Raw genomic sequence first — 144,179 nt, 5'->3', positions numbered from 1 at the left:
ATCAACAATCTGTTATTAAAAAAATTGGTTTTTAAATCCTTTTCCTAATTTGAAAGATGCTTAAATACCATCCGTGATCAGATACAGTTTGGTTATGTGATTGGAACGACCTGATGAGTATTCCATTATTACAGTTGCTCTGAATTTTTTTGTTAGTCCTCTACATACAACATTAAGCAGCCATTGCATAATAGAGGTGTGTGAACGTTTCCTTTGTGGTTTTGCCTCTCAGTTATCCTTTCCATAGAACAAGCTGTAAATCAAGTTAAATGTGGCTCCCACAAAATTTTTCCATCATTGCCTTAGTTATTTGATAGAAGAGTTTCTTCTGAAGAGATGCAGTACAGTACTGTCTGGACAGCCAAGCAATCTACATTTGCTTGGCTCCTCTGCACTATAAGACCCAAAAGTCTGAGAATTTTGCAAGTGGGACTTTGCTGTTCGTTTAAACAGATGGCCTTGACTGTAGCTATCCATGCATCTACATCAAATCTGAGTGTAAAAGGTAGGATTTTGAGCCAGGATTCTCCAAACAACGGTCTGGTCTGGTCTGACATGCCATTACGGGAGGATATATCACCTCTAAACTGCCTTGGAGCTAGAACAACTTTCAACAATAAAAAGTAAAACAAATACTGGTCATGAATGAAGACAAGTTTTGCCATATGTGTGCCAGGCAGACTGAAACACAACTGGATGGGATAGGTGTTACCTTTCAGTCACTGTCACTGTTCCCCTCTGGTTTCTTCTCACCATTATGTGAGGCAAGTTTCTGCACCAGAAGAATTCCAATGGAACAGGATTATAGGACACTTTACGAATTTCCTCAGGCTCACGTATGTTTGATTTGCCAACCAGATTTACTTAAAGGCAGGTTTATTATCCAGTGTATTGTTTAGATACTGTGAAAATTCATGTCTAAGTAAAAAACATTCACTAGTTCTTACATTAAGCCAGTCCTAACATAAGATGAGAAATTAATTTAAAAAGTGATTTTAAATAGTGAGATGTCCATCATCAACTTAAGGTTTTGATAAAGGATGTTTTTTTTTAAAACTCTACTGAAAAAACACTAATACACTTTAAACCCAAGTATTTTTACTGTCTAATATTATATTAGATTGCATACATATCCTAACATTCTGCAGGCTGCATTGAAATCTCATATAATCTGTCCACACATAATAACTCAGACAACTAAAAAAAATAGATATAATAAGAGGCTCAATGATTATGTTTTACCCCATTGCAAAGATAATACTGTATTGCAAGTGTTTAGTTTGACCACAAGGACTTTTCAGGCTCATGTAATGGTACCATGTCATCAGGATGATTGCAATGGAACTTAGTTTATCAAAGAGTTTACTCTGAAACGCACACACCTTAGGGAGGTTTACTTCTTTTTTTTCACAAAAGTGCTCAGGGTTTAGCAGCTGAGTTAGCTCTTTTGCGTCCTTAACACAGCCCAGGAAAAAGCCTCTTACTCTGGGGCCGTTTTGCTAGATGTTATGTCATCATCCAAGAGGGAAATAAACCATCACATGTATCCATGGGTTCCTTCATGTTGATATAATTACACAGGAACAGAAATTCAATCCAGTGAAAATTTAAGTCATGATACACAAGGAAAGAAAGGCAGTAACATAAGGGGAAGACAGATGACAGGGCGACAGGATTTTACTGGAAGCAATAGCGTAGTCTGAACTGTAGCACTAATATTTCCTGCAATACCAAAAATTGTACTACAAATGGCCTCTTACATGTCTTGGGACAGAGGTCTGCTCTACCACTGTGAGCAGGACCTGAGAGGTCTTGCTATCCCCAAATAGCCAACACCTTGAGCACAAAAAAGGTGACGTGTTTTTAGTTCAAATCCCCTTGCCTCTGGGTTTTGTCTTATTCGGGAACTCTCTTTTCCTTGACATTGCCGTTGTCTACTCTAATGTAAGGCAATCTTGCCATCTGTGAGCATAGCTAAGTTTCTTCTGCTTCTGCTACCAAGTTAGACCCACTACTACCTCTTGGATAATTTTTAAATGGGCAAAATACTAGAAACACGGTGTGCCAGGATTATTTCAAGGAGACCTACTTGTATTCAGTACTACTAGGCCAAGATTCCCAATTTCCAAATTAATCAAGCTCTTAGCTAAATTTTAGCAACCATAGTCAATTAAAGAAGCATAACTAACATGCTATCAAATTGAAGAATCTCCAGAGGCTCATGTTTTGTATTCAGACATGCTGACACTGTCTAATGCGACAAGTTTTTCCCTTGGTGCCAACACCAACAAGTCAGGTTTAACAGTTACAAACGCACAAGCTGAATCAAAGGCAGAGACGTGCTTACTAATGTTGCAAACATACTTTTGAGTTTAAAATGTTTTAAAAATTGCTCTTTTTCTTGAATGACACACAGTATCATGCAATTAGTAGCTTTGCATCGGGTTCTCTGACAATAATCTGGTCCGGTTTCAAAAAAAGATAGGTATGGAGGATGGAAGCGACAGAGAAATAGATTACTGGGCTGGTAGAAGGCCTTAAATATGAAGCAGATAGGCATTTAATCAACATGAGACCATGTTCATTACATATGTAGAAGTCATTTAGCACATAGAATCTTACAAATCAATGCAAAAAAAGCTGTGCATACGTGTTTATGTGCAGAAATGTGGCCTTGTGCACTACTAAAATAAATTAGAACTTTGGATCAAATCCAAGGCACTGCAAATACTGGGACAAGATAAACTCCTAGAAATTTAATTAATTTGTAGCACAATTGTGGGTATTCCTATTAGTATGCCAGCACATACAACCAACCACATTGGGTGGAGTTATTAAAAAAAAAGGAAAGAAAAAAGAGCATAGTCTGAATAGACTGGCAAACTGACATATTTTTATTTATTTGTGGTTAGTAGAAGAAAAATTAGCCAACTCCTTTTTTCATAATCACAGGGAGTTTGGCTGAAACAATGTAATCTGTATTCATTCACCTTGGCAAAAAGAGAAGCTAGAAAATTCCAGGCAATCTTGCTAATCTATACATTTAACCATTCATACCCATGACTTGGCACCTCTAACTCCAAGCAAAAATATAACACATGCATGCACTGGGCAAGATCCATGTTACAAAGCCTTTGTCAATTCTGAAAACATAGGAGAAGACACTTAAAGTTGTCCTAAATGTTTTTGTACCAACTAAGATGCTCAACCTCTAGCTATTGCTTACTTCTCCGGCTCACACAGGCTTTGCGAATGTTGACAGGGAACGTTGTCAAGCTTTCAGTATCTCATTTCTCGGCACTCATGGACTCCCTCTGCTCAACTGCCTGTGCTATTAAGCACAGCTATACATTATAGAAATGTTAAAAAAAAAAAATTTGCAAGCACTGACATTTTATTTTAGTTGACAGGCCTGGGTTGTTTTTTTTTCCTTTGCTTTCCTGAGAGTCAGAATCACTGAGGCTGGCCAGCCCTTCTGGAAGTCTCTAGTCCCAACGCAGCTTGAGCAGGGTCAGACACAGCTGGTTGCCCAGGACCATGTCCAATCGGGTTTGAATATCTCCAAGGATGAAGATTCCACAACCTCTCTAGGCAACCTCGTCCAGTGTTCAACCACCCTCACAGTAAATAAGTTTTTCTTAGGTTTGAAAGGAATTTCCTTTATTTCAATTTGTGCCCATTGCCTTCTGTCCTGTCACTGTATACAACAGAAAAGCGACTGGCTCCATCTTCTTTACCCTCCCATCAGGTATTTCTGCACATTGGTAAGATCCCCCCTAAGCCTGCTCTTCTTGAGCCTAAAAAGTCCCAGCTGTCTCACCCTCTCCAAGCCCTAAGCCCTTCATCATCTTAGTGGCCCTTCAGTGGACTCTCTCCAGTATGTCCGTGTCTCTCTTGTACTGGGGAGCAAAGCACTGGACACAGCACCCAGATGTGTCTCACCAGTGCTGAGTACAGAGAAAGGATCGCCTCCCTTGACCTGCTGGCAATGCTCTGCCTGATGCAGCCAAGGAGGCTGTGGGCCTTCTTTGCCCCGAGGGCACATTGCCAGCTCATGGTCAACTTGGTGTCCACCAGAACTCCCAGGGCCTTCTCTGACAAGCTACTTTCCCGTTGGTCAGCCCCCCAGCATGTACTGGTCCATGGGGTTGTTCCTCCCCAGGTGCAGGGTTTGGCATTTCCACCTGTTGAGCTTCATGAAGTTCTTGTCAGCCTATTTCTCCAGCCTGACGAGGTCCCTTTGAACGGCAGCGCAACCATCTGGTGTACTCACCAATTTCTTCCACTTTTTTAACTAATTAACAAAATTGTGAAGATACTTGCTATTATTAATCTTTTCTTGTTATCACTGTCAGACAGAGAATTAAAAAGTGAGACTAAATGGTGGATATGAGATCTTTAATAAAGGCAATTATTAGAATAACTCTACTATGAACACCTGTGTTTTGAAACATTAACTCTCAAGCCTCAACAGAAATCCTTTTTTGTTGACTCAGTGCTGTCAAGAATTGATATGTTACTAGAAATCTTATTTTTCTGCCATGTCTGTTCAAAACCTGCCACAATGTGCCAGCTTGCTGTAACAGTCCAGTTGCTGGTACTATGTGCTGTGGTACAGCAACCTTGGTTCAAATTTGACTTACAGCAGGAGGGGAACATGTGTTTTTATGCCTCCTTTTCAACAGCTTTTAAAATAATTCTGTAACTTTGAATGTCTTTTCACCAGATTTTCCTCCATCCCTAGGCACAGCATGGAAGACAGACAGAAGATTTGCAGACCAAAATTATTGTATGTTTGAAGATAGATGTTGGCCAAAGAGAAGGCAACGAAAGATTTCCATACCAGACTGCAATTGCCAAACGGAGCAGGAATATTTTTCTGCCACCATAACATGTGTGCCTGTCTTCTGCATGCACTTCTCTGTCAGCAGTGCCGATTTCGGTTGGGGGATGCCCAGCTGTGCCACGATAGCAGTGATGACCCTGGGGAGGAGGCCAGCACATGGAACGTGATAGCTGCTCCACACTAGGTGGCAATGCTTGCACGGCTCTGCTAGAGGGGACAGAAAACATGAGACACTGGACACTTCCTTTGTAGCTTGCCGTGATCGTATAGTGGTTAGTACTCTGCGTTGTGGCCGCAGCAACCTCGGTTCAAATCCGAGTCACGGCACAGGGGAGAGGGAACCCTTTTAGTCCTCGCTTTTGGAAGCTTGCTGCTGGAGACACACCACCGGGGACGTGACACCCACCTGAGCCCTCACCCTGCAGTAACTGCTGAACAGGCCTCAGTGTTTGAAGCACAGAAAATACATGAGAGGAAGCAGTAACTGCACAAAAAATTTCACGTAGCTCACTGCTACATGATAAGGTGGTTGACACTCTTTGCACCATAGGTTTTTTGTCTCCTTTTGTGTGATTTCAAGCAGTTCACATGAATGTTGTTGTACCAAGGTTGTCTGGGACAACATTTTCACTCACTTCCCTCTGTCAGTTTTTAAACCTGTCCCCTTTCTCTCTCCCAGTGAAGATTGATTTCTTTCTATGATCTGCCCCCAGGGATGACTCACCATGAAAGAAAACTCCAGTTTGAAGAGTTTTTCAGGAAAAGCAGTAAAGGAGGCATGAAATTACGTGCAATTAATTTCTTTATTGTGAGGCTTTTTAGTATCTTTGTTCCAAGAATGATGCACTTATGAGGCAGGTAATCAATAGCAGCAAATGAGAGTCATCATGTCTAAATCTAAAATTTGATTAAAGAGAAGCAAGACACTGCTGGAAATGCAGTGCTGTTTTGTGGGTAGAGGATGATTTGACTGGGAGGATTCTGCCAAGAGGTGGGAAAATGGTCTGACATGATTCTCTATTTATCTAAGCACCATTCCTGCATCCCACCTATGCTGCCTGGTGGGTATTGCTCTTTACTGGGGTGGGGGTGTTAGGGACTAGTGGTTTTCCAGTATGGGGATGGTGAGGTAAAGAAGTTAGCTGAAAGGCACAAGGAAATAAATTTTCAAGAAAGACTCCCAAGTGCCTACAGATAGGCACATTATATACCAATTGAACCATTTAGCAACACAGCTTCTACTTCTAATTTGTTATTAAGAGAAGATACTCAAAAATGTATTCCTGAACGTCAGATCATATGACCAATTCTAATTTCATCATTAGATAGCTATACATCTTGCTGACTGAAGTAAAAACTACTCATTTTGTCCAAAAGATTTCTTCATACTGAAGCATACAGCCCGACTACAAGTCAAAAGAAAAAGCAGGGGATGAAAAAGGAGAAGGCAACAAATATTCATGTCTGGGAAATGGCTGCATGTTTCTAACAGTTGAGGCCAGACTCTCAAATGTTTTCCTTACTGAAGACAGTGTATGTCCTTCTGAGGTCAAACCCTGTTCAGGCATCCAGACACGGGCTTCCCAGCTCTTGGCAAACTTTCTCCAGGTGTCTGTCCAGGGCTCAGTAAGGAAGCAAGACTATCTTGAAGCCATTAAGATGAAAAGGAATTGCTTTTAAAGTGGGACTCGCATAACTACGAAGACCAGCAGGGAATATTTAATTCCATTAAACTCATCTCTCAGCAACCAAGAAATAGGAAGAACAATATGGTGAAACAAAGCACTTCAATAGCTGGTGGATCAACCTTAAATCTCTTCCCGGAATTTACACTTTTGTCTCTCTGGAAGACTTCATGTTTCTTATATTAGGCCTTCTAGAGGCCTTTGCAATTATTTTTTAGTCAAGTTCAGTTCTTACACAAAAAACCTTCAAACTGTGTTTCTGAAGAGAATTTTCCATGATATGCTATTTTTCTTACTGTTGCTTTAGCTAAATGATTCAGACTTTTCCTTCTCAAGTGTAACGGTAAAACACTAATTTACCCCATGTGGTTTTAATACAAATGCCTTCATGGTTATATCATAAAGAAGTTTTCTTCTCTGTGCCAGTACAAAGGTCAGTACACCCTCTTGCCTTCAGCTGCATGGTGAATAATAGCAACAGTGCAGGTCCCAGGATATACACATCCTACTATGCCATATTTTCCTAAAGAGTTTAGACAGACCTGCCACCTCCAGACAAATTAGTGATACAATTCTGGAGACTAAAAGAAGAGCTTTGCTGCTCATATTAGAGAATGGGAAAAAAAAAAAAAATTATTCCAGGAGTCTGGAAGCACAAGACCTGAACTGGGAATGCAGGAATCCACAAGAAAGAAATTACCAGAAAGAGTGCAGTGGCTATGTTGTTGACTCCATGCACAACTCTAAGGTGCAAGAGGCATGTAGGTAGCAGCACAGAGACACTGATTATGTTAACATTACAGATTGTGTTATAAGAGAAAATTTTTGCCATATTAGCATGGAATATCAAAACTGTGCTTTCTTCTCAAGGATTTTTAAGACATTGTGTATTGGGATCCCTTTGGATGGAGGCTTCTTTGTGACAAAGAAGATATTCCTTTAAAAGGAATATCACAAAGTGTCATCTTCTGAGTTGTATTTGGTGGACAGAAAACATATACCACTTTTTTTTATAAAAGAGTGCAGGAAAACGTTGTAAACATTAAGCACATGAATGACTTTCACAAAGCTTTGTGAAAGAGGTATTTATCAGATGTGTTTGAATCTAACCCAAAGAGCTGATTTTGCTTCTGTGAAATTCCAAATCAAGAGGACACATCTATAAAGTTTTTAGAATAAAAAATTGGGAATTTAGAATTCAAGAGATATAAAACCAGAGAAAAATAAATTTCAAAATAGCAACATCATTTAAATAGTTTTGGGTGTTTGGTAGTTTTGGGATTTGTGCTGAAGTGTTGATGAAGAAGTGAAACCAGATCCTACTCAGTAGTTAGAAATGTGGTGCAGAAAGTTGTAGGATTCAAACCTGAGCCAAAGCTTAACCCAAAATGGTACAAGTCGAAAACTTCAAAAATTGACCACAGTCTCCATATGTGTTCCAGTGCAGCTCTGTCCGGTGCTGTGAATGGTTGCTGGAGCTTTACAAATAAGAAGCCACACAGTCTTATTTAGAGAGCAGGACATGCTTTCTTTTAAGAAACACCAAAGACAGATTATGAGAAAAGCTACAGAACTGCAGCATCAGACATTGTTTATGCAGCTATGTTTACACATCAGGCTTAGGAATCTCCCCGTCTGCCAAATTTTCCCCAATTACTACCCATCCTGCAATAATACCCTGTAAACTCAGAGCTGAATTTCCAGAGGTAAAATCATCCCACCTGTGAAATGAATTCCTGGCATTCTTTGCTAAAGCACAACCAGCTATTTAAGCTTTCAGGAGTTCTCTTTACCGCAGAAGATCTCCTTTCAAAGAGTCTTCTTGACCAGAGCCCTTTGAAAGGATTTCAGAGGGGACCTATAAAAGTTTTAATATGAGCTGCACTCCTGTAAAGAGAATGAAAAACAGAATTAATTTGATTTGATGACTGCAGATTCAAAACAGCCACTGCTTTCTATCCTACTCAACACCTGATATGAACATCAAGCAGGATACAACCAACTCCGCTGCACTCCTGAAAAATGAAGGAAGTAGAACAGAAATCTACAACAGGTTCAATTAATATTTCAAAAGTTTTTTGAGTCTTTCTGTTCAGTATTGCCTTTTTAACAGCTAGGTGTCTTTCTCCATAGCTTAAAGACTCTAGCAGTTTTAACTCTAATCAAAAGCTGATGTTAAAATACAGTAACAAGAAAAAAATCTCTTCCCAAGCACTGTTGATGGGTACATCCTATTAGTTTCAGAGCCAAAACGTGAATTAGGCATGTTGGGGATATAGAAGTAGACACCTCTATGTCTTAAAGCTTTTACGTTCTACGCAGAATGGGCCATGCACGAGAACAATGGCAGGTACAAAAGGACACAGAAGAGCTGCAGAGAAAGGCATGCACTCTCTTTTCCTGTCTCATTTTTAAATTACTGTTCTTCATTTCCCACCAGATCAGATGATCTGATTTTTTACATGGCAAGAATGCTGTGTAAAGGCAGAGAAGGCTGCTGAAGTGAACTCTTCTCTCTGGCCTTCAAAGCATTCTGTGACAAAAAAAATTCAGAGCTTCAGAAATACGTAAACCTGGATCCTTGTTAATATTTTGAACATATTATTATTAGATCATGGTTTCCAACTGGAAAAGTGTTATCTGGACATGGCTACTAGAAATGAAGACCCACATATTTCAGAAACGTACATGCAATTCTTTGTACAATTCAAGCTTCAAAATCAGTTCCAGGATTATATCTCTGTGTTTCCTAGTCTGCAATCCTGTTATCCTTGGAAACTGTTTTGTACTACACTTTTTGTTTTCCTTTTCCCTAATGAGATGGGAAAATTGACAAATATTTTCTCATGAAATGGAATGTTGGGAGCCACCTGCCCTTGCATGTTTATATTACAAAATGAAGTTGGGTTTTATTTTTTATTCTTTCCTGGGGAGAACAAATAACTGCAGGGGGAATTGGCAAGAAAGGTCTGATTATCTGCCTCCACCATTCTTGCTCTCAGTTTATAGTGCTAGCATTGAGCTAGCAATACAGATATCTGTATCCTAAATAAAATAAAGAGAACAGAATGACCACTGTTTCTGGCTAACTCATCATAAAATTAAAAAAAAAGGACATTTTGAGTTTGTCTATTGTCCTATCAAAACTCTTCAAAATCATCAATATTACCATAACTAGCAATAAGGTAATACAGTGTTTCTACACTTCAGCTACAGATGAACACTGGATATAGGCAAGTCAGTTCCAGGGAGGTTGAGGTCAAGCAGGGGTGAAGCTTGAGTGTTTCGGCAGCCTCAGGATGTTGCATGAGTAAAGCAGAATTTCTGGCTTTGCAATTTTTGTATTTCTCTTCTAGGACTTCATTCAGTAGGATTCTTTAAAGAATATATACACCTGTGATGAGTTAATTTGGTATTTCTGGAGTTTATAAAATCTAACACAACAGATGACATTTCTGAGAGACTACAGCAGAGACAGAGTATGAAAGATCATCTTGGTCTGTTTCATGCTAGTGCATGTTTCTAAATTGCTTTCTTTTGGGAAATCAGTCACATCTGTCTCATCAATTAGACCAAGAAGTCAAGAGCTAATTGCTCTGATATGCTCCTAAAAGGCTGAGTGATATTTAGACAGGAAGTGTGAGGCCAGTCAGAGGAATACCCAAAGATATTTTAAAAAACACAACAGAAAGAGCTCTCATGAACCAAAGGAAGGTGACAAGATGCCAGGGGTCACTAGCCTACTACACCGAAACTGGGACACCTAAGCCTACAACCTCTAGAGGTGAGGTGCCCTCCCACATTTGCAAGTGTATGGGGCTTTGATTTTTCCTGATAGCGGTGTGAAGAAAGTTTTGTTTCACTTCCTCGCTGGGTAGGAGGGCAAGGAAAGTTCCTGCTGCTTTGCAGATAGAAAGGCACCTGTCATTCACATGCTGCAAGGGCTGGACCTGTTGCATTAAACTTGAATCCGTCTAAGCCTGATGGAGATGTAATCTGTTGTGCAGATGTCCCGTCAGATGCATCAGTGAGAGAAAAATAGCACCTGCTCTTGAATTAACTCCTTATCAAATTAAAGAACCAACTACCAGAAACTCTATTCAGTGGCATCCAAATAATCTGATAAACTCCATAGAAATGATCTTTTATTAATATAGTTGTTACCAGCTATGTAATTTTGTTGTTAATTTATCATTTGTTACACAAACAGCCATTAGTTACCATAACTAATTTATAAAATCCACGTGGTCATTTTAGAAGTCTTCATTCTGAGAATCTGAGCTTACTCAGTGAGGCAGGCCAGTGAAGTTACACACCATTCCTACCACAAAACCCAGGAGAATCACTGGAATTACCGACAAGTGATTGTTCCTCTCGTCTGTCACCAGCAAAGACCTTCTGCTAGCAGCAGCTCATACTTAGGTAAGCAGGATTTCCACACCTGCCACTGTCATATTTCCAAGTAATTCAGGGTGATTGCTTTATTAGCATGAAAAACTAGCAAAGATCAAAACCAAACAGACTTCATGGCTCAGTCCAGATCTTAAGTAGCTGTAATGAGTAAAAATGACATGCTTACTATGCCACTGTGTTTATCACAATATCCATAAACATTTAAATAAAAAAAACCACACTTGGCAACAGGCTTACTGAAATAATACTTGTGGCACATACTGTTTTAGCAAAACATTCTTGTAAAAGTTATAAAGCTTCTAATTGCTTTCTCATCTTAGTCTTAGACATCACTAATAGATTATTTTTGGTATGCAATCTGCAGTTACATCTCTTCAAAAGATGCACCTTTCCCTGCCGTGACTCGGATTTGAACCGAGGTTGCTGCGGCCACAACGCAGAGTACTAACCACTATACGATCACGGCAAGCTGTCAGAAAACTCTAGACTAAAGTGACAGCTTCTTTCCCCAGTGTTCTCTAAAATTTTATACAAATGGTGCCACCTACAGTTTACACTGAGTTTTAGCAGCAGCTGGTTCTAAACATTCTTACAAGTAATCGCATGTTACTGTCTTCTTTTCATTTCCAGACTTACTCTTCCTTTCTCTTAATAATCCATGCTTATCAGGATTGCCTAAAAACAGGGTCAGGAGAGTTATAATAACCCTTCTTCTGTTCCCCAAATCTTTTCAGAGAGAACATTTTTTTCCTATTTTATCAGTGGTGGGGAAGGCAAAGTCATGATAGTAGAAAAGTCTAGTAGTGTGCTGTAGAGACAGATTTAGGCAGAAGAACAAAATCTACTTAATTGAATACTGCATTTGCTGAATTGAACCAGGTATAATTCATTGCAATGTAAGTGCTTGTATTTCTGGACATCCTCCTCTGCTATAAGCACAGAACACAAAAAAAAAATTTCTCCAGAATTTGCATTATCTACTATGGAAGGAGATGGTCAAATGCTACAGATGAAGTCTGAGGGGAGCGGGCACCTAGCTTCTATCAGCTAAGACCACCAATTAGTGTTATACTGAGGTATACTCTCAGTATACTGAGAAGCAGCTGCCCTTTGTCAGGTGTTCAGACACAAAAAGACTGTAAACGACATTCAAATAGGCACAACAGCAAAAAAAAATGTTAGTTCTCTCAAATAAGAGCTCCAACAGAAATCAAGCTGTGCAACGTAAAGAAACATTATTATGGGGAAAGAGAATAATGCGGCAAGCTCTGGGACACTCAAGCCTGCTCAGAAAATGCAGCCTGTTTTCCTCATGCTGCAGCTGTCTGGAAAGCAGGTGTCAGCAGAATAAGCTGCTGAATCTTCTGGCAAGGAAAAAGGACTGGAAAAAGCAATCCCCTCTAGCACAGCTTGTGCATTACAGTGTGAATGTTACCTGTAACACATATATGTTGTCAGCCCTAAGAAGTCACAGTATGGGAAGGCCTTTTTCCCTTTCCCTCACAAGCCTCCAAGCCCTTTGAACTCTAAAGAAATCTTTGAAGAGTTGGACAGTGATTGCCACTTCTGGGCGAATGCTTTGATGTGGTAAGTCCTACCATACTCCCCAGTACTCCAAAGACCTTGAGTAAACAGGACAAAGAAACTGGGCACCAGTATTTAACAGCCACTATCAGGACAGTGTTATCAAGTGTTCTTCATTACCGCAAATTTCCTTTTTTTTTTTTTAATAATGTATCCATAGAAAAACATGGAAAACTGTGGTTCAGAAAGAAGGGTGGTAGATAAGGGCTGAAGTGAGCTCAAAAGGTCTTAACAGGGAACAAGACAGTACCATCACCTAATCACCTGCATGTAAGCATGAGTGCATTTAGAAGATGGCATTGCTCAGCAACATGCACACGTGGGCAGGTGGAACAGACCTGGAACAAAAATGATTCAGTAGTAACTTCTCTGACGTTTCTTGTTAAGAGCTCTTAGAATATTTACTTCATTTCCATACTTAGGCTCTTAAATAACCTTTTTTTTTTTTAATTTTGGGTCTTGTTATTACTGGTTATCTGTCCTGAAGTAACAACAGCAACTTCAGTTTTGTTTGAGTTCCTCAGAAATTTCCCCTAAAGACAGAAGTTTAGTAAATATCATAGATACAGGTTTCTGTCCACAGCATCCCCCTTCAAAGTGAGGGGATGAAGTTAAAATTACTGCAGGACTCCTTCAAACGCTTTATAGCATGATACTCAGGAGACGAAGGAGATGTTAAATGTGGTTTGTCTTACAAATCATCAATATAATATTTGTAGCTGTGATGAGACAGGTCCAAGCTCTGTAACCTGTATTATTCTACTATACAGTGTCACCTCCCATAGAAGACATAGGGGTGCCTTATTTTTTGCAGCAGTGAAATAGGTTTGCTAGATTCCCATCAAAAATTTTCATGTGATTGGTTTAAAGCTGGGTCTCAGAGAAACACAAAAGCACTTTTCGTTCCATCTTGTTGTACAGAGCTTAGAATGTAATCTAATGCATTTTTTGCTAAGTTGGAGTCACTTGATATACTGGTTTTATTCCAGACCTATATACACATGAGAATAAAATATAGGTTATAATAAATAAATGTCATCAATCACATCCATAAACCTTTGGATCTTAAGATCAGTCCACAAATCTTTGAGATGAGCAGTAATCACTGGGTAACAAATGATCATTTCATTAATTGTACTACACTGGTACTACTTTGCATGTATCTATGCATCTTGCCATTGTTTGCATTTTTATTTTTATAATTTCTAATATAATTTCTAATATAATTTCTAATATAATTTCTAATATAACAATTTCTAATATAATTTCTAATATAATTTCTAATAAAATCTTATTACTGTTTCTTTTTTTCTCCAGAAGAAGGTTAGTGCACATGAGCATGACTTGTGCAGTACTTGCACCGTCATGTGATTCTCTGCCCCTGAGCCCATCCTTGCTACCTTTACTCGGGCTTAGAAAACAGCTATGAAATTTTCACCCACATAACTGAGAAGACATTCTAAATATTTGCAGTTTCCCTTTTTTTTATTAATTTTTTTTCTTGTTTGTGTTTTTTGTCTAAAAATAATAGTCTTTCAAAACAATGACTTTTCTGTTCAGATGTCAATCTTGGACAGAACATTCCTCTTGTTCAGGATTGAATCTCTGGTCAGAAGAAAATAAGTAATCGGAAGACACTCCCCCAGCCCCCAAAGAACCAAGAAGTTCATGGGCAGGTCTGGAAGAAGAAGGACTTGAAGCAGTCACAAATAGCATATCTCTCTCTCTCTCTCTCTCTCCTCCCCCCCCTCCCCATTTCCCAAGAGGATTCTTTGCTTATGAGATTATTAATTAATGTAAGGTGAATCTCTCCTAGTGTCTCTGGCCTGAACTCTTCCATTTACTATAAGCATAAGCAAGCGTTTAATGGGACTAGCCTCCAGGCTACTCACCTGTGTTTTAGCTGAGTGCCCCCAGCATTAGGCCGTGGAGTTTATGCTTTTTGCCTCTGTAGTGAATTAGTTGTGCAAAGGTAACGCTCTATAGAAAAGCCTGAGACAGGCATGCCCTCTCCACACCCATAGGCAAGACATCCACATAGGAAACACAAGACCTTGGTCAGGTCTCTCCTCTGCGTACTTCTATTACATATCTGGGTTTCTCAGTCTGTTTCTCGCCTGCCTCTACCAGAAAGGATGTTTCTTCTAATCTTAAAAATCAGACACACAATACCTCTATTTAATTTTGAGTGACCATCTTAATCTCCATGACTGTCAGAATAACTTCATGCAGTTCAGTCTATTCTGACCACATGATAGGTCAAACCCCAAAACTGGCTTAATACTTTCTTTAAATTACTTAGTTTAAATTGTCACCAGTTTGCAGCATGATCTTGAATAAGCATTTTTAAATGGTTATTGCCATTTGTACAGTAGGTACTTGTCATAGCAAAACATTTTGGGATGTACAAGTGAAAAAGCCTCGTTTAGTACTGTTTCTTACTATTAGAAACAGAATTCTCCTAGCATTTTCTGTGTTTGGTGTTTTGCTCATGGATGCCTTCACACAAGAAAGCCCATCCCCACACACATGCACATGGATGACTTGTCTCAGTAAAAAATAAAACAGAACTTATTACAGGCTGACAAACTTTAGCTTCAGGCTATTAAAAATTAAAGGATTAAAGAATTTTTGATGCAGCAATAAGGACATTCAATGAACGTTAGCATTTGTAGGAGGCACAATCACCATGAGATCAGAAGCTGCTTTGAAGAAATAATGCACAACTGGAGTTCTGACATTGTCTAGACAGCACCCAACGCCGTTGAAGGGGAAGGTGTATGCCATAGTATATCCGCTTGTTAGTTTTCATTGCAGAGTTAACTTACCCAATATTTACAATTCCCATCCTTTCTGATTGTGTTTTTAATGAACACGAAAGAAGGGGAGAGCTGGAGTTATGTTTAAGTATTGCAAACAATTCAGGCCAGCATCTGGAGGCCTTCTCTGCTCCTTTGGACTGGTGCCATCATTTGCAGAGTCTAAAATCCTGGTGTGATGTACGTAGACAATTCTGATCAAGCAAGATTTTGCAAATGCAAGGCATAGGTTTTTTGTTGCTACATATATGCAGAGCATTCAAACAGTCTCTGCTGAAATGATTGCTGACTGCTTTTAGTTCAGCATCGTCACCACTCCTTGTGAGCATACCAGCTGTATGGACTTGGAGCCACCTGATTTCCCAAAGGCAGGGTGTGCTGCTCTTCTCTGACTTGCAAGGAACGCTCCCCTCCTGCTCGTCTGCATGAGCCTTGCAGAGCCCTTTGTATTGCATGAGTGAGTCACTCAGCAAATCTCCCACCTCCTGCCTTGCAGGGGCAGCTTTCACCAGAGTCCAGCTTTCACCTCCCGGTAAAGAGTGAACGTTAAAGCCATCAAAGGGTGTACAGGGAGGGTGAGGAGTGTCATGCATAGCTCCAGGAAAGGGTGAACCTACTCCTCTTTCTGCTTAAAGGGCTGTCATTTTCCTGACTCTTTGGCCCAGAGACAGAGTACACTGAGGCAGCTTAAACTTGCACTATAACAGGATTATAGAGAAATCAGGGTTTTCTCTGTTGGGTATATGTTTGCCATTTGACTACGGTACCTTTCTCAGGCAGATTCTGCACTGAACTTCACTTTAATCTGTGTGTAGGTGGAAAAATACAATTAATGCCCATTAGAAGTAAAGACTGGGATGGAAATGCTCTTTAGCAATTCATTAGACAGCTCTGCCAACAGCAAGTAGTTTTTTCTCTTCTATTAATATTATTTCTATTAGTATTGCAACCACTCTTATTTCCTGTGTGATCTCGTACACAAAGATTCCTAATCCAGAAAAGTCACCTTGGGATTCCTATTTTTCTTTGAATTCAAATGCATCCATGCTACGATGCTTTTCTTTTGCTCTGACACCCCCATAATCAGTCACAAATGACTATGCAAATGACTAGTATTTTCCCTTAGCCAACATCACTTAACTTTTCTTCATGAATAAATTGCTCCCTATCCTATGGATTTTGTTCTTATTTTGTGTTGTTCTTTTCCCTTCCTGCAGCTTTCAAGTTTCTTTCTGGTAGCCAGACCTAGAGTGAATGAAACCTAGAGTGAATGAAATGCTTCAGACATTCTTCTGCCAGAACTCTCTATCTGCTTAGAGGAACAGCAAAATCTCAACTAGCATGGCCACATCTGCAACCATGTATATTTAAATATAGACATTTATAGCACAAAGGGAGCAAATGACACAGCTACAATCTTCAAAGTAACAAATCCCATACCATCAGCATTACTTATACCCAGTCACAGTTGTGTAATAGGTCTTACAACACAACTCCTGTGTCAATGAAGAGAAAATTGTAGTCGGCTAGCATTCACCCCACTTTGCACAAGCTTCAGCCAGCGGAGCTCTCAGGTCAGCATTCAAACAAAGTTGATGCATCTCTACTCCCAAACAGCAAACTTCCAAAGTCTAAATAGTAAATGTAATTTCCTACCCTGTTATCCGATGCTTCTGGTATGCAGCCCAAACCCGCACTGGCGTTTCATTCTGCCAGTTCGTGGTACATGTGAGCGTGTCATCTGTTCTTCCTTTATTTTTCTTCCTAATTTTTATCCTCTTGCAAAATTCTCCATGTCACTGAGTATTCATGCAGATTATATTCCTACAGTTGAAGATGCTTATTGGTGGGATTTTTTTCTGAAATGATTCTTGTTCTTTAAAATTTTTGCGTAGTATTCAAGTGAAACATGGAAATCAAATTGGATAATCAAAATGAGCATTGTGGCTTACCTGAAGCGGAGCATGAACTAGTACTGATCTCTCCCTAATTTAGTTCCTGAATCTGTAAGCTCTTCTCAAGGGTGCAGAGCTAATGTGCTGGGAGGATAGAAAAATTCCCCTGTTCCTCCAAAAATAGACTGAGAATAGGAAAGGTCTCAGGATGTTCTGTTACTGTCAAACACATGTTCTTCTTAACTATAAACAGCATGTAAGCATGACTTCCCATTTAACATTCTGCTATTAGTGAATTAGTTGAGATGTATCCAAAGGAAGGATTTTATATACATAATGTTCCTCGTAATTTTTTTTTTTACTGTAACAGAACAATATACCTTCACCTAAAGCCAGGAAACTACCATGTGTGTCCAAACAGTTGCAAACCGCATGACAGGGAGGAAGGCTGTTAGGCAGTTTTGTAGTTTGTTCAGCGCTATGCTCTCTCTTCCGATGAAGAAAAAGAGGAAATGCCTTTTTAAAAGCCAGGATTTGCCAGTCCTTGCCATTATGCTGCATTTTAACTTGGTGCTTGTTTCAGATTTCTATATGGCAGCATTTTTTGCGTGCTTACCGTTGCATGGAAGGCAAATTTGCAGAAACACCCTTTTGCAAAGAGGTGGCTACATCTCACATTCAACTCAGTGACTTGTAAACATCGAAGGATAACTGAAACTCCTTACAAGGCAGTCAAACTAACAAAACTGAGCTAGAGTCTGATAACTTTTTAACATGTATTGATAGCAGTTTTCAGCTACACGTTCATTAAGAAGCAGGTATTTGATCATTCTATGTTTATTGTGAGTGCTTTCTAGAAGCACCAAAAAAAGCATTAAGGGGATAAAACATTAGCCTTGATGTACTCCTGTGAGAGCAGAACTGACACAGTTCATACCCTCCTGTCAGTCTGGGAGGTCATGCCTTCGGCTCTTAAATCCCAGGAGCTATTCCAAGGACAAGCTTCACAAGCTTTGAGATGTGCTGATCATTATAGCTCTTATCTCCCCCCTCCCCATCAAAGGAGGGCGAGCATTATCTTCCGTACACCTTTCTGGTGGAGCAATTTGCGCCATGTTTCCACAAGTGGAAGAGTCGGAGCCACAGGGTTATGCAGCTTCAACTGTAAGCAGTTGTAAATCTTAGCTTGCCAGACTTTCAGGGCATCATCAGTGCTGAGGATCAGCACATGGCACTCCCAAGACTTGAGGGTATATCCATCTCATAAATCTTTTTGTTGTTATAAGCAGAACTGCTTTACATTTCTTTCACTGTGAACCATGAGGAAACCTGTTTGTGCCTTTTGTGAGGGGGTAGGATACAATGGGCCACAGGATTGCACTGAAGTAAATTATCCTGCAATTTGTATGGGGGGATTTCCAGCCCAATTTACAGGCTCAGTTGGATTTTAGCTTGTAGTGCCACACAATCTAGCTTCCTTGGACTGAAAGTAGCACTGACTGTGTGTGAGTGGGTGCTGCCTGCAAGGCGAGGCAGACCCCGGGGCAGCAGCAAGGTAGCCTGCAGCTCCAGTCACACCATCAGAAAACAGCGTAAAAAGAGCTTCTTTGTCTGTTGAAACCCTGATCAATAATGATGCGGGTTGCTAGGGTAGATAGGTGTAATCTTTCTTGGTCTGACTATGATCAACTTCTCTGAATCTCAGGTCATGTGTCCATGATATGCAGCTGCATAATCCTTATGGCTGGATGAACATCACGGCCATAGGCTGCAAAGCATCTGTGTGCTGTTCAAATTAGCCCCAAAACATAGATGCCTGACTTTGATACGGTGGATCAGGTATTTGTCTCCTCCTACAGCCAACACAAACAAGCTGAGGCCTCAAGTCTGCATTGCATGCTGTGGCTAACTTGAGAAAACTGTGTTTGGCTTCCAGGCTGAATCCTAAGCAGGATTTCATTGCTGGGTGATCCAGCAGCACACAGGTCCAGGACTGTATCTCCAGATCCACAGATCGACAGCAGTGCTGTGGTCTGTGTACCGTGGCATTGCCAAGGACAGGGACAGACAGCTGTTTCTGGTTACCCTCACCTGCAGCAACTCAGCATCCTAACAGCAATGGGGTTAAAAGACTAGAGAACAGGTTCACAAGCCTGGTAGCAGCAGAGACCTCTTTGACTTTTTGCCTTACTTAAATATGACAGTTGTGTTGTTTTCAACTACAGCAGAGGTCCCTTACTGACTTCCGCCCTTAATGAATGAGAACTTCAGAGAAGGGAAGAAGAAAGCACACTGTTCATTCACCAGGGAGACTGTGCCTCTCTAACACAGTTGATTTCTTAAAGTGTTTTTTTAAGTTGATGCCTTTTTCACATGTAGGCATGTGCTAAATTCCTTTCTTTTTACTATAGTCTGCAAAGATATCTCCTATTTCTCCTTCCCCATTACAGCAGTGGGTAAATAGCACTGGGTTCAATAGCAGTGAGTTCACCATCTTCTCCAGGGTTCTGGATGCCATTTTTGTAGCAAGGAATGAGGACAAGTCAGCATCACGTAAACTGCCAAAGAACCATCAGCAAGTGAGCACCATCAAGACAAACCCAAAGCGCGTCATTGTACTTTTAATCAGATTTTTCACACTTTTTTTTTTTTTATATTTAACCCTAAGTTATACTCCCTAAAAGATTGCTATATGTATCCAAAGGCAATCCATCATGAAGGAGTTTAGTTTCATTTCAGATGGCAGTAACACATACTCATCAGTTTTTTAAACATATTCTGCATTACTGCAGGAAATGTGACCACTAGCAAAGTGTGAGCACTCACATAGTTATTCAGACCATTATGGAGTAGTTGCTTCTTGAAAACATGGCCAAAGCCAGGCATTCAAAAAAGTCATCAAATTATATCCCACAAATCACAGGACTTGTTCTGAAATTCAGTTATTATTTTTGTTATTTGTATTAAATATTTTATAAAATAGTATGTAAGTAAGATTTCAATGTCACTTATATATTCATTTTCTTCTCCTATTTCTGTTATAGGGCTGGAGGCAAAAGACATCATTCGGAAAATAAATTGACGGTGGCCTGTGTCACATAGAGAATTAAATTGTGCCATAAATTGACCCCCCAAAATAGCAACTTTTACTTTCATTATTCAGTAAGGAATCAGACAATAATTCTTTTCACTTAACACAAGGATTGGGATTTTTTTTGCTCACTACATAATTTGCACTGCTCTGCAGATGAAAAATAATAAAATACATAGCTTGCAGGATTATTAAAAATGCTAGTTACCATGCCAAGGAATGACTGAATAAAGTTCTTTGGAGTTGCTTATTATTCTTGCCATGCTTTACTAATTAAAGTGAAAAACACACTTTTGAGTTCTAAAAGATAAAGTGTCTGTGCACTCTTTAAAACATCTTATGTTTTTTCTGTTCCCAGTGTCAGGTTCTCATATCTGAGCTTCCCGACTCTCAAAAAGCCATCAAAATTTATTTTCACATAATGTATCCTGGAGGTTTACTTATGTGACATTCAACTTTGAACATTTAAGCTAGTTTTTAATGTTGTTTGAAGATCAAACAAGGTTTAACCAATCAGTACTAGATATAGAGGTTTTATCTGCAACCACACTATGCTGTTCCTTTAATACCTTTCAGCAACATAAGTGCTTACATCCTAATAGGTTTTTAGCTTAAGATCTAATCATCCACTCTTGAATTAAGATGCTTGAATGAAGCCAACTCATTTGGAACTAAGCACTTTAATGTCAACAGAGACATATGGTATTGAGCCTGAATTACAAAGGATCTCTTCTGAGCCATCTATTACGGAAGCAAGACTGAGACCCCAGCATTATTATTAGTTTACTCGTTTATTTGCTAGCAAATAATTGAGAGTAAGATCTTCTTAAGAAAGTGGAAATGGTTTAATAATTGCAATCTGGTGGTATAGTACATTCCCGTGTGCACTGATTAAATCTCCCCCGACCATACTTTATGGCTCTATGCTCATCTGGAAAATCCCCTTTTGAAACTGAAAGAAACAAACAAAATATGCAGTGCAACAACTTGAACCCAGTGATAAATACTAAATTATCAGCACTAATGTCAAGTCCTCTAACATTTATTAAGAACTCCAGACATTTTCTTGCCCTGAATTATTCAAGTCTTATTCTCTGACAAAATATTTATTTTAAGAAGATGTTTGTGACAAAATCTATGGCAATAAATAACACTGTCCATCAAATATAAAGTAAGAGCAGAGGCTTCTTTTTGTTCTGAAGCTGTTCCACTCTCCCTAGTCTCAACATGCTGCTGAGAAAAATATGCTAGTGTCCTCTCCTGCAGTATCAGTAGGAAAAATTGAAGTGGACGTCCTTCTAGATTTTTTGTTTTCTGGAGCAAAAAGAGCACAACCGAAAAGCAATACAAAGTGGACCTGGAGGTATATTTTCTGAGACAGTCATTTTATGTAGATAGTTGTGAAGGCAATAAATCAAATCCATCAGTTTTTAAATCTTTGTGACCATGTAAGGTTATTGCTGCAAAGAAATTGTGTTTAAATTTCATAGTGTGGGTGAGGTAAAGTTTTGTTATAATGCTACATCAACAGCTTCTGCTTACAGTTGTAAGGAAGATGTGGTTAGACAATAAGGTTGCATTACCTTTTTAAGCCATGCATTACTAAGGGCTTCAGCAGACAGTGATTGTCTCTCTGAAGTAATTGCCATCTATCACATAAATGCATTCCTACTGTTGGCTCAGTAAAATTGTAACATGGGCCGTGATTATAGTCCAAGGCTTTCCCACTTCAAAGGCACATATGGTCCAAAAGGCAGAACTGCCTCCTCAGTACCACCGCAATAAACACCTGGCAAATATGATTACAGAGGTAAAAAGATGCAGTGCAGTTCCAACAGGAACGTCAGCCATTCCGATCCTGTGAAAGGCTGGACATGATTTTCCTTCCTCCCAGGAGACTGTACAGAAGGACCATATGAATTGAATATGCTGATCATACATTAGATTTTTTGTAGAAGACTTTTCAACTTTGCAAGTTTAAGAGACCCCCTGTCTCTTAAGAGACCTCCTTCCTATGAAAGCTTGTTGACATAGACAGAATTGCTTAAAATCCACTTCATTTTTGCTAAATGCTACATAAAAGTATACTATTTTGCTAATAGCTGTAGACCTCTATTTGTGATGTTGGAATCCATGTTACTAACTACCGGGAAGCAGAAAAAGCAGTTTAAAAATCACGTTAACACTCCCAAAAGCTCTGCAAAGCAGAACTTCCCTATTAAAAACTGTTGCAAAGCAGAAAGGTTCACGTTATTGTGTAAATGCAGCCCCTATGAAAGCGACTTCAAGAATGCATTGTAGTACAGCACAGATTAGTACAGCCCACCTGAAAAACTCCCTTTGCATTTCTCCCCCGGCACACACAGTTCTGGTTTTGTTTTGGCTTAATTGTTTTGGTTTTGGTTTGGCTTACTTTTTACACTTCCAAAGTATGTATTTAAGGTGGATCATGAGCTGTCATTTAAGTCTCACTGAGGTCACAGCGGGGGCCTGGCTGCAATTAGATGCTGTACGAGCCAGACCACAAAGCCAGGTCCTGTTCTCAGTTTGTATTCAGCGCAAGCAGCACACAGACACACATCCCAGAGAGAAATGTGGTCTTTGGCATGTGTGCAAGGAAGAGCCGATTCTTTAGCCAGGAGAGGGGCAAGGGATGCAGCACGCAGCAAGAGGAGGGGGAGCTTGTTTTCCTGAATCTCTCTTCCACAAAGAACTTGGGGAATTTTGTGCAGTTTCAGCCAGAAGAGCTAATTTTTTGTTTTGATCTTCGTCCTGTATAGGTAGATTACAACACTGAGGTGTACTGTGCTTTAGCATGCCTAAAATTTTAAAATGAATGATGGAGATAGCTGACATTCTGAGTGATTCTTCCCAGGTGACAAACTGTATTAGTCATTTTTGGAAGTTTTTCTTCCAAGGACCAGAAACCAAATTTTTAGTGAATGAAAGCAATATGAACAACATGATTGTATCAATGCTGATCCAACTGTATTCTGTTACTGAATTCATGCACAGAGACTTCCTAACATGTGATGTACAAATGAAGGAAAAGCATTTGTAAGGATACAGGAGAAATCTCTGTTTCTGATTCTCGCTTTGAAGAGCAACTTGGATTTCTTCACAGTCTATTTTTTGTGTACTAATTATTTGAGGGGTTATGGGAGAGATTAATGCTAAAATAAGGAGGAGGGAAAAAACAGACTTGAGGGGATGAATAGCAGCTGTGGTGAAGAAATCTACCAGACGGTAATTGCACAAGTCCTTAAATATCCAGAACATAATCTGAAACCCTCTCTGGTGTAGAAAGGCATGTGACAGAAAGGCATGGTTTCAGCATCATCAGGCAGTCTTTTGTTCACTTGGACATAGCCGCAGTTGCTCAGACGCACACATGCCGGGCATCAGCTTTCAGCTATAAAGAAGCTAATGGCGAATGGTGGTAGTAAGCCAACACTGACAAACTGAAAGCATGGCAAACAAAAATGTACCACCCCTTGGGCCAGTTTCCCACCAGGACCTAGCTTTTATGTAGGAAAATAATACGGTGTACTATCCTTGAGAGGTATCAGGCAACAGTAAAAATACAAAAGGACAACTTTTGGGCACAGTTCAATTTTAAAAAATTCTGTTGTTAGTAGATGACTCACTGAGATAAACACCACAAAGTCTTATGAAATTAACTTGTCATAAATGTGAATCTTGTGTGAAAACGCACACAAATTAGTTGTAACTTTTAAAGGAAGAAGAGCATGCACCCCTTTTTCAGTTTATTCTGAAACACAATTGTAAAGATAAACTTAGGTACTTCCATTTAAAATTTTGGAGCATAATATGCTACCACTAGTAGATAAAACCAGACCCTTACTTCTGAGATCAGAACACAGCCTCTAAAGGAGGAACGAACAACTTTACACAGTAACAGTCTAACTACGACACTATTTAAAAGAAATAGAAAATACATTCAGCCAACAGCCATTATTTTAAACCATCTTGTTTTCTGGTCAGCCTTTACGTTCAAAATATCTTGTTCCTTGCAAAAGCTTGTACTCCTTTCTGAATTGCAAACAACGTTTTATATTTTGCTGCAATTCTCATGAGTCACCACTTGAGGGACTCTAAGACTCTTTTGTCTTATAATCGCAAATCGGACATACACACATTAGACCTATTGCTTACGTTAAAAAGAAAACTTTTAGGAAAATATCTATGTACTTGTTACCAGTAAGAAATGCTGATAAGATCTATGGAAGATCTTACTGCAGCAAATCAAACCCACCTGTTTATATGGTGAGAAGGCATAACTAGAAACTGGTAACTTACAAAGCAAAAAATTCGCAAATGCAAATTAATTTTTAAAATAAAAATATTCACAATGATAAAAATCACCATTTTTCTTCCATGTTTAGGCAGAGGAAACTTTAATTCTGCTGATTTATTATCTGCACTATATGCCTTTAAAGCACAGATTTCATATGTTCTGAGCACAGTACTGACATGGACAGCAAGAGAAATAAGAGCAAATATCTGTACCATCAATCAGAAGGGACAATTTTACCCAGAGTTTTTGCTGATTTAGGATCAAATATGGTTATACTTGGAGCTGGTTAAACCCTACGCCCAGTTGGAGCTTCAGACAGAGCTTTGGAAAAGTTAAGATTTTCCTACTTGGTATCTCTGCAAATCAGACTGAGGAATTTCGACACAGGTAAGCTGTAAGCAGATGAATCCTTTTTTCAGAGTACAATTATAGACAACAGATGTGTAATAACAACTCCAAGGTCATGTGGGAATACTACCTTTGGTTTCAGAAGCAGAACAGCCACGTTAGCCAAGCACGATGCCGTACTGATGAAGTTACTCTGTTTCCTGGTTCAGGAAAGCTGAGGAATTACTGCACTACATTGCATTACATGGCACAAGGAAATGCTCTTTGCTTCCAAGCCCCTGTTCAGACAACTGATTTTGTCTTTAAAAAGGTATGTTCTTAACCTGAATTTTCTAACTGGAAGTCAGATACTAGCAAGAAAAGGCAATATGTAGTGCTCACCGTTAATCAGCTGGCTGACAGATCTCCATGGCTTTTAATTTGACCTGTTAGTTTGGACTGAAAACAAAAAAACGTGTCTTATTTTTTCTAGGATTTAAAGTAGATTAGCTGACTTCAGGAAAAGAACATACTGTTTTTCCCAAGAAGACAAATGCAAAATTTTTCTTCCAAATTCGGACTAAAGTAAAAAGTCTTTTAAGTTGAAATTGTTTAGTTGAAGAGTAAGATATAGCCAAAGGACTTGAAAGTGGAGTCAAATTGAATGATAAGCCAAACCAACTGGAAAATGGAAAAGAATAATCAGTAGCACAAACCTACATCGTCTTGCTGAAACATGTTTATATATAAATATGCACGTTGGTTATCACATAAACAAACTGAAGGACTTGCAAGTCTCACAGTCCTTTTGCACAAGCATGAGTGCTCCAGAGGAAAGGCCCTCATGACACCTCATAAAACCTGATTTTTTAAAATTGTTTCTAGTACTAAGCTGTTCTCTCATTGCATAGGCATTAGCAGAGAGCTAATGCAGGCACACAGGGCTGAACCTTTTGCTCTCTCGTAGACAAATGAGAAAAAAGTAGATAAACATACAGCATACTGTTTCTGTAGAGTTTCTGTGGTCCACCACCCTTTGCCTACATTGTCTACTTACAATCTTTGCAATGCAGAATCTGTTACTCAAATACAGCGCCGCGCACCAGGAGACTATGCTCAGCTGGCACATGTATGCTACCTAGTACAAACACCTAGTGACACTTGACATTGTCTGTAGAAAATAAGTACCAAAGAGAAGAAGGTTTGCCTTATTTCCTAATCTCAAGAAATACAAACTTCCTGGTCATAAGGAAAAAAGATTTTTAAAAGACATGTGTCATATGTATTGTCTGTAACCCCAAATGCAGAGAGGTGTTTGGAAATCCATTGAAGTGTAGATAGTGCTTGCTAACAGGTTAGCATATTATGCTGTGGTCAGTGTTCTTTTATATTTTCAGGTACTAAAATGCAGGATATCATGCCATTAAGACCAGAAAATGATATTAGAAAGATTCCGCAAGTGCTGAAAATGATCTGTCAGCCCAGATTTGTTTAAACAAAGCTGGTATTCATCTACTGGGAAAGGGAGGTGCCAACTCACACACGCATGCATGCATGTTTGTATATGTGTGTGTATTTTAATGAGGAGAGGCCTTGAAAAATTGCTACAATTTGACACAAACAGAAATATTTATCATACATTCTCTTGGGGTATCTACCCCAAGTAAATATCTAATGAACGTTATAAATAAAGCACTGCAGATGCTGTGTGGACACACACTCCTTCAAGTGCTGGCAGACTGTAGTTGCAACAGAATGCTAAAGTACAGGAGAAGCAAAATCAGATGTGTTTGTGACATTAGTTTTTAATTATTTACTTGTTTTATTCCATCTGCCTTTCCTTGTTCAGCAAGTAAAGATTTGGCAACAAGTCTGCACCATCCATGTGATCTGCTCAGCCTATAGTTCTCATGAGCACTGTTTTAATCTTGTCATTTGGCCATTTAGGCATTTGACCTCACTATGGTTATTTTTTTGCTGATTATTTTGTGGCTTGATAAGGAATGCTGAATGCCTCAACGACAATCTTTCACAGCATTAGGCTGTTCCTTTGTTCTGTGGCAAGAAAAAAAATTTCAGTCCCACATTCACTCTTTGAGGAATCTCATTTCACTTCACCATCTCCTTTGCTGGACAGGAAACATCACATTTTCCATTTTTATATTCTTTCCAGGATAGAAAACTCCCTTTGTGCTAGGTCAAGTGTTTCTCTGAGAAGCCTATGGATTGTATCCACAGAGTAATATTGTGCTCTCAGATAAATTAAAGCAATTTAATTTACGTTGACATTTTGCTGGAGAAGTTGAGAGTCCTTCTAGTCCTTTCATATTTTATAGAAAACAGAAGTATCCTTCTATTCTCAATGTTTTCTCACAAAGTCTGAAATGCTCTTCAGAGCCTGCCTCATGAAGAGAGATTATCTTTATAGCTTCTCCAGCAATAACCAGCATTTAGGAAGATAACTTTAATAGCCACAGGACCAAATATTATCTCCTCCTTGCTTGAAAATGGTCTGATCTAAAGAATTCTATTAATGTTCACATACAGCTTAGTTTAAAATCTGACTTTCTTGTGCCAAACTTTATGCTGAGCAACTGCGAAATGCTAGCTTTGTTTGTCTTCACAAATCTTTACTTTGAGGTTTACCAAATCTTGGCAATGCCTCTTCTACATGTTCCATTTTACCTATCATAAAGTTCTGAAGAACATTACTGCTAGATGACACCTCCTTACCTTTCTTCCAGTTTTCCTCCACCAGTTTACCTGTCACTGAAGCATCCACAGTTCCCATTAATTTTCACTGATGCTACGTTTGCACAGCACTCTAAGTGAAGACCATGAAAACACGGGGCTTTAAAGCCCCTTCGCGGAGAGGGTGTTGGTTTGTTTTCCCTCCACCCTTCTCAGCTCTCACACGGATGACCGGAGAAGCATCCTGACAGTTCCCATTTACTGAGGTGCTGGACATGAGAAGGACAGCATAGGGGAGCTACATCAACCAGATGACTTTTTTCCAGGGTAGGAAAGGCTGTGTCAGCTTTATTTTGCTCTTTCTATTGAAAAGCCTGTTTTCTCTTCTTACCACAGTTAACATCCTTTCTAAAACACAATCATCTGCTCTGTTACTTTTACTCGCAGAATGCTAATGCATTACTTCTTGTTTCCCATTCCTCTGGTGGAAAACATCACTCAGTTGAACTATAATTATATGATCAAACAGTTCTTGGTTACACCAGAATCTAAACTGCCTACCATTTTCTCGATGTTTTGGCTTCTTTTTTTTCTTTTTTCCCCCTCCAAAAAATAAACCTGTGAAATTTGTGCATACATGTATACAGACATTATGAAAAAAACTTCTGTTTGCCTTCACTCCCTGGCTCATTCATGATCTTCCTTTCTTTTTTCAATTTGCCCTCTTTGCCCTCAAGACCACGCTTGATGACCCTCAAGACCTTGCTTGGAGCATGAGACTTACAGTAAAGGTAAATTGCTCCCAGGGCAAACAGAGAGACAGAATGAGTGTTTGGAAGGAAATGTTCAAAGGAACAATCTCCAGATGAATTAAACAAAAAGATGAAGGAGGGAAATATCTAGGAAATGGCAGACAGGATCAAAAGAGAAAAAAATGCATATTCATCTTCACAGGCCTCTGAATCTGCCTAAAGTTTCCAGATTTATGAAACTACAGAACTAAAGTTTGTGAAATTCCCATTAAGTCCTGCAAGACTTCTGCCTAACTGATTGCTCTACATGAATTCTTTGGTGCTTATAGACGGACAAGATTTGAGAAAACACTAACAAACATCTCTGGAGGTATTTAAAAGACATGTAGATGTGGTGCTTAGGGACATGGTTTAGTGGTGGACTTGGCAGTGCTAGGTTAACGTTGGACTCCATGATCTTAAAAGGTCTTTTCCAACCTAAACGATTCTATGATTCTATGATTTATATACACATGAAACAAAGATAATAGAGAAAAAGGAAAAACATAACACACTTTTGCATGTTAAACATTTTGTTTAAAGTGTACAGGAGGAGTTAAAGAGAATGGAAACGAGGTTATGGATTTAATAGTTGGTCTGTGTCTGGTTTTGGCTGCATAATACAGGAAGGACACCAACAAACTGGCTGGAGGTGAGGGGATGCCACCGAGACAGTGGGGCTGGAGCCCTTGTCCTGCGAGGAGAGGCTGCAGGACTGGGGCTGCTTCAGCCGGGAGAAGGGCCGGCTTCGGGGGCACCCAGCAGCATCCCCCGCACCGATGGGAGGGACGAAGAAAACGCAGCCGGGCTCTTTGCGGTGCGTGGCGGGAGGGCCAGAGGCAGCAGCACAAGCCGAAACGTGGGAGGCTCTGGTTGGAGCTAAGGAGAAGCCTTTTCCCCACGAGGACAGCTCAGCGGTGGGGCTGGGGCCCAGGGAGGTTGGGCTTTCTCCAACCTTTGGGGTTTTCACGCCCTGACTGGGTGAAGCCCTGAGCAGCTCAGTCTGAGCCCACGGCTGAGCCTGCCTTGAGGGACCCACGGTCTCTTCCAGCCTCCTTGAGTCTGCCATTCTGTGATTTATTACTGGAAAACACAGGTGGGGTACCTGGCTGTCTCCCAGCTCCAGATTCCTTCCCTCCCCCTTGTCCCTTTACACAAGTTCTGAGAACAAAAACTGAATGAAAAAACCAGGAGGTTCCAATTAGTTATTCTTTTCTTAATGAGGCTTAGATGGCAAGAAACAAATCACCTGGACTCATTTAAGCAAATGCACAGTAATTAAACTAGGCAGCAAACATACAAGAATACTTAATTATCATACTCCTGAAGATCTCACTTAGTAAACAAAACTTTCACAAGTTGTGTGGCAAGGACCAGAAGTCTCCATTTTATGGCATCTAAAAAATTCTGAGCAGCTGACTATAACGGGCGATAGACACAGGAGTGTTTCTCCAAGCAGAGCATAATGCACAAAGGCAAGCTCTGTTTCTTCATTCATGCTGGGTTGTACATCTTTATGAAAAGAACTTCAAGGATCAGCACATGCGTTGTACATTTATTCACAAATATAAGATTTTAGAAACCTAAACTCTTCCTCTCTCTCATGTGTAGACACACATGTATACACATACATATGTCTATACATCCATGTATACACATATACACATATGTATACGTATATGTGTGTACATATACATATATGTATATACATATTTGTGTGTATATATATACCTATATAAATACACACACACACACACACACACACATATTTGTCTTTACAGAGAGAGATACACAGTATCTCTGTAAAGACAGCTCTTAGATGATCCAGATGTTCAAATGCTCAGTCTGGACCTCAGCTCAGGTCCACATAGAGTAGCTGCTGAGCCTCAGGAGGGTGAAAATGAATTTTTACTGATTTGAGTTATTCCTGAATACTCAGGTGCCTATGGTTTCACAGGACAAATTGACTGTCCAGAGTTGCAGGGCAGAGAAATACTCACCTGCCGTAAGTGCCTTCAGAAAACCCCTCATTGCTGGGGATTGGGAAAGAATTGTAGTATAGGTATTGGCACACCTGCCCTGAATCACAGGGGCATTTTGCTGAATCCTCCAGTAGAGAGTTAAGCCAGTAATACAATTGCTGTGCGCTTTCTAATTGAATGTGTTCACAAGGCATGTATATAGGTAACTAATAACACGACTGTTTCAGAGATGGAGTAACTAAAAATCACAAATGTGAAGAGGCTTGCCTTGCAGGTGTAGTAACTTAATTACTTAGAGAACACTGGTTTTGTGCAGATTTTTTCATCCTAGAGGTATCACCATGTGATGCGGATGAGACATTAACTGCAAATACCTTTTTCTCCCCCTCATTTCACTGTACATGGTAATACGTGCACAGAGCGGGTATGGCTGGGGCTAGATTATGCCACTACCCAATCAGGCAGGACAAGGGGAACTAAGAATAACTGATATAAAGTAGAGCAGCCTTAAGCCTGCCATATATGAAATTAGAGACATAACCACCAGCTAGTTGGATTACCCTTTGGCTGAAGTGTCTTAAATCCATTCTGGCACCTTTCCATTCTGAGCTGACTGAAGCGTATTTTGTTACAGTTTAAGATCTTAAGGTGCTATAAAGGTGCTATATAGCCCCACAAGAGAAGCAAATTCCCTTTGAATTTACTTAACATTTCATTATAAATAAAACAGGCAGACTGAAACCTGTGCTAGGTCTCAAAATACGTTAAGTGGGTATCTTGTACAGAGAAGTACCTGGTGCTCAGCAGTCCTACCCCAAAAGGATGGAGAAACATCTCTGGTCCCCTACCTTTTTGGTATTATTTTACATACAGTCATCTTTTTTATCATTCTCTTTTTTTCATTTTTTCCAGAGTCCTGGTTGTTAGCCAGTTCATGTGGTTATTAGCCCGTCACAGCCTCATATGTGTTTGTGCTCACTTCTGTGTGTATGTATGCAGACATAAATATATAGCCTCAGCCAGCCTAGAACAGTCTTAGCTGCATTTAGAAGGATGTGTAAGCCCACAGTCTGCAGGGATACAAGCCCTGGTGAGCATTGTATTGTGAAATGAAGAAGGGCCTGTTGCATCCACAGGCACGTGTGCCTCTCCTCCTCCTGACAGCCTGCCCGTCTGCAGAGGGCAGAGGCCTCGGCTCTGCACCAGCTCTGGGAACAACAAGCTGTTATAACCAAAAACTCAGAAATGTCTGAGCCTTGGCGGTATTTTCATCTAGCAGTTTGCCACATGGGTTGAAAGAAAGATGGGGATTGTTAATTTAATCTACTGATATACCAAGATTATACCAATGAGCCAGTTAAACAGAACTGCCTGCAAAGTGATTTCAGAAAGGTCCAAAATACTTCTGGGAACCTGAAATAGCAAAGTGATTTCTAGGCAAAGATGACTGTCCACTGGGCAGAGGGAAAAAAAATAAAAAGCAGATTAAGTCCAAAGCTTTACTTGCTTCCAGCTTAATACACAGTCGTGTTCAAATGCCTGCAGCTTCAGATTTGCATATGTGTAAGCAAGTAACAAATGACTTCTGTGAAAGAGTCAAAGGCTTTATTGCTACTGCAAAAAAATGGTCTGATACAGCATAAGTGCTGCAGTATCATAAAAAGTCAAATCATTGTCATTTTTAGAGATGCCACCATCTCGTGTCAAGGATATGTCATTTACTTTAAAGAACTGTATCAAGATGACTCAGTGACTCATTCACCTAGTATTTGCAAGCATCCTTTTTATTTACTAGTGTTTACTACTTTACTTCACAGTTGGGGGGTTGGTTTTTTTTTGGTATGAAACCCAAACAGGCTTTTTTTTTAATAATAATATTTCTTTGCACTCCTAAATTCAGGAGTGCAGTTTCTAGGAGTAAATCTTTGAGAAGCAGATGACTAAGATAACCATGATGACACTAAAACAATATTTCTAGTTTACTACTTATACAAACCTGCTTGTCTGGATTTTTCAAGGGTAATTTTGTTTAAAGACACTATGAAAGATGCAGCCTACTAATAAGAAAGTCATGTTGAGTCTTTTACTCTGTCAAATCCCAGAGTATTCTACTGTTGCTAATCCTCTGGCCTTTCAGGTAAGACACAGAAGCATGACTATTCACATAAACACAGATTATTTGCAAATGAGGACTGAAATGCAATTTTCAGAAGCAGCCCAGATTTTGCAGCCATCTCAGCATTTTACAGAAGATGTTATACACGTAGGGCCATTAAAACGGACGAAGCGGGTGACTTGAGGAGAAGTTGTGAGAGATAAAAAAAATCCTTTCACTTTCTGGTAACAGCATGAAATTTTTAATATCTAAGCAGAACTGACTGAACCACAAGTAGAAGCTTTTGTATTTAGAATGGAAGCATTTTTGCTTTCCTCAGATACCTTCTTTCCTACAGTTCAACCACAAGAGAGTTTTTGCAGCTGTATTATAAATGCCTGACAATTGTGGTTGGAAATAGGGACTGTTCTGTAACTAGCACAGGAAGGCTGGATACAACCATTGCTGCAAAGCATTCCTCTGAGAAACAGGATAACAGGAAACCAAAGCAAATAGCAGAGGGGTATAGCGAGAGGACATCTCCAGACAGAATCTATGGTGTTATTTATTTTCTTTTGTTTTACAGCACGCAAATTATGTTCTTTCCATGTTTGATTAAGTTGGCAGGAGCTTAATTCAGTATCTTGCTTTCTGTGTCAGCCAAAAAGCAGGCATTTGTTCTTACAGAGGGAAAGATGAAACTTTTACTTCTGATTCCCTCCTAGCAGAAAAATAATTTAGCAATTCAGCTACCACATCTGGGGTACAAAGACAAAAACCCAAAAGTATGTTTGTAACCTTAACTTAGGAGCTTTGACAGCAAAATAGCCAAGGGACATATTTGTCCCGTTCTCCTTCCCTGTCAAGCTTATTTCATTTACTCTGCACAAATGTTTCCACCAGCTTCCTGGCCAAACCTTTTTTCCCAGCTTTTCTAAAGGCTTTTGGACCCTGAGCATTCCTTAATGTCTTGATCCTGTTTTCAGTCAGTCCCAAGTAGCCCACCAAGAAAACTTCACTAATTCCTCACTGTTTAGCAGATGCAATGTACCTGCCAGCTTGCAGTTTTGTTGTTACTGCAAAAAGGTGCTAAACGTTTCTTATGAATTTCAGCTTTATACTTTCAAACATGAAGTTTTGTGCTTGTTATGTATAGCCTCAGCTTCATATTACCAGCTATACATCTAAGCAGCAACTCAGCTGCATAGAGGAATTGTCTCTATTTTCTGTGGGTTTTGGTACGGCTGAAGCAAAACTGCACCGAGAAAAGAGGACAGCCATTTGGTGTACAGCTTTCTTTTCCTTGGTTCAGTGTGATGACTTACAGCGGGAAGAGGTATGAGGAAGCACCCTGGCCACAGCAGGCCGGGAAACACATTAGAGACCTGGAAGAGAGAGTATGAGGAGATCAGTGTGGGAGGTGGACATGACGCATGGAGACAAGAAATGGGAGAAATCTTGGCAGCAGGAGGCAGCCTGAGAAGTTGCAGGGAAATGTCCCCAGCAGCACTGAAATGATACGAATGGGGGATGGAAAGAAACAACCAGGTATAAATTCACACAGGACACTGAGGGAGGGTGACGTCAAGGTCTGCCTGATGACGTGGAAGAAGGCATTAAATGGGAAGCATGATACAGAATATGGTCCAAACAATGGAGCTGCGGTTTTGCAGGTGTATTAAACACAGCTAAACAAGCACACTTTAAGAAAACCTCTCATATTGTGGTTTTTCAGAGTCTTCCTCATAATTTTTCAGAAGTCAGTACTGCAAGATTATCATAGGCCCTGAGGCTAAGGAGTGTCTCAGGCAATTACCTAACCCAGCTGTACTGAGGGAAGATGCTGTCTCTGTGTACATTTTTATGATTGACTCTAACTCCTAATTACACTATACAGTTCCTGGCTTTCCTTTCACAGAAATGAATCAGGAACAAAGTCATGAAGGACAGTATGGCAACCAGTCAGCAGCCTGTAACTTTAGACGTCATTCCTATACTTTTGAGGCAACCGTGGAAATTGCTACCTTAGTTAATACCCTTTTCAACCAGTGGCATATTTTGCTGTGCTAGGGCAATGGTTGAGGACTGCACTTCATAGCTCTGCCAGATGCAAGCGCTTGCTTACTGTGTTGTCAACTTTGCAAATACTAGCTACAAATCTTGAAATCTGCAATGTTTCTTGAAGTTGCTACTGCCTTAAACTTGAAAGAATTCCTATCTAAAGTTCATAGGATTAGCAACTCTGTAACTACTTGAATTAACTTCAGTCAAAGTTTTTGTGTCAGTCACATCCTAGGAGATTTGGTGGTGAAGACTTTTAGAAGATTGGGAACAATTCCTCCCTCCCTTGCCCCTTTGGGGCAGAAAATACCAAACAAATGCATTTGTAGTTTAGTGGTATTTTATCAGCTCTAAGTTTAAGTCATCCCACCAAAGATCACAGATTATCAATGGGGTTGTTTCAATACAAAGGAGTTTTGCTAACTTGATGTCCAGTCTGAAGGCAGAGTGTTTGGAAGCCCTCAGTTCTGTACTCCTCTGCCTAGAAACACAAGGGCAATGTTTTGTATTTCACAGAGCTTAACAAAGAATTACATTTATTTTTTACGTTTGCCAACTAGAACTAGTAGCTGTATAGCATCGCTTAGTTCTTACTACTAGATGAGGACCTCACTGTATTTCACCCACAGCGAACAAACAAACTTACTGTTAAACAGAGTAAGAGAGAGATCCTCTCCTTGGACCAGGATAGATTACTGAGTGTAATCTCATCAGCAGAGAAACAAACAAGATGAGTGAGGAACAAATGGCTGTTTCCCTGAAACTGTGGTCAATACTGTTTAAACATCCATTCATTTGGGTTAAAAAGGGGGTTAGTTGCAGAAAGATTACTAGGAAAACACGACTGAGGGAAACTTCCTGGGTATAGAACTTGGCCTTCTCCTGCTGTGGAATCTCTTTCATCTTCAAGCCATACTTGTTCCTCTTATATCACCATAGGCATTGCAGCAAGTTTTTCTCTGACTTTACCCTGGAGGAATTATTTCTTCTGACTGTAGGAGTTCTGACAGTTTTCTAGATGCGCAGCAGAGGCAAGTGGCTTTTACATACCTTTTCTGACTGTTGATGCTCTAGGTCATGATGGCTTCAGAGGCATGGTGAAGTTGAGACCAACCACCTCAGTGCCCAGATGCACAAAGATGTTCAAAATGAGTGAATAGGAAGCAATTGTAAGCTGCCATCACTGATAGCTGTTGCTTGTTCAAAGTAGACTTTGCAGGCTCACTAGAAGTCTTAGCATAATGGTGCTACATCAGAAATTGGTTGGCAGCTCTACCGTAAAGGAATGCACTGTGAGATGATGCTTTCTGAATCAGCAGGAGCTCTGGGAAATCAGAGCTGAGAAATTTTGACAAACTGCCGTGTTCGAGCTCCTATTACTGTTACCTAACCTATATCTCTTCTATAGATAAAAAAGCTAGACGTGGACATCAGCCATGCAAACATACGCTTTTTCCTTAGTCAAAGGAGTTGCTGCCAATAGTCTATAAAAGCCTATTTTCTTCCACAGTCAGTTGTGTTCCAAAAACTCTGCTATGTGCTCTACATTATTTAATAAAATGAATATCTGAAACAAGGCATGGTGTTTGTTTATCTGCCAATGCTTTAGGTTGTCCCTTTGCTATTTGCTAAGCAAAAAGACACCTGTGGAGTCATTCCTAATATTTAAGAAAACAGTGTGCAGTTCATTCACATGTATGTACACAATAACAATATGTTTGAGCTGTTGTGCAGAGAAAAAGGACAAGATAATTACACCCTGTCTACCATGCTAATAAAAAACATTAGTCCAAAAAATAAGATAACATCTGTTGTAAAATCAGAAGAGGTCTGGAATAAGCCATCAGATACCTGAACTGAGGACACTTGATACAACTGAGTCAATACTGTCTTTGTTGCTTTCAGCTTTCTTTTTGCTACCTATATGAATAGAAGCCTTTTCTCTAGAGGGGTAGCGATGGCTATAGTAGTTGAATTCTCTGAAATGTCTTTGTTTGCATTTAATAAAGGAATTCCTTTATAATTTTCACTCTTGAGGAAAGGGCAGAAGTTATAAAACTGGAATTTCTCTATGAATAGCAAGCCTCTCCTTTAAGAGGGGAATAATAATACTTCCCTTTTTCAAAGGCAATTAGGTATTAGAATAATAGGGCCCTTATTAATTATCTGGATTAGACAAGAAGTTGCACAGCGCACATTTAAAGCAGGAGAAGAAAGAAACATGATTTAAGACAAAATGCTCTTCTCCTTCCATGCATAAGGGGCTGGGGCTGTGGAATTTCACAGTGTAACCCAAACCTCAATTTTATTAAATTTGTCCATGAACAACTATCAAAAAGGGAGCAATTGCTCAGACAGCAGAACTCTAGACAAACAAGGATAATACAAATAAAATGCAGAAACACTCTGACAGCAAATGTGACCAGTCCTGCTGCTGAAATGCCAGAGTACATCACTGCTGATGCCGCACACATGGAGCAGCCAGTGGGGCACCACACCCCAGCCTAATTCTGGTGCCAGCCCCAGGGCAGCATTCTGAAACAGTGCCTCGCATACACCTCATGTGGTACCCAGACTGAAGCATAATGTCTGTATCAAACTTTGCTGGGAAGAAAAATCTGCCATTCCGTCTGAAGTCGCACAGGCGACATGAACAGCAAAGAAACAGAGTCCAAGCCTCTGCTCTTCATGAAATGGTGAGACACTGTACGGTGCCACTGAAAATCTGCCTGGCCTGCTCTTCTCTCCTGGCTGAAGGGATGGTCTCAGCAGCATGTTTGAGAACAGCAGCAAGGTCCAAAAGTAACTTCATTTATATACCTAGTACTAGGCTCACAGATAAGAGCATAAATTAGAAGAAAATCGGGTTTTGTTCACATCAGGTGAATACAGCATAGTCAGCATCCTGTTTTTCACAGTTTCAGTGTTTTCAGCTCTTTCCAGTCTCTACTGTATCCAGCCACACAGTCCACCTGTCCCTCCATGAAAACGGTAAATCCAAATTTCATTCTTGAAGAAAATAAGGTGCAGACATGCTAAAACGTTTTTGTAACAGAGGAGGTTTGCAGCAAAACAGAACATGGCACTTCTTCTCCTATGAAGAAAGACTGAGAGAGTTGGGGTTGTTCAGCCTGGAGAAGAGAAGGCTTCGGGGAGACCTTATTGCGGACTTTCAGTACTTAAAGGGGGCTTGTAAGAAAGGTGGCAGCAAACTTTTTAGCAGGGCCTGTTGCGACAGGACAAAGGGGAATGGTTTGAAACTAAAAGAGGGTAGATTTAGACTAGATATAAGGGAGACATTTTTTACAATGAGGGTGTGAAACATTGGAACAGGTTGCCCAGTGGTAGATGCCCCATCCCTGGGAACATTCAAGGTCAGATTGGACGGGGCTCTGAGCAACCTGATCTAGTTGAAGATGTCCCTGCCCACGGCAGGGGGGTTGGACTAGATGACCTGTAAAGGTCCCTTCCAACCCAGACTATTCTGTTATTCTATGATTCTACTTTGGGCTTCTGGGTCCCATTCTGCTTCATCAGAGCTACAGGACCATTTTTCCTCAGGGCACAGGATCTTGAAACTCTGCATCTCTGACATTGGTGCATTATGTTTCATATACTAGTAGGAGCTGGATTTAGTTCTCTTTAAGACATTGGCACCAATATAACTATACTGGTTTAATGAGATTTACTTCTGAATTATGTCACTAAAAGATCAGCATTTTGACAGCTTTGACTTAGGATGTAGTTTAGGTTTGATTAGCTGCAATATAAAATCCTCAGTTTTTTCCAGCCTTTAATGTAGGACCTTCAAGACTATCCTACTTTTCAAATTTCTCATTATTTTCGTTTGGTTTGCTAAGTGAGATGCTTTTCTCCTTATGTATTTAGGCTTCAGAGAAAGGTCTCTCTCTCTTTCATTAATTGCTTGAAAGATGAGAGGACTGTTAGTGTAAATCTAGCTAGCAAAAGAGTTAGCAAAAAGGGTGGGACATAGGCCACTTCTTAACTACAAAGCAAAATTTAGAAAATAAGAATTGTAAGAGGGAATCAGACAAATAGAGGGATGAACACAATATCCATTTGCAAGATGAACCTCTCTCTGCCTATAAACAGTTTCACACAATTATAATGTACCTAAACTGTGTGATAATAATATAAAGAAACTTTTCTGAACTGAAGGCTTGCTGCTCATTCTTAATCCTACTGCTCATTTCACCACTAAACCCAGCAAGCTCAGTAAGCTGTGAATATTTGTCAAATAATATCCTTTAACAATGAGTTCCACTGGTTAATCGCATAGCATGTCAAACACTATTTTTTGTGTATCTCTCATAAATGCATCCCATCCAATTGAGTGCCACTTTAGTTCTGTATAATAGAATAGAGCAGAATGGTTCAGCTGGAAGGGACCTACAACGGTCATCTAGTCCAGCTGCCAGTGAGCATAAGTCAATTGCCTTCTTTACAACTTGTAACATTTATATTTCTGTTACATGCCCTCTCACTCATCTGCCTGCCAACCTAAGTAACCCTAGTCCTTTTAATCTCTTATTTTAACTGACATACTCTCCTGTGGCTGTGTAATTTGTGCTATGGAGACAGAGGGAGAGCAGCAGCCAGTGCTTCTCTGACCAGAGCAGCTCTTGCTTTCCTCCCTGCAGACTTAGCGACTTAGAGGGTTGGGGGGGGGGGGAAGGAAATCCTCCTTAGTGCCAGTCATGAGATGATTATGAACAGCTCCGGCTGTGAGTGAGTGCTAAGAATAACCAGAGATAATACCAACAGGACTGATAGGGACTTTTGGTGCACAGAACACCAGAGCCACAGTTTTCACTCAAAAATTATTCAAAAAGAGACATGAAAAGTTGCCAACTTGAAAGTGTTTCTCAGAAAACTACCACCTATCTGGAATACTGTGTGTGATCGTGTGTTCAACTGCCCATCCTCATGAGGATCCTTTATACGTAGTCAAAAGAAGGAGAGCTTCTAATCTTATTCTAAGCACAAATAAGTAAATTGACTTCATAACCAAGTTTTTAAAGCAGGGATGAAGCTTGGTTACTATGATTAGTAACTTGGTGGACTAGGAATTTTATTTTTGCTGGACCCAGTTTCAATAAGTGGTAATGAAGATCAGCCAAATAATTTTGTCATGTTTTTAAAAACCAGTTGTATAACCAATGTGTCTTGTGCTAGCTTTGATCACTGCAGAACTAGGAAGTCATCTCAAGCAATAAGAGAACACACTGGCCACACTTTCATTTCTTTTTTTCCAAATAATTACTTGAAGAGAGTTTCTGCTCCAGGAGAGGCACAAACAAGTGCCATTAAAAGTGAGGGAATGTGTTATATGAGTTTGCCAAAAGGCAGAAGAGTTCAGGCCAATAATGGCAGGAGACAGAGCAAATCAAATTAATATCACATTTTAATTATTTTTTCAGCACTTAAGCAATCATTATTGTTTTACCATTTACTATATACACAGGTAATAACACATTTAACCTTCAGGCAGAGGCTGTATGGCACAATAAGGCGGATTCTGACTTTTCCCTACGAGGTAGCCTAGATTGCTGTTGCAATGCCTTTGAAAAACACACAAATGTGTCTGTTTCCAGAGAGCACTTGAAAGTACTTATTTACCTTAAAGTCACTATGGTGACTTTACAGTAGGAAGCCAGCTCTTCTCAAAATTTTATGGTTATAGTCTTGCCTAAGCCAGCAACGTCAGCAGCAAATCTAGTTACTGAATCTAGGTATCTAGTAACCACCATACGGTACAGAGCTTCTTCAGCCTCTCATTTTCGGTTCAAATTCCTTTGTTTTTTATTCGATATCTCCTGTATTGAAAAGCCACAAGTTTGGATTGGAAATTGTTCATCATCACTTGCTGAAGGAAGTCAAAGCTCAAAAGACTCATGCTGGGCTGGTCAGCATCTCTAACGCTACAGAAATAATTTCTCACGTGCTATCCTCCTGTTGTCCAGAGAGACTGCTTACTTGAACATTGAGCAGTTGCTTTCAGAAAATTTCCTATTGAGATGCCCACAGGATTTTGTGTTTAATGTGAACTTAATTATTCTTTTGTTTAAGACATTTCAAAGAAGCTGAGACACGGAGCCGTTGTCTTAGCACTTTCCTCCAGCCTGGGTCAGCCATAATAAAACAGAAAAAAAACTTCAAAAGTGTTCAGGATGTCCTCTTGACAAAACTTACTGCTCATTAGGTCTTGTTCTGCTTCATTTGGGGCTCTGTGTGAATATTCTTCACCTGTTCTTCATCGTTTAGCTATCCATAAAAAACCTTTAGCATGTTTGTTCCCTTATCTGTTAACCTTTATTCCCTAAAGCTCTGATTTAAATTGGCCTTGTATGCCTTTCCCTGACCTCTAAGTAGTGTAGAATCTTTTGAGAGGACATTAAATCCTAATTTTCTCTTACTGTGTCTTGGCCAGTGAAGCTCTAATCCTAAAATTTCACTTAATATAAACCTTCTTTTATTTCATTGTGTCTTACCTCCAAGGGACCAATTGTGTCAGATGAGATTCACAGACAAAAGAATAAGAAAATCTCTAAAATTAAGTACCATGTAAAAAAACAAGGCTTGCAAAATATTATCTTTTTATTTATATTCTAAACACTTAATGGTAATTTCACAGTATCAAGGAAAACCTCTGATATTTCATTACTCCTGGTGATCTGTGTGTGAGTTGGAAATGGAGAGCAATCCACCTTGCCTTTGAAACATACGCTGCTACTCACCTGGTTGTTAGTTCAAGTTTCAGATTAATTAGACAAGTAAGCTCCTGAAGTACTCCTGAAAAACAGTCTTCCCTTCAGGAAGGCTTTCATTCCCAGTTTGGTGAGAGCAAACTGGCTTGTAGGCGGTTCAAAGTGTTGTATTGTATTAAGGTCTCAAGTTTCTTGCAAACCTGAATTCCTGAAGTCTGTTGTGTAATGCACTAATACAGTTTTAAAGTACTCTTTCTCACATATACCTCAACTCTGTACAACATGGGACATTATAAGAATGTACAGTGCAGTTAGGCAGCCAAACAGCTGCAGACACAGGAGGTGACTAAAAAGCATCATTCAGATTTATAAATATGTAGAAATATGGCTATTCATGAATCTTTAATAAAAGTAATGCAGACAAAGACTACCTTGTTCCCTTACCCAAACATTCCTAAAGACAAAATAATTTACTTTCTATAAAAATGTTCCTCAATGCAGTGCCCATATAAATTACTCAGCAGACAGCTCAGTAAGTCCATTTCTTAAGAATATATTAATAGCCAGAAGAAAAATGACAATAATCTAAAGAGACTCAGAGATTTCTGAGGAAATTTGAATAAATGCAATTTCTTTCCAGGTAGCCAACAAAAATTATATGAAACAACACTTAAAGTGATGGTAGCTTGACAGAGCAAAAGGACAACTCCTTAACGAGTTAAACTGCAGGCGAGACAATGCCTGTTCAGTTGGCCTGCTTCAGATGCCTGCTAAAGAGAGAAATCCCTCCCTAAACTCCACTGATCAAGTAGCTATTAACTATACAGGGAGCCTATGGCCACTTGCTCGGATGTGGACCATAAGAAGCTCTTTCCACCAGATAAATCCCTCCCTGTGAGTTGCTGTGAGTGAGTCAAAGCAATGCTTGGGCGCAGCTTTGTGTCTGGTTTTTCTCCAAGAAAAATCATCAGATGAAATTGTAGGAGCTGCGGTGATTGCTGTTATCAGTTTATTACCGTGGGATTCACCTGGCATGTTGATTTATAGGCATGGATTATTCTCAATTATATCTTGAGAATAAAATGAACAAACCTGAGAGCTCCTGGAAAGTAAAGTCATAAATACTGTTCCTTTCTCAAAATGTACTTTCACCTCAGTTGTCTCGAACAAGATTTATTATTTGTTCCAAGCAGTTGTTATATTAAACTTACATTTGGAGAGAGCCAAGCCCATTAGCATTCAAAAGAGGACTGAATATATCAGTGTGTTAAGCACAGTGAATTAAGTCCTAGTTCAAAACACTCTGTATTAGGATACATTAACTCCAGTTTCATTCCAACAGTGGCTTGGAGTAAAGCAACAAAATCTACTGCATTGCCAAAAAGAGCACACACATCAAAACCATTGCTGCACAGTGGTTTTGGAGGACACAACTTCCAGGTGAGGAGCTCTAACTTCCTAAAATGCTTTTAAAAAGTTGCTTGCAGTTGTCTGACCACATTTCTTAGTGCTTTGTATCCACTATTCTTAGACACTAGGATAGGAAGAATTCAACCTCTTAAAAAATGTGCTTTGCATTCACAAACATTTTCAGATCTGACTGTGACCAGCTGAGTCATTTTTAAAGGTGAGGACTCTGTTCAACTTAATACTGTAAATACTTTTAATCTAAATATTAACTTAATGATGAAAGTTTTCACACATTTCTCATCCAAGCATGGATTTGAGCTGGCTGGGAATTCTTGCTGAAGCAGTATTTTTTTCAAAAAGGCCAATTAATCAAAATCAAAATTTTCAATAGAAAATTAACAGCTTAAACAAAACTTTAACCAGAAATAGAGGCAGAATATAATTTTTCATGCAATGAGAAAAGGGAGGAAGAGGGTGGGGAAGAAAAGCAGCACCAGCAACAGCAGCTTCATGGCTAGAGCACATCATCAGTGTGGGAAACCCGACTTCCAGCCTTTGTTCTCCTTCACTTAGATGAAAGGTGTATCTCCTACACTTCATTTGCTCCAATTGGTAAACAACTTGGAGTGAGTCTCTGATTCCGCTTAAAACTCTTGCACATGTGCAGAAAAAAAACCAAAAACCTGAATTCACTGACTGTTTATCTATTTCAGGTAGGGGAAATGGCAGAGCAGGAAATTTAACCTTTGTCATATATTTTCCTGGCTATGATCCTAACATACAAGTTACTGTCCGCCCATCTATGAGCTATCTTCTCTCTGCCTCTTTGCTCTTTCCCCCTCCCCCTTTTCAGTCCTAAGGAGTAAATAAACAAATTCAGAAAAATGTTGATTTTTCACTGATGTGGAGTAGTAAATATCTGAATCTTGGGAAATTTGGATAAGAAAGCCAATTTACAATCCACAACCTGTGTAAAAATACTTGCAAAATCTGTATACTAATGCTTTTTGTAAAGTAAGCGTTTTGTGATTGTTAACCACTATATTTTCCAGCGTTAGTCTCCTGTCTACTCAGCACAGCCAAAACCAAAGATAGGGATATAATGTCTGATAAGATCACCACCTTGGAGTGCTTTTGGAGCTTTCCTTTTTTGAACAAATGACCTTTCTATTCAGTGTAAGGATTGGCATAAGGGGTCCAGCGCTTCTTACTGTGCAGTGTCATCCACAGAACATCGACATTAAAGTTTGCTTAAATCAGATTTCCTATCCTGTTCTTTTTGGGGTACTTGAGGAACTCAGAACTCCTGTGCCTCTCCTTCCTCAGCTGCTTTTTTTTTTTTTTTTTTTTTTTGTTAGGGGGGGAAGCTTTCATTCTTGCTGTTCTGCGTGCATTTATAAGCGCTTAAGGAAAGATGTTTTATGACATTTTTCCTGCCTGGCAGGAGGATTCAGCACAAAGTAGGACTGCTAATGAATTTAAATGCAGCAATCGTGCCCAGATTTCTTGGCTAGAGGGCACGTTCTCGTGCTTCAGCCATGGAGCGCATCTGTACCACACACTGCAATACTGGGCAGAGGGATACACTCCATATCAGTTAGTCTGAGAAACATTAGTACAAGAGAGAGAGCTCATCACATGCTAAATTAACCTGCTGCTTAGTCAGAGACAGCTAGATTATGTTTAACGCCTTTTACACGATGTTGCCATGCATATTATGGATATTCCTATACTAACTACTTAGGGCAACATTTTATAGGTGTACTTAAAATTGTGGATTCCTGTCCTGTTTTCTCTGACGACAGAACTGTATTTTCTCTTTTCGGTCAAAGAGCTTAGGATGTGCACTCAAGCATTTCTTCCCTTAAATGGCAGTCTCTTATCCTTCTTCCTGTTGAAAAGGATATTTGCCCTCATCACTAAAGTACTTTGAAAATCCATGTTTGGGCTGTCTGCATGAACAGGGAGATTGTCAAATACAAGCCCTACAGCTATATGACATTATTAAACATACCTATCCTTTCTTTATTCAGTTATGCACTTGGGAAATATTTATGTATTGAATTTCACCATACATCATCCAATTTCTCTAACATGGTAGATCATCATGCAAAGGAAGAGTCATTTAAAGTTAAATACTAGCAATATCAAGATAGGCTTTGTGTGAAAAGGAAAAAAAAACGTATCCGGCCGCTAAATGTCTGAGCACTCTGCAGTACTTACAAACACATCCGCAAATGATTGGGTAGACTGATGTGTTGGATTTCTCATGAGGCATCATTTGGAAGGCAAAATTAACCTACAGCAGTGCACGCTGTTTAAGCTTAAGAAGCAGCAGCCTTGAGAAAATGAAAATGTTTTCAGAATGTAGCCTGAACACTTTCTCAGCAACATGAGACCTTACTAAACTCATTTCACTGCTTTTCATAAAGTAGTCACATCACATTGAAGGTTGTTCTGCTCTGATGCTCTCTCATGGCCTGACACCTGAGAAGGCTAAAAGATCTCTCAAGCTGTCGGGCTGCTGCTGTTGACCTTGCATTTTTATCTCACAGAACACATCTATGCAGAAGTTCAAATCACTGACGGAAGCACAAAGTCTGTTCAGCCCCTACTACAAAAACACTGAAAAGCCTCACAGGCTGGTTGGAGAAAGACCAGAATGATTTCCGTCCTACCTCCACAACACAACGTCTTTTGCCTGTTTTTCATCCTTCCCTCTTCGCACACACAGTATGTATGCAAACACATTTTCCCCTAGGAGAGAGAAGTGTGGTAGTGTATCGATAAAAGTTTTTCAATGTTTGATGACATTAAAGGACTCAAATGAAACAGAAGTTCAAGCATCTAGCCAGAGACAAGATTCATTTAAATGTTGGATTATGTCTCCAAATGAATAGATGTCATAATTATCAGTCCTATAAGAACAGGCAATGTATGTGAGGGATACACAAAATACTGCCCTACTATATAATATCCCTACACTCTTCCAAATTAGACCTGCTACTACACACAGTAAAATCAGTTTCACTTTAATTTCAGTGACTAACAAGGCATTATTTTGAAATTGCATTGTCTAACCAAGAAGTCTGGTGCTATTGAAGAAATTGTATACCATAGTAATACTTTTACTACATTACAGTATTGCAGTAATAACTAGTAATAATTAGCATACAGGGAAGTCTTGAAAATATTTGTAGGCTAAGGCACACCTGATGAATGTTTTCCTAATCTGGTATTTAAAATAGCCATAAAATCTGCTCCCAAAGCCTTGAGTGACCAAAGTGATGTAGGGAAGAGAGGTATTGCATATCTGGATCATAGCTTTAAAATAGAGAGCCCCTTAGACTATGTTTGTTACGTAGTCTAAAGCATAGATATTCAACCTTCTTGTTTTTAGAGAAAGCACTCAGGTAACCTAGAAATACTGTAATTATTAAGAAACCAACTACACCAAATGCTAAAACACTGAGGGCCAGACCACAGCATATTTCTTCAAAAGTAATTTTTTTCTACTCAACTTGTTTAATTTTGTTAGCAATATCATGGACATATTCATACAACATCTAGTTTTCTTTTAGCATGAAATAAACCTAATTTGGAAAAAAATCCTTGTAGTGTCTCTACTGTGTATTGTATTAGTCACCCTATCCTTTACAGATTAAGCTCTTTGGCATTGTAGGAGAAATCATCTGCTATATACTGGCATCAAGCAAAAGCAGATTCATAAACTCTGCCCTTAATCTCTCTTTCAGTTTTCTTCCAATTAGAAACAATCTTTTGCTGATACTCTAATTAATACTTACACATTAAAATATTAGGCATTATAGCAGAAATAATCTGTTATATTCTTGCACAAAGCAAAACTAGGTTTGTAAGCCCCTGCCCTTAATCTTTCTTTCAATTTTCTTCCATTTAAAAACAATCTTTCCCCAATACTCTAATTAATGCAAATGATATTCATGATTAGTTAGTATTATGCTAATCTGAGCCCCAAATTTACCTAAATCTACATGGTGTTGTCTGAGTACCAGATTGCTTTGGGTTTCTAAGTAAAATTACATTAGCCGGCCAGCTGTACAAAACGCCACGATAGAGTAGAAATCCAAGCAAATCATCAAGATTACATTAGTTTTGTTTCTTAATGAACAACTGTTTGCATTAGGGATTACAGACAATTTATGGTTTTCCTCTCTGTACCCAGGCAGCCAGGCATCTGTTGAGAAGATTCATTTTTTTTCCTGACTATCCCTAAATAGATTGAGGAGAGCTAAGGCAGAGAGACGGGTCTAATATTTCATGTAATTGAATTTTTTCCATTACAAAGCAATCACCACTCTGGGGCCCACTGCTAACCTCGAATGTCTCTCTTCCACTGCTGCCTGGAATGCGGGAGAAACCCGAGTGGTTTTTGTCGAGAGGTATCAGTCACCCAGCTTCTCCTCTCCTCCTACAGAGGCAGATTACGTACCTTAGAGCCATACCTGCTTGCTGTTACACTTCAAGCCAATTTCCAAAACCGTGCTGTTGCAATTCCCGCTGCTCTGATATAAACACTGTGCCACCAAAAAGCATCGTGTGTGGAAAACAGAGCATCGGGCTTACGCTGCGTAAGCGTATATGTCTGTGTTAACAGCGCATGCAGGGAAACCAAACTATGTGAAGTTGGGTGATAATGAACATGGTACCACCAAGACTGCTAATCTTTAAAGTGTACAACAAAGCACAGTTTTGTGTGCATACGCAATTTAGCAGCCTGTTCAAGTTTGTCCCTGTTTTGTGTCAAACTGCTGTAACATGCTTGTTATTATGTTCTGCTTGATTTAATTATGCTCCTAGTGTACAGGTTTACTCATTCTTCCGTGCACTAATCTCGTCTCCAGAACTCACACTGTGACAGCTCATTATTGTTGGCAAAAATGTAGGACGCTGATAGGAAAAGAAAGGCTCTGATACATTCATCATTGTGTATCAAGACCTCCTGATTACAAGATACAAGTAACAAGTTAATTGTGGATCAATCTGTAGAGTGCAGGACAGTAAAGGGTGGGTAAATCACCATCCGTGTCTTGAATGACAACACCAAGGAGCAGCAATATAATTCTGGACAATTTCTTTCCTCGTGTCAAACCCCGTGCTAATATTACAACTCCCTCTTGGCCTACCCAGAGCATCAGATGTATACAAATGTGCACCAAAGGGCACTGCCACTGTTGTGGAATTTATTAAGAAACCCTACCTGAATATCCTCCAGAACACAACCTCCCTTTCACTTCTTTCAAATGGTCAGTTTAAATAGTTCTAATTAATTTTAGCAATAACATATGAAGTAAAAAAAAAAAAAGAAAAAATTTAAACTGACAGGTATCTTTTCTATTTATAGTCAGTAATGCATAATCCAGATTTTCTTCTGTACTCTTTCAAATTTCTTATTGCAAACTACTGCAGAAAAAAGACCACTCTATATAAGACTTCATATGCTGACAAAATGAAACAATTCTAAAAATATTTTGCATACAAAGTCTACAGCAAATGTTACTAAGGCTATCATCTTATAAAAAATCATTTGAGAGTTTAAGGAAAAGTCTGAGTGACTTCCGAAATGCTTTAGATTAGGATACCTTTGTCTGAAAGAGGTGAGCTGCAGTTCTGTCTTCACTGGGTCTTCTTAAATGCAGCAGTTTAAATTGGAGCAAGATGAAATCAGGCCTTCTACTTGGAAAGGTGCCTAAGAGCTAATACAAATGTTTTCCCCTCCATGCTTGTCACATTTGGTACTTCTTTATGAACATTTTTTTACTGTTGACAATATATGCAAAAAATGAAAGTAGTCACTAAAATTAGTCAAGGAGGGGACAATCTTCACATCACATGCCAGGAAACTGTGCCAGGAAACACATCAGTTTCATTTGAGATATAGAGATTTACAAATACTATATCACAAATACCAGGCATTATACCATGTAAATTATCACTCCAAGAATAAATAAGATGTTTCAGAGTTTAAAAACCCCTACAATTTCTGCTGTGGTAAGGGACATTGATAAGGCAATTAGATGGACTGAAAATCTGAATGGTTATAGGCTGCTCAGTGTAAACATTCTGTCAGTTAACGACACCTCAGTTTGCTTATTGATTTGTGAAAGAACACTAACAATTAATTATATTCTGCTCTAGCACTTGTCAGTGAGATACCTTAAGATAATTCTAGTAGCACAATGGAAAAACACATCTGAATGAAGTGGTCTGAAGATCACTGTACTACATTAACTTTGGGTAAGACTTTTTAGTAATTCAAAACTGACGTGTAATTGCTATTAACACATTCACTTTGTTCTAATGTAAGTTTTTGCACCAATTATTGGGCAGCCATAATGTAATTTACCTGAGCAAGAATAAAAGAACTTCTCCCATCTCTCGCTAACAAATATCCCTTGTCTAAGGCAGTCTCAGCCTTAGATGAAACTCATAATGTTTTCCCTTCTGGAATAATTTCCAGGTTCATAACTAGTTTGGCTGAAAAGAACGACAAGTCACAACATGAAGCTGGAGTCAGATGCATCAGGGATAGGACTGAAGTGAAGAGCACATTGGTGCCATGGTGCTGCTGGTGGGAATCAACTGAAAGGGCTACTGAAGACTTTCATAATAATTCAAATGAAGCAAATGGCTAACTGAGTTCAGATTCTGCCTCATAAGTCCTCACCTGCCACTCGAACTTGCTAATTATCACTACCGAGGACAGAAAATTCAAGGGCTTTAGGACTGTGCTATGCCCCTGTAGAGCTGGGAGTTCAAGCCCAGGTGTAAAGTGGAAGCCAGTGCTGCTGCTGTTGCATCTGCCCTAGGTGCTGGGTGGATAGATGTCAGCCTTCAGGTCAGATCCATTTAATACCTTCTTCTAATGCTGAACCCATGAAAAGGCACTCAAAAATAAATTTGACTGGTGGGCCAAATAACCTCACAATATGTTTATGCAGACTTATGTAGACTGTATTCTCCTTTCTCAGTGTGACAGGACCCTAGACTGATGTTAAAGACAGGGAGAAGACTGTTCTGTGAAAACAATGGCTGATGAAATTAGAAACCATAGCTGTATTGTGCGCGGCAGACAAACAAACAAACACACACACAACACACACCACCATCATCCCCCCAGTATCCTCAAAGATGCAACTTAGAAATCCTTGAATTGCAAACACACAGGAACAATATTGTGGCTGGGAAGCTGAGGCAGTAAGCTCTGCTTAAGAAACATCAGCATGTCTGCAGAGATGTTCTGACAGATAAAAACCTCATCAGCCTTCCAGGGTGGTCCAATAAATCTCAGTGGTTTCTGAAACCATGTTAACTTTTACTTTGAGGTACCACAGTGATGCCTTCATATATGGAATCAGCATAGTTAGTTATTTCCAGTGAAAGACTCTTGTAGAATATCCTTTTGTGGTTAACTAACAGGTAATTTTAAAGGTGTTACAAAAGCAGAGCTCCTCAAAACCTGAAAAAGGTAGTTAAAACAAACAAACACGAGTCTGCCAGAACAAATGGAATATGACTGGTTAAATAGGACAACTTGGCAGTACCACAATATGAAGATAGAGCATTTCAAATGTTAAACTGGTTTAGTTTAAAAGCCCAGTATTAAAGGATTCAGTTTGATCCTCTATTCATTTTTCAGGGGAACATATCTGCTATATTGTATCCACAATTCCCAAGACCAATAGGTTTTGGTAACAGCTTTCTTTTACAGATTGCTTGCCTTAAATGGAAGACCACATAACTTTATCGGATCACATTTGTTACATGGAAGAAATCAAAAGTCTTTATTATATGGAAGAAATCAAAGCCCTTATGTCACATTTTCTTGAGCATTGGGAAAATTTACATCTAGTCTAACCTCTCTGTGCACAGTCTTTCCTTGACTTACAAAGAATGCATTTCACTTCCATTGGAAGGTAATATTCTCTGAGAATCCCTGAGAAGTGAGTCATCATTTAAAAGGATGCACCATAGAAAATCTCCCCCATCAGTATTTAATATCTTTGAGAAATTGACATTTGACAGTGACAATCTGAGATTTGAGATTTGACATTGAACCTCTGCTTAACAAAATAGAGCTGTCATTGCACACGTATGTTAGTGCAAGGACAGAAGAACTTAAGTGTTTACATGACATTGCAAGGTACAAGATCTATTAAAATATTTGATTGTGTGGTTTTGTTTAGAATTATGAATAGCTCTAGTAAAATCTTTAAGACAGTTAATGGTATTACTGTATAACTGCACAGAATGGTAAAGTTGTTAGTAGCAGTTGAAAAAGAAGATAAAAGTTACTTCCTAATCATATTGGCTTTACAGGTTTGAAAGAGCTGATCTTATTTCTTCTCAATGCCGTTTTTACTTCTTTAAACTTTGTCATGGTGCTATAATCTGAGACACATTATGTCAATTGTAGCTAATACCTAGCCATCTCTTATTTCTAGCAAGTACTAATGGAGTGACTTCCCCACCTTTTTTTCACTAGTAACTTCTATTTCTAATTTAAATTGCAAAAAGACATTGCAGAAACCTTCACCTATCTGCCTTTATTTTAGGTCTTTCATTTCTTTACTGAAGTTGCTTTATTCAAGATTGTAAATCTAATGTCTTACACTAGAAGCCTGAAAATATATATTAAAGAGAAAATATGTTTCCAGTTTTGATAGAATTTTCAATTTATCGGTATCAGAGTGTACAAAACTCAGCTTTATTTCTTCAGAATTTTGACTCAACAATCATCAAATAACATCAGAGAACAATTATCACAAATTCCAGCTAGAAAACTGCTTTTTAGCAAACAAAAATTTGCAGCAAAGAAAACAGATATCTGGAAAAAACAGGAAAGTGAAAGAACAGACGGATAACTTCAGAACAGAAAAACAACTTTATTCTGAGTTGCATAAGATTTCTGTAGGTTCTACAGAAGATTCAGCTACACCAAGGTGCCATAGCTTGCTTGGTACATGCATTTCCTCCATCATAACACATGTTCAGATAAGTTACGAAGGAAAACTGTTATTGAGCAGGTACGTGAAATATCAATGTCAATTACATCTTGAATACTACAGTTGTATAAATTACAGACACGTTATATAAAGTACAACTGCATTTTAGATGCATGTAGAAGCATGCTTTAGAATTAAATAGTGGCTTTCTCCTGACTTCAGTGAACTTTGGATCATGCCTTAAGCCAACACAGTGCACACATATTTAGACATGTAGTCACATGCACACAAACATATGTTTATAATATTGTTGATGTACGGCTTTCTTCATAAGAAAACGGTTAATTGCCAGAATGAGCAGACAAAAGGAGGCACTGTCAGACTCCCAGTGTGGAGCTCGTGCTGGATACAAGTATGAAGCACAAGTAGAAAAAGTTGTTTCACGCAGGAGGTACTGCAGCTGCTAAACACCTCACAGTAGCAAATCTAACTGGAAATACATAGCTAACATGCAAGGGACTGAAAGGGAAAAGACACAGAGGAATTAGAAAAATATGTTATTGTGAATAAGCACAAGTATCTTTTTCTTGGTGAAAAAGACACATTTTTAAAAAATTGGCTATAAAGAAGTATTAAACATGAACAACAGCACCTTCAATCTACACTAGTGTATACTGTTAGCATTTAAATTCCCTGCTACTTCTAAATTTTTCCTTGATGAAGGAAGATTATTCCCCTGTTCCCTAATAAAAACCATTAAACATTAGAAACGAACGTGCATTCAAGTTTTACAGTTCTCCAGAAAGATCTTTCTGATTTTAAACAATCTAATTCTGAGACATACTGAGTATACACAGTACGTGAGCCAGGTACTTATTATGATTGAAATGCAACTGTTCTGAACAAAAACTAAAACGAAAATACTTAGTGTCTCATAACCATCTACGGCGTATCTTTAAGAAGACATCTTTTGGCTAATCATTCAGAATAACCATTACATAGTTAAAAAAGGGATCTTGTAGTAAGTTATGTATACTGTTTGCATTTTTGTGTAAGTAAGGAAAACTGAACAACACCTTACGAATATAATCTTGAGCTAATCCTCCCTCCTTTTCACCCACTCCTCTCAGAATGGTAAAGTTGTTAGCAGCAGTTGAAAAAGAAGACAAAAGTTACTTCCTAATCATATTGGGTTTACAGGTTTGAAAGAGCTGATCTTATTTCTTCTCAATGCAGTTTTTACTTCTTTAAACTGAAATTTATAGAATTAAGATGTTGTGTTCTAAGTCCATGAATAAGCACAGCATGTTCAATATGTCCACAGTTATACTGACATTTGTTTCTAAATCATTTAATTAAAAGTCATTATTGAGAACAAAGGATTCATTAACAAGCTGTACATCTGAACAACTGATTGGAGTTGTTGTGTTATGAATATCATTTTAATCCAAATTAGAAAACTGCACAGATGTGCTGCTGCAAAATATTGACATACTGCAACTCCCTTGGAATGTGATTAACATTTGTGTTAAACCAAAAAGTACGTTAAAACCTGGCTTTACTAATAAATTTAGGATCAGAATAATTCTTTTAATGCCGAAATATAGCATCTAAATTGTTATTATTTTTACCTCCATTTGGGATTATATGCCCTATTAATACAGCCTTAATCCTATGTGAAATGTCTCTTTTAAAAAATATTTCTTTCTGAAAGCGAAAATATAGAGTAGAACAGAAAACTGATAAACTTTGTATTGACAAACTTTTTGTTCCAAGATTTTGTTATGAATTTTTTGATCATAAGATCAAGCCATTAAGCAAAAGGAAATGTGCAGTATTTGCAACAAATCAGAACTTCCTAGTTGTCGCTGGATTGTTCTTAACACAAACCTGTGATTTCAATACTTTTTTTCCAACAGTTTTGAATAGACAAACTATTTTTCATTTTCTATCTCTACATGCATGTGTATATGTGTACAAAAACAGGATTCTGAGATTAGGAAGAAGAGCTTTTTTAGAATACATATTTACACTCTATAGATTTGCATGCAAATGATCTGACAGTCAGAAACATACATTCAGACTTTGGCACAGATTTAACAGTATAGATTTCAATAGGTGCCTGAGATGCAAATATTTGGAAACCTTTCCCACAAGAAAAACCCAACAGCCTAATAACAATGCCACAAAGTTTTGTAAATAGCTACTTAGGTTTGATTTTTTACATCTGTAAAGTGATGAATTTTTAAATCTGTAAAGTCAATCACAAAACATCATATGACTGTAATCCCAAACTAGCTCTTTGCCATTGATGAAGAGACAGTAAAAAATATCTAGTGTTTCTATGGGTATCATCCTCTCAATCACCCTCATCATCATTCCTCCTCACTTTATAAATGGAGATGTTTCAATAAAAAAATTTTAGAGTGTTTGCCAGCTGTACTGGGCAGTACTTGATATATAGGTTCTGTCTCTTCACTGAGTATGTTCTTTCCCTCACCACGTAGTTAAATGCACAAATAATAAGATGATGCACAACTAAGATGGTCAGATTACAACCGTCTAAAAAACTGAGATAATCAGTTAACAATTCTCCATGTATTTCCTGTTATTTAATATATTAAAAGTTTCCTTTTTTTGCACTTGGTTGTTTATTGCATTCTCAGTAAAACCTTTACCCTCCTGTGTTTTAGTAAATATGTCTGTATTCAAGAGAACACAGATGGAGAGAGTGTGTAATTTCTGTTTGTTTAGTTTTTCCCTATCAAATGAATTTGTTATTATTGTAGCTAAGTAAAATAAACTGAATGAAATAAACAGTAAGATAGGAAACAATAAAGCAGTACTACAATACCACAGGTGGATAACACAGACTTTACTCATTAAACACTCATTCCATTTAATTTAAAGAGAAAGACAGAATCTTGTTTTCCAGAGAATAGTTTCAATGTCATTACTTTAAAAAAAAAAAAAAAAAGAAGCCATTATTTTAGGAATATTCAAACTAAATTTGATGTTGAACATCAGTGCTGCAAAATAATTATAAAGTAGATAGCTTATGTATAATGAAAAAACACCAAGTTTTGTAATGATGCCTGTCATAATAGCATTTGTTAATGAACTTTTTTATAACTATGAGTAACCATCTTAATATCCCTTTTCCTGTTCCCCACAAGGCATTTGCAATTCAATGTTTACAATCATTCAGGAAAAGCAGAAGCAGAAAACTAAAGAAGTCTGCCTTTCTAGTTTTTTTGCTTAGAAGTCTTAAGGTTTTACTTATACTGCATATTCCTGATAGGGATTTACTCTAAATAATTATACAATAAACTCTGTGGTAATATTTTTGTACACTATGGCATTGAAGCATAAGGTACTTCTCCTTCTTTGAGGGAAAACAATTCGTATTGTACGTGGGTTTACCTCAGATTCTACAACTGCAACTTTATAAATTAGAAATACGATGCGAAACAGAATGCACAGGTAAAACATGCTTTGATTTTCACCCATACTTAACAGCCAAGCATTTTTAAACTCCCTCTCTAAAGTGTGCATGAAATACACACTTGTGAAAGTGAACATTTACATAACCTGTATTTTACAGATTGCCGTTCAGGATAAAATACTGCATGCAGTGAAAGTATTGATTTTCTTTTCGCTTTGGAAGCAATGCCAGCTTACTGAAAGCTATCCTTAGAGAAACTTTTATTAAACTTAAGACACGCTCCTTAAAAAAAACAAGCCTCTGTACATGCAATATTAAACAAATCTGCTACGCAAACATTTCATAGTGCCTATGTCTAAACATCTGTCAGCCACTTTAACAGCTCTTTTCAATAATGTATACACTTACAATAAAAAAGTCTGATTAAAGATCTAAACATGAATTTAAACATAACACTATACAGTATAACTCCCAGCGAAAATGTAGGTTCACAAAACAGCTTTTTATCATTTACTTTCCTCCTCTGTTCTTTTTAAAGTAACATCAATGTTCATATCGCAGTAGTGCAACAAGTAGCAAAGACAGAAAAAGTCTCCTTCCCTGTATTCAAAACGTACAGAAACAATCACAAGTAGCAAACATAATTTAAATTAAATACTCCCTTCAGGTTATGACACTCTCACTGAAGGCACGTATCAACATCCACCTTTGGAAAGATAATGAAGTCCTTGCAAAGCAGTGTAGCAAGGCAGTTATAATCAGAAAGCTGCCTTCTGTCCAGGCACTGGGACGTGCTATCCACTGGTGCTCCCCAGACCCACCGCCCAAGAATAAAGTGCCTATTGTCTCAGCACTGTACTAATTGTGAAAAAGCAGCCCATGCAGTAAGCATAATGATTATCCAGACAAACAAGCAAAGGCAATCAATGAAAGAATGAAAAGGGTAAAAATACACGACCAAACAAAGCAACCCAAGAATGAAATTAATATTCATAATGGAATGCTAGCCAGCAGAAGGTCCCTTTCATGGCATGGCTGTTGCATACAAGAGACCATTGTCCACACGCAACAAAATCAGTATATGGGGAAAACTTCACGTGGCTCTGCTGAGGAGAAAAGCTTTTCGTTCCCAAAACACTTGCTCCCGGCCCCACTGTTTTGATTAAATAAAGTTTGGGCTCCTTTGCCCAGCAACATTTAAAAAGTTGTCTCTCAAAGTCCACCCTTCCCTGTGCTCTGCAAGGTTTTTTTTTCCACCTCCCTGCTTTCATTTGCAGCTGTATAAATATGAACAAAAAAGCCATGCTCATCCAAACAAAGAAAAAATGGACTGAATATGCATATCCTCATTAACTAAATTTAATTATGACAAGTGGCATATTAATCAGTAGTTGCTCCAGTTACTGCATTCATTGGAAGGGAGGAGGACTCCAAATTAAGGGGAAGCGTGGGGGACAATCGCATACTGATTAGGAGGCTGCTCACAACATGATACAATACACTTTCTAAATAATTATTCAGAGGAAAGAGAATAAAGAGGCAGATTGCTCTATTTTTAAGACCAACTCAAGAACAATTAGCCAAGAGCATGATGACAAGGCTGCTTTCTTTTTCCCATGTCGGCTTCCACCTCCACATTCTCACACCAGCTAGCTTGGCAAGCATTGCAAAATTCGCATTTCACGGAAAAAAAAACAAAAAAAAAAAAAGGGGGGAGAGAGAGGGGAAGAAGAAGAAAAAGGAGGAAGAAAAATCCCACGCTGTCCTTGCTGCTGTTTTAAAAAGAAGGCCCATGCCACTACAACAGCAGAGAAACCGCATCTAGCTGACGGTGATGTTTAGGAGCTCTGCGGAGTCACTGAGCTGGAGCTGGAAACTTTGCACACTCTGAACTTTGCAGCACGTGCATGGCAACAGTGAAGGAGGAGTTCAGAAAGGGAAAAAAAGCTTCCAGGGAGGGAAAAAAAAAGTTATCACACCAACTTACCATCCACCAGGTCCTGGCTGACATGTCATAGCATAGCTGCCATTTTATGGAGCTGTCCGATGCTTTCCCTGCCATTACGCTGTCAGCAACCTTCATCAGATGCAGCTCAATGGAAGATAAGACACCTAATCAAGAAAACATCAGCCGTGGCTTGCTGGGCTACATGTAGGCCAATCCTTATCACGCTGCATCATGGGAAAAGCTCCTTTATTAGCAAGAACTCCAACCTCACTAATGTAAAGACAAGGATCAGGGTTTTTTCCTTTTTTTTTTTCTTTTTGTCTGAAGGGATTGGAGAAACTAGCCAGCGTTCTTTGTGTATCATGTGTACACCAGTTTAGTATCTCGCAAGTGGGCGGCTAGCTGCATTGCTGGGCTATGCAGCCTTAAGTTTATTTGCATTCTTCTCGGTTGTATATTGTTTGACATGGTTCGTGGTCAGCTCCGAGCGTACGAAAGGAGGGAAAAGAAACTGCTCTGAATTAGTATCTCCCCCACCAAGGACAGATGGGTTTCACCGACACGGTGGGGGCATGGTTCAGCTATCACGAACGCGCGTGCACGCGCACCGTCACGCTGGCACACGCAGACACACGCGTGCACAGGCGGGCGCCCCGGGGAACGCACAGGTAGCAGCTGCAGCTGGATGTGGCAGGGGTTGCCAAAGGCTACAAACTCTGTTCTCACACTGGACATATGGAAACGGTTTAACTCTTTGCAATCAGCCTTTAACAAGGAATAGGAAGGCTAGTAAACCGGCACGTGGAGCGAGGAGGGGGTGCGGTTAGGATTTCAGTGCCACAGACTTTCCCCCCCTCCCTTCCCATGGATGCTCCTGATCTCCTCTGCTCTGGATGATCTAGCTGGGAAGGGGGAGGCGAGGGGGCAGGGAACCATCTCAGTCACTGCTCCCTTCTGCTCCACAGCTTTGGGTTATCTGTCTGTTGTACCTACCATCAGCAGGGAGAGAAGGCATTCTTCCTGCAAGGTTTTCCATGCAAGGCTTTTTCCCTAATGGAAAATATGCAATTCCTGAAGGAAGGGCTGGCTTAGAAGAACAGATAATTCTCACTTCATTTTAAGCTGCGGAAAAGTATGTATATAAGCACATAGAGGAAATCAATAAACCCTGGCTCACATTAAAGGAGATATACAGAAAGAACAGGATTTGCTAGTCCTGGCTGAAGCGATCAACATCAGTTTTACTGCTGCATTGCAGATTATATATGTGCTTTAGCTACAAGTCCCTCTTTAGCAAAAAATACCCCACATTTCAGAAATTGTCTTTTTAAAATTATCACATTAAAATAATAACTGTAAACAAGCAAGTATTTCACCGCTTCGAATCTCTCTACTGATCATGTTTTCAGTTTATGATCTTCCACATTTTGCTCTATATTTTATACTGGAAAAGTCTTTGCAATTGACAGGCTCCTTACACCTATTTGCCATGAGCCATAAGTAAGAATCCAGGACTACTGGTGTATGGAGGTACCACACTATGGCATACAGAGCCCTCACCAGGACCCCTCATTGCTGCATCTCTTCTTTCCATGCTTGCGTTTGCCTCTTGTTCCACTCTCTCCAGTCTTTTTCCCTTCCATGAAGATCACCTCTAGCTAATCACCTGTGCAGCTGAGAGCCCACCGTAGCTACTGCCACAGTGGTGCAACGCTCCCACTGATGAATGGGGGTACCCATGCATGTACCCCATTGCTGTGGGATGGGCGGTAGGGTTGTCTGGCATGGACCTACCATCTTCAGCTAACTGTCAGACCTGGCATCCATGGCCCATTTAATTAGGTCCTGAAACAGTAACAGCACCTAAAGAAATAACTCTCTGAGCAAGTCCAGAGCTCTGGCAACAAAACAGCTCTGTAGCAACACCAGGTGCATCAAAAGATTAAAATTGGTTTCCCTTCTCCATGTGTAGTACTAAGGTCAGCTTGCTGCCTCAGTTTCTTGTTTTAAATACACTGATGAGGCCAGCATCAAAAAAGCTAGACACAGAATTAATGGAGACTCTGGACACCCCAGTCCCCTAAATTTATATAACCCTTTTTCTAGAAGAGCTCTGTACAACAGATGAGGATGTTTCCTCCTTTTTCATTTCAGCTAGAATCATAGACTCATAGAATCATTAAGGTTGGAAAAGACCTCCAAGATCATTGAGTCCAGCCGTCAACCCAACACCACCATGCCCACTACACCATGTCCCTAAGCGCCTCATCTACACGTCTTTTAAATTCTTCCAGGGATGGTGACTCAACCACTTCCCTGGGCAGCCTGTTCCAAGGCCTGACCACTCTTCCAGTAAAGAAATTTCTCCTAATGTCCAATCTAAACCTCCCTTGGTGCAACTTGAGGCCATTTCCTCTTGTCCTATCGCTAGTGACTTGGGAGAAGAGACCAACACCCACCTCGCTACAACCTCCTTTCAGGCAGTTGTAGAGAGCTAGGTCACAATGATAAACAGGAACCTGAGAAAATTCTGGATTATTGGAAGATCTGCCTATGGTCAGGGATGGCTCAGCACACTTACAGTGCATAGGAGTGTTAACTCACTCTGGCTCAGTCTCTACACCCTGGTCAAACAGCATGGCTTTGTAATAAACATTACAAGGTATGCAGAGCACCAGCAGCAGAGTTTTATCCAGTTGTCAGTAGGCAGTATACAGTCAGATGTCCTAAATTGTCCCAGCCTGAATCTCTCCCACATCTTTCACTAACAGGCTCATCGTCCTGGTGGGACTGCACACAGCAGTCAACTGCGGGTGTGAGATAAACCTCGGACAAGAGGAAGGATGCTACCGCTCGCTTTCACACATAACCCCTAACCCCATCTAACAAACATATTTCCCAGTGCAAGAAAACTGGGACTAATGTGAAGAGGTGGATTTTCTGCAGTTTCTTACCCACAGGTCAAGAGACCAACTGCTTCTGCCACTAATCTGCCTTACTAGGGCAATTCACAAATCCCCAGCAGGACTGTGACAGGCAGGAGTGGAAGCCCACACTTTAGGTAGTCATGAGCCAGTTGCTGTGCTGGATAAAAGAGGATAAAAGTTTTATCGCGCTGTAGTTAGCTGAGAGATCCCAGGCTGCTCTTAGATGCCCAGCCCACAGCAGATCCAATCTTGCAGCATCCTCTTCCACTCGTGGAGCTGCTCTATCCCAGAGGAACACAGCTCCTGAAGCTTCAGGAAGACTACATATATCCTGTAGGCACAAAGACCACATGGATATTCGCTTCTTACGCAGCCAGGAAAGACAGAGTTAATGATGAGCCTCCCTTCTATGGCTGCCTGTTGCCTTCTTGCGTTAGCTGAGGGCAGAATGGGGATTTCTGGCGCCCAGAAAAGCAATGCCTGCAGCGCTGGTCAGTGTATGCTTCCCACAGATGTGCGGCTCCCATGCCTTCTCCTGCCTGCTGGGAGGTCTGTCTTTCTCCCAGCCATGTCCGTTTTGCAGATGGGATTTTTAAAATTCTGTAATATGTAGGAAGAGATCTCATTTCCTATGCTGCTTGAAGATACAGTCATACACAACACAGGGAGAAAGATGTAATTGGACAAAATTTTTCAGATTATCTTTTTTTCCTTTCAGGAAAAGACCAATTTATGAGGAAAGCATATGGTATTGCTTGCTACAATAATAGCAATGTATTTCAAGGTTATTCAAACTTCCATTTTGGTAGAAGGGTGGGGTTTTTTTAACTGGAATAACTTAAATTTTTCAAGTGAGTTGGATTCTTCAAGGGAATTTTTCAAGTGAATTTGAATGAAACATTTGCTCTGACTGACCCAAATTTTTTGGGGGTAAGCATCTTTTTCCACTTTTTCAAAGGAACAAACGATGATCTTAAAATATAAAATTTGGTGGAACAAAAATCTGGTTCTTATTTAAGTGAAATAAGATGCAAGCAAGTTCATCCATTTCTAGATACCTGTCTTCCTAACACATTAAGAAAATAATTGCCAGCCTGACTTTTCCCCAGGGGTTTTGGTTTTTGTAAGGTTTGTGTTCTCGTGGCGGGCTCAGTTTTTGACTCTACTCAAGGAGACATTCCCATTTCATATCCAGGAGGGAGCTAATGACGACCACCACTCATAATGAGCTCTCAGGAATTAATTAATTTGTTTCCATAAGGTCCCAACACCTACTAATAGAGAGGCTCAAACAAAGAACTCACAGTACGCTGCTCTGGAGGATACGCAGTGCTGGCACAGAGACCAAAACTAATAATGTAGATTTAAGTAATTACAGAGAACAAGATCATGATGTTCAGATTTTGGGATGATCTTGAAATTTTTTTTTTTTTTTTTAATCTGCTACTAGAAAAGTCCTTGATTGTCTTTGGCAGGAAAAAAGACCCAGTCATTCTGCAAAACCCCTCTTGCTATTGTAAGTCTAGAGCAGCATTTTCTTCACTAGTGGATAGAGGCAGCCTAGCGTCCCGAAGCTACCCACGGTATGTAGAGACCCTTCCAGCATCGGCAATTCCCTTTCCACGATAGTCAATAGGCCTGTGGGCAGACACAGATCACAGCTCATATTTCCTAGGAAACTTTTTATTAAGCCAGCCATTGGCGGAGCGAAACTGTTGATATTAATAGCAGACAGCTAACCGCAGATCACGCTGACGTACTGGCTCCCGCAGTTCTCAGGCGCAGGCCCGCGCGCCCGTGCTGACACTCATCGCTGCCGGGCTGAAGCTGGGAGACCAGCCCCGGCTGTTTGCTCAGAGGGGGACGTTGCACGGACGCACCAGAGGCTTTTAGGTAGGTTTGGAAATCCCCTCCTGTGCCCCCTTGTTTCACCGGGTGCACATACAGCCCTGCCTCAGCCCTCGAAGGGAACCCAAAAGGACTGCTGGTCTCCAGAGTCTAACAGCTCTTGGGAGACTTTCACAGGCTGCCCCTCAGCCCGTACTTTTCCTCCTTCCCCTGCTGTTTCTGCTAAATATTTTCCGTCCATAGTCATTGACACCTACAGAACCCATTCACACAGACTTACACAGAGAGGTCCTTTATGGCACTGGGATTTTTCATTTCTATTAAGGAAGCAGTACGTGGCCACAGAAGCCTGACAATCCACTGCTTTCAACTGAGTTATGTCCCCTGGAAAACATAAATTTGGTGATTCCTTCATAATGCGGCAATGCTGGTGGTGGGGAAGAATTGCTATTAACTTTGCTTAGCCTTTCTATTTTTCCCATTTGACATTAGTAAAGAGACAAATAAGGCTTTTAAAAAAAAAAAAAATCAAACCATGGCAGCATTTGCCCAAGAAACATCTTGGCTGACTGCTAGAGTGATGAAAGCCAGCATTCTTACAAAGTCCTTTACCAGGCATTTTATAACCAGACCCTTCCACCTTCGCGCTTTCTTTCTTGTGGATAGACTTACTTCCTCTCTTCTGGATCTCTAGAGTGCTGAAGAAGTGGCAGGGTACCTCCAGGAACGTGGAGAGCTCCCTAGTTAAGTCACAAACAGCCCTGGCTAAGACGAGCCACCAGCAGCAGCGGTGGCTTCACTGAAAGTAATAAAAGCAGCCGACGTGGAGGCTGACTGGAAGTGTCTTTCCGATATCCCTCCTTTTGCTCCCATCACGAGCGCCTGGTAGTCTGCCAGACAGAGAAGAGCACTTTTTGGGACAGGCAGAAAACGGAGGGTGGCATGTGCCACCTAGGGGTGGACAAGCTGGTTTCCAAAAGGCTGGAGACCCATTTCCCAGGCTGATGACATTCAGGAAAGAAAGTAATGGCAAACTATTGTTTGCAAGTCGCTTTCTGAAGTCATAAATGCTAAGCACCGACTAGCAAAGCAGATATGGCAAAACAGTTAAGTGAAAACTACTGTTTTTAAAAGTACACTCAGTTTGACAAAAGTCAAACTCAGAGGCAAAGATGATGATGGCTTAACTTTAAAAACTAATAATGATATAATTTCAATATGTCCACAGAACTGCTGCAGCTTGTGTATATTTGCTACCATAACTTGCAATCTGGGCAGGAGACAGCCAGTGGTGGAGACATGCCCAGAACTGGAGGGTTCAATTGTACATTCTAAACCAACCCCAGAAAATGCTTCATTTGCATTATTTCCATTGAAATAATTCATGCACAATAATGGAACCAATGCACAATAAATAGAAATGCTAAAAATCTAGCATACTGTTAAATTTATTTTTAAAAACTTTTTAAAAGTTTTTTAAAAAAGTTTATGAAATGCATTATGTGACTTTTTTTCATTTCTAAAAAATTCCCCCAAAGTAAAACCATTATTTAAAGAAGGAGGTGGAGCTGCACTTGCCATTTTCAAGAAGAAAATTGTTTGTTATTTAGGAATTGCATGTCTCACACAAGTGTTCGTTATTCACTAAGTGTCCTGTTTCATGAGGGGGGTGGCCGTTAGTGTTCAGTACAGGATAATACTCCATCTATCTCATTTGTGGATTGGATTTCATCCCCATGAGCCATGCAAGAATCATAGAAATCTGAGATTCAGTGCTAAGAAGCCCAGTAATAAATGGAAGTCATTATGCTGCTTGTTCACAATCTCCTTAGAAGAAGGGATGGATTCTTCTCACCTTCTCTTTGAAGAGAAGGGCATACTAATAGGCTTCATCAAATACGCTGCACTTTTGTAACTGGATGCAGAGCAAGCACTTTGCTTACAGCACATCTCCAGCTCAGGGCCCGCTCAAACCACCTTATCCGCCAGGACCAAAACCCCTAGTTGGTGCTCACTGTGCGCTGGCATGAACAACAGTACAATCCAGAGGGCTCTAGGGAAATCAGTGCCCTCCCCCCAGACTTCACCGCAAATCTGGCCAAAAGCAAAAAAAAGAGCAAAGCTGATTGCTGCCCTTTTCTAGGGCACCGCAAGCAATAAAGGTTTGGCAGCCAAATGCAGCCCTCAGCAGCAACTCCTTGCCGTTTCTCTGCATAGCTGTCCCTTTTGCACAAGTGTCCCCAAAGACAGCGGTGTCACGCTGTGCCCTCACAGCCACGCCGAGTGCACCCGATGGGGTGATGGGGATGCTGTTGTCCCTCAAAGCCAGCACCCGCCTCTGGGGCAAGCATGCCACTTGTCCTATCCAGAAACCATATATGCCACACGTGTATCAGTTCCCAGTTGGCACAACTGCTGCTGTTCTCTCAACTAGCTCTATGCACATCTCACAATTTTTAATCAGTTCTTGACTTCCCCAGCATAACACAGTTTACTGGACATATTAAATGCTATAGCAAAGTCTAGATGGTTTTCCTTTGTTTCATACGCCTTGCAAATCAATTATCTTAGAAAAAAAGTAGGTTGAGAGATTTTCTTCTTGCTTTGACACATCCCTATTGCATTTTAGTTCCATTTTGCACTCACTTTCACAGCTTTAATTGTTCCCGATATATCTTTTTACATTTAGCAGGCGTGGTGGTTTGGCATGAGGGGAGGCTAGCTCCAAGACCTTTGCTGCCTTTTCTTTTCTTCCCTTTTAACTCAGGTGTTCCCTTGGGTTGTAACCAGAGGTGGCAACCTTTTGCTCTCAGCTTGATAGACTTAAGACATTTGCTACTGATTTTGCAATTCTGTGTGTGGGCTTCAGGGGCCACCCTCCCTAAAGCAAGTAGGTCTGACCCTGAATCCATAGTCACCACATATGTTGAGTAGGCTGCTTTTCTTCCACCAGCTGGTTAGGTGTGAGAACTACCTACTCTTGGGTAAGGAGCTGTTGGGGGTTGATTCAGGGCTAGCAATCATTGCTCCTTAGCTAGGGATTGCCCAGGTAACCTCTTGGTATGGCAGACCGTAATTGGAATGGGAAGAACATGATGGGCCACTGGCTGAAGGACAGGGATATTCCCATGTGGCTGAGCAGCAGCTCCAGGCCCTGACAGCAAATTCTCAACGCTCCCAGGGCAGAAGGACTGGACATGGCAGGTGCCTTGGTTTGAGTGCTGGGCAGGGACTAGAGAGGGCACAGCTGGAGGAGGGAATATGGTCTCCATCAGTTTTACTTGATGAAACAAAACTCCTCAGGAAACAAAAGACAGAGCAAAGGGAAGACACTGTTCCAGCTGGTTTCTTCCAAGAATATTTTTATTTAGTTTCTGTATTTCATTCCAGTGTTTTTGCTGAAATGACATAAAATGGGTTTGTTATTAGTTAAACGTGAGGCACAGATAACAGACTCTCCTTTGTATTGGGGCCATCATATGACTGTGCTGCTGAGAAAAACCTAGGGATATTGGTGTAGCTACTGTCTTATCTCTGAGTAAGACTTATGATTATTTTCATTCGACCTGGCTGCTTGGGTAGTAACGGTTAATGATTGCCCCATTTCGCCCCAAGGGCGTTTTCGTGCCCTTGCATCTCCTCCTGCAGTTCACAGTCCAAAAGCCTGTTTTGCTTGTAAAGAGAAAACTACAGAGGCAGGGGTTAAGCTGTAGGTAATGTTTGGCATTGTTGCACGGCTGCAATTGATCTCACCCAGTTATATTACATAAGAGAGGTGAGAAAAAGGGGAGAATAGGCCAGGTCTGGGAGAAAATCTCATATGTGAAAGATCTAGGAGCTCAATTTCCTGGAGTTAATCCCCCTGGACTGATTAATGTTCTTGACAGCACCTTCCAGCAGAAGGGATCCCCCTTACCATGTGTTGACAGTAATCATAATCCCCTCCAGACACTAGGCAAGACTTCTGGCTTCACTCAGCACTGTGCTGAGCCAGACCCAGCACCACCCTGTGATGGATGCTAACGCACTGCCTGGGTGACTTCCTAGCTGCGGGAAGGCGGGAAGCACAGGAGGCTTCTAAAAAGGGCTCAGCGTTATTCTCAGCACTGTGAGTCTTTACTGCTGCAGATGCCACAGAGGTTGTGCCATTCAGCAACTGAGCACACGCCTTCCTCAGCATAAGAACGATTCCTCTTTGGTCCTTCAGTAGGTCACTACTATTAGTCCCGTGTGCAGGAGGTATAGGAGCAATCTCTGTATCTGAATTTTGCTCGCAGTGTCTTAGCAGGTCTTTTTGTGCCAGAGTATCCGTCCAGTTGTTAGAAGGTTTGCACCTGCCATGATCCTCTTGTCAATGGGGTGGGCACCAACACATTCCCTCCTGCTCAGTTCTGGTCAGCAAGCTGGTAGGTGGGCTAACGTCCTAACAGATGTGCTGATTTTAGACCGCTATTCCTCAGGTTGGAGCCTGTGGTAGCCAAGCCACGCAGGTAAGGGTCAACGCAAACGAATTTTGCCTGGAGTTTTGGTGCAGGACTAACTGCAGGATCATTGGACCTCAAACAGCTATCTGTCTCGTGCCAGAGGGGAGGGCTGAGCTTTCCCAATGCAAGCACTAGCTGGACTGAGTAGTTTTCAGCATCCCTGTGACTATAGGCATGTGATTTAGGTACCCATCCATACGTGCTGAATGTTAGCAATGCCTGGTACTATACTATTGTGATTTGATACCAGTTTTGGCCTGCTTGTTTTTTTTCCTATTCATGTGTTTCTGTGTCTTCCTTTTGTCCAGTTTTACCAGATAAAGGTTAGCACACTGTGGGTAGAGTATGAAGTAATCCAACAAACTGACAACTCCTCTTCTGCCACATTAGATACTCCAAACCTGCAGGAAACAGCAAACATGGTGAATTAGAAGTTCACGGGGAGCTCAGCAACCCAGCATTAGGAGATGCTAGCCTCATTTCTTTCAGTTCATCATCTTTCCATGCCCCAATGGAGCACAGAACAGCAAGCTATGACAGAGAACAGCAAGCTTTGTGTAAATGGAAAGAAGTGTAAAATTTAAAAGATTAAACGTTAGCTACTTGGTTCCTGACCTGCAGTAGTGGACTGTGATCCTAATCCGGCCCTTGCACGAAGTAATGACATTCCTGCCAGTTTTGGACATCTCACCACCTTGATGGTTATTCTTCATTTTAAATATAAACTGATTTCCTCATACAAATAAATTTCTTACTTGAATAGTATTTTACATTTGACTGATTAGAGATAGAATGTTACTCCTTTCATAAATTAATGGAGCACTCCAAACGTTAGTGGATACTGATGCATTATTTTCAATAGCTTTCTTCCTTACAAACAACTGAGTGAAGATGAATTTTTTTCACCAAAAAATACTAGTACTTGAAAATGAACTTAGTGACAAAAGATTACTGTTTTAACCTATAAATAGTTTTTACAGATAAATAGTTCTAATATATTTCATTGTGGCCTGCTGTTAACATGACAAATCTATCCTGTGGCACTAATTATTGACTTTCATGTCCCATGCAATACCACTAGAGACAAACTAATAAACAGACAGGGAGCATTAGTGATAGTGAAGATAAAGGCTTACTGAAATAACACAAGCATGCTTGCAGTGCTGTTGAAAACAATTGATTTGGGCAACTTGAGGTCTGTGGGCTGCAAAGATGTCATTTCAGAACCGCTTTGCCAACAGCAGAGCTGTGTGCCTAACGAGATTTTGAAAAATACTGAGCAGAAAGTCACTTTGAGTAAGAAAACAGAGTGAAATGGCATTGATTCAAAAATGTGAAAAACATTGTGTTGAAAAATTCTTCACAAACAAACATTTTCTTGTAAAAAATCCAATTTAAGCCGTCATTTTCTAATTAAAAAGCCTATTGTTTATACTTTCCATCTAGAGATAATCAGCACAAAATTAGATGTTCAAGAGCATTTTGATTTCATTGAACAGTTATAAATCGGGTCCTGAAAAATTCTTTATTTAATTCAGTGTGTGCATCTCCTCATATTCACTTACTGAGGTTCAGACATATCTTCACCCTGGAGAGCTGCAAGTAAATCTGTGTTTATGCAGCAGATAGTCAGAGAGACACTATGCTGCGGAGATTCCAAATTAGTTCTAAGTTATCTTTGAAAAAGTATACGATGCTCACATGGTCACATTCCTTCTCTTTTATCTTTTTCTGAGAAGCTATACAAGTTGTTGAATTGACCCTGTAGGACTTCTCCATCTAGGGTCCTCAGCAGATAATAAGCAAAAAGGTGTTAGGATTTCATAGTTTAGATTTTATGTGAATCTTTCAGAGAAGCATGTCTTTTAGAAGAGATTTTACAATCCTTCAGTTATCAACTCTTGCTTGTTATCAGCTCTTTTGGTATCTGCCACGCTAATAATCTGCTGCCTAACTGGAAGATGACAGAAACGTGGAGTGCTTGAGTTTCATCTGACATCAAGCATTTGTTTCAAGTGGCAAAACTTAGGAGTCCTTTGGCCTGAGAGGAGTTTACAGGAGTTGAGAGAGTCTGCCAGAGAAAAGAGGAACTCCTGGCTCAGGTATCTCACCTGGAGAAGCAGGCCAGTGCCCTAGCTGCCTACGGGAAAAACAATTCCCAGCTGCGCTACTTCCACTGCATACAGAGCCGCTTTCTCCCTTCCCGTTATCAGCACGGAGCCAGCTCCGCCACGCTCCACGGCTCAACTGCTTCCTCTGTCGTTACTGTGGCGGTGATAAATTTTATCTCCCTGGCTTTACAAGGCCCTCTCCCAGCTACAAGGAGGTGCTGCTCTGAGGAACGGAGGAATGTGCTAGGTCTCTCTGTTCGTACGAAGGAGCGAGCCAGATGGAAGAAGGGTGGCAGAGCCCCACTGCCACTCACAGCCTCCTCCACAGCCCCGCTCCCCCCTGCTGTGCTGCGGCCGACAGTGCTGTAACTTCCTCTACCTGAAAACAACACGGGGTTAAAAAAACATGCTTTATCCCTCAAACGAGGTTCCTGACTCTTCAAGATGCAAAACCAAGAACACTTGGACTGGTGGAAAATGCATTGCATCTCCTTTCCCAGTCCATACGTGTTGCGGTGGCTTCTCCCTGCCCAAGGATATGAAGATAGCACCTGTTATATTTGCCCCTGTAAGACTATTTTTTCAGAGTTATCAGGGTGCGAGATCCTTTGATTAGTCTAAGAAAAAATAAACTCTTGGCTGTTGTGTTCTGGGAGTATTAAGGTAGGAGGACAGGGAAACCATAACCTGATTTTTCAGTGCCAGGATTTAAGACCTTGAAGTAAAGCTGAAGAGCTGATCCTTAAAGGCTTGCCCAGAAGAATTCTTACCCTCTCCGTTTGCTGAAGATGTTGTACTACCAGTCAGTGAAGACACATATGGTTAAAATTTCCAGTCCTCGCTGTTAGTGACGAATAACCAGAATTCTTCCTCACCCATACTCATGCTGCATGTCTGTTTTTTTGTAGAAATATACCCTTAGTATGCCATTGTTTAGAGTAGCCAGCTTGGATGCAGAAAGGTATTTTCAATTTCCCTACAAGCAGTTTCTATATTAAAGGTATATACATAAAACTCCCAATATTTGAAAATGAAATAAATTTAAATCTCAACATGATCTCCTAAGGCATGCTTATCTGTTATTCTTTTCTTTATTTTAATCCAAAGTCAAAGGCAGAAAACCAAATACAGTTTCTTATATGATCTTTTTCCTTGGTCCAGATGTGCATCATCGATGTATCCAAAAAGTTTATCAGCAGGAGCTGAAAAATACATATACTTCCAATTCTGGTGGCCTACGCACTCCTGGATGTTAGGCAGCCCAAATTCCTTATCTGACCTGTGGGATATGGCCGTTTCTTCTGAAGTGGATTATCCAAGCTTCTGTGACCTAGATAATATAATGTAAGGCAAGGGACAGCATTTGAAAAGCATTCAGCATGCAGTAACTCAGAGAGTAAGATTAGCAATAAAGAGTGCTTAATGCAAGCACTGCACATTGTCTGTCAGGGGCCTTGATGACAGAGTTTGCCTCCATTTCTGAGACGAGCTGGGACTGCGCAGCCGACACCGGTGTTAGCCTCAGCCAGAGGAGGAATGGGAGTGTAGAGGAGCGATGCCGGTATCTCAACTTGTGTCATTTTAGGTGCCTGACTTCCAGCTGCTGATCCAGAAGAGGACTGGTATCCCATTCACGCTGCATTGAACTCGCTGGCCCCATGCCATTGTCCCAGCCACCCTAAGGCGTCTGTAATGGCAAAACGTTCCAGCATCACTCTTCACTTTTCCCTGCTTCCAGGTGATCTGGTGCTGGGCCTCTAAAATCTGTCCCTTGGGACTGACCTCAAGGGCTGACCATTGGGACAAACAGGAGAGGGTTTATCAGTGACTAAGACAAACGCTAATACCTAACCACAGTTTGAATGCTGCCACGCTAAATAATTTTCAAGCAAAAGTCTGTCAAAAGTTGCCTGATGAGCAGCAAGCAAAATAAGAGGAAAAGGTGATTCAATTAATCACGAATGAAAGGATTCACCATAGCACTTGTTCTAATCTAAACGGGAACATAAATACAAATATTTACAGACCTAGTTTCACTCTCAGATGAGATTAAAAGATTTACAGCAAAGATTATTGCACAGTTCTAATCTGTTTGTATTTTGGGAGATACTCTGCACTGACTTCTCCTAATAGTTTCTCAGCAAAGTACTAGTTTAAAGCCAAGCTAACAGGTCACAAAAAGTAGCTCTCTGTAAGGAATCACAACTGAGTGGGAATAGTGCTAATGTGGCCTCATAAGAAGCAGTATTAAGCTTCATATCATCAAATACATGAAACAACGCACTCTAAAAAAAAATAATTTGCTGGTAAAATTTGCTGAGCACAGTGATAAAAGAACGGCTGATACAGTTAATAAGCTGGACCTAAGTCAAAAGAATTTGCCTTGTTAGAGCTAAGTGCAAAGTTACACATGTGAACAAAGAATGCAGCTAAGTCTGGGGAATCATACCTTGAATTTAGAAATGTACTGGGCAAGATCCCAGAATGATGCTGCAGCAGAAAAAGACTAATACGATTGTTGAGCGAATAATCAGGAGACCAAGCCTAAGTAGGAAGAGGATTTTACTTCTGTGGGTCGCACTGACCACAATAAAGCTCCTAATGAAATATCATGTCTGTATTTGTAACTTTCTTTCAAATGCCACCACACGGCAACAAAACTGCTTACTCAGTAATGCCCTTCAGCAAGGCTGTAAGTGCACGTTCACTTAGTTTATCAAATAAATATATGGCTGAAAGGCAACTTCATTTTATTTTACAAGTAAGTTTAGGTAAAGAAAATGCTGACTGCTCAAGGACTCTTCCAATTAGAAAGAACAGCACAAGTCCAATACATTCAAAGGAAAAGCTTAAAATTTCAAGTTGGAAAAGAGAACAGTGAAAAACTGGGAATGGAAAAAGTGATAAACTAACTGAAGGATCAGGCTCCCAAGGTAAGTGATGGATTTCCAGTTTCTTGACACCTTCAAGAATACTCTTCTAAGAGACTTCAGAGGAGCCGAATGAAATTATATTGTCTATTTTTCATAAGCCCGATTAAGATCTTGAATTTACAACATATTTATGCATCTGTTGTGACAGGTGAGCAAAGACTATAAAAAGTTATTTCCAGAAGGAAGCTCTGTAAGACACTGCAAATGTGGCTTTGATGTCTGAATAGATGCAGGTTAGTGGTCCACCAGCCTGAGCTCTTGAAAGGAAAAACAACTGGAAAGAGAGAGAGTAGAGATTTTACAGTTATCTCGGAAAACTGGTTGTCTGTACTACGACCGATTTCCACGTTTTATCTTCTCTCCCCATATCTCCAAAGAATAGCAACTCCTTACAGATCTATGATGCACCTAACCAGCGTGGGAGGGAGACAATACATTTCTGTCAGTAAAGGAGTATAAATGAAGTATTTGGAGAAAGACTACTTCTCACCAACAAATACCTATCACAGCACATTAATCAAACTTTTCGTCTTCTGAGATTCCAGTGTTCCACTCTGTGTGTGTGAGACAGCACACTTACATGCTACTTGAATGGTTTTAGTGTATATAAGCTAAAAATATGAGCACAAGATAGCTCCCTCCTCCACTCTTTAAATGCTCCTACATATGCAACTGCTGGAAAAAAGAGCTGACGAGTGCTTTCAAATGACACTGTTTACTCCTTAGCGCACACCTTTCCCCCCCGAAGGTCGCTCCTTCCCGACAGTTTACCTTCCTGCGGGTGGGACGAGCGTCCCTGCCAGCCAGACCCTGCCAAACCCACCAGCAAACTTCCTGTTCGCTGCCCACACGAATTGTTCTTTTTTTTCTCTTACAGAAAGACTCGCCCTGCCTCTTTGCCTTTGGTCGGCATGAGAGTTGCCCGTGAGGCTGGGGGTACAAGGCTTCCACTGTTCCTCTCTTTGCAGAGCACAATGTCCTTGCTTTAGATAAAAGCTCTGCCTTTCTCTTCAAAGCAAGATTTATCTCCCCTAACAGTCCTCTCCCCTTTTTACTTAGCAACCAGAACAGACATCAAATATGTTTTACAGAACATTATTTTTTAAATCACTCCAATAATTTCTGATTTTACTGTCGGAGAACAATAATGACATTATATGAAGTGAATGAATTGGGAAAACTTACTGAAAATATTTTCTGCAATTACAGTATTTGAAAATAACTTTTTCTAGGCTTCAAAAGTTTTATTTTAAACACAGCAAAATATAAAAAGATTAATTAAAGATATCTGTGCAGTTATTCTGGCATTGTCAATTCTAAAAAGAAAACAAGACATGAATAATGAAGACTGACAGAAGTGCAGGAAGCTGGAAGGTTGACAGCTGTTATTTGCACATTAAAATAAACTTTCAGGAATTAAAAAAAAAAAAGTACCGTTTTCACCAATATTTCCCTTTCTATAGTCACACCTCAAGAAGCGCATCGCAGAAGATACAGCCATTCCAAAAATACAGGAGATCTTTTTCTTTGGAATAGGGTTATTTTTGTTTATTTACAGCACTTCCAAAGTGACTTAAAAAAATGGGATTCCATCTTCCCAGAATATAAATTTGCAATTTTCTGCTTCTGTATAGATGGTATACATTTTATGGCCCCAAATTCGGTAAAAAATATTTTTTTTTAAAAAGCAAAAAGCCACAAGACAGAAATACTTCTGGGACTAGCTTAGTTGATGACATCTCTCACATGTGGCTTCCCCTGTACCTTACCAGAGGTAAGTAAGATACACTTGAGTTGCTATCTGTCCGTCAGTTATGATACTTCTAAAATTGTACACCTGGCTACTTATTTTCACAGATATTGTGGAAAATTATTCTTTAAGATATTTACACATCCATCAGGTTATTTAGTACCAACTCAGAGTTAGACTCTCCAGTCAGACTCCTCAACCCTGAATTTTGCAGTAAAACAGTCTGATTTAGTGATGTGATCAACAACAGCATAGTAACTTGAACTTACTTATTCACAGTATGTAGAAAGCTAACGTATGCGCACTAGGACTTGCAGATATTACTTGCATTTAATATTTAACTCAAGGAAAAATTTTTACTTAAAGTCCCCGAGTGTCACCGAGGCGTACTTTTTTTTGACTGGTTCTCCCTCGTTCATTTAATCCAGACACTGCTTGCTATAGCCATAATGTAGCGATGGCTGCTGCTGCAGCTGGCAAATCCTGCCCATGCACCCCCGCTGTGTTTGGGCTGCATCACTCGAAGTCTTCAGGAAAGGACCCCTGGTGTCCTGCAGGGGAGAAGCAAGCGTGCAGCTCCTCAGGCAGGGGCAGCCCGGACAGCGGAGACGCATTGGTCCGGTTGTCCTGGGAGCTCTGGAAATCCAATATGGGATTATGGTCTTAACTTCACGCGGGACAGCGCTCGAGCAGGGGATCGCAGCTTTCACCTTCAGCACTGCAGCTCCACCCAAGAAAACCAGAGGTCACACAGAGAACTGAAGGCAGATCTTCTGAGTCCCAGACTTGCGCTCTAACCCCATGGGTTAGCATCCACTAGCTATCAAAACAAATTATCAAATTTCACCTTTTGGGGCTTGAATTACTGCATTGTCTGCACTTACACCACTCGGAAAAAAAGAGGAGCCTACCATCCAAATGGCAGCCAACGGATTCTGGAAGCAGGGATTTTGCCTTCAGGTGCAGGAAAGTCCTAGCTTCATGGAATAAAAAAGCGGGGTTGTGAAGCATATCTTAAACAGCACGATCATGTTATATTTGGGGATAAATTATTATTTAGGCTTGAAAGAGTCGTTATTCCTCAGCAGCACCTGTCCAGCTCATTTTATGTTCAGCTCTGTGTGACTGAAATACAGCTTTTTGGCTTACTGCATACAAAGCCTATTGCTACATGTGTCTGATCTTAAACTAATCCTTCAGTAAAAGGAATGTTTTTGAGAGGGGAAGTCTAATGAGAAAAATATTGTGAAACTAGAGGACACACAAAGAATGTGCTGTGACTGATACAAATTCTGGCCTGTTTTTTTTTCAAATTATCATAGCTGTATTTTATTCAAACTAACACATCCTCCATCCTTCCTCAAGCCTGTTTACTCAGCTGGATGTCCACAGGGTCCAATTTTCCCTCCAATTGCCCTTGCACGCTAATATAATTGCGGCTCATATGGGTAATTGGTCAGCCTACAGCAGTGTTTGCATGCATTTGTTCATCTGCACTACCTGGCAGCCTCTTAAAATGAATTTATAGACTCAAAGTACTGTTGAATACTTTGTTTCATTCCAATTATAAAAGGACAAAGCACATCAAGAAATACTTCCAGGAGCTTTAGGCATTAAAAATACTGCAGTGTACACATTAAAATTATTTTTATGGGCAAGTGGGAATAGATCTGTGTTTCCACACATCAAAAAGAAGGCACACACTCACATAAGTCAGTTGTATCTAATTTGTAAATACTAAACTAAATAAATCTCATAGCAGAGATCGACCCGATTTGAAATTACTATGTGGGGAAAAGAGGCCCACTGAAATTTCAGACAAGATAAACTGAAACTGCTGGCAGCAGGCAAGAGCAGCTTTTTCTGGAATACACGGAGAACACAGAATTTTACAGGTTGGCTTTACACCGTTGTGGAAGGATCAGTATGGAAGTGATTTTTATTACTGTTATTACCAGAATCCGGTTCTTGGGTTGAAACAAAAGACCCAAGTCCTGTGCCACAAACCGTCATCATGTAGTTTGTGCTCCTTTATTCATGAAGTGCCACAATTCAGCTATTTTAATCATTTCCTTGCAGGCATAACCACTGGCTTTTTTCTTTGGCTCACTATTCTTGCAGTGGATCTTCCCAGGTGTCTAAAAACTTCCCTTTACTTCTTCTACAGCTGAGACTACTGCTCACACCACACCCAGCAGCTTCCATTTTATTCCTCTCTGCTACATTTTTCTGTGGCCATTAATACTTCTGCACTTCTTCCTATATGTCTAAATCCAGTATCTCATTTGAAAGAGACCAAAATGTGTGAAACCTCCCTGCATCGAAATCTGACATGAATTCACATGTACACAAAACAGAGGAGCTGCTGATTCAGATCCATTTAGCTCTCTCAAAAAGTGTTCCAAGAATGATTATGAATGATCTAATACATTGTATAAAAACATACAAGCCAAAGATTTTTTAAAAAATCTCTATTTTTGCATTTTGAAAAATGGCAGTTTATATAACTCTTAGTTTATACCTACATGAGAGGCTCCTACTCTGGTAGGGGGTACAGAGAACACTGAACTCTGCCTTGGCATAAATATGACAGAAGATGCCTAGGTCTCCTGTGCTTGTACCCCCTGATCAGCACAGTTTAGAGATTTGATTGTTTTTACTTTATGCAACATGAGCAGAAAGCAAAAAAAAAAAAGGGGGGGAGGTGGCGAGGACGGAAGGGGGGTTAATGCATCAATATAGCTGCATACTCATAATTTAATTATTTAGGCAAGAAATTTAACCAGTACTGTACTAGTGTTTTTATACCAATAGATACTCCTAACAGAGAAAGTTTTCAATGCTTCCACCAACACTCAGTCATTCTCTTAAAAACAAACAACAAAGCTCAGATAATAAGTACCCCACTAACTATTCAGTGATTTTTCACAGTTCAGTTTTCCAAAACGATCATTTGGGATTATAGCTTAATCTTGTCACTTACTTGAGTAATGAAAGTAATTTATAAAAGAATTAGGAAAATCTAAAAACAGATTTGGAAAATATTAGCAAAGTATTTACACAACTTTAACTCAATGTAAATGAAATCCAGAGGAGAAAAAGAAACTTTGATTTTTTTAATTTAAAATAAGATTCCTAAAAAATACAGTACATAAGAAATCTCAATAGGAATGAAAAAATAATCTATAACTTAAATCAATCTGAAAAGAAAAAACAGAAACATCACATGAATAAAATCAAGAAAGAGAAATAAAAGACAATACATTGTTTCTCAGCTGGACACACTCTTGCACTTTTAGATTTGACTAAAAGAATACCATAGTAAGTTTCCCTGTTTTGATATTATTCAGCCATTTACCTCATGCATCACCCATTCAGGCATAACCAGTGTTAGACCTCGTAATTTTCAACAAGTCCAGCATAAACATTATCCAGCATTGTTTGAAAAGTCAAGGTCAAACAAAGAACAAATTAGTAAAACTCAATCACATGCCTTGTACGAACTACAAAATTCAGAATGCTAATTTACAAAAGTCAGTATTATTTTGCTACCTGGCACTTAGATCGAAGCTGTTAAGGAGACAGAGTGATGATTTTCTATCTACAAAATACACTGTGATCTACAGTGTATCAGTCTTGGGAATGTGCACAGAAATACTTGTTCACCCGGAGACGCACATAAATTACAATTTAAGTCTCATATTTTCTAACTTGAAAAGCACGCGTTCTACTGTAAATCTGAATTATTCTTACAGTTATACAGGCGATACTTAGATGGTCCCTGTTGCAACAACTGACTTTAATCACTCCGCGATAGTTTGGCAAGACACAAGATGCCATTGAGCAATTTCACCAGAACTGAAGTCCTAGGCCCTAATGCAGCTCACAGATACAAGTGCTTCAATGCATCTTGAAGTTCAGGTGCTCAGCCACTGAGAAAGTAGTATACAAATCTTTTGAAGAACAACGCTTTCTGAAGTATTCAGTCACGCAGTATGCCACATAAGTACGGACACTGTATTGAGAAGTACAATTCTTCCCAAAAGCAATTCCTAGCATCATTAGCCATCACTCAGACAGTTTTGAATTCGTGATATTTTGACTAATTTAGAATTAGATTCAACTTATTACTGTAAGAGAAATAATTATATTTATCTTTGCTAATGCAGGAGACAACTCCCAGTATATTTTCTGCACTCTTAACTATTAAATTATCATCCTTAAAACCCGTGAATATAGAACAGTCAACATGAAATCAGATGCCTGACACACTGTGTAGTAGTAACAATGGTAATTACATTTTCATATAAACAGCATACCAAGCAGGAATTTGTCACATTTCATCTGTTTTAAATAACTTTAAACCGCACTGAAATCATCCTTTGTAATGCCTGAACATTATAACGTGAATGTGAATCCTGAATTATCCTGAATTATCCTGAATGTGAATGACAATGTGATTTGTCATGATATCCCACTTGATGTTTTATTAACCATGTGTTAATAAAGTAATGAGTAAAAATAAATTACCAGGAATATCTGAAGAACAGCTCAGAACATACATTTTAAAACAGTTATGTCTGTTAATAAAGACTGATCCATAGGAGATTAGATTTATTCTTAAAATTCCAAGTATGTGAGAATTCAATCTCACAACTGGACCAATTTTAAAAAGTTATTTTTTGATACAAGAGCCATGGATCTCCAGCTGCTAAATGTACCTGTGGCAGCACCAGAACACTCCATGTACTGGCTTAGGTCAGGAGATACTGACTCGGGCAACAAGAAGGTAAAAACAACCTGAATTATATACAAAATGATGCTCAAGGTTACAAAAAGCTCCAGCTGTGCTTTATTACAGAAAAAAAAAAGGTAGCACTTGTTCAAAACCCATAAAGAGGTGTGACAACTTCTTTCTGCATATTTCAGTGTACAGAATCCATAACAGATTTCAAATCTCTTAAGCAATTGACTGCTTGCTCTCAACCCAAACCTAAATGGAACAAGAGAATTTGCAAAAATTATAATTTTTTTTTTTTAAATCAAACCAATACTCCGTATCTCCACACCTTCCCAGGCTACTCTACCACAGTGTCTATTCTGGCCAAGATGATATGAACATGATTGCAGTTAGGACTACTCTATGCTGCTGTGTGCTCAGTGAGAAGACAGGAAAAGAGCCATCAAAGTGAGCAGAGGAATGAACAGAACTCATTCAAGGTAGTAACTTTGCTATGGTAGAGAATTCATGACAACAGAACTGATTTTGTCTGGGTAAATGAGACTCAAGTACAGCCAAGAAAGGTCTGATCTCTCACACAAATCACAATGGTAATTGCTCACAAGCAGAATTTCTTCCTAGGTCAAGGAAGTGCTTCTTGAAGACATTCTCATTTGCACTCTGTATTGACCCTTCCTACTACGTAGGCATATTACTGAAATACTGAGTGTCAAACAGCTAATACTTTGGACAAAAGGTCCAGAGCTGAATGAGAAGTCATTATCATCCTGATTTTATGGGAGACACTACCTGCAGCTTCAACCTTCACCGAGGTTATTTTTAAATCTAATTCTCTCTTGTTCAAACACCAAAATTCATCTTGTCATTACTGTCAAGAATCAACTACTCAGCAGGAAAACTAAGTTAGCCAAACTTAAACAAGCCATCTGCTTAAAACAAAGTGCAAAGTAAGCTTCTAGAGATCTGAGACCTCTTGTTTCAAAGGTCCTTCAAGGATTCACACTAGTAGCACACCACAAAATCTAAGGGCCATCAAGGGATAATCTCAAAGGTTGATAAAATGAGCCTCTACCTCTTACCTAACCACTAACCTGATGCAGTTGGAAGATAATAAGTCGAGGCCTACCAGGACTTGAACAAGCATACCGTGTGCCCACAACTCATTCAACCTAATTAAGAGCTAACAGAGAGTTACAAAGTGGCTATCTGGTAAGACTAACAACACTTTATACTGAGGGCAAAAAAGAAAAATCCTTTCAGAGGGAAATGGTCTGACAGAGAAGGGGCAGGCCCTGAGAAGCATATACATTGGGCTTATGCTATGTGTATACGAACCTGTTTAAGATTATGTTTATCGGCGCTGCTGGACAGCTACAGTGCTCACATCAGTAGGTTCAAACCTTTGTCCACAGACTTTAACATCAGATATGAGGTTTTGCGGCTAAACAAAAGCTAGTAATTTCTTGAAGTGCAAAAATCAGAACAGTACCTTTGTCTTCCAACAGTTAACAGTTAACAGACTATGAATAGAAGTGTATTTCTTATACACAATGCTAAAAAAATCAATTTGTTATGCTTGCACACATAACACAACTGTAGAAGTACAGGATTGAATGAGAAGTACTGGGTGGTACTAATTAAGATCCACATTGGTTTATGCAATTCTTATTCTTCAGCAAAGTTTTTACTTTAGGACTAGTTTAGAAGTGCTAATACAGTATTATTGATGGGAATATATGTAGAATAAGCAACAATTTTTGTCCGAAAAGATCAAGACTCTACCATACAAAGAAAACACTTCTAAGGAATGCAGTGATATTTCCAGTGGGATATTGAGAAGAGCCAGTCAATAGTATTTGTCTTTATGATATGGTTGCTCCAACAAAGCTATATCGGCTTCTTACTTGTGAGCTGCAGCAAAATTGAGTGTGTGGTGAAGACAAAGGGTGGAGATAGCCAAGTTAAATAATACATCTAAGTGACAGTATCCTCAAATATGTGAAAGAAACACTCTGCTATAAGTGATGTACTGCTGGCAGGAAGGCTGGCCAAATACAGTAAATAATGCATTACAAAAAAAGTGGTTTATGTTAACTAACAATTTCAGGTTACCAGAAAACTCATCTTCCTATCATACGTTTCATCTTCCAACTGTCTAGAGCTCAATGGTAGTGATGATGAGGTCGAGTGCTGGTGGGTAAGGATGAGGGGGAAGGCCAACAAGGCAGATATCCTGCTGGGAGTCTGTTATAGACCACCCAACCAGGACGAGGAGGCAGACGAAATATTCTACAAGAGGCTGGCAGGAGTCTCCCAGTTGCTAGCCCTTGTTCTTGTGGGGGACTTCAACTTTCCGGACGTCTGCTGGAAATACCACACGGCAGAGAGGAAACAGTCGAGGAGGTTCCTGGAGTGTGTGGCGGATAACTTCCTGACGCAGCTGGTAAGCGAGCCCACCAGGGGAGATGCCTCGCTTGACCTGCTGTTCACAAACAGAGAAGGACTGGTGGGAGATGTGGTGGTTGGAGGCCGGCTTGGGCTTAGCGACCATGAAATGATAGAATTCTCAATACTTGGTGAAGTAAGGAGGGGGACCAGCAAAACCGCTACCATGGACTTCCGGAGGGCGGACTTTGGCCTGCTCAGGACACTGGTCGAGAGGGCCCCTTGGGAGACAGTCCTGAAGGGCAAAGGGGTCCAGGAAGGCTGGACGTCCTTCAAGAAGGAAGTCTTACAGGCGCAGGAGCGGGCTGTCCCCATGTGCCGTAATAAGAAGGGGCGGGGAAGACGTCCGGCCTGGCTGAACGGGGAGCTCTGGCTGGGACTCAGGGAAAAAAGGAGAGTTTATCACCTTTGGAAGAAGGGGCAGGCAACTCAAGAAGAGTACAGGGATCTCGTTAGGTCGTGCAGAGAGGAAATTAGAAAGGCAAAAGCCCAGCTAGAACTCAACCTGGCCACTGTCGTGAGAGACAACAAAAAATGCTTTTACAAGTATATTAATGACAAAAGGAGAGCCAAGAAGAATCTCCATCCTCTATTGGATGCGGGGGGGAACGTTGCCACCAAGGACGAGGATAAGGCTGAGGTACTCAACGCCTTCTTTGCCTCAGTCTTTAATAGTCAGAGCAGTTATCCTCAGGGTACTCAGCCCCCTGAGCTGGAAGACAGGGACGGCGAGCAGGATGAACCCCCCATAATCCAAGAGGAAGAAGTTAATGACCTGCTACGCCTCCTGGATGTTCACAAGTCTATGGGGCCGGATGGGATCCACCCGAGGGTACTGAAGGAGCTGGCGGAGGAGCTTGCCAAGCCGCTCTCCGTCATTTACCAGCAGTCCTGGTTAACTGGGGAGGTCCCGGATGACTGGAGGCTCGCCAATGTGACTCCCATCTACAAGAAGGGCTGGAAGGAGGATCCGGGGAACTACAGGCCGGTCAGCCTGACCTCGGTGCCGGAGAAGATTATGGAGCGGTTCGTCTTGAGGGCGCTCACAAGCCATGTGCAGGACAACCAGGGGATCAGGCCCAGCCAGCACGGGTTCATGGAAGGCAGGTGCTGCTTGACCAACCTGATCTCCTTCTATGACCAGGTGACCCGCCTAGTGGATGAGGGAAAGGCAGTGGATGTGGTCTGCCTGGACTTCAGTAAAGCCTTTGACACTGTCTCCCACGGCATTCTCCTAGAGAAGATGGCGGCTCATGGCTTAGACAGGTGCACTCTGCGCTGGGTAAAAAACTGGCTGGACGGCCGAGCCCAGAGAGTTGTGGTGAACGGAGTTAAATCCAGTTGGCGGCCGGTCACGAGCGGTGTTCCCCAGGGCTCAGTACTGGGGCCGGTCCTGTTCAATGTCTTTATCAACGATAAAGATGAGGATGAGGGGATCGGGTGCTCCCTCAGTAAGTTTGCAGACGACACCAAGCTGGGTGGGAGTGTTGATCTGCTGGAGGGTAGGAAGGCTCTGCAGAGGGACCTGGACAGGCTGGGTCGATGGGCTGAGGCCAACTATATGAGGTTGGCCTCAGGTTCAACAAGGCCAAGTGCCGGGTCCTGCACTTCAGCCACAACAACCCCAGGCAACGCTACAGGCCTGGGGAAGAGTGGCTGGAAAGCTGCCCGGAGGAAAAGGGCCTGGGGGTGCTGGTCGACAGCCGGCTGAACATGAGCCGGCAGTGTGCCCAGGTGGCCAAGAAGGCCAATGGCATCCTGGCCTGTATCAGAAACAGTGTGGCCAGCAGGAGCAGGGAGGTGATCGTGCCCCTGTACATGGCACTGGTGAGGTCACACCTCGAATACTGTGTTCAGTTTTGGGCCCCTCACTACAAGAAGGACATGGAGGTGCTGGAGCGTGTCCAGAGGAGGGCAACAAAGCTGGTGAAGGGCCTGGAGCACAAGTCTTATGGGGAGCGGCTGAGGGAACTGGGGTTGTTTAGTCTGGAGAAGAGGAGGCTGAGGGGAAACCTTATCGTGCTCTACAACTACCTGAAGGGAGGTTGTAGCGAGGTGGGTGTTGGTCTCTTCTGCCAAGTAACTAGCGATAGGACAAGAGGAAATGGCCTCAAGTTGTGCCAAGGGAGGTTTAGATTGGACATTAGGAGAAATTTCTTGACTGAAAGAGTGGTCAGGCCTTGGAACAGGCTGCCCAGGGAAGTGGTTGAGTCACCATCCCTGGAAGTATTTAACAGACATGTAGATGAGGCGCTTAGGGACATGGTGTAGTGGGTGTGGTGGTGTTGGGTTGACGGTTGGACTCGATGATCTTAGAGGTCTTTTCCAACCTTAATGATTCCATGATTCTATGATTCTATGATTCTATCTGAATGCAAACTTGACTTGAAAAACATTCTCTGTCACAGTACTGCAGAAGTCCTGTCTTTGCCACCGACATTCTTATATTGGCATACAATGGCCTGCTATAGCACAAAATAAAGCGTGAATTTGTAATTTCTGAAAAGTACCATCTATTGAACAAAACTGGACAACTGCAAGATGAACGTTGAAAGACATCATATAATGATGGCATGTGTATTTAACTGCGTAACTCCTGCTCTTTGCCATCTCACTTCATCTGGTAAACTTTGGTAACGAATCAAAACAATTCTTTTGGCCCCATCTCCATTTTCTCTGTGTTTTTATGACTCTTCCCTTCACATTAGTCCACTTTAGATTCAAAACAAAGAGGAAGCTGCCTAGTTCAAAACCTATTACACCACTAGGTTCTTAGATAGTTTCTTACTCACGAATCCTCCTGAAGACTGAAAATGATTGCGTGTATCAACTCCTCTACCAGCTGTTTGATGGAATATATCCTCAAACAAGCAGATCAGAGGATAGGTTGGTAAACATTATTTAATGCAGAATTGTTTATTTTACACATCAAGATTTTTCAAATGAAATCTCAAATCTCTGATATAATGAGAAGATAGCAAGGTAGCATTGTTCAGACCTATCAGGAGCCTACCCCACACTGCAAATAAACCCGTTATTTTCAAATGTTTTCAGGTTGTTTTTCATTAGTGATTTGACTTCTCTTTGTATCCCTCAGGAAATCAAATATTGTTAAGTTCATAGCTAATATCCACTGTGCTCAATAAAGCATATGCAATTCTGATGTTATATTAGGATGAAATTCATTAATACTGTCTATAAGATTTTTTAAATGACTGACAATGACAAGCACTAATTAGTCTTAAGAATGCAGTTTCTACTAAAGTAAAAAATCACAAAGGAAAGCTGAGGGAAAGAAGTCGGATTTCAAACTAAAGGTTCAAAGGATTTCAAGGATTTCAAGGTTTAAAGGATTTCAAATTAGATCATAACAAGTCTACCTGATCTTTTCCTGCTGGAACAACTCTTTCTGAGAATCAGTTTCAGAAACATTACTCTAATAAACTAATAACATGATAGGGTCATTGGGTAAAATTTAAAAAAATATTTTGATTACTTTTACACTTTTAGAGGCCTGTCATTCAAAGAATAAAGCTCAGTGCCTCCTAAAAATGGAGCCTCTCCAAATTCTCCCTTCTCTCCTCCACATACCCAGAAATGGGATAAAAAATAAAGTAGCTGCCTTAATCATATTACATAGATTCCTAACGTTAAGGATAAATGGGAGAAAAAAAAATGTATCTACTCAACAACAGGAAACACTTGAGAAATTGTGAATCTGTGAAATTACCACTTTCATTTGAGAATCAGGGAAGATTTTCATGTACATCATTTACTTAAATGTATACCTGATGCTTCAGTCTTTGGCCTTTTGGTCATTTAAGTAAGCGCCTTGGAATTTGCAGGTTTTTAATTTACAATCGATTGTTTGAACGGGAAGTCGAACGGCTCTGAAGGTTTTCCAGACGGGCGTGGCATGCTGCACTCCCACCCGCGGCGGCCCCGAAGCAGGCCCCGCTCCCGCCCCGAGCAGCAGGCCCCGCCGCCGGCAGGGACACGCCGCGCCGCTCCGGCTCCCCGCTCCCGCCGCCGCGTGACGGGGCGGGCAGCCGGGCCCGCCCCGCTGGGGCCGAGGCCCGCGGTGGTTGCGCCAGGCGGCCGACAGAGGGCGCCTGGAGCGCGAGGCAGGCGGCGGTGCCGCCCTCCCGCCGGCAGCGGTGCGCATCCCGCTGCGCATCCCGCTGCGCATCCCGCTGCCACCCCCACCGGCGGGCACCCTGGGCGTCCAGGGCAGGTTCAATCCCAGTCTGAGCCAGGCCGGCATTGGCTTCTCATGTTCGGTACCTCCTTTGGCGTGAGAGTACCGGAATACAGCGCACACGATTGACATTTGGGCTGCTTGTGGGTTTTTATCCCCACAAAGCAGGCAAAATTTAATGGTCCCATTCCTTCACTGTGTATCATGTACAGAAATGAAATACACTGTTTATAACCAACGCTCCTACCGTCGAGCAGGTTCTGCGTTACAGATTTGGTTCCCCATGCACGGTTAAATTAACAGAAACAATGATACTGGAAAACAGAAAGAATAACCCAAAACACAGCACTATACCAGCTACTAGGAAGAAAAGCAACCCTATCCCAGCCGAAACCAGGACAGTCCCCACAGTGGATGTATCAAGAATAGTTAAATTCTTGATCCTCTTTCTTAATAAGCTTCAGAACTGTATAATCTGCTAACTATGATAATTGATTAGCGTGAAAAAATTTTAAAAAACTACTATGTTTTGCTCATGAAACAGATTTAAATATTGGCACGTAAATCAAAACTGCTATTATTCCCCTGTGTTTCACAGAGAGTGTAACAGTGGAATTCCTTAAAAAAAGAGAGAATACAGCCATATATGTGTATGTGCATTCTTTTTAATTTCAAGCACTGCTCCAGCCTTTCTATCCACTTTCCTCAAGCTTTCTTTTGTTCAAATATTGCTGTCAATACCATCTTAAAGAAAGTCTAAACTCACGCCTAAAAATGCTGTGAAAAAAGCGGTTGAACATTAGGCTTGAAACTTAAATGAAAATATTGCATCTATTTTTAAAGGAGAGGAGAAGTAAAGTTCGTTCAAGTTTTAGAAGTTTACAAAAGTGTAAAATTCAAGTGATTTTTAAGATGCACCTTTTGGAACTTTCAATGGATCATCAAAATCTGTTAATTCAATAAGGGGACACCCAACATTGACAGTGACTGTAATGAGCTGATCTCAGAGAGCTGATCTTAAAAGAGCTGATCTAAAAATTCATTATGAATACCACTAAAGAGTCGATCTAAAAATTCATTATGAATACCACTCATGACAAATCTAGCCCTCTGTTCACAAACAAAACTATCACTCTCTCCAAACACAACCTATGTATATTACATCCTGATTTTGTGCCTTTTATTCCCCTGTTGCAGGGCTGTCATTTAAGGTGGATCCTAGTCCCGACAGGCTACACAACAAACACAGTAAGCAGCATAACTGAAAACACGGAAGCTGTGAATTTCTCATAAAAATTCACAGAACTTTCAAAAATCACAAACATCTCATGCTGATATTTGTATCAATACAGAGGGCTATAACAAATTACATAATTTTTCCAGATACAGCAAAGCTGAGCCAGTACTTTGGGAATCGTTGTCATTTTACCAGATGTACTCTTAAGGATGTTTTCTTGGGTTAACGACTTCCATACTTAAAGGGCCCGTACAAGCTATCGTACATCAACATAGTACCCTATTAAATCAGTTAATATACTTTACTATACATGTTAGTAGCAAATATCTGTATTTATGTGTAAATATTTGAAAATATTTTCACATATATTTCCCATATGCAAACACTTAGACCAATTCCAGCTAATCACGAAAAAACAAAAGTAAATATAAAATTTGTAACTTTATTGACAATATACTCTTCTTTATGTTACATTATGCTAAATAATTAAATCCGTATTTTTAAAAAGTAATCATTCTAGTATTTGCACCATACAACTTCTTTGTTGAATTATTGCAAAGAAATCCTCAGGACATAGGGAAAACATGCTTTCTATCTGCATATTTTACCCTGGAACATTTTATCGCTTTTGTTGACATAAAGACATGAATATTTTTTTACTAAGATCATATCTACACAGAAAGATAACTGTAAAACATAAGATCTCTATATATAAACACATAAATTTATGTGTATTTATAAACACCTCTCTGAGAAAGGTTTAGGAAGAAGTCTGCCTTAGTTTCAAATGTTACCTTTTATAGTGCGGTGCTATAGGATTACTATTGCATATCATAAACAAATGGCAGTATCAGGGAATTTTAAACACATGTAGCAGAAAAGAGACATGAATATTATCTAGACAGACCTACTGATAAAAAAACTAAAAAAAATTCAAGGCAGAATAAGACACTTAGTGGGAAAGCTAACAATCAATGTAAACTTCAGTGTTTCCTACCAAAAAAAAAAAAAAAAAGCCAGTATCAAACTGCATTCCAGTCATTTGGTTTTGGTATTAACCTCAAAGACAAAAGAAATCCCTTTGGAAACCTAATCTGAAAGTAAATATGCCTAAAGTTAAACATACAACTTGTATTAATCTCAGAACAGAATCAAGACCACTATATTAAAATAAAGCCTGGGGCACATTGTGATACCTACGATTGGTGGGTGGATTTTAATTGACTTGAAGGCTGTCATAGTCCTATTATCATAAAACCTGTAACGCACTTCCAGCATGGAGGACCCATCTGTGTCCACCATCCATCTGTTCAGACGTGATTGGCAAAGTGGTAGGGAACTCGCAGTGGTTGCCTCTGCCTGAAAGGAATAAACCACAGGATCTTCCAGTGAGTGCCAAAAACTTCTGAGAAGGTCTGCTGCCATGGCTTTCGGGGCCTCGATCTACAGAAGACAGCATTATTAGTGAAAGACAGCATGCCCATGGTGCACTTCAGTCAGCTAGAACAATGCAGGTTGGCTGAGGATCCATTTCTGGACTCTGATGAATTGTGTCCCAGCATCACAAATACAGCTTTTCTTTCATTACGGCACACAGCTGAGACTTAACTTCGGAGAACAGAAACTATCTGTGTCGTCAATCAACCCAAGGCAACTTTTGAAGCAGAGGAGAACCTCAGAATCAATGAAATGTATGTCAAGACACAGCAGAAAGTGTCTTTTGATCTGCACTTTTGAAAGAAAATATAGCTCCACCGGCTTTGGAAGGAATGGGAATAATGTGAGGCTACTTTGTGTACAACCATATTAAAAGATCAGTGAGCTGCTGATGGCGATCGAAGTACAAGGCACAGTGCCATGCAAAATAATCCCAGTTAAAAAAAGCAGCTACGCCTTTAGCTTTTCAGCAAATAAATGTAGAAATTTTACAGCACTTACATGTCTTCACAACAGTTTGACATTTTTTCTATACTTGTAGTGTCCTGTTGAAGAAAAGAAAACACAATGAAAAAGTATTTATTTACATTCCTAAGTGTTCAAATGTCGTTATGAAAGAAACTAAATAAAGCAGGGAATGAATTCTTAGTGTACACTGCTTTGGCATTAGTCCAGTAGGTTACATATTACTCATATGCCATATTAGTTTTAAACAGCTGTGAGATTATATGTGCAAATTTACTCAGTCTGTTAAATGATTTTCACAAACATGATGTGAAACTATATCGTGTAGTTTTACTCTGATAGCACATACCACAGAATGTCAACAAAAACTTACAGCATTATTACAGTTAAAATTAATTCAGATATTACAATTAATTCATGGGACATTTAGAAGTTATGTGTGTAAAGTATACTCTTGCCATACTTTTCACAAGCACCCTTTCCAGACTTGGAGTAGTCCTCCGAGATAACGACAGGAAAATTTAGTAAAATGCAACCATTAACAGATGTAGTATTTTGAAAAGCAGGAGCTATTAAGAAGTTTTAAAACAGTTATCTTCAAGAGTATCATAATGCAAACAGCATCACTAGGAATATACCATCAGTTTCACCCTTGCAGCTAACTCAATTAAATTCACACTTTACTTTTCTGAACATGATTAATTTAATGAGTCCCAAAGTTTTATAATTAACAAATCAATGTAAGCTTAGATCATCTCCAAATAAAACTTTTAAAACTACCAACAATAGTACTTTTTTCTCACTTTTGCACTATATATTTAACAAAAATCTTGCTTTGTAAGTAGTATCACTTCAACTCCAGCAGTATTAGTGTTTTCAATGCACATTAATAGTTCATTATGTCCCAAAATCACTCATGAGGTCCAAAATACAATAATTGAAATATTTCTCCATCTCCACCTCCGTTTCTCCAATACGTTCCATCTCCTTTTCATAGCAGCTTGCTATTTCCCTTTACTGTTCATTGATTTAGGCATGCACATAATGCACCTGTCAGATTACACTAGCATTTGAATGAAACCGAGAGCTAGTCTCCATTGTCCCAGCCATACACAGACACAAGGGCTGTGGTTTAATTCGGCTGCGACTTCATTGTCATCTGGAAGCCCTACCTAGCAGTAAAACCATACTGTGTTCTTTGATTGTTCCTGCCATCAGTACATCCAATTCGGTGCAGGCACTGCTGGGATTCTGCCACCATCTTTCATGAAACTTTGAAGGGGAAGGGTGAAATGTGAGTGGGGAATAATGTACAGGAAGCTGCTTCCCTGCTTCACCAGACTTGGGTGGCCTCAACTCCCCTTGCCAAATTTTCTCCTTCTAAATCCACTTCCTAGCTCTGATGAGCTTTGGAACAAGATCCCTTACCATGTGCTAAATGGCAAAAATCTTAATTCTGCCCACAACCTACCCAGCTGAATTCCAGACACACTACGGCAGGGAAGTCCCCTCTTCTCACGCCAACCCACCAGGACGCACAGGTTCTCCCGTTTGTGCGGAGAAGGCATGCCCACAGCAGACCACACAAACTATTCTGGCCCCATCATCAGGTGGACTTGAACAACCGCGCAATAGTGAGAGAGAACAGGACTGGAAGAAGCAGGCTGTAAATACTGTCCGTTGTTTCCATTCCCGTAGATAAACTGCTGTTCCTCTCCGCCTTACGGGCCTGTCTAGCGTATTGCCCCTCACCCGGCACGGGTGGCAGGAAAGCATTACAAGACACAAGCCATTCTCCTCGTGAGGGCAGGACCTGACTGCACAGCCAAGCCACACTCTGCTTCCTTGGGCTGGCTTTTTGTCCAACTCTTGTCAGAACAAACGCCACCTTTTCTGACCACAGAAAATGACACACAGCCTTCTGAATAAAAAGGACTATACAAACACAGATATTACTTCCATGACATTTCAGTGAGGTTGTAACAGCATTTTCATGAGATGCTCCTTCCGTAACTGCAAAAATATCTCAGCTCTAGGATTTATCCTCTGGTCAACTCAAAGCTGTCTACCTGATAGTACAAAATAATATCGCTATGTTCGAAAGCAATGATTGCTAATGATTTTTTGTACAACAGTAGCATCCTAGTCCAGACTATAATTGATTTCTAGTTATCAAAGATTTATGGTATCATTTCACAAAAGGAGCCTTAAAACAGCTTTGGGTGCAGAAGTAAGATAACAAGATAATACCTTAAATATGGATTTTTGCTGTGTTTCTCCACATTGCTTATTCATTAATATATTTGTACTGCTCCCTAAAATACTGTATTTGAGATTTTTGGAGGAATTCTCAGGTTGGGAACTGGTGGTGGCATGTTATCAAGACCTGAAAGATGATCATTAGGGTCTGCTTCTCTCAAAAATGTAACCTATTAAATTAATGAACTAAGTGAAAGCACCAAAACAGGAACTGCAGAAAATGACTGTAAGAAAAGACTGTCAGCGATCCACACCCTTAAAACATAGTAAGGATTTTAGTTGGATAGGGAGTTAAAGGAAATCCTCCCTTTTCTTCCTTCCTTCCTTCCTTCTTCGTCCATTAAAATGCCAACATCTACTTTAAAATAATTTTGCTTTACAGTAAAGGAATTGGGACTGAGCAGTGAATCCTTTGCTTCTGGGATCCTTTTTCAGAATTAAAAAAATTTTATAGCCACATTTTAAAAGCTGTGAACTAGGGCTGGAGGGAATGGGAGGAAACATCTCTCTCTGAAGTTTAGCTGCTTAACAAGTGCTGGTGACTGAACTTAAGAAACCAAATTCCCCTCACTGCTTCCCTCCCCCAACACTGCTGCCAAACAGCTGGGCTCATTTGAAATGTACTTTCATTTGAGAGTGAACCAATTTACCTTTTCACATGAAAGTGAGACTTCACAGCACCCCAGGAAACTCGGTAGCACCTCTGGAGACAGGAGAGGAAGGAGAGGGAGAGGGCCACAGTTGAGTTTTGGCCTATTATTTAAGGCTTTCTTCTCAGACAGATGAAATTTTCTTCTTTTGGAGACAGGAGGACCAGAATAACCACTATTCTTCTGAATGACAAGGTGTTCTGTTCATTAACACATCTCATGAATGGCTTTCAACCAGAATATCATCTGTCTTAATTATGCATTTGATGCATACCAAGGTTTTGCTACAACATCAGTATTACTGTGTTCAGCCTAAGAGGCTTTGGCTGTCTGCGTCTACTATCAGCTTGGATTACTATTAATACAAATAGATCTCTGCTAAGATTTTTTTTTTCCCCAGACTCCCAGCTAATGCTGATGTTAAAATCTTCTGGAGAATTGGCACTCATCCAAAAGTTGAAAATAACTTGGTATGAGCAAACGTGGCATATCTATTGAGTCCTAGTAATCTCTATCTCCAAAAATCCCATAAAATTTACAATTGCATACAAGACAAAATTGACTAACCCACAACTGATTAATTTCACATGATGGGTCATCTGGACCCCCAAAGTCATCATCCAGATTGGAAACAACTATTGTTCCTGCACCTGGTTATTCAGAGAGACATACCCACTGATAAGCATCTTAAAGCAACTGGGAAAAAAAATCATACCTTAGTGAGAAAGGCAAAAGAAATTAGAGGAAATAAACACAGCAATCATTAACACCGTATCACTTTAAAACAAGAGGAAAAGGGCAAAGGATTCAAATTCTGCTGAGGGGATGAGGAATGTTTTTTTTTTTGCTTTGAGGACTTACTACAAGTCTGCAAGAGCAGCTTGCCTGCTCTAAGTGAAGTAAGCTAATGCCACAGCTAAGACTGCTACGAGAGGAATGGAGAGACATATGTAAGAGCACCGACTGAATTCTGCAGAGCAACTTAAGATTAATTTGCAAAGGAATGCACCTGCGTTAGCTACTAAGAGGAATATATCTTTCACATGTATCTATTTTTAATTAGCATAACCAACTGCCTGAAAAAACAGGTTTTTTAAAAAGATCACATGCACTGTTTAACAAACTGTGCTGTAGGATGGGATTCATTATGAACTAATTTATCATGGAAGAAGCACATGGAAAGAGTATTTTCCACTTACTGATTCAAGTTTTCCAAAGGAGACGCTGAAATTTGTAAGTCACAGGACTAACTTCAAAGCCACAATCTCTGGTTCAATTTTTCTTCTGTATTTGCTTAAAGTGATGTGTAATCAACACAGCTCTATTTAATACTAGCTCTATTTAATAATTGCAATAGAAGAATGTAAGCATTATGCCATGCTTTCTTAATATAGTATTTTCAAATACTCAGTATATAAGAATCAGCAGGAAAGTATGATAAATCAGAAAGAACAAACAAAACCTGCAAGCCTTCCTGGATTTGCAGCCACTGCTGTAATCCGAAAGTGCAAGACAACATATCCTCTATCTCAACAATACATTTTTTCATTCCTTCTACCTAACATCCTTTCATTGTGTGTACGTAAATGACAGGTAAACAACTGAAGAATATAAAATACTGAACATCTCATAGAAAGAATACTTCGTATTTCAGAAATCTTCCTTTTTGGCATTAATTACATTTTGGGTTTAAATTTGGCCACTTTTTAGCATTGTTTTCTTACTCTAGACTTCTCACGTAAGATAACATGATTAAATTTTATCAATTACAGTTAGGTTCAGCCTGAAAATTACTAGTTCAGTTTAAACTTTAAATCCCTAAATCAGAGAATTGTGTGCAAAATGAAAAATGAAGCTACACTAAGTTACAGCTAGGGAATACTCCTACATTCCTCTATGCTCTGATTAATTTACTTAAATAGATTTCCAATATATTTGTCAGATATTAGAAAATTATTCAATGAAAAGAAAACATCTGATATCAAATTAGGAACACACCTACAAAGAAGATGATACAAACAGATCTCTTTTCTTCAGTCAAAATGGTGTGTTAGGTGCAGATAGCTGCATGACAGCAAGACACATGACAAAATGTATTATTTTTCTTGATACTTACCAATACCTTCTTAAGAGAAAAATATTAAGAAAAAAATGCTCAGGAAGGCTAGCTATTGACCTTCCTCACATAGAAGCCACTTTAATAGTCTGACGTCTAAATCTGGCAAGTAACATTTAAATAAAATGTACTCAGCCCCCAGAACACTCAAACATCATTATTATAGTTACTTATTTTTAATTGGTTAAAGGTACTTCCTTTACTATTTAGAAAAATAACTGAGTTGTAAAAGGACTTCTTCCTTGAGTGATGAACAGGGGATATTTTTGGCATGATATTTTTGATTCTCTGCACAGTATAAAATCTCTTTGACTAAATTTTCTAACTTGCCCTTTTCCTTAATAATATTGTAAATAATTAATTTCAATAAAAGTATTCCCACTTCACCTAAAACCACGTAGTGATCTAAATAAAACAGATGAGATCTTTTGCCACTTAGTATATCTTACACTTGAGTTTATTCTTACATTTTAAATAGCTCATGAAAGAGGTTTTTTTAAATGAACTAAAATTTTATTTTGATGGTAAATAGGTGTTTGAGACTGTCAGGATACATTCATTAAAAATGTTAAACCAATTGCTAGTCTATTTGAGCAAAATAAGGTGAAGATACAGAAGACTACATAGTTAACAAAATCCCATTCAAAGACCAGGACATCACTAATTCCTGACAACTTAATTTATAGGACATGATGTAGTCTTCTAATAGGACACTTACCTATAGGTGGATTAAAGGTGGAGACAGGAAAAGTGGAAGGTATAAGAATAATTGGGAAGATACAGACAGACAACGTTAACATGAACAGCTGTTACATCTCTAATTTCAAATTGCTATTTGGGTTTATACTTTATATGCCTTTTGCTCTCCCTCTACAATTACTTATATCTTACACTTTGTTATAGCCAGGTAAAGAATATATTTGCCTGGGAATCCTAATTTCCCCTTCCAACCCTAATTTCTTCTGTGCTAAACTTAATTATGAGGATTAATAGTTCTTGATTGCATTTCTGCCATGTTTGAAAAAACAGGAAAAGCCCTTAGTATTTCACTAATCAAAACAGTATTTAATAGATTATCTGATTAAAGATATGATTAAAAATATTTTTAATTATAAGATACTTATTTTTAAAGACAAAAAGCATTTTAGCACAACTAGATCACTTGTGCACTCTGTATATTAAAATAGCAATAGAACAACACTACGAAACATGCAAAGAATTAAAAAGCCTTTGGTTTTATTAATAGAATAACTGCAGTTATATTTTCATTATTTTGCATTTCAACCTTTGTAAAATTTTGTCTGACTTACTGATTACACAAAGAATTTTAAATTTTTCACTGGCATTTTTATTGTTTGCATTTCATTTTTGCATTATACTATTAAATAAAATGATACTCCTAAAGAAAATCAACTGCTTTAAAATATTCCTTTGGGATAAACGTATCAGAAAATTAATTTGTACAATTTCCTTCTTTTTCTGATTTCCTTAAAAGGAAGTTTTTGTCCTTTTGAGCAGAAAAGAAGCCCTGCGCAAAATGCGTAATATTCCTTACTACATGCTCACTGTAAGCATCAGTCACACTAAACAAAATAGTTAAAATATATGAATTAGTAAGTTCAAGACGTTCATGTGGAGATGGATCTGTTTAGAAGAACAACAAAAAATAGCTAGTGAAACATGTTTGCTACCTGAAGGTGAAAAGGAGAAACTGCAACAATAATAAAACATAGCACTTAACAAATATGAACATTTTAAAATGCTTCTATGAGGAAAAATTTATGTGGTAGGAATCACATTGTGCACCAGATAGACTGCTGAACACCAGCTGTTAAACTATTTTTCCTTCTATCCTCCCCAAAGCAAATAAAGGGAAATCTCTCTCTACCACATCCACACAGTACTGATGCACCAGGATATTGGCATATCACTGTACACCATTCAAACAGTTAATTAACAGGAACCCCCGGTAGCATTAATTAAATTAATAAAATCACTGTCCACTTAGTTTATGATAATACATCCACTACCTTGCACAGAGACCACATGGTAGCTACTAAATTTATAAAAGCCCATCCACTACATGGTTCTGCCCCAGAGAAACAAGTTAATTACTAAATAATTTTAATGAAAAGTTTTTCTCTCCAATACTAACACACAAAAATCACATAAAATCATACTTGATGGACTATAGTGGAAAAATGAAGAAAATTTCTTTAATTCTATATAAATACTTTGTTTGAACATATGGAAAAATGAAAACACAAACTGTTTAGTGTTTGAAATAAAAAACAATCAAAGGTAATCCTTTAAAATTAGGGTTCAGATTAGTCTCTGCAAAGGATGCTGTTTAACTGAAACATCTGGTAGTGTTATGTTGAGAGACAGGCCTTTTTTAACTTTGGAAATGAGATTAGTAGATCAGTTATTTGTAAGTGTCCAAGTAATTTCTAATTATTTTATCTGGGTCACAGATAATCCGCTTTTACAGGGCTCCCACAATGACATCAGAGGATCACTGCTGAACTGATTATCCTGTTACCTTCCACCATCCATGGGAAGACGGGATTTTCCTTTTGTACAGAGGAAGAGAAAGAAGCGGCTGATTGCTTCAGACAGGTGGCAGCCAACGAAATAAAGAACACAGATCTTGAGAGAAGAAAACCTCACATATGCAAAAGGTAACAGCCTTAAAAAAGGTCAGCAAATTGAATACTTCTTAGCAGTGTCTGGTGCAATTTAAAACCTCACTAGTTACGAACAAATATCAAAATAATCAGACAAGCCATTGTTTAAAAAAGCATGCCATATTATTTATTACTTGTTCCACAGCCTTGTAGATCAAACATAACCGATGTCAGAATCTTACTGTATAAATAGAAAAACTGTTTCTTAACATCATTTAACTGTTGAAGTGACATGAAAAACTTACAGAAGTACTTTCTTAAAGCAAAAATGCAACACGAGCAAGAGAAATGCAAATACCAGGGCTGGTCTTGTACTAATATACACAAAAGCATCCTGACAGTTCCACCTTTTTAAAAGACTCTGAACTGCAGCTCTTTACCTTCTACAATCATAAATTAGAAGCAGAAGCAAATGTAGTTGATAAAAGAGACTTATTTTTTTCTAGGTGAATTTATGCCTTTTCCTATGAATAAATAGGCTAGTTATGCATTTTTTAGGAAAACAAGCGTCTGTTACATACAAAAGTATCAAATGAGAGAGGACTTCTTAAAAAACACGTCAAGAAAATATGTCTTGAGAAAGCAAGCAATTTTCTGGATACCATTTGATTTAGCTTCCAATTAAATTTTATTATTTGATATAACTACAGAAAAAAAGTAATTGGAAATAAAATTGAGTAACAGAGATATGTGCTCCTCAAGATTTTCTTCTAGGTTAAGTGCAAATTATTATTTTCTAGATAACCTTTGCATTTGCCATTGCAATACAATGTCATTAATAGGTATAGGCAGTAGTTGGACAAGATAGTATATGTTTTGGATGTTTTTTGTGGAAAATATAAAAACTTTCTGAAATGGAACTATCTCAAGCAAAATGATAATTTATTTATAAATAGTATTTTTACTATTTATGGCAAACCACCAAATAAAAAAAACACCTCTCTACCTTCACGGAGTTTGAAAGCGTCTATACTAGAGCTATCTTCTCATCCTGCAGTGGTTGAGGCAAAAGAGGAATAATTGCTTGTGGGGGTAAAGGCAGCTAGAAGTAGTCTGAAGTAAGGGGTACAAATAGTATATATTAAAAAAAAAAAGATGTAATTCTCAGTAGGAGAACATTTAGGTTTTCTAGCATACAGCTGACAAAAATCTTTTTCTGTTGGTTGTGGTTTTTTTTTTTTACTTACTGTTTTATCCTAAGCTTGCTTTTACTTCTCAAGCAAAGTCATTAAAAAACACCATGCTGCCTGGGAATGTAAGAATACAGGCTCATTTTCAGTTAAGGAATATAAAATTCAAATTTGCACTACAAGCAGTGACAGGGAATAGAGGACTGGCAAAGCAAGCACCAAGCATGAAAGATAAGCAGGCCTTCAATATAAATGGAGATTACATCAGACAGTGCTTTCTTCATGGGTGAAACTAATTTCTTCCACCCAGTTCTCTAGAAACATGAAAATTATAAGTAAGAAGACTAATTGTTCTGCTGAGATTTTAAGAAAAGTATCTTCTTAGGATCCTAGAGTTCCTAAATTAGGATCTTAAATTTCTATTTCAGAGACTTCTGAATTAGAGAAAACTTACTAGAGAGAACTTAGATACCTCTATTTCCAAAGTATCCAAAGAAAAGTTCCCCAAGAGCGATCTCAGGTACATGCTGGAAGAAGTGTTAAAATTCAGAATGATGATGAGAGAAAAGGCAAACCGAGTTTGAGGAAAGCAACTGGAGAAGGAGGACGAAGACAGCCATGTGTCCCTTCTGCTAGAAGCATGTTTCACATATGCTAGTTTCTGGGGAGAAAGCACTAATTCCATATAGAGAGACCACCTCAGCTGCTCCCCTCTTCATCAGAACAATTCATGTCAAAAGTTCCTCTAAGGACAGTTTTTGCCAACCAGCTGTTCTCCTCTCATTGTAGGAAGTCACCTCCCTTGCTCTTTGGCTTCCTGGACCTCCAGATGAGATATGAATAGCCTTGTGCTAATGATACCCTAACAGGGATACCACAATAAGAGGTGGTAAACCTACTCAGAGAAATTACTGCATCTTTGGTAACTTGCTCTATTAATCACCTTCTCAAGCAGTACAGCCTTAAGAACATTCTCTATGCCAAGAGCCAAATTTGAGTACACAAGTTACAAAGTTTTCATTTTTACCAGAGAGCAGATTTTTTCCAAGCATCTTGGTATCTGTTGAACACACATGAAACAGGATAATAGCAGTTTACATGCACTTTTTTCTTAAAGAACTTTTACATAATGGATCTACTGTTATAACCAATGGGAGTTATGCAGTGATAGGCACAGAAGATCAGTCAACTGCACACCACCACTGAATTTTGGGAAGTGCCAGCACACACAGCAGAATATTTCATCCGCACTTCACAATGTGCTTCTTTGCTTTCCTGTTTCAGCTACTGCCCTGTTCCAGCTACTACCCTGTTCCAGAAAAACATGCTGGAGTATATCAGTTATATCCTTTCCATTACATGTTCAGTTGGACAACGTTTTTTGACTTCTGAAAAAATTTATCAAAGAGGAGAAAATGCCAGTATTTCCCCTTAAAGTTCTATGAAAAACTTCTGCTCATTCTTACGGCTTGTCAAGCTATCACTTAGCTCAATTCTAGTAAAGAGCAACACTGCTTATAAAAATGCCATATACAAAGGTCACTTAATGCAAATTAATTCCATACATTCAACTGCATTTACCTTGCTGCAGTGGCAAAAGGATAAACTTCTGTAAACATGAAGAAACAGCACGAGTGCTCTGACCTAGGGTACATACCATGCTTCATAACGCATGCTACATTCCAATCATTTACATTTGAGCAGAGCCATCAGACTGAGGAAATCAACCATAAGCAAGGAAGCACAAAGTTGCCATTTCAGGTCCTAGTTCCTTATTACTGATGGTGCTAAAAGAGGACAAAACAACTCTGCGGTTTTATTATGCCAAGTTGCTTCTGTGAGACCAGCAGTAAGCAGAGCACATTCTGTGTATGTAGAAGATACTGAAAGACTGAGAACTGGGGATTTTTGATTTTTTTTAATATACACGTCCAATATTCCTGGAAAAAGTTAGCCTTAGCTTTATATTACTTAGAAGGAACAGAAACTATTGGCTTGGTTTCTGGAAAATTATATCATGACAGTCAAGCAAGTTTACCTTATGGAGTATAAGGAAGTTTTGCTACAAAAGGGCCAAAGTTTGATAAATCTTGAGTTTATTTTTCTTTCCAAAAATACAATTTTGGCAGCATTTGAAATATAGATAAATAATGTTAAACCCCAACAAACTTGAACTTGCTGGACTCATTCAGCAACAGTACGTATCAGCCAAAGCTTAGATCACATAGCTGCAATGCTGATAACTTTTATGCAGGAGCTGTGGAACTTAATCTTGGCTTGATGTTAAACTGCAAACACAGGCATGGGGCATGAACTAGGAAAATGTTCATTATCTGTTTTCCTGTACAAGCACAAGTCAGAGCTGCTCTGCTTCACCTTTTTCAAAAGGCCCATGCTCTTATCCACCTCTCTTACGCACAACTCTGGGCAGCTTCAGCAATCACCGAAATTAATGCTCTCAAGAACAGCTAAGGAGCAATCAATATAGCATGAATGCTTTAACTGTGCATATCTATGCCTCCAAGAGTTCAAGTTTCTTTTAAATTAACCTCAGGTCTGCACTAGTACACTTCAATGATTGTGTTCTGCTGTTAAATAAATTTTGATCTGTACTTTATACCCAGTTAAGCTTAATTTCATCATTAATTAATTTTAAATAGACCTCATTTCAGATACAATTTGCTTAGTTTGTACAGGAAGGTTAAATGCTGAACAGTAACTCTAGCACAGTACACAGTAGGAGCACCGCTGTCTCTTAGTGATCACGGGTCATTGCTTCTACAGGACTTTAATGTCTTCCACGCTGTGCGCTCAGCACTGTAAGTGGGTATACCCAGTTTCTTTGTTTCCCTATTTTATGCATCATAGGTGTGTCTTTGGGGAGTCTGCAGAGAGACTACTCACTCACCTGCTGCCCTCTCCTCTGCCTAGCCAAAGCTAGGCTAGCCTCTGGCTAGCCAAAGCTGTTAGTAAGTGCTTATGGAGGAAGCAAATCCCCACTCTACAATGCTGACAATCAAAAACCATTTGTACAGAAAGATTTTCTGACACAACTTGCAGACTAAGCACAACCTCACCAAACAGATCTGGCTTTGTTCGTTTGAAGTCTGACTAGTTATTCCTACGCAGATTTCCTCAAAATGACTGTATTGTTTATTCTTGCCAATTCTATACTCATGAAGAAAGGAATGAAAAGAAAGAAGACGATTGTGCTGCTGGTATGGAAATGCTTTGTGCGGGGGATGGATTAGATGACCTACGTTCTTCAATGAGTCAATGCAACAGCATCCACATGGTGTGAATGAATTAGAATTTGGAGATCCCAGTAACGGATTTCTACTTCCTCAGCAATCCCAACCGAACAATCCCAAACCTAAAAACTTGTCCATATGAGGCAAGCACAATAGCCCCTCTGCCACAGGTAAGGTGCAGTGAGAGGCCCTAATGCAGCAGATCTGTCCTTTCCAGCATCTGCGTCTCATAGTCCATCCACATCTGCAATTACGAGTGGTGTGTTTGTTTCACGAAGTTTGGCAAAGAGGACAAGACAGTATCCAGGCATTCTGCAGCTCAGTGATCCACAGAATTATTATTTGAGCACACAAAAGGAGGCTGGACTTGAAAATGCTATTAGCCCACATCTGTTCCAGGGTAGTGGCCAGCGCAGTAAGTGCAATGAGACGTACTTCACAGTGTATTATACAACTGACATAGAATAAAGGGGCTTTACAGCACTTTATAAGAATTTGCAGTGGTGGTAGCAGCCTCACAGTTTTAAGGCTAAGAATGGTGAAAGAACATACTGGGAATTCATGCCTGTTGCAGAGGCAGCACAGTTGGTACCCTGTGTCAGAACAGAAATGTCCCAAGTTTCAGGTGTATCTGACACAATCAGGTTCAGTCTGAGAGTCTGAGGATGGCAAAAATAATACACAGCATAGCTACAGTCACACAAAGAGCAGTAAACTTATGTAAAGGTTAAACAATAAAAACAATAAGCAATTAATACAACAAAAACAATAAGCAATATTATTGTTTTATCTAACAGAAGGAAAAACTATACAGTAATTTTTGTCCTTTATTCCATACAAAAGAATTACATAATACAGTTAGGACGTTTTCCATTATGCACCTACACCTAATACTGTGTAAACCCTCATAATCCCAAAATGAAATCTCAGGCAGATCTCAATCAGTCGTAGTCACAAAGATGCTGTCATCTTGTACGTTATTGTCTTTAAAAAGAAGTTTTGCAGGCCAGATCATACACCATTTCAGACATGTACAGATGCAACTAATATTGCATCTCTCTGTTCAACATGGCAGTACTTCAAACACTTCTATGGATTCTCAAGATAACTTTAAAGAATTCACTGGCAGGGATTAACTTCTAATGTACAGAATAGGATGTTACAGCAACAAAAGCTTGTTTCTTGCAGATATTTATTACTTTACCAAATTCATTTAACTAGAAAATTTTTCCATGCAGAGGATTTTTTTTCTGTACCTTTAAATACAGAATATGCATTTGGACTGTAAATTGTACATGATTCCATTCCACAGTTTAGTAACTGAAGAGATTGAACGTAAGCATATTTATTAAAATACTTAACAAAAAGTCTGTCTTCTCAGAAGGTATGATTTATCACTGGGCCTCACTGTCACAAAATATAACGAGACCAGGGCATGTAAGAATTTAAAATAAAAACAAAACTCAAAACCCACAAATACGTACCTTGAACACTGCATAATTCCAGGACAATGTATGGTTTTATTTTACTAATACAAATCAGGAAATTTCCTTGATAGGTGAATTATTAGACACTTGTTTGTTAGAAGGCTTCTTAAGATTTCCTTGGAGACAAGAGTCATGACAGAGCACATACCAAAGAGATGCCTCATAGTGCGAGTGTTTCTCTATTCTTCCCTTAAATGCAATCTGCTTTTCTGCTTTTATTAATTTTATTGAAAACAAAACTAATATATACTTCTAAAATTAGATACTTACAGTGAAAATACCCATTAGCTGAGTGTAAAAGAGTCCACTTATTCCACCTAATATTATTAGACCCATGAAGGCAGATATTCTTAGGAGAGCAAGTTCATGTCTAAATACAAAAACATCCTAGAACAAGACAGAAAGAAGAGAGAGACTTTAGCACTTACAAATTAATTTAAGTCTTTGAACCAACTAGATAAGTTGAAATACTTTGAAATACTAGATAAGAGCTGTTCCCGAAGACTTACAGCTAAAGGCAAATTCTGGGTTTTTGAGCTACATTGCAAATCATTCATACATTTCTGTGCTAAAATTATAAACCAATAATCTTTTACTTATTCATGTAAACAGATGGGGTTTTTTTGCCAGACTGTTAAAAAACCTCATTCAGGTAGTTAATGTTTGGGAATAGATCGAGCTCAAATGGGTTATTCCTGAATCTTCCATCTCAAATTGTGCCAGATTGCTACACACAAGCTCCAAAACATAAGAAAACCATTCTGTTAAACAGTCTGATTTATAAGACTCCTATATCTCGGCTCCCAGCCACAGCAAATTTCATTTTAACATCACCTCTTTTGTAACAAAAATAACAACATTCCTAGCTTGACTCTTGAAGATGGTACCTACAAAATCCAAGTATCTGTATTGGATTGGTCTCACTGCATAAACTTATCTTTTAAATTTTGGCCTTAAGTGGGTTATTATAACTTTGGATATGGGTGCACAACCAAGTTGCCTCAGGGTACAGGAGAATATCAATTTACTGTATCAGCTGCTCTAGAAAGCTCTCACCCAGCAGAAAATATGAAAAGTGTAAGAGAGTTTTATAGATCTTTTTCAAAGGATAAACTACCTTATTTTTAGCACAGGAAAACATTTGTACATGGCAGTTACTGTCGATGTACTGCAAGTTCACACCCCATCTTACCCTTGGATAATGAGGTAACGCACCCATTCTCTTATTTATAAGTTACTATTATGTTCTCAAGGCTGTCTTTTGAATGTACACATCTGTTTTTCTGCTTAGAAAAGCCAGATCACAGCAGGAAACTATTAAAACCTTTCAAGTAAACTTTAAATTACAACCCAGAACATAGAAGTGAACTGAATGAAAAAAAAAACAAACCCACTGCTTTTGAACTTTCCTTCTTTATGTTCAACCAGTAGGACTTAAGGAAGAGGAATTCTTAAATGCAGGAATACTGGGTTTTAATTAAACAGAGAATAGTTAAAGCAAATTATATTTAGTAAAAAAATCTGATTTTAGACTTTAATTATTTCAATGAAAGTTCAAAATATAAACCCAGGAAAAAAGTTTAAACTGGCTACTAAAGCTGTGAAGAAAGTCAGTATTTAATGAACAAGTAGAAATCGCGAGTTAACCAGCTAAAAGAAAAAGCAAACCTCACCAGTCTTTTCTGAACTGGTAAGATAGCTCTCGTTAGTATTGGCCTTTCTTGCTGCTGTAGAAAATATGTTTAATTTCCTTTTTTTTTTATAACCTCTTCTTACTCAGTTAACAAGTTAATTCAAAGTTAAATCAACTCAAAATAAAAGCATTCATACTATCTTTATTCCCCTTTCCACCAGCCCACCAAAGCTTTACAGAAAAGCAAGTAAGACACAAGTCCTACTAGCTGTAAAATACTTTCTCTTCGTATCTTCATAGGTGTGTTGTTTTACTATATCAGAAATGTTTTAATGTATTCAAACTCAGCTTGACAGAAAACAGTGAAATGTAAAAGAAGAGTGCCCACAGTGAAGTCACATTCTGGATCTAGCATCACACTCCCGCATTAGGAAAAAAGTTTGTAACACAGCTCTTAGCATCCTCCCAGCACTCTACGTTGAAGAGTTCCTTCTCTTGAGCATCATCTTCAGCAGGAAAAAGAGACATCACCCAACACATGACAACAGAAAATCCTAGCATAAAGAAGGCACGCTGCATTCTGCATTTGGGCCTTCTAACCCATGTTAAAACTAGAGGTACAGAAAAGGAAAGACTTTTCATACCTTCTTTCCTTCCTTCCTTCCTCCCTCCCTAAAAGATTAAAGCATCTACCACAAAAGACTGGGGGTTCCTGAATAACTAGTGAGAACAGGTGACATCACCAATGTTTTTTTCCAGCCATTACACAATCCTAGGGGAATCAAAGTCTCTGAGGCAATGATGACCTGGAAATCAATACTGGGCACCCACCTAGCAAGCTTTACAGACAGAACAGCATTTTTCTATAGAAAACCAAAGTTTTCTATATCCAGGAATAGAGTCTTTTGGTAATCAGACCTTAACAACGGAGCTACTTTCACAATTCTGCATTGAAATAGAAACATGTGACTCCATGAAAATAGAAAAAAAAGACCATTTAAAAAAATCCACTTAAATCACAGTAATAATAATAATTACTACACATTTAGGATGTTGCTGCTTTACATAAAAGCTCAACCCAATTTGTTTTTATTATTCCTTCTCAGAACTGACAAAACCATTTTTCCCAGCTAAGAAAACTAATCAAAACTGTAATGAATCAACCCCCAAGACTAGTCAATAATTAATCAATCCCTCTTTCAATATATTTTGAACAGAAGCTCTTGTTCAAACACCACTTAGGACTCATCAGTGCAGTGTGAGTACTGAGACAGCCTGCCCCCCCAACCACCAAAATCACACTATCTGTGCTAAAAGGAAGAACTACACAGACTGAGCCACGCAGCATAAGCACACGTAAGATAACATCACCAACGCATGAACTCTCTCTCATGGCACAGCAGGATTTTGTCCCACAGCAGCTTTTTTCCACGTTGGGCCAGGCTGACATATGTTGCCTTGGCACAGACGTTAAATGTACAGTTTTAGCAATGGGACAGCTGCCCTTCAGGTAGTCCCTTTCTCCTCTCCTTTTTGTCAACATCACAGCCTAACTGCTCTGTCAAAACTTCAGTACACAAGGGTTGCTGCTGTTGTCTTTCTATTTAGCATTTCAGACACAGCTCAGACGTGCCCTCCTCCCAGGCTGTTGCCTGTTCCAAAGGTTTTTCAGTTCCCTTTAGCCACTACTTCTATCCAACCAGTCAAACTGCAAGGATTCTTGGCTACTTAGAAAAATGGATAGAAATGTGTACAATAGAAACTCGCCACAAAATAAGAAACAACGTGTAGGTCTGTAGGATTTTGCTGAGGAACAGATTACAAGCAATGAGATCTGGCATCTTTATCTTAACAGGCAATTCCAGAACATTCCACAGCAAGCCAGTCTCCGTGACAGATTCACATGAGACTTCCTCAACTCCATGGCAGAACACATACCATGTCTTCATTTGTGAGCATCAATTGTTATGGATCATCCCTACAATGAGTGCTACCATTGACCAGGAAAACAGCTATTACAGCTTTATAGTATCATACAAGAGAGAGGTCAAAAACAATGATGGGTCCAGCTCAGGATCATTATCAATTATGTCACCACTGCTTCCAAATTAAACTTTCTTTTTACCCTGCTAACAACACAAAAAAAGCATGAAAACATTTAGTGGCTCCCTGCCATTTGCAGTATTGGGTTATTATTTCCAAGGGTTTATAGAATTCCTTTAAAAACAGCACACTCTGCACAGAGGACAGATCTTTCAGGAGGGACAAAGTGAAAAACAACCTTCATAAATTTTCCTTTACGATGTAAGATTCAATTATTCAATCTTGATTCTTTACTGAAATATGATATACACAGAAATTAATATGCTAACAAAATATATTAAGATACTTGATCTTTCTCTTGGAGAAGGGATACCTCATGTAACACACGCTAACCTGCTTGACTATTCTCAGTTGCAAATGCCCGGAATGTCTGTCCCAGTCTGGTGATGAGGTCAGTCTATCAACTTGGCTGTCATAAAAACAGTGTAGAATACAGAACAAAGCCAGGCTATCGGATTCAAAAAAGCAAAACAAAAAAGTACAGACTGCAGCTTTTGCAGGAAGAAAGAGGAAGGAGAGGTACAAGGGAGAAAATTCACTCACGTTAAGAAAAAGAAAATTAATTCACAGAACATGAGCTGCATTCTAATAGGCCCTTTTGTAGAGATATTTATTATTAATAGCAACTGATGTTTATGTAAAGCACTTTCTTATTCAGGACTATTTCAGGTCTACTAAGTGAGTAATTTTCCAGTCTGATTCATGACTGGATGATTTGGTTTAGAGTGAAAATGGGAATAGCACTCTGATTCCAAAATCGACTGTCTACACAGAGTTCAATCCAAAGTGATTATTCTGAAATAATTTCAGACTAGAACAGATTTTTAAAAGGCCACACAATCTTCACATTAAAATGACACTATCAATATATTAAGTTTTAACAAAATGTTATCCTCTCAGTCATTCCTATCTTTTCTCTAGAGACCATGTATTTACTTTCTAAACTTAATTCAATATTCATATACTGTCCTTATAATTATACAGGAGGAGAGCAGGGTTAGGTTGGTTTTGCAGAACACTGAGAAGGAAAATTGTGATGCATTTTCATTTTTTTAAAAACTCTCACATCCTGTAGGTCATTTCATGACCCCAAGAGAAAAGGTTTCCTTTAGATTCTCTTTACAATATAAATGGACTTTGGATGATACATATTTCCAGATTTTAATTAATATTAGTTAATATGTAATATTGAAACAAATATTACTGTAAATAATCTTCTCACAAAGTCTAATGAGTATTTCCCAACACCTTTTATTTGAATTGGGAAAGCTGAGTCCCAGACAGAGCAGGCTGATACTGCCACAATGCTTCCTCCATTATGTTTCCTCCTGCTTCTACCAACAGAGCTCAGAACACTTTAAAAATTAGCTGAGTAACAATATTTTCATAATATACAATAGATAACTGCAGAACTGGGAACAAAATAAAACTAAACCAGAGCAAAGGGGTTTAGGTTTTTCTATGTTTTTTGCTTTGACAATAATTCTAGCAACATTTCTACCAAACAGAATGTATCAGCAAAACTTCTTTTGCTGAAAAGATTAAAAGCCTTCTATGAATCAGGTAAAATACACTGCCAAAGCATTTATTTTTGCTTCTACTTGACCAGCTGTGTCTAGAATCTGTGCCAGCACAGCCATGTAGAGAGCAACTATGTAGTCATGAGAAGACTAGTATTTATTCTTCTCATCTCACTATCCACAAGATTGGATACTTCCTAAATGATGCAGGCTTCCTGACCTTAATGTTTTTTAATGAAGATGCAAAATTAAGAACGTTCCAGTCTTAGCCTCTGAAAATCACCAAAGCTAGCAGAGGAACTCATATGCTGTTTTATTCAAATTATATATTTTTCTTCTGCTAGGATCTCACATAGACAATTTAATTAACATTTCCTTCATTTCTAGCAGTAATCGTACTCCTCCTGCTGGACGAACAGGCACAATAGCCTCTTTTCTGACAGTGTATCAATTACAACAGTCAAGAATACTATGAAGGAATTTTCTGCTGTAAGACCTGGAGCTGAAAGATTGTCTCTCTGTTGAAATGGCTTCCTCCATCAGCTTTAAAGCTACCACCCTTACCTTAGTATACTTAATTTAAAATGTTTGGGTTTTTCTTACCTAACCCTTTAAAAATAAAAATACAAGTTTTAATTCAGAAAGAAATACTAATATGCATACAGTGATCATATTTTGATAATGCATTAATCAGTACTGTGATAAAATTATTGTTTCACAGGAGCATTAAAAGCATTTTATTTCTACAGCTTCTGTGTTATATACTATTTTATGTCCAAAGAATAAAAATTAAAATGAAGGCACACCGCCAAAAAATTCACAAGTATTTTTAATGAGCAGGAAGTAAGCTAATTCCAGATGGCTGTTTAGAAAAAATTACCCAGTTTTTTGAATCTGTGCTAAACACCACCCCCTGTCAATTCAGAAAATGTAAGCTCTTGGTTACAGCCAAAATTTCGACAAAGAATAGCATTTCCATGAAAGTAGAAGGTACTGCGGTCTCTGGAATGCTGTGGTACTTCAGCTTTAATTGATATACAAAGACTAAAAGACTCTTGCAGGACGCTTGCCTAAAAACCTAACTAATAGTAAGCAAATCTTCTCACTGGTCCTGGTCATTTGATGTCACAATTACGTAATGCTGACAAATTATTCTGTGGCACAAAGTTATATGGCATCATATCCCTAGCAACACTTTAAAAGATCAGCTTAATGGGGCTCTGATGCCATCTTCCAGGAAGATATATTGACTAGTCACTCTAACAAATTATTCTTAATTTTCTGTACTTCAGTGTGTGCCTCCCAATCCTGCAACTGAAAAACTGAGAAAGCCAAATACTATTCAGAGTAATACTAGACTTAACAAATATCTGAACAGACCAGACCTGCTGTGTTGACTAAGTTTTTCTATATGGTGTAAACATGCTTATCTCTCTGGTGCACAGAATGTTATATCCTATAACACAGATCCAGTTTTTCAAAAGGAAGACTGTCATTTGAAGTGTCCACCTAGGCAAATTGATAAAGCCAAAAAACCCACTGCTAAAACAAAACAAAACTAAACAGAACAAAGTACTCCGTTTTTTCCATGACTCTGTGTAAATAGCAGCCAAACATGGAAACCTGATCCACTCTTCAGGCAACTACATCAAATAATTATTGCATATGTATTCTGCCTCCTAACCTGTCACATCTTCTAAAGGGTAGATATTAAAAGTAGGTCTCTCTCCAAAAGACTTGAAATTAACGCAGTTAAACCATCACGAACAAAGTTTTTGAACTCTTAATTATTTATTATTACCTCTTTAGAGGTTGTAAACTGTCTGAAGTAAACATGATTTCCCTTTTCCTCTCTTGCACAGACCATCTCCAAAGCAAATAATTTGGTTCCCTTTCATCCTGCTTTTAAAAAGCAAGGCTAACAAACAGAACTTGAGTTAGTTATCTAAACACAGTGTAATTATCTAAAGTAAGTTAGAGCATTCAGGGGACTCTCACAATAAAAAGGAAATATTCTACCAGGAAATTACACTATTAGGGAAGCATTGCCAATTTCATACAAAGATTTTATCTCTAGAAAATAAGCAGCACTACTTCTAGAAGCACTGCAGTACCCAATGCAGTATTGAGATCAGTATCATTGGGAAACCTTTGCGCTTGAAACCTGCAAACCTGTGCAGAGGAAGCCTTCAGAACACAGAAAGTATAAGATTACTCTGTCCAGAAATGTAGTAGGTTAACTCAGTTTATAAATTAAAAAGAAGTTTACAAAGCTACTGAAACTAGAAGCAAAGGCATTTATATTTAGTTACCTTTGAAAAACATTAACTTTCCAAAAACCCAAAACATAACATATCCATAAGAAATTTTACTTAGACAACAGATTTCTTCACTAATATAGAAAGACTGCAATTTCATATCCCTTTTAACTTGAATGCAACTACAACAAGTCAAAATAGCTCCCTCACATCTCACAATGCCTGTAAAACAAGGTGAATATGAAAAGCCCATCTGCAACAAACTGGAAGCAACGTGAAAAATGCGAGTACTCCATTTTAAGAGACACATTTTACAGGTCAGTGTCTATGGAAAGATGCTCCAAGCAGACAGCAAATTCTTCTCTTTTCCGTATTTCAAGAGTCGCTCAAACCATTTAAATGGAAAGGAGTAACCCAGACTGTCTTCCCCAGCATATTTCTTATGTGCACGACAGGGACTTTATCTCCATCTACAGTACGTAAGGGTTTGGATTGGGCAGGGCCAGCTCGAGTGACAGATCCCCTGGTGTTGACTAACCAGGTGGCTTTTGCTAAATGTGTGTCCCAATGCTTGAATGTCCCACCACCCATTGCCCTCAGTGTTGTCTTTAGCAGCCCGTTGTATCGTTCAATTTTCCCAGAGGCTGGTGCGTGGTAGGGGATGTGATAGACCCACTCAATGCCATGCTCTTTGGCCCAGGTGTCTATGAGGGTGTTTCGGAAATGAGTCCTGTTGTCTGACTCAATTCTTTCTGGGGTGCCATGTCGCCACAGGACTTGCTTTTCAAGGCCCAGGATGGTGTTCTGGGCAGTGGCATAGGGCACAGGATATGTTTCTAGCCAGCCGGTGGTTGCTTCCACCACGGTGAGCACATAGCGCTTGCTGTGGTGGGTTTGTGGGAGCGTGATACAATCAATCTGCCAGGCCTCTCCATATTTGTATTTCAACCATCGTCCTCCATACCAGAGAGGCTTTACTCGCTTGGCTTGTCTGATTGCAGCACATGTTTCACATTCATGGATAACCTGTGAAATAGCGTCCATGGTTAAGTCGACCCCTCAATCACGAGCCCATCTATATGTTGCATCTCTTCCTTGATGGCCTGAGGCACCATGGGCCCACCAAGCTATAAATAATTCACCCTTATGTTGCCAGTCCAAATCCACCTGAGCCACTTCAATCTTAGCAGCCTGGTCCACCTGCTGGTTGTTTTGATGTTCTTCAGTGGCCCGACTCTTGGGTACGTGAGCATCTACGTGACGTACTTTTACAGGCAGGTTCTCTACCCGGGCAGCAATATCTTGCCACAATGCGGCGGCCCAGATGGGTTTGCCTCTGCGCTGCCAGTTGTTCTGCTTCCACTGCTGCAACCACCCCCACAGGGCATTTGCCACCATCCATGAGTCAGTATAGAGATAAAGTACTGGCCATTTTTCTCGTTCAACAATGTCCAAGGCCAGCTGGATGGCTTTTACCTCTGCAAACTGACTCGATTCACCTTCTCCTTCAGCAGTTTCTGCAACTTGGTGTATAGGACTCCATACCGCAGCTTTCCATCTCCGATGTTTTCCCACAAGGCGACAGGACCCATCAGTGAACAGGGCACATTGCTTCTCGTTTTCTGGCAGTTTATTATACAGTGGGGCTTCTTCAGCACGTGTCACCTCCTTCTCTGGGGATATTCCAAAATCTTTGCCTTCTGGCCAGTTCGTGATCACCTCCAAGATTCCTGGGCGACTGGGGTTTCCTATTCGGGCCCGTTGTGTGATCAGTGCCACCCACTTACTCCACGTAGCATCGGTTGCATGATGTGTGGAGGGCACGCTCCCTTTGAACATCCAGCCCAGCACCGGCAGTCGGGGTGCCAGGAGGAGCTGTGCTTCACTACCAACCACTTCCGAAGCAGCCTGAACCCCTTCCTATGCTGCCAATATCTCCTTCTCAGTTGGAGTGTAGCGGGCCTCGGATCCTCTGTATCCCCGACTCCAGAAACCTAAGGGTCGACCTCGAGTCTCCCCTGGTGCTTTCTGCCAGAGGCTCCAGGTAGGGCCATTCTCCCCGGCTGCGGTGTAGAGCACATTCTTCACACCTTGTCCTGCCCGGACTCGCCCAAGGGCTACTGCATGAACTATCTCCTGTTTAATTTGTTCAAAGACTTGTCGTTGCTCAGGGCCCCATTTGAAGTCGTTCTTCTTCCGAGTCACTTGATAGAGGGGGCTTACAATCAGGCTGTAATCTGGAATATGCATTCTCCAAAAGCCCACAACGCCTAAGAAAGCCTGTGTTTCCCTTTTGCTAGTTGGTGGGGACATAGCTGTTATATTGTTGATCACATCCATTGGGATCTGACGACGTCCATCTTGCCATTTTATTCCTAAAAACTGGATCTCCTGTGCAGGTCCCTTGACCTTACTTTGTTTTATGGCAAAACCGGCCTTCAGAAGGATTTGAATTATTCTCTCCCCTTTCTCAAAAACTTCTTCTGCTGTGTTGCCCCATATGATGATGTCATCAATGTACTGCAGGTGTTCCGGAGCCTCACCTGGTTCCAGTGCGGTGTGGATCAGTCCATGGCAAATGGTAGGGCTGTGTTTCCAGCCCTGGGGCAGTCGGTTCCAGGTGTACTGGACGCCCCTCCAAGTGAAAGCAAACTGTGGCCTGCACTCTGCTGCCAAAGGGATGGAGAAGAAGGCATTAGCGATGTCAATTGTGGCGTACCACTTGGCTGCCTTTGACTCCAGTTCATATTGAAGTTCTAGCATGTCTGGCACGGCAGCACTCAGTGGCAGCGTGACTTCGTTCAGGCCACGGTAGTCTACTGTTAGTCTCCACTCTCCATTGGACTTTCGCACTGGCCATATGGGACTGTTAAAGGGTGAGCGAGTCTTGCTGGTCACTCCTTGGCTCTCCAGTCGACGAATCAGCTCATGGATGGGGATCAGGGAGTCTCGGTTGGTGCGGTATTGCCGCCGGTGCACTGTTGTGGTAGCGATTGGTACCTGTTGTTCTTCAACCCTCAACAACCCCACAACAGAAGGGTCCTCCGAGAGACCAGGCAAGGTGGACAGCTGTTTAATTTCCTCCGTCTCCAGGGCAGCTATACCAAAAGCCCACCGATACCCTTTTGGGTCCTTAAAATACCCTCTCCTGAGGTAGTCTATACCAAGGATGCACGGAGCCTCTGGGCCAGTCACAATGGGGTGCTTCTGCCATTCATTCCCGGTCAGGCTCACTTCGGCCTCCAATACAGTTAACTCTTGGGATCCCCCTGTCACTCCAGAAATACAAATGGGTTCTGCCCCCTTCATAGCTTGATGGCATCAGGGTACACTGTGCACCAGTGTCTACGAGAGCCTTATACTCCTGTGGGTCTGATGTGCCAGGCCATCGAATCCACACAGTCCAGTAAACCTGGTTGTCCCTTTCCTCAACCTGGCTGGAGGCAGGGCCCCTCTAGTTCTGGTCACAGTATCCGCTTCTCACTTCTTGCAAACGTGAGTCAAGAATTCCTTCATTACAGTCCAAAGTAAGATCAGCCCTTCTACTCTGTCTGCGGAACTGTTCACTGGAAACTGGACCGTCGTGAGACAGGGTTTTCCTGAAAACTGGAGCAGCATTTTTCCTGAGAGAACCCCCTTGTGTGATTGTTTTTCCTTGCAACTCACGTACACGTGCCTCTAGGGTCAAGGCAGGTTTTCCATCCCACTGCCTCATGTCCTCTCCGTGGTCACGCAGGTAAAACCACAGGGTGCCCCGTGGTGTGTACTTTCGATATCCTCTCTCTTGAGGAGAAAAACGCTGACTCCTAATGGCTGAGATACTGGTCCGTACAGGTGGAGAATAGGACCTATCGTCTTTGAGTTGCTGGACCTCTCGGGACAGTTTCTCTACAGCCGAGACAAGGGAGGAGGAGATAGTTTCTTCAAAATCCCGAAGTCTGCTAAGACATCCACTGTTGGTGCTTCTTCCTCTGCCCAGGACAATACTGCCAACAAACTGGCATACGATGCTGGTGTGCTCCGTACCAACTTCCGCCACATGGGTCGCGTGCACTGGACGTCATCTGGATCTTTGGGCGTTTGGTTGTCGTCCAGGTCACTATAAACCACCTCCAGCACACCTAGTTCTCTCAGGTACTGGATACCTCTCTCCATAGTGGTCCATTTGCTTGGGCGATATATAACATCTTCCTTGAAGGGATACCTTTCCTTCACGCCTGACAGCAGTCGCCTCCAGAGGCTGAGGACCTGTGTCCCTTTTCCAATTGCTTTGTCAATGCCTCCTTCCCTAGCAAGGGATCCCAGCTGTTTGGCTTCCTTCCCTTCTAATTCCAGGCTACTGGCCCCATTATCCCAGCATCGGAGCAGCCAGGTAACAATATGCTCGCCTGGACGATGGCTGAAATCTTTCCGCATATCTCGCAGCTCACTCAGGGATAGGGATCGGGTGGTTTCTGTCTCGTTTATGAGTTCCTCCTCTTCCTCCTCCCCTCCTTGTGATGGCCCTGCTCTTTCATCATCCCTTTCTAAACGACCTGACTTCCGCTTCCAAGATTTCCTCTTCTGTACAGGGGCAACGGATACCAGCAAGGGTTGGTCCTCTGGTTCAGCTGTAGTGCCTGTTGCTGGGGTTTGGGTAGCTGCAGTGCTTCTCATGGGGGTTGGAGTAACTGTAGTGCCTGTTGCCGGAGCTTGAGTGGCTGCAGTGCCTGTTGCAGGGGTTGGAGAAGCTACAGTGACTGTTGCTGGGGTTTGAGTAGCTACAGGGGTTGTCATGGGGGCTGAAGTAGCCGCAGTACCTGTCGTGGGGTTTGAGTAGCTACCGCGTCTGTTGCCGGGGTTGATCTCCCGCTGCTCACCGCCTCTGAGACTCGCCGCTCCGCCCGCCCCGACGAGGCAACGCCGTTTGCCCTCCCTCTTTTCTTGTTCCTGAGGGTTGATCTCTGGACAGTATTCCTGAATAGTTGTTTAACCCTAAACAAGGCCTGAACAACATTCAGGAGACATAGCAATATGAACATGCTTGTTTGAACACCCCAAGGATATTCAAAATTCTCAGGGAATATTATGGACATCTTCGTGAAGAGGATAGAAGAAAAAGGAGTTTCTGACAATATGGAAGGGAAGATGAACAAGTGGGAGAAAGTGTCCCATCCTGTCTCCCCCTTAAATTCATTCTCCGAGGAGAAAAAAGTGCAATTACCAATAATTTCTAAGAGGTGGTTCCCGATGGACAGAAATGACGGCAGTACCGAGTACAGATACCAGGTTAGACTTACGACCAATGATTTTATCACCTCATAAAACAGCAGCAAAATGATAATCTTGGCCCAGTTCCGAATAATGATTAACAGCACAAAAGGGAACACATACTGCAAGCAAGGTATTACATGACCCAACATTGAGAGCCAGCCCCACAACTTTGACAGCCAATACATCAACATTGTGACCAATCAATATAACGAATGCTTATAACACTTTTTCCTTAACACACTTTGGTCAGATCTATCGTTATCTCAACCCTTCGAGCCCCACGTTGGGCGCCAAAAAGGATTGTCGTGGTTTAACCTGGCAGGCAGCCAAATACCACACAGCCGCTCGCTCACTCCCCCCGCCCCCCCAGTGGGACGGGGAGAGAATCGGAAGGGTAAGAGTAAGAAAAACTCGTGGGTTGACATAAAGACAGTTTAATAGAACAGAAAAGGGAAAATAATGATAATAAATAATGATAGAATATACAAAATGAGTGATGCACAATGCAATTGCTCACCACCCGCGCTGACCGGTAACCAAGGAGCGATCGGTACTTCCTGGATCACGCCTACCCTTCATATACTGAGCATGACGTCACATGGTATGGAATACCCCATTAGCCAGCTGGGCTGGCTGTCCTGATTATGTTCCCTCCCATCTTGTGTACCTAGCTCAGTCGGTAAGCATGGGAGCTGTCCTTGGACCAGGAGGGCACTTAGCAACAACTGAAAACATCAGTGTGTTATCAACATTCTCCTCATACTAAATCCAAAACACAGCACTAGGAAGAAATTTAACCCTATCCCAGCCGAAACTGGGACAAGGTGAAAAAATTAAAAAATGAAATACCTTTAGAATAGAAGTTATTTTGAGATTTGCAAAAATCCTCAACTTTGCTACATTCCATATAACAAAAAGTTGGTATCTATCAACTTGATATAATACTTTTATCAGTTCTGGTTGATCCAAGTACAGTCTTCCTATATTTTCAGCTCTCCTTTGACACATCATCTCCACATACACCTTCTTGGGAACATCCATCCACTGCAGACTGATACGGGAGCAAATAAGAAGTGTGGAAGGCTATGCTCCATTCTTTTCCAGAAGTATAACTTTTCAGGAAGTTTAATACTCTTATACCATTTAGGATACAAAATAATATAACAAACTTAAGCTGTTTAACAAAATGGAAAATGGGACTTGCCCTACCCATAACCAAAGGCCAGTCTCCAGCAGCCTTGAAAGATGGGTGTGATGTCACCAGCAGAGACTGTGCTGGGGTGTCACATCAACATGGAATAAAAAAAATCTGCAGCACTTCAGCACTCAGAAAAAAATCTCAACAAAATTTAGAGTACACTACCAATTTCTGGGATGGTCTTAGTCTCTTCGCTTAGGACATATGGAATGTTATCTAATTTTGAATATGTTTTAAACTTGTTTTCTAGGTTTTTCTCTTTAATGCACTTGTATTTGTTATAGTCCAATACAAATACAATGTCCATTTCAGATTTTGGGTAGAAGTTTTTATGTTTCTTTATGAGCAAGATCTCATAACATTTTCTTCAAAAGAAAGAGTATCAGCTTTGCATTCAGCAACTTTCAAGCCAACCTCTTGAATATTCTGAACACTGCAGATAATAGACACAAATGAGCACCAGACGCAGAAACTTTACAGCTTCAATTCCATAATGGAAGAAATTCCATAATTTTTTACTCTATTCCAATCTGTAAGTCCATTTTCTCTGTGTGTTCAACTGCGTTTTGCTGATGACAAGATGTTGAAATATGATTATGGCATAGAGTCCAAGTAAAACAAAACGAACTTAATTCTCCCTTAACCCACATGACCTTTTCAAAGCAACACAAAACATTGCTTGAAAAGCAATGTACATTTTTCTCCTTTCAGGATGATCATATGTTTCTTCTCATTTTTCTGGCAATATCAGCATTTTTAAATAGGGACTTAGGATAGATATATACTCTGCATAAATCTACTTTGGAGAAAGTAAAAAGAAATTTGAATGCACCTGAAGTGGTTACCTTGCTTCTTCCCAGTATTCACTAATCACTTCTAAAGGAACCCAACTGGTTCTGTCCTCCTTTCCTAGATTTCTAAGAAAACTAATGTTGTATTTTTAACACATAGAAATCATATACCCTTTTAGAATGATATTTTGTTGCTTACCATGAATCAGTTTGCTCACTTGATAACATACATGTAGACGAACTCTCTTCATTGTCAACAACTGAGCCAACAGAGACGTGTAGTAACTAGATACCAAAATAAACACATTGCAGTACTAGCTATTTATTCACTTTGTAGAGAAAACAGATTCTTACCCAGCTTTCTTTTTTCAGAGGCATAAAGTAGTAGTAATGGCAGAAATTAAGTATCAGTGTATAGGAACTAAGGATCTGAGTGTAGAAACACAGCTGTAAAAACAGCCAATGATTGTCTTCACCAACACAATTATTAATCCTGCAGAGAAACAAAGTTTATATATAAAGACAGAAATATAAAGACTTTAACACTGCAGTTATGATATTGTGAATAAGAGAAGTTATGACCATTTATGGAGCAAACATAAGAACTACTGACTAATCACTCCATTCTTAATCAAAGTGATGGTCTCTATGTTAGGGATGGCAGTTACTGTAAAGACTGAAGCTACTGTAAAGCTACTGAAACTACAAGCAAAAGCACTCAGCGCTCAGACATTTAGTTACCTTTCAAAAACATTAACTTTCCAAAAACCCAAAACATAACACATCCATAAGAAATTTTACTTAGCCAACAGATTTCTTCACTAATAAAGACTGCAATTTCTTACACTGCCACTTAAGGTGTAGGTTGCATTACTGAGATCACTGCTTAGAACAGGAAACATATTTCCCCATATCTTCATATAGCAAAGATACTCCTACAATTTTAAGTAATACTCAAGTTAAAAAAAATTATTTTTTAGAAGCCTGCAGAATTTCACAGTAATATGTATTATCACCTGCTACTCAACACATTTTACTGGTTGTGAACTATGTAGAGTCCAAAAACTAGAAATGCAAATGAATGGTTTGAAATAAATGTGATCACAGGGTACCCCAATGACAAATAAGCATGACTTAGGAAGAAGCCTACGACACAGAAGAGGCATCTCTATTCAGAAACTCCTTCTGCATACTCCAACATAAAGGAGTAAAGGAATTCTAGAAACACTAAGTACGAGATTCAAAACCTTTGAAATCTAGGTCTAGTCTGCTTCACAAAAGTTACATCAATGCAAAAAATGTGGTCGGGGTGCAATTTCACACAAGCATTGCCACAGACATCAGTACCAAGCTAAGCCATAATGACAAAACCCCCATACTGGCACTATTTTCTGAAGTAGCGATTGACAAAAAGGGTAGTTTGAAAAATGGCTAAATCAACATAGGAGGATCCTGGTATCAATTCTCTCCTCTGCAGTTCATCATTGCAGTCTTGATGGAAATGATACCTCAGAACTACCGACAGAAACATTTATTTCCATTTTAAGCTACAAACAATCAGTTTAAATAGAGAATTTTAGCCAGATTAGTTCGTTTTGACTGAAACTAGTTAGAAAATACTGAAATAAGCAATTTCACTAGAAAATCAGAGAAGCTATGACAAGTGGGGCATGGTATGAGTCAGTAGCATTTTCTACTCAGCACAGCCATTCAGTAAACTAAAACCCAAAAACTGTCTGAAACTATGATCTATTTTTATTATTATAAAGAGCATCCCCTCTTATGTTGAAATTGTGGCCTTTTATTTCAATCCAAGAAATACAAATATTGTTTAATTTCCTACAAAAAATATTTTTTCCAGCATCAGAAACTAAATTGCAACAAATGAAATAAATCTGCAATGTACAAATTGATTATGTTGAGATCAGTTTTAGAAGTAAAAATTCCAATTCTTTAAACAAAATATGTGAATTTTCAGACACTATATGGCATGTAAGAATTTGACAATGACAAAATGTTACACTGCAACAGTTCTTACGGTCAGTTTTACTTGTAGACATAAGAAAGTCTCAAAGATGTTCTTTCCCTGCTCTAAATGCCTAAATGATTAAGCACTGCTGGGAACGAAATACCACAAACGAGCAATAGTCAAGACCATGAACTTTGAAATGATTCACTAAAACAACAGCAGAATGTTAGAACAAATGTCCTGGTCTTACCATGGACAGTGGTGATCCATCCTCCTCACGCAATGACCACAACGACTGCAATGGTGTGAACGCTTTGGTCTCATCATATTGCATTTGTTACATAATTCCCAATACTCTCGTTCTAGGTGAAAATGTAAAGACACTTTAGAGAGATGTAAACTCTGTACACCACGCTCATGATAAATCTATATGCTAATGATTCAAAGACAAAAAAAAATATCTTACTGTGATCTGAGAAGGGTAAGCAGCATATAGAAAACTTTTTTCCCACTGTCACCTTAATTAAACTGGAAAATATTACTGCTGCTCTGTGCCAGTTTTCTTCTGCAAAATCCCCTCTCCTCCTACGTATTTCTAGGGAGTCATAATTACAGCACGAAAACTGTCACTCAAACAAGGAAGACCGTAATTCAATTATTTTCTTACACATCTACTGTGAAAAAACGTATCTGCTAGACAGAACCATCGTACAATCTCCCTGCCATTCCAAAACCTCCTAAGGAAATACTGCTACTTGAATTTGTCGAAGCTAGCTAACCAAAATAAAATACACAATGAACACTTCAGGAGCATCTTCCATCTCAAAGCATTTTAAGACAGGCATCTCACAACATGCAATTTTACACTTAAGGCAACCAAAGAACAGAGAGAGGATAGACTTGTATTTAAAAATAAACACTATTTTTTGGATGCCCAATGTGAGATTCTTTAAGCTGATCTCCAGAGCTGAGTAGCTGAAACTACCAGGAGCTACTATTGCTCAGCTTAGCTATTATTTATCTCAAATTGCACCACCCAAATTAGAGGAAGCCTTTGAAAATAAGAATGCAAATATATATTCAGAAAGTCCATCTTCACGTGGGAAATAAATCACACCAACACCATAACACTTCCATTCACAAATGCATATATTTTCTGTCTTTAAGAAAAATAGGCACATGACTGAGAATCTTAAATATTTTGACTGGTTGTTTCTACCTAAACAGAACTTTTTTGATGCAGAGAAATTTCTTAAATCCCAGCAGGGAAAAAAAATAAGCTTAGTTTTTACAGTAGGGCATTCTGAAATTTTATACGGTAAAGCATTCTTCCTATGTAAACAAAATAAATTTAGCACTTCTGAGCCACCTGCAGGTAGCTCTAATCTTGTCTTTCTTGCTGCAAAATAACATTTGGACACTGGAAGTAAAGTCGTCCAATATCTGAGATCATTAAACTAGAATAATGCCAGATGGAAACTGATTTACAATCTGTTCCCATAAATCCGGTGTCACAAAGGTGTCACTCCTAATAGGGTAGCTACTAGCAGAGTTCAGAAACACCCCAACCTCATTTTTGAATACAATTTATATCATGCAAAAATGTATCTTCCTATCAACCTAGAGAATACCAGAGAACTGAACTGCCACTTTAGAAAGTTCAAACCCCCTGATATAGCACACACCAAATCATAATATCAGCGTCACAGCCAAGGCTAAGTGTTCTGTCTTCAGAAGTATCTATAAAGTATCACTGCCATATGAAATGAATGGAACATGAAAAAGTTGGAGAGCTATTCAAAGGGATCCCTTAAAAGAGAAAGAAACATTTGTGCACAAAGGGAATTTGTACTGGTCCTGGTATTTTGCAGGTAAATGAACACTGAGTCATAAATGTAATTGTCTGTAACTGTACTGAGTGTCTTCATTCTCCAGCTCAGGCTGCAGAATCCACATTGTTCTTCCTGCAGCAAGAACTCTGACTGCAGAACCCAAGTCTGAGCCACCTTTCATTTTACTGGATCAAAGGCTCAGTTGCCAGGAGCAGAAAGAACACTGACATGAGATTTTCTGCAATCGATGTTTAACATCTGAATCCCAGGGAAATACATCCCTTCCTACTATCTGCTGCCTACTTTGTGCACATCGTAACATCAATGCTGAGGCTAAACAGATCATGTTTCCAAACCCATCATCCTAGATTCTCACTAACATCAGGAAAAGAGAGCAAACTGTTACTCCTGGCACCCACCACCTTGCAAGACAAGGCTGCAATATTCACCCCTCACTGCATTTGATACATTTTCTACATTCAAGAAGTATTTTCTGTTAAGGTGACAAAGCTCATGCTGTTTAATAGCCCTACTCCATTCTAAACTTCTATGTAAAAGCTCTATGCATTACACAAGCACCTTAATAGCATTAAACAGTTCATAAAAATTTTGGCTTTCTCTGTGAAAAGTTATTAAGGTTTCAAATTTCCTCCAATTTCTGGAGCATCGGATACCATACAGGAATTATAGGATAAATTCACAAGGACAGAAGGGAATTCCTGCATGTTAAGTTGCGACTCTATAGCAACTCAATGTAATTAGCATCACATTTGTTTCGTTAACGGCCCATACAAACATAAGTCACCGAAAAAAAATGTGTAAAAAATCCAGCATAAGAGTACCTTCTACCACCACTTTCAACATCTTATAAATTTACTTAGAAAAAAGCTGTAGAATTATAATGACTAACCATCTCTAAATATTTTTTATTAAATATTATCAAGTTAGAAGTATATGCAGTACATTTGAAAGCCTAGAATGCAAAAAAATTCTTCCCATGGAAAAATTTCCTAGCCAAAGTTCCTGAACGTCTGATGGAATACAAGTTTTTGAAAGAAGTTTTGAGTCTGCACAAGGGAAAGTGCAGACGTTTACAAGTTAAAAACAGCAACATACTGATCTTAATTTCATTAACAATGCTTTAACAGAGACAGCTCATGGTTTCCATCATATCTCACAAAATCAAATTGATTCCTAATTATTTTGAGGACATTAAAATAACTTTTATTCAATTATATAGAAACAACTTAATGTACCTGTAACTGGTATCTTTGGGTTTTCAGGTAGCTTTCCTGGATCAGCTACTGAGGCTCTTAGTAATGAAGCTATACAAAACAATGAGCAGAAGTAATAACCTGAAAAAATAAACAAACACTTGTTAGTCTTTTTCACATGTACAAAATATCTACTACACACTGCACCAAAAATAGAGATGCTCCAGCACTGACTTGGAAATTACTCAGCCTTCTCATTCAATTCCTGATATATTTTTGGTCCTATACAGTCTACAATATTAAGTAGTCCCCAGTGTTAAAAAGGGAGAGGAAAAGGTAGCAGTGAACAATGTTTCATAGCACCAGCAGGATGCCACTATGACCTCACTACTGTATTTAAGAAGTTCCTCCACTGTCTTATCAAATAAGCACCCATCATTCTACACATCAAAGCCTGTATGTGAAAGGACATTCCCAATAGTCCATCTTCACTTTAAACTTGGTTCCAGTTATAATTCAAGCCTTTTCTCCCCAGCAAAAGCGATTAGCATAATTCATATTAGCTGACCCATCCAGGGATGTATGACAAAACTAACAAAACTCAGTTTGTCAATCACCAGTACTACCACCCCGAATTCTGACAAACACTAAGAGCTGTGGGCCTGAAATTCTGTCAACAAGTTCCAGCTACAGGATCTGAAAGCAATATCAACGCTTTTCCCCAGTTTCCACATAAACAAGTTGTACTATAACATCTTTGAAATGAATGAAGTGTCTCAGCTTCTCAGAACACAAAAATGTAGGTTGCATATCCTTTAACTTATGCTTCATCTTTATCCTTTATCTATTCTTTATTTTCTGACCTTTCTCATAGATAGTTAACGACCGCCCAAAGATACTATTTTTACTAGCAGAAAAAAGGGCTAAGTTAAATTGACTTACACAAAATTGCCACAGCTGAAATATGTCCCTCTTCATAGTGAGGAAAAAGGATGACTTTTGGAATGAAGATTGTATTGTACAGCCAGACAAAGATAACCAGGCCCATGCAGCACCAACCCTGAGGGTCAACCACAAAGTGAATTTGTCGTCCCATTGAACACAAACAAGTAATAATCTGTCACAACCCAGGAAGAAAAGATGATCCTAGAGAGATAAATAAATTAAAAAAGAGTAAATTAACTAGTATCATGCAAGCTACAGGGTTCCACATACATTCATATAGGAAAAAAACTCTGTCAGCTATTGATTTAAGGAATTAAATGAAAACTTACAGACATTTCACATACACTGTTCAAGTACCAGGAAGAGAAATAGTTTATGATTTCATTGATTAGTTATCTCGCTAAAAACTAACATTTATCGTCAAGATGCAAGTAAAACAAGTACCTGGGAAAACTATGAAGTAATAGGTAAAGCAAGCAACAGTCAGCCAGCTAGCAGCAGCAAAGGACATAAACATTAAAGAAAATCTCCCACCAAAACAAAAAGGGTGCAAAACAAACAAGATATGCAGGGAATGATTTATTTTATACAAGGATTCATCCCACCTATCTATGGTAGTCTCCCACCTATATTTCAAGATTATTTTTTAAAAGCTTGAATGCTAAAACAGTCATGAGCTTCCCTAGGAATTTGTCATTTTTCCCTGCTTAGAAAACCTCCTCCATGGCATTTATAGCAAACCAATAGAGAAAGGAACCACACTACCCTAACATCTTTCATGTAGATCATTAAGAGATATCATAAAATAGTAAGTTTTCTCACTATTAATCACACTTAAAACATCAAGGTTTCCATTCTGATAGTTTAGTGTGCTGGGTTCTTTCTTCTTTTGGACTGAAGAAACCCCACCAAGTCCTACACTATGAACTTCAGAGGTTCATAAACTGATCTTCATAAAACCACAGCACTAAGTCATAAGCACTATTCAGCAGCACCTTCAAGGGAAGGATTACTACTGTTAGTTTTTTTGTCAGGCTGCCTTCAGATACGTATCTTAATATTGCAACACATGCATAACCCCAAGCTACTCTCCTACCCATTAGTTTCCCTGATCTCTGGGCTTCAGGGAACTTGTCCATTTCAGATGGTTTTTCTTCCATTCCTTTCAGCTTCTACTTGTTGCATTGAAATTTCATCTTGTTAATCCGTCAGACATCTCTGTTTCCAGGGGGTCTGCATACTTGCTTCACGTTTGTCTATCCTCGCTTGCATTCACGATTTCTCTGCTTAATATTATCCACAAGTTTCATTAATGTTGTTTTCTTCTTTTTCTAGATCTCTAATCAAAATCAGACCCAAATAAGTTATCTGACATTCTTTCACACTTCTCCTATGCACTATTTATCATAATGCTTTGTTTGCTGTCTTCTAGTGCAACAGTGTTCCCATTCAAGTATAGCAGAGTATTAAGTGCGTATTTTTATCCTAAAAATTAATCAAATCTGCTGACACTTGTTTTACAAAACATTTGCATACTGAATACAGCTACTGTGTCCTTGAAACTGTTTTTAAGTTCATGATAATCATAAAAACTATTTAGGCCTATATTTACTATTCTTTTTTAATTTTACTGTATGTAGCATGCATGCACCATAGTCTGTTGTATACCTGGTATTAATATACTACACACTACACAGTCTCTAGACATATAAATGATGTAGTATTATACTCCTGAATCTACCAGTTCTTAATGTGCCTTTGTTGTAAAATCAGCCGGTTTAGAACAAAAAACCATTTTATATCCTTCTAAGTGTACACTGATGGAGGATCTGTCTCATCAAGCAGAGAAGCTGTGGAAGAAGGTGAGCAGACTGTACAACATCACAGATCCTTAAAAGGAGATGGACCAGATCCCTTCCAAACCCTGCAGCTACAGTAACCCCCGTTGCACCAAGAAGAAGCAGGCAGAGCCTTAGCTTGTCAGGCTGGGCATGGAGATGCTGAGTCTGGCAAAGCCTGGGAGCTTCTGAGCACCAGGAGGACGGTTCCTCCTCCGCTTGCAGCGCTGATCTACAGAGCAGGTTCTGAGCCCTGGCAGCAGGCAAAGACAGGGAGCTCTGTCCAATGAAGCCTCTGAGCTGGCTGTGCCCAAGTCCTGTGGCAGTGCGGGCAGGACAGAGCAAGGAACAGTGGTGGGAAACTCCCTGCTGCAGGGGCAGAGGTACCTCTGCTGGCCCAACCTGCCACCTGGCAATGTTTGCTGCTTGCCAGGGGCTTGGGTCCTGGATACCACGGAGAGGCTATTACTGAGGCTGGTAGTAGTCTGGTCCTCAGACCATTTCCATCAGCTGCTCTTCCATATGGGCACCACGGCTATGGCCAGGGGAGACCAGGAGCGTATCAAGCATGACTACATGGCTTGGAGTATGAGGGCCAGAGCCTGAGGACCAAGTGGTGTCTCCTTCATCCTGCTCGTGAAGGGGAAGGACTTGAGGAGGAGTAGACAGATCCCACACAAACGGTTGTGCAGCTTGTGTCAAAAGCTGGGACTCAGCTTTTACATCCACAGACCTTCTCTGAGGATCAAGAACTGCGGGGGAGGGAGCGCAGGATCCACTTGACACACTATGTGGGGTAAAAGCATCTTTGCCAACAGACAGCTGGTCAATCTGCTAAGGGAAGGCTTAGACTAGGAACGATGGGAGAGGAAGGTGGTAACCTACAATTGAGTGAGGAAGCAGTGGTCAGGGTTTGCAAGCAAAGGATGAAGGATGACATGGACAATAGAAATCTTACAATCAACAAAGCAGAGGTGAAGTGGGGCCACATCAAGTGCATGCACACACTTGATAAGAAACACCACCTGGGTGTACTGGGATGGGATTAGGAAAGCCAAACTCCACCTGGAGTTGAATCTGGTGAGGGATATGAAGGTCAAAAGGCAAGTCTTGTACAGGCACACAAGCAGCATAAGGAAGGCTAGGGGAAATGTGGGCCTGCTGCTGAATGGCGTGGGGTACCTCCTGAAAGGATACAGAAAGGTCAAAGTGCCTTCTTCACCTTGCTCTTTATGGGTAAGACCTGCTTTCTGGCATCTCAGGTCCCTGAAAGTCTGGAGCAAGAAAGACTTACTCTAAGTGAGGGAGGATCAGATTAAGAAACCTTTAAACAAACCAGACATAACACTTCCATGGGACCTGATGAGATGCCACCATGATGAGTGCTGAGACAGCTGGCCCTGTCATTGCGAGGCCACTCTCAGTTATGTTTGAAAGTTTTAAGCTGATGGGTGAGGTTCTTGAGGACTCAAGAAAGCAAGTGTCAACCCTGTTTTCAAGGGCAAGAAGGAGGATCCAGGCAACTACAGGCCTGTTAGCCTCACCCTGATACCTGGCAAGGTGAGGCAAATAATCCTGCAAACTGCTTCCAAACATATGAAGGACAAGAAGGTGATTGGGAGTAGTCAGCATGTATTTACAAAGGGGAAATCATGCAGACTGACAGACACACAGAGGCCAAAAAAAACAGAGGCAGCTAGAAAGACTGCTGACCACTGAGGAATCCATCTGTTTTCCATCTTACCAGAGCAGCAGAGATTTCATGACTTCACAGCGCTTCCTCAGAAGGGGAAATAACAGCTCAACAAACAAAATAGAGAGATGTAAGTACTGAAATACTTGTTTCCGAGTGACCTACTAAGTATAATGTGTGAGCAATAAGCAGCATGAGAGATTTTGGAGAAAACAAAGAATGCCTATCATGGGAATACATCCCGAATTTTTACAACTCAATGACTAACTTTTGCCTGCATGACATTATTCACTTTTAGAATTAAAAAAACAAACCAAACCAAAACAAAACCAAATACCCGCCACCCAAACCCATACCTTTGATGGCAATTTTCACAACTAAGTTGGAACTATGCAAAAAAAGGCCCCAATCTCAAGAAAGGGAGATTTTTCATCATCACTTTCTGTATCTTTTCTGAAAGAGACAGAAAAGAGTGGGATACTCAAACAATCATCATCACTGATTTGAAAGGCAGCATATAAATGATTACCTGCTATTCTGTTCTTCATACCTCACCTCACTGAGTAGAGCTTCCTCTCAAGCTATTCAGAGATATCCAGATCCTTTGCCTCTCGCGTCTCAACTGACACGCTGATTCTAACTAGCGATCCTCTAATTTCAGTTCTAGGCCATTTCACAATTTTAATATAGATTTAAAAGAATGGGAGTGTTCAGAGAAAGGTCCGTATAAAACTGCACTACTGCCAGTGTATTTCAGTTACTTTAAATTGTGATACACTTGCTTCCTGCATGCCTATTATAACGATAAATTAAGTTTTATATTTTTCATTATACTTTTGTCAGAAATACTGCACAAACAATGTTAATGTATTGACTTCCTCCAGCAAAGTGAGCTTTTTCCCCTCTCCCTCTTGGTTTACGTACCATATAAAAATAAATATGTAACGGTGGAAGGGGAATAAAGAAAACCTAACACGTGCACATTCTGATGATTATGTAGAAAGTAGTAGACTCCAATTTAACCCACAGACAAGGTGAATTTATAGCCTTCTCTTTTCAAACATACTTTAATAAAATCTGTATTCACTCTTTCAAATACAATGTCAAAAGAAAGGAAGACTGATATCAAATAATTCTGTTCTTTAGGATGCATCATTTCTGAGAAGAATAACTACAATATGTAGAGGACAAAAGTCTATGAGCAGGTTCACAACAAATCAGTTGAAAAGAAATAATTAAGTGATTTATGTCCGTATACACTCAGTATTCACACATGCAATGCCTAAAAATCTTCCAACAAAATCATTTAGGATAAAATACACAATACTTATGTTGGAGGTTTTGTGGTTTTCTTCCCTCTTGCCCTGATTTATAGCCATTTTTTCTAAATAAACATCTCAAACACAAAGCATTTGAAAAGAAACAGTAGCTGTGTCTGTGAAAAGCTTCAGATTTACCTAAACATGACTGAGTCTTTCCTACATGATCAAGAATTGTTCTTACCTTTCCAAAAAATACTTCTACTACGGGACAGCATTTTTTCCTAACCCTCTTCTTTCTGTTCAATTCAGTTAATGGTATCATAAACTCAGTATTTGTTCACTACAGTCACCTCCAATATGATTTCTGATGTGACGTCCACTGAATAATGAGATGACAGAATGAGTCAAGCAGGCAGAAAGTCAATTCTGAGAAATGAGAAAGCTTTGCACTAACCAGAAATGTTAACATGAAATAAAGATTATTTTAATACGCTCATTTGAATGCAAACTTCAAAAAAAGTATACAATTTTGCATCAAGACTGTCCCAAAACATAAACATTTGAAAATTCTGTTTCATAAATAAACCCAATACAAGCACTACTCCATTTGTCATCCTAAGAAGCAAGACAACAAGCTCTGGTGACATCCTGCTCCTTGCACGTTTATGGCTGTTGCATTGATACATAACTGTACATTCTGCCTCACTTTAGCCCTGAACTTCAGTAAGAAATGTAAGACTTGTAAAATCTGACTTCCAGAACTTTTTTCACAAATGCTTAAACAAGTCCAGAATGACACAGACCAGTAATTCATAGTATTGTTCACTGTGAAACACAATTTTAAGACCCCACGCAAAATGAACAATACTATGCTGTACAAAATACACTTCCAGTGTGAGAAAAACACCACTTTCTAAAAAGGCTGTATTCTAAGCAATTCAGAGAAAGGAACAGAGAGTAAAAACATGAGAGAGACGCTTGCTATAATATTTGTGATAGGCAAGGCAAGGCCATAACAATCAACAGCGTCTGTCGATTTGTGGATCCAGCTGTGGTTTTAGATCTCCGACTCTCCTGAAATCTTAGGCACTACTGCCAAAAATTAGTGATATAAAATTAAAAATAGACCTCACCAGGAAAAAAAAAGTGGACTTGAACCAAACAATTAAATTGCTTTCAACTGTATTTTAAAGAAGTCACTTATGTGATGTTATCAAGTGTCAGAATAGAATTACCATTATGCCTTTTGCAGGTCTTCTGTTTAAGAAAACTAGTATCTGAATAACCAGTTAATACAAGCAGCAACATATTTTTGCCATGACAAAACCTCATGTACCTGGCATTGCACGTTTGTACAATGGATGGTTGTCAGCAGAGACCTTGGCACTAGGTGGCTGGTTAGGTGGCTGTTGACAAGTTGGTTAAGGTAGGCAAGACATTCCCACCCAATTCTTTTTTATAGATAGGATCTTACAAGGCATACCTGTAAACATCTACTGCATTCATGAAAGATGCCACATGGGCTTGGACTGGGATGTGGCTTGGTATTAACGTATACACACTATGTCCTCATTGATCACAAACCCATGAAAACTATCTTTACCTACTGCTGACCAAACAGCAACTTGTAAACAGATGAAGCACATCACCGTTAGGATCCTCAGTGCAAAGGGAATGAAGACCTACAATTTCATTTTACTAACTACTGGAGCTGGAAAACGGAAGTGTGAAACTAAGAATAGTCAGAGGGCATTGTACTTCCTTGTGCTCTGCTGCAGCAGCACACAGCCACCACCACCCACGCACCTCTTCCATTACCACCTCAAAACCAGCAAATGCCCTCCTCATCATTTAGCAAAAAAAGCAGCATCGCGAAGCTTCATGGAAATGGCAACAGTATTTATTTCGTAGACAAGGAGATATTCATGAAGTCCGCTAAGGACTTCCCTCCCCCAACTCTCTATCCACAAGACAGCATTCCTGAAGTTGAAGTTAATACAGGTAAAGCTGACGTCCAAGACTGATAACGCAGGTTTAATACTGGTAAAGCTGACGTCCAAGACTGGCGATAAGGAGGCCCCCAACGCACCCCAGAGAAAGCCTAGCACTAGTCCGCCTGCCCGGGACCACGCCAAAACGCGCCCCGAGGGGCCGCCGCCGCTCTTCACCCCACCGCCGCAGGAAGGGCGGCGGCGGCCTCTCCATGGAGAGCAGCTGGGGCGCCAGACTTCCGGAGGGGCCCGGCAAGAGACACCCCTCAGGGCAGCCACTGAGGGGGGCTACCCCCTCCCCCGCAGCCCCCTCGACGGCCGCGCTGCCCCTCCTCCCGCCGCCCCCCTCCCCGGGGCGCGAGGCGGAACCAACCGTTGGGCGAGGCCAGGAGGAGCAGGGAGGGGCCGCGGTCACGCGCCCCCCTCTCCCCCGCTCTCCATAGCAACCGCGGAGGCCACCCCGGCCGCTCGCAGCACGCGCGCCCGCACGCGCCCAACGCCTGCCGCAGCAGCGCCACCTTCCGCTTCCGCCGTGAGGGCCGCGCAGGCGCGCTGAGAGCACACCGGCGGGGGGCGGGGCCAGAGCCGGCGAGGGCGGGCGGGCTTGGCTCGGCCCGGCCGCCCCGCGCCGTTCCCCGGCCGGCCGGGCCGCGGTTTCCGCCTGGAAGCCGGGCTGTCCTGCCTCCTACTGTTAGAATCAGCCGCGCGGGGGACGCGTGAGGTGTTTGCACCCTGCCTGCGCAGGCGGGAGCAGCCACGCTGGAGGAACGGTCTGCCCTGCCCGGCGGGAGGCCGTCGGAAACCTGTTTGCCCGGTCCGCCTTCGAGCGCGCAGCCGTTTTTCTCCGGTGTCGGCTCACGGGCGCAGGCCCGTACCCGAGCGCAGACGTTCGTCAACTCTCTCTCCTTCACCTCTGTAGTGTCCATCTGCAATTCCTGATAAGTGTTGCAGACAAGGCCTCTGCCTCTGCCTGCAGGCTTCTGTGGGGAGAATCTCGTTCCCTGGCTGTTGCACCAATTAGTCTTTATCGTATGAAATGGTATGAACTTTCTTAATAGTATGAAATCATATTAGCTTTCTTAAGAGATAGATATTTTATCTTGTATACTGCATAATCATGGTTAAGTCAGCATAACTGAAGGGCACCAGCTCACTGCAAGGAGGAGAAGGACAGCCCCCACCTTGAAAATAAGGACCTTCTGTTTCTCGGAATCTTGAAGCCATCCACAAAGACAAAAGGATGCCCCTGGACTATCAAGGTAACGCCAGCATCCCAGACCCTCCAACACCACTGTGAAACCCTCCCATTATCTGGCATCATAGATAAATAACTGTAGCAAGACCAACTCCAGGGACACCTAGATCAAGAAAGAAGCAGATGGATGATGGCACTGTAGAATTATCGTTGTTTTTCAAAATAGTAGTATGTGTGTGTTAAGTAGTGAGTGGTCAAGTCGTGTTGTATCTGAATGCTTGAAAGGTGTAAAAACCATGTGTAAAACCACATTTGGTGTGCCCCAATTTGAGTGGGACACTTCATGCGCATGAATAAAGAATTACTCTTGTAATTCTGTACTTTGCGTCCTAGCCTCTCTCCTCCATCAGTACAGGCCAGTTGCGAAATTTTTGTGACACTCAGGTCCCCTGCTGTGCAGTGCTCCTTGCTCACAGAGGGCCCTTACATGGCCACAGAAGCCAATCTTTGTTTTTAAAAGATAATTCTGACCCGTGAGGGATTAGCAGTGGTTAAAAGCCACAGACAGCTTGTAACAGACAGCATTTTCAGTGTTCCCAGCTGGGAATCGTGCCTTGAGCACCCATTGCTGATGCACATACATGATCTTGGCTACCTAAAGATATCCCCATCTGTCTGAGTGGCATGGTTCCCACTGTAAATTGATGGGCTCTTGCCCTGGAGCATTTCTGCTACACAATGACAGATGAAATGGATGAAGAGTAATATGGTGACCACCACCAATACAGAAAACTCTTCTTTATTACTGATAAATTTTTTCTTAAAACTTAATCATAATATGATTATTCTGAGAAGGGAGTACCCAAAAAGTCAGTTTGATGTTTAGGTGGATTTCAAGCTTTTGTTGAGAGTTTTGGCCCTTGTCCTGATTTATTTCTCGGTGTCCACAGTCTTCACGCAATTGTTAAAATTTCAAGCTAAAGTTGCTCTCACCTGAAAATACATATTCTTAGCAGGAACTGGAGGTTGGCTGGAAAGAGAATGAAGCACGTTCTAAGTAAACCAGAGATAGCACTTCTTCAAGAACAACCTACATGTGTCCCTAGGAACAGGTAACACTGAAAATAATAGACATGTTAATCGGACTATTAAAAAACGTGGGGAAAAGAATCACTAGAAAGGTGGTTGTAATAAAAAACAGCCTCTGCCTCTATTCCATGACAAATTTCACATATGAATTTGTGCCTATACGTAAAAGACATAATAAGCTGTGAAAATTTTTCACTGATTTGAAGAATAAATGTAGATAAAAAAAAAAACAACAACCAAGGAGTGGAAAAGAAACCAAGGACTTGGGAAATAAAATAGAAAGATAAACAAAGAGGGATCGTACGATCGATGAAGGTTTCTTGTAGAATGAAAAAGAATCAGTCGATAATGTCATCTTCTAGTCAAATACCAGGTATTTGCGTTTCTGTAGTGGTACACTGAAAATGGCCAGTCATTAGATCTGTAGTCTTGTCAGACAGATTGTATTTTACTCTTTTCTACTCACGGATATGCAGAGTAAACACAGTTTGTGGAACAAGGGTGGTAGTCTATTCTGGCTCAGTCGTCAGCACGGCAGGTCCCATTTGTTAATATTTCCTTTGGGGAAGCGCAGTGCAGGAAGAAAAGCAGGCAATCATGTGATAGACTTCCTGATTGAACTTGCAAAGGCTCGGACTACAGAAATTACCTGACGCTTTTGCCAGAGTATCAAATACAGATAGATAGATAATGAGTCTTTGTGGTGAACTCCATTCTGAAGGAAAAAACATACCTAGGGGAAATACTAACTTTGCATAATATGGACTTTATGTAAAGTCTAATATGATGTATTACACAAAGGTTATTAAAAGTCTGCAAAATTAGAAAAATACCCACATTCTTCAGTGCTGAATATTGCACAATAGCATAGAATTCCTCTTGGAGTTTCTGATGTCTGTGTTGTGTTGTGGTTGCTGTTTATAAATTACCACAGGAGCCACCAGCTGTCATCATATAAATTTTATTGGCACTCTGTAAATATTAAATCAGCATGCTAAAATCAAGCCATGTGCAGTAACAGCTGATGCTCTGTTATGGAGAGCACATGCAAGAGAGAGGGATGCACTGTGGCTCCCGTGATTCTTACTGCTTACAAGCCCCTTGCTTCATTACACTGTTTTCCAGGGTTCATTTTGAGCCCAATTGTGCCCCTTGATCGATGTGTAGAAGGGGCGCTGTCTGTGCGCAGGTATCTCCTGGGTTGAGAAATCGTCCTTCTCAACAGTACTCATCTTCCTTGGTCCTTCTAAATTTGTGCTTCTTTTCTGCAGCACCGTTGCACTGCTCACTTCCTCGTAAACCTTGCTGATGTACATAGGAGACACTTGTGAACTCTAGAATGGGAGCAAAATTCTTCTTGTCATGAAGATCCATGTCATGTGTTAATGACATGCTGTGCTGAGACAAAGATTCTGGGCCTGTCCTGGCCAAGAAATTTTGTCAGTCACAATGTCACATGCTGAGGATGAAGCAATAGATGTTGAAGTCTCTCAGGCTCCATTTTCTCTCTGACCTAATGACCAGAAAAATCAAAGGCAACATAGGTTTTCCAATCTATCTGCCTCAGTAGTAGGCATGGTGAAATCTACTGATCCCCCAGCCCAGATAGGTTACATGGGGGCTAAGCTAGACCAGGCAGTATTCTAATTTAGGGAGTTCGTTTTCATCCAAGGCACTTGAATGGTGTGAGGAGCTCTGCTCAGATAATGTCCAGCTGCAGGTGTCCTAGCATGAGTTCTTCTAACGCCTCTCTCCCTCCAGGAGTTGCTGTCTGAAGTCCAGGCAGGGCAACAGGCTGCTTGAATGCTTGCGTATCTATTGCAGTGCAAGGTGAGTTTGAAGCAGCTTTAGCAGAGGGTTAAGCTGAGATACTGCTTGTTCAGAAAGGCAGCGTCGGTACATGCCTGCTCTGTTTGAACACCCTGACTGCAGACTGCAGCCACCCGCAGAACATCAGACTAAATGGCTGGAAATAGCAATACCCTCAACCAGCAAAATGAAAATGCCTGAGAAAAGGCCTTAGAGAAACATAAGGCTGGCCCTGACTTTCTTCTTCTTATTATTATTAATTTTAGCTTTTTGTCCATTTTTTGTTTTTCAAGTTGAAGGGCATTTTGCTGGTGCCATGGAGCACAAGGCACTGTAAACAGAATGATCTTGTTCTCAGTGAGGACAATTAACATTTTTATCAATATTGCAACTAGCCAACTACAGAGTCTTCTGATCCCCATTCTTTCTCATCTGAGCAGAGGGAGTGTGCGCAGCTGTCACGGAGAGATTTCCGGGGAGCTGAAGTTGGTGGCTGCATACCAGATGTTCAAGGAGTTAGGTTTAGCAAAACGGCAAATGCAAAATATTTATAATTTACTGTCAATGTTTCCTGTTTCCACGGGCACGCTGCCTGATGGAGGACCTGAGGTAGCCTCAATCCCACGCCTCTTCACATGTACCATCCTGCACAGCACACGCTCCTAGAGGCATCCCAGACATTATATGATTATGCAGCTGTACAGACTGGCAGGCAGCTTCTTTCTGAGTAGCGAATTTCATCGTCTTGCTATTGCAGCAAGGAGCTAGTACATTTAGGAGGAAGTACCGCAAGAGATTTCACCACCTGTCAGTAAAACATGCTAGAGCTTGTTAGCTGACAGCCATGAGGTTAGCTGTGAATATTTCATAAATGGTGAACAAAGTACCAAGCACAGCATGAAGTATTGAGTGCAACTTCAGAGACTTTTCCCTGGAATGTATGGTTGTGCAGAATTCGATAAGAGTTTGATGCAACTCTAGTGTTTGATGTAATTGCAGGCATTAAAGCCGGTTGCATAAAATCCTTATTTCAGAGAACAGCCTGTACTGAAGATTTATTTTGCTTAAGAAATTAGAATAAACGGCACTTGTCTTCAATTATTTTCAAGGTAAAGCACACCCATTTAGAAAAGAGGCAGTAGGTCAAATAAAATGGCAGAAGTATACAAACTCCACTTGAGATTGAGCTCAATTTTCAGAGAGCTATGTAACTATGGCTTAGTCTTGTTCTGCAAGATAGGTTTGTACAAGGAGTGCTCTGGAAGAGAAGAGATCACATTAGCAGCACTTCCATTGTAAGCATAGTTACATTGGAAAAGCTTTCATTACAGAAAGCATGCAACCTCTGAATGGACACAACTAAATTAAAGTCATGCAAGTTTGCTGCTATAATGGCATTACTACTGGAAGCATCCATATAGTGATACGGATCACACCCCTCACCTGTCTGGCCCACATCATTATACTAGTAGAAGCCATCATAGTTGTGCTGCTTGAGAGACCAAAATCCTGTTAGCCCCTGGGCACAACTTATTCCTAGTATGGAATTTTTAAAGCCTGAGAAATCTGATCCAATTAACACATTCTTGATTTTGCAGAATACTGTGCTAATTACATGCAACCAGTCATTGCTGGGTTAATTAAACATTCATCCAAAAAACCTACAACACTAATCTAATTAGCAATTACTACAGCTGTCATTACCTCTTTTCACCTACTTTTAAGCTGTGCAAATTCACACTAAGAATCTGGTCCTGCAAACTCCTTTCATGAATAGCTTGCTTTGACTGCAATAATGCTTCAGCACACAGAAGGAGCTTTAAAAATTAGGCTGACTACTTTACACTCCACAATATAGCTTCAGTTCTGCTATCCGTATGTGCAAAAGTCACAGTTCAGCAGTCAGTCATGTCAAAATTACAAGACTGGAAGATTTTTCTTTTTAATTGACTTGCGATCTTACTGGGAGTGTATGTAGGTCCTACCTTCAAGTGGTTCTCTGCAAATATCAAACCTAAAACATATTTGCCTTTCAGAAAAAAAGAAAATGCAGACAAACATTCTTATATATGCACACAGCTTTAAAACATCAGTGGTTAGAAGCCTCAGAAGATTTAGCTTTTTCAGATAAAGTTGGGAATAAAGAGAAAAAAGTTGGGAACTTTGATGCTCTGTGTGCTTTTCTTCCTTAGGCTTATTAAAAATGAACACTAACAATCACACACAATAACTCACAAAGGTTTGATAAGGTGCTGAGGTTTGAACCTTATGGTAAGACAAAGAGTTGTTTCTTAGCTTTTCCACTTGCACACAGCATGCTTTAACAAAGCACCAGTCATTAGGGCTGACTGTGCAATTGGACATGCCTAGTGAGGAGGAATCTCTACTGAGAAAAGCATGAGCCGTAAAGAATCACTTTGTTCTCTGAAACTATACGGTTGCTAGCTGGTGCTACTTTGCCTGTTAGAAAAGCTTGTCTTTCTGTGGTCCTAACCTGAGCCCATTCATGCTCAATGCAGCCTAACATGTGAAGGTAAATTTCTGAATCTGGGTGCTAGGTCATTGCACTGGCATCCTGAGAATATTGATCAGCATTAGAAAGCTAGCATAAATACTAAGTTAAAATAAATATTTCCTTTATTGCATTCTATACAGGGATGGTAAGACCTTGACAGCTTATTACTTGGGATGACATCATGTATCATGCCATAACGTACAAACAGCCATACACAGTTTGCACATCAGTCCTTAGTGTAAAAGGATAGAGAGAAGGCTTTGTTCAGTTTTAGTATACAATTTTTATTATTTAAAAACAGGTTTATATATAATGAAAGATAACTATATACTAATCTTCAGTTCACTCACTGCAAGTGACCTGCAGAAGCAAACAGCTATTGCAGCAGTTCAGGTCCAGTATCAGAATATCATTCAGATGTAATTTTCAGTAAATATTAAACATGGGCCTTGCACTCCAAAGCCATGCTGAACATATTTTTTGACTGGATATTAAGACACTTCTGATCATAGTGCAGTTCAAATACAAGGAATCATTTACCCAATTCTTGAATTGACCAGCTATATCAATACTGACTTCCAATACCCCAAAAAAGAGCTGTGGGTAGTTGTAACAACAGGGGCCCTGGTCTGAGAGTTTAGTAATAGCAGTGGAGCAGATTCCCAGAGGACTGAAGGAGCTGGCTTAGAAATAGGCTGAAGTCTAGTTGCTGGAAGCTGATCACTGTCCTGTGTGCCAGGTCTGCAAGACAAATCCAGGGAGAAGCAGCTGGAGAGAGCAGAGAAGCCAGCAGTTTGGCTAACAGCCCCTGGTGCTGTGTTGGCCAGCACTAGACTCAGACCTTTCCTAACAGAGAGTTTTCTCGGCTGTTCCTGTAAAGCTATACAGGTATTGCCAAGCTGATAAATCCTTCTGCAGGTTTTCTATCACACGAATGCCTTCTCTGCTTTAGTTTAGGTGTGACCATATTACTTAAACTTTATCTTGGTTAAAATCAATGTTAAAATTCATCAGACTGGAAAATATGCATTGTCCTTCCACAGTGAATTTAAATAATAATAATAACAATCCGTTCATTTATGATGGGAGTATACCATTTTTAGTTTTTTTTTTCTGCTACTACTGTGGAATACTTTCAATAAAAAAAACATGCAGAGCAAAGGCAGGCATGTAGAAGGAGAGTAAGTGGTTTCTATGGCGAAATATGCTTTGCAACCACTGTATAAGCGTGTAAATTGTGAGGTTGAGGTATATTAGTTTTCACAGGGAACTGAACTCCAGCTGGGAGCAACCAGAATGACCTTAACTAGTCACAGCTCTCTATCTGCCCTTCGTCCATTTATATTTTACACTTTCCAGCCACTATCTTGATGTAAAAGTCGACGTGTTTTTGCAAGGAAGGGACTAAAGCCTCATCTGTGTTGCCCACAGAGCTATGTTGGCAGTCCCTGCAAGCAAAGACAACGTAAACCAGCTGATACATTAGGGTTTTGCACAGATAAATCATGCTAGTTCTTCAGCTGTTGTTTACTAGCATCCTATAAACAGTGATAGGAAGGGTGGAAATTTTTTTAAAGGTTTCTCTTGTTAAAGTAAGAACTCTACTACACATAAGCCCAGTAATCTCATCTCCATTTCTTTAACAGCTGCAAGGAAACATCTGTTCGATTTTAGGTAAAGTTACTGTCGAAGCAGAGAAGCAGTTCAGGTAGAAAGTCTACGTCGCTAATATTTTTGTGTACCAGTGTGATGAAAGCTTTAGTTCTTTGGTTTTTTTTCCATTGACAAATTGTTATGATCAAGAAGTTACGAAGTACTTTGCACAGGTTAATTGTGCTCATGTACATTTGTATGCAAGTCTGACCGTAGAGATCCAATCGCGGGGTCTTTAATTTTCTGAGTCTCACATTCACACTCTTCTACAATCATGACTTCTTTGACTACTGGGACAGAACTGGTGCAGTTGAGATCCAGGCGCTTCATGGAGAACTTGCTGGGCAAGCAGTGAGAACAAAAGGTATAAAGACGATCTTCTGGACCAGGAACATGAAAGGAACTACATTTTCCAAAACACAGATTATTCTGTACCATCACCTTCTCACAGCTCTCATGAGTAACACCCTGAAACAGAAAGCAGTTTGAAGTTCCTGGTACATGAATGGTCCATGGACTTTGCTAGAAGTTGTGAAGGCAAAAAAAAACCCCAAATACTGTATTTTTTCTTCTCAGAACACTTACTTTAAACATGTTTACTTTTTATGTCAAGCAAGACATAAAACGTAAGACCTTTTAAAAGCAAACTTTAGCGCTCCTATGGGCAATTCGTAGATTGAACAACAAAGGCAAATCTGCTTCAGTCAGAGCCTTTGTGAGCTGATTGGGGAAAATCCAGTAGGTGGGTTTGTCATATTTACGATTTAATTGCTCTTTGAGTTCTGCCTTTCTGACATGGCTAAGCAGTCTTACCCACTTAGCAGGACTTAAAATATCATTTTGGCCCAACGTTCTTATATATAAACCACAAGCTAGATTCAACTGTCATCTTGAAGATTTGTCTCCATGTGGAATAGGCATAATGTTCTTTAGCAGTTTGTTTTTAATTAAAATCTTAAAAGTGCAATGGAAGTTCTGTAATCTCTTGGTTTGCAAGAATAACAGCTCCTTGTATGAGGAGAGCCTATGTCAACTCCCAAGCAATAAAAAGCACTTTTATATTGGCATAACTGCAGCCAACTGGAGAAAGCTTGCCATATTACATGGCACAAAAAGTAAAACGGTACAAGTTTCTAGGCCACATCTATATTTACGTATGTCTGCCAGTGAAATAAATTTGAAATAAATTTAAAATGAGTTTAGCGAGGGATGTGAAAAAACATGGTCCTTGACGGACTGTGATTATAGAAACAGTGAGAATAGATGTTGCCTTACAGGGAATACAGCACTTTTATCTATACTATTTGCTTGTCTTGATATGACAAAATGGCTTCATCTGCACATGGGACAATTTACCAGTTCTCCAGCACTCTTAGCACAGAATTAGATGTATGCATCTGTCTTCCAATTAATAGAGCAGAAAGGAATCCTTGCTTAGCTGTAAGAAAACAACCAACTTCTGTAAATAGTTGCCCTGGGACTCTTTTGGATATACACATATATGTATATGTATATACATGTAGATATATATAGGTAACTCATGTGTACAAACTGTTTAGATGTATATTCATTAAATAGATAATTACTCACCACTGCCCTGCTTGCTCAGGCTAGGTCAGAACACCTTTGCATAAAAAGAAGAACTAACTCTCTGAAAATTGAACATGTGGCTTTCCACTGCTGCGATTTAGCAGTTGCCTCATCAGACGAAAACCTTTTCAGCCTTTTTCAGCAGTGTTTTTCAGCCACTTATCATGTGTGAGCGTTCTGAAGTGGCCCTGTGAGTGGCAAATGAACTAACCCGTTTGTCTTTAGGTGCTGATTACAGCAGCAGGGGTAAGGACACATTTATTGATCTTGGACACCTGTTCTTACCTGGGAAAAAGGCAGGGTTCTGCAGTTTTCTTGGTGCATTTCATTGGTCTTGATTGGCAGGACAACCTCTTCAGACGCTGAATTTTTCTTTAACATGAAGTGGTCCCAAAATTTCTTTGCATCTTTCCTATAGGGAGGTTCAGCCTCCCTCTTGCTGGAATAGTGGGATGGAGAGAAGTTTTCCACAGGAGAGATCTCTCTGGGTGCTGCCCATGTTCTCAGGTCTTGGTTTGCATGGAGTTCTACATTGGGAAGGATGAATCTGGACATTTTTTTCTCCTCCTGCTTCTCACTTTCAGATGCTGTCTGTGGAATTGCTACAAAAAAGCTTGGTTCTCCCAGGGTTTCCTCAACACCTACTGGGTTTTCCCCCACCAGCTCACGAAAACTCTGACTTTTAGGCAGATTTTTGTCCAGATAGAAAAGGTGCTGAAATGGCCACCTGCTTGTCCTTTGCGGTGAATCTCCATGGGGCTCTGTGGCTCCCAGACATGAGAGCGCTAACAGCTGAAGGAGGAGCCGTGACATGGTCCTGTAAAGTGCAACCCTGTAGACCTGCTGCGGTTGCAGTGAGCGTAGTGTGCTAGCTTTATACGGGAGCCTGGTGTCAGCTTATGGCTGCTGTCTGCGTGCAGAGGAGGGGAGGGCTCAGGGGAGACCTTGCTGTGGCTAACTGCATTCATTTATTGTAGATTACAATTATGATAGGGGAGTTTGTGCTAATGAAACTCTGTTTTCAATCTGGATTATGTGTATTAGAAGTTCCTATCTAAAATCTAGTAACCCAGGATGGCATGGGGGACAAAGGGAGTCAACAGGAGGAAATGTTTGGATAAGCTGTCTAGCTTAGGCCTAGGAATTAAGGAAACATTTGAGGTTGTGTATTAGCATGTTCAATGTGGTCTTCATTGTTTATTTTGACTTTCCATTCCACAAAGCCAGAGACTGTCAAAACAGGGTGTGTTATTTCATCACAACAGGAAAAGGCAAGCTGATTAAAGTTTGCTAAAACATGAAGCTGGATCTACAGACATCAAATCAGCCCATGTTTTCAAAAGTTGAGCCTAATTTTGGTCTTTCAGATTTGGGATGTGACCCAAGGCCTGCAGCGGCACCACTGCAAGCTGGCAGGCTGGTGCTCACACACCCAGAGGAATCTGGCAGAGAGCACTAGCGCTTGCTTCACCGCCTCCACAGCAGGTCTGCAGCTGCTGGAGTGCAGACATATCACTAGCCCAGAATAAAAGGTCCCAGGGGGGAAGAAACTCTGTGCCCCAGATTCTCAAAGATTAACTAACACTGCTACGTCCTGTTCAGGCACCAAGGCCACTACGGCATCCTATAAAGCTGCTAAACAAAATGAGGATTTAAGCAAAACGTGTTAGAACTGACATATTTTATGATTCTAGACATCAATATCTCAACAGAAATATCTAAAGACTACTAGACCCTAAACTGGAGGCGTCTTTTGCAAAATCATCATGCTATGCAACAGATAAGAAAAAAAAAATCTGATCGAACATCATACGGAGGAAAGTTTTGGGAGAAGGAAAAGATACTTTCAATAAACGTCACAAACATTGATCCTAATCTGAAAATACTAAAAGGAAATTCTGCTTCAGATAATTTGCCATTTAGGTACTCTAATCTCTACACACTCCTGTTTCTGTCAGAAGGTGTCTATCAATGGACTCTTAAGTTTGTAGCTACTCTGTTCATTAGTCTTGAAAACCTAGGCGGTCTGCACTAGATGTATGGAGTTATTTGACTTTCATTTCCGGGGAATTAGTTCATTGCCTGATCATCAAAGTAAACTAATTGCCTAGCAACATCCTTGTGAGGCACTGACTTACAACTTTAGCACAAAGTTCCTGAGACAGAAGTGCATGGCCCTCCAGCAAGGATGGGGTTCACACACCAACATTAGAGTGTATTTGTGCCTTGACCTCAGTGGGATGATCTCATTAAGGAAAGCACTGCCATCAAGCACAAGCTTTATTGCTCTGTAATTTCAGCCGAGAGCAATTTAATTTTGCCTCTGCTTTGGTGCCTTCCTGAAGTGTCAAGTGTGCCCTGGGAGGGCAGATTCTCCCACAATTATCAGGAGTGAAATCATAGAAAATACTGGCATCTGCAACAAGATCGGCTCCAAGGTGTGCCTGCAAAAAGTACACAAGCATGTGCAGCATTAGGGTGGAGTAACCATGAGTCAAGAGGATTAATTTGATGGCAGATAGTTAATTAAGTAGCCTAGAAGTGCAATTTGAATCCTCACATCCTATCTTTATTGGCCAACAAGTTGAACTGAAGCAGTTGACCTTTGGAACTAAAATTCTTTGTATCAGGTGCATGTTGGTACTAGTCCTTCAAAATTATGCAGCAAAGATAAGGACATTACATTTTGAGTTTTCCTTCTTTTTTTCCTCTTTATTTTAGTTCCACAGAGAGTTACAAGCCTGGGCTGATACTCAGACAGCAACATATATTTTTGCAGCTTTTTGCTGCAAAATTTAAAAATTGAATTTAAAAATATAATGCTAACTTAATTTAAAGATGATTCCTTCTGGATTATAGCAACACAACAGAAGTGTTCTTTCTGTTTGCTTTTATCTGTTTCAGCTATTTTTCTCTTCCTTTTCTCTAAGTCTAGACCAATGGTATACCAGCTCTTTCTGTTTAAAAGTTCCAGCTGTGGTCTTGATCCTGTAATATCTGTAGTTAACTTTATCCATGTAGGCAAAATTGCATTAAATTACTCACATGTATGTTTGCAGAATTGAAAACTAAGTGCCTGAAAGGCCCAATTTTCCTCCCTTCAAAGACTGCTTAAAAAATCCCACCACCTTCAAGGTAAAAGAAAAATGGCTTTTAAGTCTCAGTTAAATTTTTACCCCAATCTGCCCTGCAAGAAAGAAATGTGTATGTGTGAAGGTGTATTCTGCCCTTCTTATCTGATGTGGCTGAAGCATGGTTTGATGTCCAGATAGCATCTTAGTTTCTGCTGGAGGGTTCTCTTCTTTGTAGCTAGAATATGAGCAAAATCATTTTATTACTGCTGTTTACAGAGGGTTCTTTCTGCAGCTCTTCACAAAGAATAAATCATGTTGCAAGCAGCAAATATGGTGCAAGTGTTTTAAAGATGTCTGTGTCAATGCACAGATAAAAATTAAATAAATGGTTGTACTGGAATGATTGGGCTGCGCATATACTTCTATCTAAACTAAACTGGTCGGGGTTATTGGTGCAGTGCAAATATTAACAAGGAATGTATAAAAACCTTAGTATTGGCATACATCTGTAGATGTTAAGCTGCTAGTGCTATATTTGCAGTGCAATGGCACTGAAAAAAACCTGTTCAAAATCAGGTACATACCGTTCTATCCTGTAACATACAGCAAGAAAAAATGCCTGCCTTAGAGGGCTTCAGATGTAAAAGCACAAAATATTATTTACAGAAGGGTAGGAAGGAAGGCTGAAGCAAAGCAGTGTCAGCAAGCCACTCCGCAAGTCACTCCGTGACCCAAAAGCAGAAAACAGAGCTCTCTTCTCCTCTATGTCAAGTTCTGGTTCCTGGGTTTTCTTGGATGGTTTTACCCAAGACCTGCTTGGAGCCAAAAGCAGCATGCCGACTCTGGTTCTGCCAAGCCGGTCTAATACTGTTCCTCCATGCCTACGATAGTAAGCTGTGGCAGCTTTCCAAGAGACAAAGTTGGTAAGAAACAGCACCTACTACCTCTGGGCGCAGTTTCTTCTGACTTACACACGGTCTAAATCTGTTTTGGAGTGAGCTGCCTGTATAACCGTGCACCGGTAGCAGAGCTGTCCTCAGCCTCTCAGCTCAGCCAGGAGCCTGCCTGCATTACGGGAAGGCATCCCAGCTCAGACAACGAGTTTGGAGAATCATTCTGAAGTTAAAAATAGTAAGTATTTTTAAGTCTCTTTGTGGTGACATCAACTGCATAGGCTAATAATTGACAACAGAGATTGGACTGGGCACATTATCATTATGTTCCAAATACAGCTAATCTCAGATTTCCACAAAAAGCAATGCTGTATCTTTTATAAAAACTTGTTTTCCTGCCTGATTACCCTTTCATATAAGCATAGCACATGTTTTCACTGTATTTTGGTTGTTAAATCTTGCGGCTAAATGCAGCGGTGTCTTTCAAGCAGGCTTTGATTTGCCTTCACAGTAGCAATTTTTTCGGGACATTCTGTTTTCACTAGAAATAGTCTCTGTGAATGTTTGGCCATCCTTTTAAAACGGTCAGGCCTATAGATTACAAGTGCTATGCAAATGCAAAGTGGTATTATTCATTTGTTTCAGAGCTGTAGTTTATTCAGTCATTATGGACATAAACTGAGTAATTAGCTACACTGCCAGTTGATGCCTAAAAATAATTCTTAGGCAGTGCTTGAATTACTTGCCTTCTGTTGATCTAAATAGTCTCATCATAGCATGATTGATGATTAAATCATTAAAATGGATTTTATATATTATAGCCCAATTCAATATCCTATTATTTTTGAAACACACCCTATGTAGATAAACTTGTATCACATATATCTTTTACAGAACCCATATGAAGACCTCAGAACTAATGAGTTAGCACTATGCAGTTTATTCTCCAATTATTGTACTTATCAAAGAAAGCCATCTGTGGTCTTTGTTTTACTGAGTTTCGGGGAAACAGATCACATAACAAGCCTCAAGGGAAAGTTATAATTATGAAACCAAAAGGCTTTTTTACAAGGTATGATATGAAAGAACAGACAATAAATCTGTTCAGTTTTGTACCTTCGACCTTAGATACTGTACATCATGAATTCCCCCCTTTGCTATTCAATTTCAAGTCCTCTGTTGACTTGTTTCTTTCTTCACTTATTTATACCTTCCTGTTCACATTTCTCTGTTTCTTTTCTCTGTGCTGTAGCAACAGAACTGGAGTCTTAAGTTTCAACCTGCTGCCAAACTCTAGATGCTCACACTTGAAAATGTTCGCGCGTGCGTGTCCAGCAGGGCTAGGGTGAGTGCCCTTTCGCGTGTACTGGCCCACGTTCTCGTGGCTGTAGGTGCGTACACGTGATGCAGTGGATGGATTTCTCGCTATTATAATTCTCAGGCTGGTAGATTTTGGTCCACCTCCCGAAGCAGCTGCTGAATGGTACTGGCACATACGTACTGCCTCATTGAGCGTGTACCCGATTCCAAACCCAGCCTGAGGAGCTGTGTTGGTTATATACTTGATTGCTTCATCTTGTTAAGCTGTGAGA

At 40.0% G+C, this 144,179-nt stretch overlaps 2 protein-coding genes and 2 non-coding genes across 11 annotated transcripts; 1 reads left to right on the top strand and 3 right to left on the bottom strand.

Moving 5' to 3' along the window:
- Window positions 1-5,101: 5,101 nt before the first annotated feature.
- TRNAH-GUG (transfer RNA histidin (anticodon GUG)) lies at window positions 5,102-5,173 on the top strand. The gene has a single exon. It is a non-coding gene; the product is annotated as a tRNA-His (tRNA).
- A 6,165-nt stretch (window positions 5,174-11,338) lies between these two features.
- Window positions 11,339-11,410, bottom strand: TRNAH-GUG (transfer RNA histidin (anticodon GUG)). The gene has a single exon. It is a non-coding gene; the product is annotated as a tRNA-His (tRNA).
- Window positions 11,411-85,355: 73,945 nt separating this feature from the next.
- Window positions 85,356-129,297, bottom strand: ZDHHC21 (zDHHC palmitoyltransferase 21). Of its 8 annotated transcripts, XM_075138261.1 has the most exons (10): window positions 129,143-129,297; window positions 125,873-125,969; window positions 123,082-123,324; window positions 121,983-122,186; window positions 121,083-121,181; window positions 118,245-118,356; window positions 116,380-116,518; window positions 101,540-101,656; window positions 87,726-87,769; window positions 85,356-87,230 (listed from the first exon to the last, which is right to left on the bottom strand). In XM_075138261.1, the coding sequence occupies exons 4-10, from the start codon at window positions 122,134-122,136 to the stop codon at window positions 87,098-87,100; spliced, it is 798 nt and encodes a 265-aa protein (XP_074994362.1). In that variant the 5' UTR covers window positions 122,137-122,186; window positions 123,082-123,324; window positions 125,873-125,969; window positions 129,143-129,297; the 3' UTR covers window positions 85,356-87,097. The 8 variants fall into 8 exon arrangements, with proteins under 8 accessions (XP_074994362.1, XP_074994361.1, XP_074994363.1 ...); XM_075138260.1 differs by lacking the exon at window positions 123,082-123,324; XM_075138262.1 differs by lacking the exon at window positions 125,873-125,969.
- Window positions 129,298-137,204: 7,907 nt separating this feature from the next.
- Window positions 137,205-139,433, bottom strand: CER1 (cerberus 1, DAN family BMP antagonist). Its single transcript, XM_075138146.1, has 2 exons — window positions 138,906-139,433; window positions 137,205-137,498 (listed from the first exon to the last, which is right to left on the bottom strand). Exons 1-2 carry the CDS (start codon window positions 139,431-139,433, stop codon window positions 137,205-137,207), a joined length of 822 nt encoding a protein of 273 aa, XP_074994247.1.
- Between the last annotated feature and the right edge of the window lie 4,746 nt (window positions 139,434-144,179).

Source organism: Calonectris borealis, chromosome Z, assembly GCF_964195595.1.
Source record: "Calonectris borealis chromosome Z, bCalBor7.hap1.2, whole genome shotgun sequence".
NCBI lineage: Eukaryota > Metazoa > Chordata > Aves > Procellariiformes > Procellariidae > Calonectris > Calonectris borealis.
The sequence above is the reverse complement of the archived record's forward strand: the minus strand, read 5'-3'. Positions and strand labels throughout refer to the sequence as shown.

Coding starts and splice junctions, on each gene's coding strand:
- ZDHHC21 (XM_075138261.1), bottom strand. CDS start 122,136: ATGGGACGACAAATTCACTTTGTGGTTGACCCTCAGGGTTGGTGCTGC. Junction 121,182..121,982: donor TTCAGCTGTGGCAATTTTGT/GTAAGTCAATTT, acceptor TTATTTTTTCAG/GTTATTACTTCTGCTCATTG. Junction 87,770..101,539: donor AGCTAATGGGTATTTTCACT/GTAAGTATCTAA, acceptor TTTCTTCAACAG/GACACTACAAGTATAGAAAA.
- CER1 (XM_075138146.1), bottom strand. CDS start 139,433: ATGTCACGGCTCCTCCTTCAGCTGTTAGCGCTCTCATGTCTGGGAGCC. Junction 137,499..138,905: donor GAACCCTGCCTTTTTCCCAG/GTAAGAACAGGT, acceptor TTTCTGTTTCAG/GGTGTTACTCATGAGAGCTG.